Source organism: Anolis carolinensis, chromosome 1 (genome assembly GCF_035594765.1).
Source record: "Anolis carolinensis isolate JA03-04 chromosome 1, rAnoCar3.1.pri, whole genome shotgun sequence".
In the NCBI taxonomy this organism is placed as follows: domain Eukaryota; kingdom Metazoa; phylum Chordata; class Lepidosauria; order Squamata; family Dactyloidae; genus Anolis; species Anolis carolinensis.
Genome location: NC_085841.1, coordinates 177081440 through 177206175, shown reverse-complemented (window position 1 = coordinate 177206175; position 124736 = coordinate 177081440). Strand labels below are relative to the sequence as shown.

The 124736-nt window shown below is 40.0% G+C and overlaps 1 protein-coding gene across 2 annotated transcripts; it reads right to left on the bottom strand.

The window, feature by feature from the left end:
* Positions 1-19497: 19497 nt before the first annotated feature.
* sh3bp4 (SH3 domain binding protein 4) lies at positions 19498-83510 on the bottom strand. Of its 2 annotated transcripts, none has more exons than XM_008113995.3 (5): positions 83326-83510; positions 45649-45906; positions 37214-39567; positions 24772-24960; positions 19498-22899 (listed from the first exon to the last, which is right to left on the bottom strand). In XM_008113995.3, exons 2-5 carry the CDS (start codon positions 45764-45766, stop codon positions 22672-22674), a joined length of 2889 nt encoding a protein of 962 aa, XP_008112202.1. In that variant the 5' UTR covers positions 45767-45906; positions 83326-83510; the 3' UTR covers positions 19498-22671. The 2 variants fall into 2 exon arrangements, with proteins under 2 accessions (XP_008112202.1, XP_016850909.1); XM_016995420.2 differs by lacking the exon at positions 83326-83510 and adding an exon at positions 46697-46839.
* Positions 83511-124736: the final 41226 nt, after the last annotated feature.

Here is a 124736-nt window from a genome sequence, read left to right as displayed (position 1 = left end):
ATAATCTGGATTTTATATGACATCGTAGGGCCCTTCTACACTGTCATACAATCCAGAATATCAAGGTAGATAATCCACATAATTTGCTTTGAACTGGATTATCTGAGTCTACACTGTCATATAATCTAGTTCAAAGAAAATAAACTGGATTTTATACAGCTGTGTAGAATGGGACATAGAAGAGGCCTACGAATAGCAATGCAGAACACTGGCTTGTTGATTTCATGACAAATTTTGTGATGCCAAGAAATTCTGCTATTCTAGCAAAATACAACTATGTCTGTTATGTTTCCTGACATTTCTTTAATCTTTCTTCTCATAAAGACACAGCAAGGATGTTAGAATCATAAAGAAAAGGTGATAAGGTGATGAAGCTGACTGTGATACGGAGTACATTGAAATGTCAAGAGCTCCAATATAATGTACTCCTTAAAATGCTGAAAGAGGCACCTTGAAGTTGGGAAGGCAGCTGTACTCTAGGTTTTGAAAAAGGTCATGAACACAGATTTGATTACATAAGGCAGAGATAATGCAGGATATAATGCTATATGCTGTGGGGCTTGAAGAATCATCATTATTTTCCCAGTGCACTAGGGTCCAGCACTAAATCCGTGCCTGCAAGGTACAACACTTCCTTTCCTTTCTGGAAATTCAGAAGGGACTGGCAGGCAGTGCATCAGGTATCATTTTGGTCCCTGGGCCACCTAAGATTGTAACCTTTTATGAGTACCTTGGATGGAACATGGGAGTAAAGTGCTATAAGAGATAGGAGATCTCAACACGATTGCCGGCCCGTGTTCAGAATTCCCTCCTTTCAGGACATTTCTGCCTCTTTTCAACCCTGGAACATATGATGAGCTCCCTGCCTCTCCATGCTTGAAAAGAGGCTGAAGTGTCCTACCAGGGGGAAATTTCTCAATGTGGTGCGGTCAATTGCAGGAGTTCCCTCCGTTCAGGACACATCTACCTCTTTTCAGCTATGGAGGGCTAGGGCTATGCCTGACAGCTGGAGGTAGCTTAACTCATGTGATGAGCTCAGGTCCTCTCCATGCTTGAAAAGAGTGTCCTACAATTGGGAAATTTCTGAGTGTGATAAGGTAGTTAGTCTGCTTGATAGTACAACAGACTGTTGAGTCATAGAATCATAGAATCATAGAATTGGAAGAGATCTCATGGTCCATCCAGTCCAACCCCCTGCCAAGAAGCAGGAAAATCGCATTCAAAGCACCCCCCCATCTAGCCTCTGCTTAAAAGCCTCCAAAGAAGGAGCCTCCACCACAGTCCAGGACAGGGAGTTCCACTGTTGAGCAGCTCTCACAGTTAGGCAGTTCTTCCTCATGTTCAAGTGGAATCTCCTTTCCTGTAGTTTGAAGCCATTGTTCCGCTTCCTAGTCTCCAGGGCAGCAGAAAACAAGCTTGCTCCGTCCTTCCTATGACTTCCCCTCACATCTTGATACATGGCCGTCATGTCTCCTCTCAGCCTTCTCTTCTGCAGGCTAAGCATGCCCAGCTCCTTAAGCCGCTCCTCATAAGGCTTGTTCTCCAGACCCTTGATCATTTTAGTAACCCTCCTCTGGACACATTCCAGCTTGTCAACATCTCCCTTCAATTGTGGTGCCCAGAATTGGACACAGTGTGATTCCAGGTGTGGTCTGACCAAGGCAGAATAGAGGGGGAGCACAACTTCCCTGCATCTAGACACTAGACTTATCTTGTCCAGTATTGTCAGTTCTGTCTAACAGTGGGTCTCTTCAGCCATTGATCATCTGATCCTCTGAACTGGAGAGGGCAGGGACTGAAGCTGAGGCTTCTTGCAGAGAAAACGTATGCCATGCCAAAAGGATAATTATATTTTAAGGTAGAGAAGGTACCTTGGCCTTCTCCTGCTTGGCATCTTACAGTTGTACTGGACAATGGATGTTAAGTTGGTTAGGGCTAATGTAGTTGTAATCCACTACATCTGGCAGGCACCGGGTTGGGGGAGGCTGCTTTACATTAAACAACAATAAACCAATGGGGAGGTTGCCTGAGCTTTCTGCCTCGGCACCAAGAGCAGAACCAGAGTGGCAGAAAACCCCTTAAAGGTCCACCGTCATTTAAAACTCATTATAAAAGTAGAAGGCAGCATTTCAACCCTTACTACACACAGAAGTAGGCATGCTTAGAGTGCAGAAAAATGACACTTCGATTGTAATTTCCAGGGATCCGCAAACTGTCATATTGCCAGGGTGATTCAGGAAGCTGTTATTCAAAAAAATTATTTACAAGATGTGGTTAAGATACTTTTTTAGTTTCTCTTATATGACAACTCTTGTCTCTACTCAGAGCCGGCCCTAGGTATTTTTCAAGTGTAGGCGAACAGAATTTTGGCGCCCCCCCAAACCAATCACTGAAAAATAAAAGCGTTGGATAAGCGAAAATGTTGGATAATAAGGAAGTATAAAGGAAAAGCCTATAAAACATCAAATTACATTATGATTTTAAAAATTAAGCACCAAAACATCATGTTTTACAACAAATCAATAGAAAAAGCAGTTCAATACATGGTAATGTTATGTAGGAATTACTATATTTGCAAATTTAGCACTAAACATTGAACAGGGATATAGGGCAGTGTGGACTTAGATAACCCAAATAGCCCTCAGTATTAAAAAAACTCTAGGGACTTCCGGGAGAGCATGGCGGCGTGAAGACAGCGTCTGAAAGAGGCTGTTTGCAAGGTATTTAGTCAGCTGAATACAGGGCTCTGTATTCTCCCAATTTCTCTCTGGGTTAAGAGAGAATCAGAGGGGCTTTCATCTGGTGTCTATATTTACAACCCTTGGCTCCTAAATCAAGGAGTAATCAGTGAAACCGGAGAGGCTGAGAAGCGTCCAGGGCTAATTACCTTGCTGCCTATATGGCAAAAACGCCGACCACATTTCCCTTTTAAAACAACAAAAAACTTAACAATCTAAATTTAGATACTTGTAAAAGCAAAGAGAGATTTGCTTTACCTGTTAAGAAAGAAGAAAAGAAGAGAAGAGATTAATTAAGGTTTAATAGTGAGTACAGGAGGGGAGAGGAGTGGAACAGAGGCAGCAAACTGTGAGCAAGACAGTGACTTATTACTTTATTGCTTTACCCCTCTGCCCTCAGCAAGGACCTTGTGTAAATAAAATAAAATAAGGAAACATGAATGCAATACCACACTGAATGGACTGAGTAGAAAGAACATTATATCAATTAATATTCTACACTTTACTATAGAACACTACTGCCGAGTATCTAGGTCTCTGAATGTAAACAAATACAAACAGAAAAGAGAAGACTGAGTAAAGTAAAGGAAGAATACTCTTAGGGAAGGTAACATTACAGGGAATATTATACTTGTGAATAGAACAACAGGACAATGTCAAAGATGGCAACCCGCTCAAAACAGCCCAAAACACAAGAGGATGAGGCTGAAGATACAAACCAAACAATTTTAGATCAATTGAAATTTCTAACAGAAGCAATTACTAAAATGAATAAAAAATTGGGACAGATTGAAGAAAAGATGGAAACAAGCCAAACAGAAGTAAGGGAGGAACTAAAAAAAAATCTCCTCATCCATCTTAGAATTAAAAGACAAACAAGAGAATCAGGGGAAAATAATAACAAAATTGGAAGGAAAACAAAAAGAAATACAAGAAGAATTACTAAGTACAAAAACTCAACTCCAGAAATTTGAAAGAAAACAAAAAGATTTTTCCCTTCGGGTCAGAGGCATCCCGGAGGAGATGACAGAGATTGAACAACTAATATTGGAATTAACAGCAGAGACACTAGGGAAAACAGAGGAAGAAGCAGAAAAAGACCAGGTGTTTAGGGTAAGATCAACCTATGCATCAAAATATAAACTGCCTAGGGACATAATAGTCACATTTACAAGAAAAAAGATCAGAGACCAAATATATCAAAACCATCTGAATACACCTGTACAATTGGAAGATCACAAAGTAACATTAATTAAAGACCTCCCACCATCAGTTATACAGAAAAGAAAACAGTATTATTTTCTGAGAAGCTTAAACAACATAACATAAGATTTAAATGGCTACCATCTGAAGGAGTAATGACTACTTATAAAGAACAGAAACATTGGATTACATCAGAAATGAAAGCCCAGGACTTTATGAAGACTATAATTCAAGATCTAGAACCGGTTTTGGACAAAGATGAATGTAGCTCATCAAAAGGAAAACTGCAGAAAATCACCAATCAAAATATTCAAGGAAATCGAAACCCTCAAGATAAGAAAATAAATATGAAACCAGCAACAGAACACCTAGACCAAGAAGAGGAAACAGAAGAACCCAGGGAAGACGACGACCAGGTTATCCGCACACTAGAACCTTCACAATGAGGACTTTAAAAATACTATCACTGAATGCCAACGGTCTTAATTCACCAAAGAAAAGGAAAAAAATTGTTCAATACCTAAGATCAACAGAGGCGGACGTAATAGCTATCCAGGAAACTCACATCAAAAAATCAAATATAGATTTGATCACATTTAAGAAATTAGGTCAAGTCCACATTGCATCAGACAATGTTAAGAAAAGAGGGGTAGCTACATATATAAAAGAAAACCTACTACCTGCCGAAATAAAAGCAGATCAAGAAGGGCACTTTCAGTTGAGCACAATTGAGCTAGACAACAAAAAATATTATTAGCCAATATATATGCTCCAAACAATGGACAGTCTGTCTTCTTTACCAAATTGCATAAAGAAATAGAAAATATAAACTACGATGAACTGATTATATTAGGTGACTTCAACGCAGTAGTGGAACACAACATAGACAGAAAATACGTGAAGAAAAAACAAAGCAAAGGAAAAGAACTTCCACAAAGTTTTTGGAAATTAGCAAATGATCTAGAGCTTATAGATGTTTGGCGATTTCAGCATGGACCCGAAAAAGATTTTACATTTAGATCAGACAGACACAATTCGCTCTCAAGAATTGACATGATCTGGGCCACAAAAAGCCTTACTACAAAGTTATTAAGTTCTGATATCCATCCAAGATTGGTTTCAGACCATGCCCCCATTTCGGTGCAACTAAAACGACAAGTCAGACAATGGACATGGAGGCTAAACGATAATTTACTCAAGAAGGAAGAAATCCTAAAGAAATGTAAAAAAGACCTTCTAGAATTTTTACAGTTAAATACAACACCAGGTATGTCACCATATACAATTTGGGATACGGCAAAAGCCTATATGAGGGGTAAATTAATACAACTCAACATAATAGAAAAGAAAAAGAAACAAACCAAATTGCACAAGATTCAATTGGAAATTAAAGAAAAGGAACTTGAATATAATAAACAACCAAAAGATAAAAAACTAGCTGAAGAACTAAAACTATTAAGAATCCAAGCATCGATGATTTTGGTGGAACAAATGGACAAAATATTGAAATTTAGTAAACAGAATTTTTTTCAACATGCAAATAAACCAGGCAGATGGTTATCAAATAAATTAAAAAAGCAACATCAAAATAAATACATAATCTCATTGAAACATAAAGATAAAGAAATTAAAGAAGAACAAAAGATAAAACAACATCTAAAAGACTTTTATGAAGATCTATACAAAAATGAAGAAGGCTCAACAGAAGCAGTAATAGAATACATAAAATCTCAAAAGCTCCCAACCCTTCCTGAAGAAGAGCAGGAACGTCTGAATGCATCAATAACAGTACAGGAAATCGATGAAGCAATTCATAATTTAAAGACAGATAAATCCCCAGGCCCAGATGGCTATACAGCAACATACTACAAGATGATGAAAGATGAAATAACACCGATACTACAAAAAATAATGAACTCAGTACTGGAAACAAATCAAATACCAGAGACATGGAAGGAGGCCAGCATTATTCTAATCCCCAAAGAAAATCAAGATGAAAAACAGATTCAAAATTACAGACCAATTTCTTTGCTAAACATAGACTATAAAATATTTTCATCAATATTGGCAAACAGATTAAAATCAACACTGAGTAATTGGTTCAATGCTGACCAAGCAGGCTTTCGACCTGGAAGGCAAATTAAAGATAACACAAGAATAATCTTGAATATAATTGAACATATTCAAAACACAAAACTCAAAAAGGGGGCACTTTTATTATTGGATGCTGAAAAGGCCTTTGACCGACTAAACTGGAATTTCATCATTGAACTATTAAAGAACCTAAGATATGGAGGGAAATTTATTAATGGAATACAAGCCATATACACAAAACAAAGAGCCAAAATTAAAATTAATGGAGATATGACTGAAATGTTTCCAATACAAAGAGGTGTGAGACAGGGATGCCCCCTCTCACCCTTACTATTCATACTTGCAATAGAAATCCTAGCAAGAAAACTACGTCAAGATGATGACCTGATTGGTATAAAAGTGAAAAACCAAAAATATAAAATAAAGTTATTTGCAGATGACATTATTTTAATGTCAGAAGATCCACAGAAAGAATTTCCCAAAATGATATGCCTGGTCAATCAATTTGGATCAGTTGCGGGTCTTTCAATCAATCTACGCAAAACAAAAATATTAGCGACAAAGTTAAGCAATAAAGAAAAAGAAGAATTAAGTCAAGAAACAGGAATTGAAATAGCTCTCCAAGCAAAATATTTAGGAATAAACATAACAATGAATAACAAAGATCTGTATAAAAATAATTATGAAAAAACCTGGAATAAAATAAAAAATGATCTGAAAAAATGGATGAATCTGGATATCTCTCTCCTAGGATGGATAGCTACAATAAAAATGAATATCTTACCTAGACTATGCTTCTTGTTCCAGAACATTCCAATTGACATCAAGGAAAAAGAATTTACGAATTGGAATGCTGAACTTACGAAATTTATTTGGAGAGGGAAGAAACCGAGAATAAAGATGAAAAATTTACAAGACACTAAACAAAGAGGAGGACTGGCTCTTCCAAATCTAAAATTATACAGGGAAGCAGCTATATTGATTTGGTTAAGAGAATGGATCCATCTTGACAATCAAAGTCTCATAACTCTGGAAGGAGATAGTTTAAAATTTGGCTTACATGCATACTTAATTTATGGGAAAGTGGCAGAAGACTCAAACTTTAATAAACACCCAATTAGGAAAATTCTGATGAATACTTGGAACAAATATAAAAAATTCTTTTACAGAAAATTACCACAATGGACCTCGATCCAAGAAGCTTTCAAACAAAGTGGAAATTCAAAGGGCAATAAAAGATGGCCAACATATGCGGAAATACTCAAGAAAACACAAGATAACCTCCTACTGAAATCATTGATAGAAATAAACCAGCAGGGCTATAACATGAACTGGTTTGAATATGCACAAATACACCAACAATATCAAAAAGATGTGCATACAGGATTTGAAGAAAAAAAGACAGACCTTGATAAGATACTTCAATCAAGAAATAAACAACTATCTAAGCTTTACAGTCTCCTGTTAAAATTACACACAGAAGATGAATATATCAAGGAGTGTATGGTAAAATGGGCTAAAAACATTGGTCGCTCGATTAGCATAGATGAATGGGAATACCTCTGGAGAGTAAAAATAAAAATTTTCAGAAGTTATTCCCTTCTAGAAAATTTCTACAAAATGTTTTATCAAGCTTATATGACACCTGTTAAATTAGCCAAAATACAGCCACAATTAAAAAACACTTGCTGGAAATGTAAACAAGCAACAGGATCATTTTTCCACATGTGGTGGACTTGTAAGAAGGCAAAAAACTTTTGGATTAAGATTCATAAAACCACTGAAAAAATACTAAAGTTAAAAATACCCATGCACCCAGAAATATTCCTACTAGGAATAACAGATACATCACTGCTGAAGCCACATGATAAACTCTTCACTTTGATGACAACGGCTGCGAGAATAGTTTATGCACGAGCCTGGAAATTGGAGGAAACACCAGAAATGGAGGAATGGATCGTGAAAGTGACGGAGGTGGCTGAGATGGACATTCTGACAGGGTATCTCCAGTCAAAAGACCCTTCTGAGTTTAGGAAAGTCTGGGATCCCTTCAAAAGGTTTTTAGAAGGAAAGACCATTTCAACGTGGGGGTTTCAAATTTGACTATTATAAATTTTAATTTTCACCACTCGTTTAACTTCCTTCTGTGAAAAAAAAAGGGTCATGATGAAGAAAAAAAGAACTACAGTTCACAATTGCTGGTGGCTTGTGAACAGGTTGTGAAACAGTGAGCTTTTTGCTTTTGCTTTTTGGTGTATTTCTTTGCCAAGTACTTTGCATTTTTATATCGCCATTTGTTCAGATTCTTTTTTCTTTTTTATATAAATATGGACATTTTAGCTTTGTTTTTGGTTTTTGGTTTTCTCTCCCTTTTTGATCCTTTTTAAATCTCAGTTTTCCCACTTTCTATACAATCAAATGTTCTCACTCTTTCAATGTTAATTTACTCTATCTTATAAGGTAAAACTTCAATAAAAATATATATTAAAAAATAATAATAAAATCTGAAACTGTACATGTGGGCAACTGAGACTGTGATACCTTCATTTCCTGAGGATTCCATGTACACAAACTTTGAGTCACAAAAGTATTTAAAATATTGTGTATAAAATTACCTTCACCCTATGTGAATAAAATGTATATGGTGCATAAATGAAAAAAAAAACACTCTAAAATCAGGACAATAAATAAAGAACAACACTCTGAAAACAGAAGAAATCCAGACAGTAAACAATCAGGGACAGCTAACTCCTCCCAAAAAAAGATTCTCCCAGGCAAGAAGAAGCCAGGCCTTGAAGCCACAGGGCCATTAAATGCTAATCAAGGTGATTAATTACAACATTCACACCTGCTTCAAAGAAAAGTTCTTTCTCCCACCCTGGACCTTCTACAGATATATAAACCCCACATACCTAGCTTCCAAGTTCCTACAGACCTCACAATCTCTGAAGGCCCCAAAGGTGGGCTTGCGTGATGCGAAGGTGGGTCTGTGCTGGCCGGAAGGCCCAGCGCGGCCGCTGGAAGGCCCGAAAGAGAAGGAGGTGGAGAGTGGTGCCCTCCTCCCAGGACGATGGTGCCCCCGGGACGATGGCGCCACAGGCAAATGCCTATTTCGCCTTATGGTTGGACCGCCTCTGTCTCTACTCTAAATGGAAAACAGAGTTTCCCAGAGCACTGTGTGCAAAAACATGTCTATCTGGTTGCTTATTAAACTCTGATATCCCGGATCAAAGCCCTCGATATTAATTACTCAGACACCATGTTGTTTTTCATAAGCTTCAGGTCAAGTCAAGGAGTTGTTTATAAATGTGGGAACTGCAGGAAAACGCAGATAGAGGGGGGAAAGGAATCTGTAAGCCTGTTTATCTCTATTTGAAATCCTCCTCACATTTCTTATCAGGCTTGCAAACAACACTGATAAGTTCCAGACAGCTGGTATGCACAAAGAATGGCTTCAATTGCCTCATTTGGCCTGGTTTGTTACATTTGTTTGGCTTTTAAAAATCCCGTTTAAATACTTATCTTCTTCTGGAAAATCCAAACTGATTTTGCCTCACCCACCCGTATAAAACGTATGGGATTTAGAAGCCTGCTCCAAATAGTTATTTCATTTCTAATAGAACTCTACTGTTGACCAACGATAACTCAAATGTCATGAAATTGTGAACAAGTTTTGAGTGCCAGTCGATGTCATTGCATCACCACAAAAACTTTGAATTAGAGACTCCTATAAAATGTTCTTGTATAATACCTAGTGAAAGCTTAACCTCCAGGCTGATTGAAATAGTTGGGCCTCTCGAATACTTCCAAAAATACTCTTCTTTTTCTGTACTTCTGTGACTTCTCCTGGGAGCAGTGGCATAAATGTCAAATAAGCAACTGAATGAATAAATCATAAATGAAATTCAAAGCACAAGAGACAGTAGCGTGTTCTTTTCATGTGTATTCTCATTTTCGACCCTATGACTTCAGCCTCATCCCATGCATTTTTAACTTGTCTGCTCAAGTCATTCACAAAATATTGAAAAGATCAGAAACATTTGGAGATTCGGAAAATGTAAAGGGAAGCAGAAGAAAAAAGCTGTATCTTTTTGCTTCGGCACTGACCCTCTTGGCATCTGAAGCACCTCAAGTGATTGTTCCAACTGAACCATTCATAATCTAGCCCAACTTGTTTTGAAAGTTAAAAAAAAGACTGTTGTCATGCTGAGAGATGGCTGTTCCCCCCAACAGATTAAACTGGTTTGGTCTAGGCCAGTGGTTCTTGACCTGTGGATCCCCAGATGTTTTGGCCTTCAACTTCCAGAAATCCTAACAGCTGGTAAACTGGCTGGGATTTCTGGGAGTTATAGGCCAAAACACCTGGGGACCCACAGGTTGAGAGCCACTGGCCTAGGCATACTGGTGGTGAGGTCTTTGGATGAGGGAGCTATAAAAAGACCACTCTATAGGGTTGCCAGTATAGTAGTATCTTCTCTTCTCCATTATCTGCTGGATATGTCTAATCTTTTGCAGGTGATAGCTGGGACAGGTGTGGCCAACTAACATCAGACTATTGCCAAAATGATAAAAAAAATTGTTAATGGAGAAGCACATACAAGTGAAGAGAGGCTGCAGCAGTTTGCTTTTGCCTGAGCCTACTGGGAAGAGTAAGATTATGTTGCTTCCTCTCTTCCTTCTCCACTGGGGCCCCTTCCACACAGCTGTATAAACATCCACATTGAACTAGATTATATGGCTATGTGGACTCAGACAACCCAGTTCAAAGCAGATATTCAGGGCTATATGGCTGTGTGGAAGGGTCCTGGGTTATTTGAGTACAAACTATATTATAACTATCTTCAACAGTTATATTTTCCCTGCATACCACTAAATCAGGTGGGAGGGAGGAGATAATCTCAATCTGCTCTTAGTTGTTATGTGTCTTCATTAATCTTAGGTCTGGATGGGGTTGCAAGGCCCATCCTGCCTAACACATGCTTGCCAAGGGCCTTCTTAGCAAGAGTCATTCCAAGGAGTTGTCGAAGACTTTCATGGCCAGAATCACTGGGCTGTTGTGAGTTTTTCGGGCTGTATGGCCATGTTCTAGAAGCATTCCAAGGAGATTTGCCATTCCCTTCTTCAAAGGCAGAGAGAGTGTGATTTGCCCAATGCTCATGGCTGAGAAGAGGTTAAATCTTTCCCTCCCAGAGTCCTAGTCCAACACTCAAAGCACTACATCACGCTGTATGGTTTGAGATGTGAATGTACATGTTTTCTTCTTTGGATACAAGAGAAGGATATTCGTTGTGTAAAGTAGATTGTAATTGTTTCACCCCAAAGCTAGGGAAGAACAGTAAACAGAATGTGGCTCTGTGTGCCATGTTCGGTCCAGATCCCTCATTGGTGAAGTTCACAATGGACTATAACTCCCATTGTTGGTCATGTTGTCTATGAATGCCCAGTTTGGTCCAGATCTATCATTGGTGGGGTTCACAGTGTTTTCTGGGTGTGAGTGAACCATAATTCCCATTATCCTGTCCTTGCCCTCCCCCCGCTAAAAAACCCTGCCAGTATATAAAGTTGGTCATGGTGGATATGTGTGCAAGGTTTGATCCAGTTCCACCATCGGTGGAAGTCACAGTGCACTCTACATGTGGGTGAACTACAACTCCCATCATCACAGGTCAACCCCCCAAGCCCCTCTAGTATTTTAAGTTGGTCATTGGGGGGGGGGGGGGGTTCTGTGTGCCAAATTTGGTCCAGATCCATTGTTGATGGGAATCACAGGGCTTTCTGGTTGTGAGAGCCATCTTGGAAATCACATACAAACAGATCCATACATACATAGATACAAACATATTTTCATTTTTATTATGTTTTAAAAGCTATCATTACATACATGTGCTTAAAATAAAAATAGGTAACCACTGTAATGCAAGAAGCATTATGGGGGCATGGAGAAATTTGATCGCAAAACTACAAATTGGTAAATTTACACAACAGCATGATTGAAGAGAGGTGGGATATCAAAAGTGCAATATCAACCTGGCATGTAACCCCTATCAGTGATAGCACAACTGTAGTGATAGTTTAAAGTCAACCTGTGGCTAATATTAAAACATACAGGACTGAAATCATTTCATATAATGTCCCTTTCTTAGCCCTGCCTTCCTTTCTTCTATTGAGTCCCTTGTATCAGTTTGCAAACTGCAAACCCCTCAATGCAGTGAGCCTCTTTCCCTCTGTGAACTGGAACACAGACATAGTTATATTGATCAATCAATTAAAAATAATGAGGGAGAAAAGAGAAGCTCAGAAACGAATCAACGGCATAAAATGGAAGACATGTGTGCTATGTTTGCAACCTTCTCTCAGATAGAAGGAATTGTTTAGAACAGTATGTCTTCAGCTAACTGCCAGCCCCCCTCCCCACTTTAATGTACCAGGGAGTGGTACCATATTTTTGCTCATTTGGTCTTCCTTCCTTCCTTCCTTCCTTCCTTCCTTCCTTCCTTCCTTCCTTCCTTCCTTCCTTCCTTCCTTCCTTTCCTGGAAATGTACTGGGTGGCAGTGGCCATTAGCTTGCAGACTTGTACCATTTCACATTCCACCAGTTTGGGTAGCACAGGTTCAGAGTGCCCTAGTGCAATGTATTGCTATCTTTTATGCTTCTAAGAAATTGTGTTCATAAGATATTTCAAATTTTCCTACTGACCCCAATGTTGTTTCTTGGAAGAGATTGGACTGATAGGAGTGTGCTGAACCATTCTAATCAGACTTCAAGTATCTTGTGCAGGTGCTCATCAAGCTTCCTCCAGGCCCACACAGTCAGGAATGTGTGGAATGTGAGGGAAGAAATCTGAACTCGCCTCACACCTGGGCTTTTTGCTTAGGGTCATCTCAGTAAGCCATTCACTCAAAGGCTTTTTACTGGCTTGCTTTTTAAATTCATGGCTGCAAATACTTTGCTAAGTCATGAACCCCTTTCTTGTAAACAAGCTCTGTTATTTTATTTCTACTAGACTGAAGGTTCTGCAGCAGCCTTATACAATCTGGAGTCAATGTAGATTCCCCAGGAGAACAGAACTTCCCTGACAACTGGACTGTGGCCAATTTTAACATATAATTGTTGTACTGTATCTCCTCCTGTCTTATTTGCTTTTTGTGTATCCATTCCACCTCATAAAATATTTGATACTACAGTATGACATGATTTTCTGTGTGTGTCAGGAGAGACTTGAGAAAGTGCAAGTCACTTCTGGTGTGAGAGAATTGGCCTTCTGCAAGGACGTTGCTCAGGAGACACCCGGATGTTTTGATGTTTTTACCATCCGTTTGGGAGGTTTCTCTCATGTTGACACATGAAACGGATAGAGGGAACTCATTTGCACTCTCCCCCAGGGTTGGATTTGAACCAGCAACCTTCAGGTCAGCAACCCAACCTTCAAGTCATCAGTCCTGCAGGCACAAAGGTTTAACCCACTGAGCCACCAGGGGCTCCTTAGTATGACATGATATAAACATGTGATGTAAATACATTTTCAGTAACACTATCTCAAACTTAGAGCAATTGCTTGAAAGTTTATTTATTTTATTTATTTATTTACAGTATTTATATTCCGCCCTTCTCACCCCGAAGGGGACTCAGGGCGGATTACAATGAACACATATATGGCAAACATTCAATGCCAACAGACAAACAACATACATTAGACAGACTCAGAGGCATTTTTAACATTTTTCCAGCTTCACGATTCCGGCCACAGGGGGAGCTGTTGCTTCACCATCCAGTAGTGGCTGTACTTCCGCATTCCTTTCCTCGTGTTTTGCTGGCAGTTTTATGGTGTTGTAAATTAGCCTCCCCACATAAAGCGTCCCTAAATTTCCCTAATTGACAGGTGCAACTGTCTTTCGGGGCTGCATAGGTCAACAGCAAGCTATTAATGGTCGGAGGCTTAACCCGACCCGGGCTTCGAACTCATGACCTCTCGGTCAGTAGTGATTTATAGCAGCTGGTTACTAGCCAGTTGCGCCACAGCCCGGCCCCTCTAGACAATCTGTTGTCTCTAGACTGTAGAATTAATGCAATTTCACACCACTTTAACTGTAATGGCTGAGTGCTATGGAATTGTGATATTTGAAGTTTGGTGAGGCATCAATATTCTTCGGCATATAAGGATAAAGACATTGTAAGGCTACAACTCCCAGGACTGCATGACAGTTAGAGTTAGAACTGCAATAACACTACAGTGTAGCTTCATCCTAAATCAAAGTGTGGGAACTATGTAGCTGTTCTCATATTGCTGGACTTCAGATACCATTGGCCCTAATCAGTGTAGCCAACTTTAACTTGGTCTATGGTTTTTCTATACATTACAACTGTATTCTCAATTTGCTTCTGACACAATAAATAATAATAGTGTAACCAACAAAGAAAAATGCTGGGAGATGCAGTCCAGCCAGAAGATTCCTACATTTGCTCTAGGCCAGTGTTGATCAAACTCTGGTCCTCCAGGTATTTTGGACTTCAGCTCCCAGAAATCCCAGCTATTAGGAGTTGCTACCAGCTGTTAGGAATTGTGGGAGCTGAAGTCCAAAACATCTGGAGAAGCACAGTTTGAGAAACACTGCTCTATGCCATGTTGTAGGGATGCAATTCAAAATTACTCATTCACAAATCCTTGTGATTTGCATTTGACTTGCCTTATCATAAGTAGGGTTTAAACTGTGCTTAGGGTTTAGTGTAAATCCTCATCTTGGAGGAAATTCTTATTGTCGACTCCCATAAAATATATTATAGCCAACATTTAACAAGAGTTGGTTCCTTTCATTACATAGATAGCTACAGGGAACATCAAGAATATTTTATTTGACAGCTCTGAGAACAGAAGAAAAGTGAGGGGTAAACTTCTGGGCTGAATTTAACTGCTGCCTTTTTCTTTCAGTTATTGTCCTGGACAGAATGGATACAATTAAATGGCTCCCCAAAGTTTTGCTGGGAGGCTGCAGTGGTTTAGTCCAAAGCCATGCCATTTTTAAAGTTCACAGCAACTGGAATCTGTGCTGCCAGCAGGCTGAAATAAATCATCTGCCAGATGGGAAAATGCAGAGAAAAATGTGTAGTTCTGCCGGCTGTATAAAAGGAGAACATGTTAAATTGCACAAGCATGCAGTGGATGTATTGTCAGTTTCTCTTGCCAGTTGTATTCCTTTGCATAGGTAAAGCCCATATACATGCAGATTTCTTTTGATACTATTTCTCAGCTTTAGATGTACAAGGCTCTGGAGATATATATAGCTATTCAACTATTTATATGTTTGATCTTTCTGGTATGTCTGTTATTGACATTACAGTGATGAGTTTTGGTTGCCGGGGTCAAGGATGATTCCCCATAATATACAAAGCAGAGCCTTGAGTCTATCCTAAATCTACTGAGATTTAACAGATGAAAGTCTGAGCAGTCCAGAAAAACATGTTTTACCTGTGATTCAGAGATTGAAAAGCAAAGAGCTGGTTCTTTTTGATCAAAGACAACCTATATACAAGCAACAGAAAAGAGGTGGGGAAAAAGGACCAAAACAAGATTGGGAAGATGACTGCAGTCGCAGTTGCAGCTCCATTTCCTTTCTTTCACACTAATCACTTGGTGTGAGGGCAGCGCAATGCAGGAATTAGTAGAAAAACAGACAATGGAATCAAGGCTCTTCGGAGGAATAAGTGCGACAGACAGTTCTGAATCAATATGGCACAACTTTATTGTGTCTGTAAATAAAATAAAACAGACTCTCTGTTTGGACCAACTAATTGCTTGCAAAAACAATTTAGGAACAATGTCTTTTGATTTGCCAAAGTGGTGAGCTTTCCTGCAATCTGATTACCATACATTGGTTGTTTTTTGTGGCAAGATTGTAAGAGGCAATGCTGCAGGCTGTTCCCTGTGCCCGGTCAATGCGAGTTTGCCCAACTGCTTTATGAAATAATGGCTGTTTTTAATTTATTCCTGAGCATCCCCTCTCATAGAGTGCTTTTCCATAGAACTGATGGCAAAGAAGCAAGGGATTAAAACCATAACTGGCTGAAAACTAGGTGTGGATCTGATCAAAAACAGGCTGAAGCTAATTTCAGAGTCTGCTTTGGCAGTACAGGCAGCAAAGGCCGATTTCTGCTTCTATTGCATCAACAATGTTTTGAATGTTATGAACAGACCCAGGGCAGAAAAATCCAGATTTCTCAACAGCCTGGCACTTTGTAGATAAGATTGCTCAGAACTACTCTGATTTGGATGCTATAATTGAAACAGATCCAGTGGATGCAACTTAGGACCTTTTTTGTCCAGTGACAATGGACACTTTTTCAGGGTTGCTGTGATACTTTTTCGATTTGTGCAATCTTGAGAATGTCAACAGGATTCTTGCAGGAATGAGAACAACCACGTGTGCACTGAATACTTGTCCCTCCTGGATTATTTTTAAAAATCGAGGGGTACTGAGTGGGTAGAAGCAGCGGGTAATATCTAACTGAATAAGACAGAGTTCTAGCTTACATGAAGGATGCTGCTACTACCTTGTTTCCCCCAAAATAAGACAGGATCTTATATTAATTTTTTCTCCAAAACATGCTTTAGAGCTTGATTCAGGGGCAGTCTTTTTTTTACCAAATTGATTTTATAAATGAACTATATCTAGGGCCTATTTTTGAAATAGGGCTTATATTTCAAGCATCCTCAGAAATGCTGAAAAATCATGATAGGTCATTTTTTTTTCAAGGGAACAGGGTATACTACTACAAAAATAGTCATCTCTGATCCCATCATTCTAGATATTGTTTAATGTCTTAACATTTCGGCAAGGTTCTGGAGAATATGGTGGTTTCCCAGTCCAGGAATTTCTGGTTGAGACATGTTATCTAGATGCATTTCAATCTGGTTTCAGGCTTGATTACATTATGTAACAAAATTTGAAAAAGGAAAATCTGTTCCTGGATTAAAAGTGTTCTTTCATCTTTAATTCTGTGGTACTTACTTTGAAAGTTGTTGTTATACTCCACAAACTTCATTTTTGTGTTTGCCACAAACCATGCTGAATTGGTTGAGACTCTATGAGATATTCATTGAAAAACTATAGCAAAATGTGCTGCAGGATGTCCTGCAAAAAAAGGCTTTTGCAGTTTAATAACCCTTTTCCATGTTTTTATGACAGAACCAATTAGGGAATGACATTAATAACCTAGGAACAAAAATCATGTTACATAGTGTTATGAGATAGAACTTGTTTTGGTCAACCAGGTGGTGGTGCTGGGGGAGTCCTGTGTAACCTTTTCACCATTAGTTGTGAACCCTATGCTATTTATACATATATACAATTCAAATTATGTGATTTGTTTGCTTGTTCCACAAAAGCTCCTACATGGCTCAACAGATCTGAGCCAAACATGATGTCCATACTCATTATCCAACTTAAATAACCAAGTGGCTTGAAATAAAGAATGAGGGAAAGAGAAGAAAGTAGAGAAGTTGTTGCTAGGGTCTCTTGTCACATGACTGGGAAAGAAAAAGAGTGAAATGCATTGGCTGCTGCTATGTGACACGTGTATGCTCTGACTCTTCAGAACAAACCTGTGAGGTACGTTAGGTTTAAAGAACTGATTAAGGGAGAGAGTGTGGTGTTCAGAAACTAATCTTATCAGTTCAAATATCAGAACAAAGCTTTAATTATGGTTTTGCGTACGTTTCTTCTCTTGAACAGATAACATTGTTGCAATCCTGGCCAAAAATAACTACCAAAATGAGATATGCACGTTAGAAGCTAAAGGTCTGTAGCCAAAAAAAAAATTCAGAAGGGGTTGAAACTTTCCCCCCCCAAAATGGCTTTCAGGCCATTGTCTCCTGATCTGGCACAAGATCTCAACATGACCCTGAAATTACCATCATTATGCAAAGCTTCTTGGCAGGTGGTCCTGAATCACTGCTCTCTTTAAGCCAGTTCCTGTTGGCCACAAAGGACAATAGTTTCCACAATTGGCAGAAGTTCATTTCTGTTTTCTTCTGCTTTCCTTCTTACTTCCTTTGTCATCAAGACATTTTCCACTGTGAATTGGCAAGTTTTCAGCCAAGCACAAGTTGTTCTGATTGTACTTTTGTTTATTGGTGTCTACTGAAAACTTCTATTGCATTTTTCCATCGCACAAATAAATGGTTTAGCAACCCATGCACCAAGCTTCTGATGACCACCTTTACCCTCAACTTTTCCTCCACACCACACAGTACTTACAGAGTGCACCTTGTAGATGAAATGAGTAGGTTAACAAGGGAAATCTGCTGAACCATTTGGGTTGAAATCTTAGATGTTTTGCTCCTTTCCCATTGTTTCTTTGGCAGGGCTCGGGCTGTGGTGCAGGCTGGAGAGCAGCTGCAATGAATCACTGCAATGAATCACTCTGACCAGGAGGTCATGAGTTCGAGGCCCGCTCGGAGCCTATGTTTGTCGTGTCTGTGTTCTATGTTAAAAGGCATTGAATGTTTGCCTATATGTGTGTAATGTGATCCGCCCTGAGTCCCCTTCGGGGTGAGAAGGGCGGAATATAAATGCTGTAAATAAATAAATAAATAAATTAGATAAACTAATGGTAGATAGATACCCCAGTTTCCAGAGTTTCCGCAGTTTTCATCTGCAGTTCAGGTGTGCATGTTCTGGGGTCTTCATCAGTATCAGCTGCCGCAGTGGTTCTTAACCTGCTGCCTCCTTGGTCTTTAATATTTAGCCATTTCTTTTTTGCCATGAACTCAAAAACGTTCAGTTGCTTTGATAGATGTTTAGGCATCTTCTGGAGTCAGGTGGATGACAGAAAATACTAATAGCAATTAACAGGGCTTTAAGTCTCAGAACAGCAACTCAAGTTTTCACCTGCAATCCAGGTCAATGCCCCCACGCCATTCTGCACCTTAGACCTTGCCTGCTGGCAATCACATTTTGGAAGTTTCCACTATATCAGCAACAGGGCCAGACCCACCATTAGGCACAGGAAGGATGCTGCCTCAGACAGCAGGTGTTATTTAAATTGGTGATTGTTGCAGCAAATGGAACTTAATTGGCGATATTGTATTTTTCCTACCATCATAGAAGAGAGATTTACTGCCATAGGTGTCAAAAGAACCAATTTGGCCAAAGATGCAATTCATCTTGATTTTGGAGTTGGTGGTGAAGTTTCCTCTTCTGCATCATGCAGCGAAATATCATGAACCATCTTGAAGTCAGCGAAAACATAAAACATGCTTCACTACGATCCTGTTAATCCTGACAGAGGTCAAAGCCTAGTCCCAAATTATATCATATTTTCACATTTTAAAAAAAAATTCAGTCATCACAAGAATAAAATCTATGTCTAATCCAGTGGTCTAACAGAAATGTGCAGTTTTGTTTTAAAATCATAAGAAAAAAATCAAGCCAAGCTCTTACAAAATAAATCAAGTCAAAACAAAGCTGTGTTCAAATATCTGCTTTAATTGTATAATTTTCACAAGTATTTTTTTAAAAAAATGTACAACAGACTACTTGTACAGTTTATTAATGTAAAATCCAAAGCAAGCTTACCTTGTAAGATCATACTTTGAGTGAAAGGCATTTGGCGGAACATAAAAAGCACTCCAACTATGTGCTGGGAGGTGATATTTTACTCAAAACAGGGCTGGGAAGATCATGCAGCAATTGCATTGACTAATCTAGAAAAGCCGTTTGTGTGATTCTGTGATGGTGGCGGTCTGGTGGCAATCCTCTAGGGAGGCATCTAGGCTTTAAGTCAAAACATGAAAAGGCATGCAAGACCTGAGGTAGTTTGACAAAACTGGCAGAACAACAAGGCAAACCAATTCATTCCCTGCTCCCCAATCTGTTATGGAAGACCTGGTCTAATTTCAGGAGAGGAAGTCTTCTCCAATATCTAGCTCTAAAATTTCTGCTTATAAAACTGATTAAAATCTCATTGCTTTGGCTCAAATCCTGGCCCTCACAATAAAAAATTAACAACTAGTTCTATGGTTTACTCCATAACATCCAAAATTCCTGTGTCAAGCTCATAGGTGCCAGCAGGGGGAGCACGACAGGCACAGATCTGTGTGCAGAAGGCAGCTAACTTGGATATACTGTAATTCTCCTTGTTTGTGACGTCAACAGCTCAGCTGTTGACTACAACACAGCAAGAACATCCACATCCATGCGCACATGGCCCACCACCACTTTATGGGTCTCCAAAGGATCCAGACTACCATATATAATACACTCTCCTCTTGTTGTAGTCTATAAATAGTGACAGAGAAAGAGATATACAAAGAGAGACTGAACATACCTTGCTTTTGATACTGACCATACCACAGTGAAAGAGAAGCATCTATAGCTAGAATCTGCTACTGTTCTGGATCAATAACCTGCATTATACTTTTATTTGTGGCACAAAACAGATTTTTGTTTCCTACCTCCAATGCTCTTACACAAGATCTGGTGGAGAACTTGACTTTGTAGGAGAGAGAGAAAAAAACATACTTTGGAAAAATAAATACCCCATGTGCATGTGAAAAGACTATGATAGCCTAACAAGTTCAAAACTGTGCTATGAAAACTTGCATAGGAAGTCTGCTCCCTAACTCTTATAACAAAATCTTAAAATTAAGGTGCTTTCAACATAATGGAACTGACAATGTGAACTGAGGGACCATATAAAAAGAGCTGATGTGAAAGAGAAATATAGAACAAGTGCTCCCCATCCCCTCCCCCAAGGTCACATTAAATTTGAATGCAACAATAGAAATGCTTTTCCAATGAGATAAATTTTGCTTTCATACAATTCCAGAACTGCTAGTAGAAAAACTGTGTTGTATAACCTAAAGTTTTTTGAAAGGTCGCCTTGTATGAATGAGCAAAGCTGAAACATCTCCTTCATGTGAGAAAAAAAAGATTTAAAATTTTAACTATATTAGCCACACTGCTACAAGGTCTTATGCTTCTCTGGAAATCTTGACCCGAAACTCTTTAGTGTACAGTATTTGAAAAGCACCTCATTATTTAGATTTAATAAACGTGTTTTTTTAAAATATGAAAATGCATTTTTGTGCAAAAAGCAAACACCCATCCATATAATAATCTTCCCTAACAAACTTTCCCACATGAAATATCTTCAAGAGGTAGACAGAAGGGGTTTCATGAAACTTTCATGTGAAAGTAGAACTACTAGACTTGCTTTTGACAGCTATTATCAAGAATATGAAGCCACTTCAACTCTCAGTTGCCCACGATGACATTATTTTACAAACAATATCAGTGAATGTCAACGAACTAGAGCTAGCAAATAACCCAAGATTTTGTATGTTTGGAGGACATGCCAAATGAAGAATTTCTAATTGATAGTGGATTCCACATAGATTCCAGATCAGACAGAGAGCTGAACCTTGCCCAGGTAGTAAATTTAGGCTGCCAATACTTCAAGATGTAATCAGGATTCATAAGATTCATAAGTTTTTCCTTCATAGTAACTCCCTTCCTGCCTTTAAAAAAATTGAGAAGTTAGCATTCACTCTTGTGAGCTGTCTACATAGAGCAGTGGTTCCCAGCCTGGGGTCCGGAGATGTTTTTGGCCTACAACTCCCAGAAATCCCAGCCAGTTTACCAGCTTTTAGGATTTCTGGGAATTGAAGGCCAAAAACATCTGGGGACTCCAGGTTGAGAACCACTGACATAGAGCTTGAAAAGATACCGCTTAGGCATTGGCTGACTGCCTCAGTGGAGTCAACATCAACATCAACTTAATGATGGCACAGTTAAGAACCACCCATGAAACACCCACTTGCCATATTTTAAAGTATATCCCTAAAATGTAGATCACTGAAGATGACCAAAGAACTGCTGATATGAACTGAAATGTTAAGTGAAGTGAAATGTTTTCCCACATAATGGCACACACTGAAATGCATTTCTCTTAAATATGGGCGAGGATGGGAAAGTCCTATAACCTTAGACTTTCTTTTTTTTTCTGGATCTGAAACAGACGGACGTGAAGCACACCTTTTCCACTGGTGTAACATCTTGTGCTAAATTTTGATTATAAAAGTAAGCTAAGTTGAAAAAAGTGTGCACTTTCCTCCTTTACAAAAATTGTATCCATAAAAGTAAATAGTGGTGAAAACCAGTAGTTACTAACACTGAAAGGATCACAAGGGGCAGTAGAGTTTACATATAAACAGCTCTGAGTCACACATTACAAATCCAAATCCTTGTAAGGAGATGTCAGACTGTGCTTCATTTTAATACATACTGATGATTCAAAGTGATTAGAGGAACAAAAACAATTGTTATGTTACATCGAAAGAGGAACTTTTCCCTTAAAGTGATTTCATATTTCCAATCCAACATCATTTTTGGAAATGCCTTTAAGAAGTTCAACTTTAAATGTCACAAAGTAAGAAAAGCTGTCAACCACACTGTGCACAGAATACTGTCTCGGGTGTCATCTGTGAAAAGGAGAGGCAAGTATAAGGAGTTTGCGCTCGTGGCCCAAGGAATCATTGCTCAAAACTTTGGCATGTCAGAACTGCTCTCCCTTTCTCCCACAATTAATTAAAAGCATAAAAACAAACAGGAACAAGTTCTGAGGAAGTTATTCTCATAATCAGATGGCATAATCATCATGTTCTTCTCGTGGACTGAAGGCAGCGGCCCGTAGTATATCCAAGCAATTCACTAAAATTAGGGTTCCTGTGAGATGCTTCCAGCGTTTTGTGATAGGACTCTTCATCTTGTCAAGACCAATATGGAGTTCTTGGGTAACATCACGATAACTGTCTCCCATCTGATTGCTCCATGTTAGCATGAAGTCATATGCTGGTTTCCACATGGCCTGTCCAAGGCAGGAAAGTGGCATTAACAAAAGTTGCAAGCAGTATCTACCATGAGAATTTATGTTTTACATATAGAGTATCAGAGTATGGAAATAAAAAAGTAAAACAATTACCTGCAAAAATGTATGGGGTGCTTTGTGAGGGATTAGTAAAACTGTGTTTCAAAGATGATGTCATAAGAAGCAACAAAAATCAGTTTACCAATGCAAAAAAAAAAAATATTTATTTAAAATCCTTGCTTTCTCCCACTGCAGGACCCAATGAATACAGCTGGCCTTCTACATTTATACATTTCACTTTTGTAGATCTGATCATTCACAAATTTAATAAAAATGATCTCTCTAGGTCTTGCAGTGCAATACTAGGATCAATTTATGGGATATGTTGCACTAGACAATCTAGATATTCCTAGAGAGGTGTATCATTTAAAATCATGTGTTTTTATAATTTGATATTCTTCCACATCTTCAGGGATCCTGCATGCCTAACCACAGCAAATATGGAGAGTTGAATTTACAGCCACCTTCCAGTCAATGTTACTTAATAAAAGAAACATCAGAACTGAAAATTTTTGCATGTTATGCCATTCTCTTATTAATCTTATGTTTTTTCCACTACTCAAACAAAACAACAAAAAGCAACACAGGGTTAATAAACAATGCAATGAACCACAACATGTTAAGTTTGCGACATGGCAATGAGGAATGATTATGAATTACCTTCTGACAAGTAACAGCAATGAATTATTTCTAAGGTCACTTTTCAAGCTCTGCATCATACTCACCTGCATAATTGCAAGTGATACAGTGTAGTTTCAAACTATCATGCACAGGTCCTGCCTGAATTATCCTAGAATACAATTTGATTGTCCCAGGAAGACACAGAGAAGACCATCTTCACCAATGTAAAACACAACACAAAATGTTGTCTGAATTTCCCCGTATGATATCTGTGCTTGGGATTGATGCAGTTGTTCTCAACTTAGGGTCCGCAGATGTTTTTGGCCTTACCCCCAGAAATCCTAACAGCTGGTAAACTGGCTGGGATTTCTGGGAGTTGTAGGCCAAAAACATCTGGGGACTCCAGGGTGAGAACCACTGGGTTAATGGGTAAAAGAACCTTTCTCGAGGCCATCTCCTCAATTCATTTGCTGCCTGCTTTCCCTCCTAGCATGCTGAAGCCTATTGTGAGCACCTTGATCCTTTGACTTAGCTTTCCTCATGATAAAGATCTTCATACTTCACAGTTATCCAAACATATGTTATCTTGGCATTAAACTTTATGGGAAACGTACAAATGCCTTGCTTAGAACTCCTAAGAAATTATCGTAATGGGCTAAGGGTTGACTGGTTTTTAATGCAGCATCATCTATAAAAACCTATCTTGCAGGAGAGCACAAGATTAAGGAAAAGTTGTTGGACATATCAAATCAAAAACATGGCTGTCAATTCAGATCATAAGTAATATATGATCTCTTTTAGTAATTTATATATTAGTATTACTTAGAAAGAAGTCAGCTGTTACCAGCTCCAGTTTCCCCAAGGTTGAGAAATGCAGTTTATGTCTGCAAGCATTTGTCATTTATATTCACACCTATAAAATGTCACAATAGGTTTATGTGATCAATGAAGCTTGTGTGAGACCTCAGAAGAGAAAATGAATCCTAAGAAAGGAGGCACTTCCTTTCTATGTGGCTGAATTCTTGGCCCCAGTAACCACACAACAAAAATTGTATGTGCCCCTTCCTAAGTTTTTGTCATCGTTCAAGATCAGAAAGGCAGCTTAACACAACACTGAGCTGCTTTCACAATCTATTGTGCAGAACCAGCCATCCATCAAGCCCTGAATATATTACACATTCACTTTCTTACCTCGCTATCTACAGCTCCATTCTTGTCCCGATGGGGAGCTTCATAGGCATCCATTTGTTGCTTGGAGACCTTGGCCAATTTCTCTGCAAGCTCTCTCCAGCGCTGGGCCACCTCCACAGCCGTAGTCAAAAGCACAAAATCCTGAATGAGCCTGATAACCAAGCCCTGGCAGTCCATTTTCAGTAAGGCCTGGAAGAAGGCAAAGCAACCATTAAGGAAATCCACATTCTGTGCAGCAGTAGCAAATGTTTGGTGTAGGTTTGGAAGGAGAAGAGGCATATCAAAACCAATATCCTTCCATTTACATGTGAAAGAGGACATTATTCTTAGTGTAAAAAAACAAAACAAAACAAAACCTCAAAACAGAATATAGGCAGTCTCTGGGTTACAAAAATCCTACTTACAAATGACTCATAGTTAAGAATAGAGGTGAGACAACAGGAGGTGAAAGAAATCTACTCCTTGGAATGGAAATTCACTCCTGGGAGAATTATCATGGGGAAAAGTGTCTCCACTGAAGCTTTCTCACCAATCCTTGTTTCCACAACAAGCCAACTTTTTCAAAATCCAATTATCATAAAGACAGAAAACAAGGTGAAATCTTCTGAACAGGGGCAGAGCCAGCAAAATAAACACATCCAGTGCTATCCAAAGCTTATGGATGCAGTTACACTGAAAAAGAACCTGTTCTGACGTACATACAGATTCAACATTAGAATAAACCAACGGAACCTACCTTGTTCATAAGTTGGGGACTGCCTGTACTGATATCATCCTTCTCTGAGAGAATGACATTTCACCCTAAAACAGTGGTTCTCAGCCTGTGGGTCCCCAGGTGTTTTGGCTTACAACTCCAAGAAATCCCAACCAGTTTACCAGCTGTTAAGATTTCTAGGAGTTGAAGGCCAAAACATCTGGAGACCCACAGGCTGAGAACCACTGCCCTAAGATATGTTATCAAATTCTCTCTCCATTGTGTGTAAACTCAGAATAATTGGTAATTTTTAACACAAATTGACTAAATTATTTTTGATTCTGCAAATGAAATACAGTTAACTTTAAACTGAGTTGGATCATACTTTCAAAATTTCACACTCTAAATCTAAATTTGGTGCTCGAAATTTAAACAGATATAATGTTAGTTTCTATTAGAGCAGGAAAAATCCAGCATTTTAGACTCCTAGTGCTCCCATTCCCTGCCCCCTCCAAATTAAAAAAAGGAATATTTTCTTATAATGCTTTCCCTACAACTTTTAACAGAAAATCTGCCACATTTCTGGGCCATATTGGATCATTTTAGTTCCAGGCCTTTTTCTGACCAGAAAATAAATGAGAAGGCAGCTCCTAGAAAAAAGCCAAGTATGGCTGGGGTAGGAAGTGTTGCAAAATTGAAGTCGCCAAGGGGGCACGTGAAAATAATTTTTGACACACAAACACACACACAACCATAGAAAAACCTTTCTTAAAATGTGGTGCAGAAATACTGGAATGCTTCCTGTCCATGGTTTCTATTTTGACAAATTTAAAAATACACTTAAAATAAAAGGAAGATCACACTTTTAGTCCATGCTAAAATAACGCTAAATCTCCATTTATTGTGAGACATGAAATGTTATTCTTGTGAAAAGGTTATTTATGTTCTTGGTGCTAGGTGAACTCAAATCAGTTTGTGCATTACACATTTCAAACAAGAAGTATAAACGTGTTAACATGGACAACTAATGACAGTGACTTCTTCCCAAATCCCAGGTGCCTCTGAACTGCTTTCTCCTACATCCACAGTTTGTGTAGCAGTGAGCTACACAGGCAGTCACTGTTGCTAGAGATTGTCAGGCAGCAGCAAACACCATGGCCTATTTCTGGGTTCTTTCATACTGCACACTTATTTATTTTGTGTCAAAAGCACTGCATAATAAATAAGTTTAAAAGTGATAAAATAAAGGAATCACAAGTAGCTAAATAGTTTTAGACCAAAAGCGGGCAACAGCAACTGCATTGTCCGTGGCTTTAAACAGCTCTTCCTCGGTACATGAGGCAGGACATTGTGGGCAAGCATACATAGGAGGAGTTGTTTGTTCTGCTCCACAGTCACACAAGGTGGAGGATTCCTCCAGGTAGTGCCATCTTGCCAGGTTGTCTTTTGATCTACCCACTCCGCTATACTGCACACTATAGCACTACAATTCTATTTTAATGGCCTTGACTACATCCCGTGGAAATCTGGGACTGGAAATTTGGAGAGAGGCATTTGAAGTCCTAGCCAAGGACCTCCTCTAATTCCTTTGACCAAATGAAACTCAGGACACCATAGAATGTATCAAAGGATATAAATATGTATGCAAACGCATAAAACCATACAATAATTCCAAAGAATGCAGCAATGGACATTCAAGTCGGATCAGGGTTCAACAGTACAACAGTTGTAAAGTGGGAGAGGGTTCCAAGGCCTTTAATAGTAGCAATCAGCAAGTAAAAGCTGGACTCCTCTAGATGTACTTGGCTGTGAACTATGTTGTAGTAGGCAATGCTTTTTAGGCGGAAAAAGTATTGGACAGGCAGAGTGTACCAAGAAGATTCCAGCCAACCTGCTCAATATCACCTGACTAATGTTTGCAGATCAGATTACTGCTGAAAGCACAACTGGCATGAGTTAAACACAACTATAGTGCCTGAATTCTGCACTCAATTACAAAATATAACCCCTATTAAAAACAAACTAGCTGCTGACCAAGGAAAATAATAATAATAACAACAATAACAACAACAACAACAAAAACAAAGTTCTGGAAAGAACTTTGGGAAAATAATGAGAACTACAACAAAAACGCTGGGTGGATAAAGGAGTTTGAAGGAAAAGTCTCACAGAACAAAATGGAACAGATGGAAATAACAACTGAAATGATTAGCAAACGAGCGCAAAAAGTCAAAAACTGGACATTGCCTGGTAATGATCAACTTCATGGATTTTGGCTCAAACATCTGATTAGTTTACATGGAAAAATGGCACAACAATTCAATGAGATGATGCAGAAAGGAAGTATCAGTGAACTGGAAGAACATACCTGATACAAAAGGATCCAGCAAAAGGAGCAGCACCAGAAAACTACAGGCCAATAACATGTCTGCCCACTATATTTAAACTACTGACTGGCATCATAGCTGACAGAATTCAAGACTATCTTGAAGAAAAAAAACATCTTGCAGATGATCAGAAAGGCAACAAACGGAAAAGCAGGGGCACAAAAGACCAGTTATTGATTGACAAAATGATTCTGGAGAACTGTAAAAGCCGAAAAGCTAATCTTCACATGACGTGGATTGACTACAAAAAGGCCTTTGACTCACTCCCACACAGCTGGATCATCAAGTGCCTGGATGCCATCGGGATTTGTAAAAACGTTGGCACCTTTATTGAAAACATGATGGAGCACTGGAAAACTGAACTGTTTGTTGGAAATGAAAGCTATGGACTTGTTAACATCAGAAGAGGAATTTTCCAGGGAGATTCATTGTCCTTTCTGCTTTTCATTATTGCCATGATCCCTCTGTCAACAATCTTACAAAAAACAAATCTCGGCTATCAAACATCTAAGAAATCTCACAAAATTTCACATCTGATGTACATGGATGACCTGAAGTTGTATGGGAAAACGGAAACTGAAATCCAGTCTCTGACCAACACTGTCCGAATTTTTAGTACTGATATCAGCATGGAGTTTGGATTGGACAAATGTTCGACAGTGGCATTGAAGAAGGGAAAAATCATTGAAAGTGAGGGCATAAATATGCCTAATGACCAAATGATCAAGCATGAACATGTGAAGACTGTGGTCAGTAAAGAATACACACAAAGGGTCAGAAAAATTCTCAAAAACAAGCTCAATGGAGGCAACCCCATCAAGGCCATAAACACCTGGGCCATACCTGTCATAAGATATACTGCTGGCATTATAAATTGGACACAGGTGGAACTGGACAACATGGACAGAAAAACCAGAAAACTCATGACCATTCATCATTCACTGCACCCTCACAGTGATGTTGACCGGCTATATCTGCCTAGAAGATCAGGGGGCAGTGGACTCTTACAAGTAAAACAAGTAGTCAAAGAGGAAGAACATGCCCTGGCAGAATATGTAAAGCAAAGTGAAGAACCTGCTTTGATTGAAGTCAAAAATCAGAAACTCCTCAAAGCACAGCAGACAAAAACCAGTACAAGAAAACCGCACTACAAACTAGAGCTGACAGCTGGCAGAACAAAACATTGCATGGAAAGTTCCTTGACAAAATTGAAGGAAAAGCTGATAAGGAGAAGACCTGGCTATGGCTCACGAATGGGACACTGAAGGAGGAAACAGAAGGCCTGATCCTTGCAGCCCAGGAGCAAGCCATCAGGACAAATGCAATTAAGGCCAAGATCGAAAAATCAGCTGATGACCCAAAATGCAGACTCTGCAAGGAAACCGACAAAACCATTGATCATATACTCAGCTGCTGTAAGAAAATCGCATAGACAGACTACAAACAGAGGCACAACTATGTGGCCCAAATGATTCATTGGAACTTATGCCTCAAGTACCACCTGCCAGCAGCAAAGAACTGGTGGGATCACAAACCTGCAAAAGTATTGGAAAATGAGCACGCAAAGATACTGTGGGACTTCCAAATCCAGACTGGATTCAGAACACACCAGACATCACAGTTGTGGAAAAGAAAAAGGTTTGGATCATTGATGTTGCCATCCCAGGTGACAGTTGCACTGATGAAAAACAACAGGAAAAGCTCAGCCGCTATCAGGACTTCAAGATTGAACTTCAAAGACTCTGGCAGAAACCAGTGCAGGTGGTCCCGGTGGTGATGGGCACACTGGGTGCCGTGCCAAAGTATCTCAGCCGGCATTTGGAAACAATAGACATTGACAAAATTACGATCTGTCAACTGCAAAAGGCCACCCTACTGGGATCTGCATGCATCATCCGAAAATACATCACACAGTCCTAGACACTTGGGAAGTGTTCGACTTGTGGTTTTGTGAAACGGAATCCAGCATATCTATCTTGTTTGCTGTGTCATACAATAAAATAATAATAACTTTATTCTTATATCCAGGCCCATCTCCCCGAAGGAACTAGGCATGGCTTACATGGGGACCAAGCCTAGTAATGCAACAATAAAATACAACAAAATACATCTATAAAACATAAAAATCATAAAAGCATAAACTCAACAACAATCGATAACCAATAACCAATAGCCAGGCACAATTAGCGTGTTCAAAAATTGGAAGCAAGGCAATAAATTATACATGTGCAATAAATTTCAAGGCCACTAATAAGATGGGCCAGTAATAAAGTAGAGTGGCTGGGTATAGGTGAAGGTAAAAGGACTCCGTCAAATTGTGCCGAATTAGTTAAAAGTACATTGAAATAACCAGGCTTTCAGGTCTTTCCGGAATGTGGCCAAGGTAAGGGCTAATCTAATTTCCGTTCTCTTGAACATTCATTCTTAAAGGGAACTCAGCTGAAGCCTCTCTTTTTGCCTGAAAATTGATAGTTTAAGGCTACTTCAGCTTTGTTTGAAAACATCATCCTGATCATAAATTATTTCCTGTGGAAACTGGCTCTGATCCATGAATGTAACCCTGATGTACATTCTGACCAGCCTTGTGTCAAACAGATTAAATCAGTGCACATTTCTAGTGGCGGAACAGTCTGTGATTTCCTCTGGATCAGCCAGGCGCAGCGGGTTAAAACCTTGTGCCGGCAGGACTCATGACTTGAAGGTTGGGTTGCTGAACTGAAGGTTGCCGGTTTGAATCCAACAGAAGCCTCTCACAAAGATGGTAAAAACATCAAAACATCTAGACGTTCCCTGGACAACGTCCTTGCAAACGGCCAGTTCTCTCACACCAGAAGCGACTTACATTTTCTGAACATGAAAAAACAGTTCCTGACATGAAAAAAAGCCAGGCTGCTCCAGTCCTTTAGATACAAAGACTACATCCTAACCCTAAGAGTGGGGTGCTTCAGGGCATCAACATGATGGAGTGGAAGCACCCCCCCCCAACACCTGGTCTTTAATAGCTGGCAATAATTACATTATAGTCCATATGCTATTAAATTGATAATCACACTCCTGCTGGGGAAAGCAAATTAGACAAAAGGCACTGAAGTTCTTTACCAAGGTCTCCCAGCTGCACTGTATACTTCTGTAAAAACAGAATGTGTTAAAAAACAGATGGAACTCTTCCTTCAATATTTTTCTGTTGCAGTCATTGGCCGCTTGCCTCACCACCAGCCAGCCTGAGGCTGTGCTATTGTTTCCCGTGCCTCACAACTTGGAGTTCACAATGCCCTTCTATGGTATTTATTAACTGAAGTGTTTGCTGTACAGAAAAACAGCAGGCAGTACACCAAAGATGGATACTTGACATTCAATGGCTATGTTAAAGGAGCATCGGAAGAATACAATTTTAATGTACACACATCTTATGTTTGGAGTGACATCCTGGAAACGGGCAAACTTTCATTTCTGGACATCTGGTTTTTATGTTAATTAGGTTACTGGCATGTATTTCATAGTATTATTATTATTTTTAAAATCCATACCACGGCAAAAAAATTATAAGAAGCAGAATGTTATTAATGGTTTGGCACATTTACATATCTTACTCTGCATAATTTACTCTTCTTCTGCAAGTCAGCAAGGAGTAACAGAGAAGCCACTGAAATACATCTGGCCTTCTACATTTGCAGGTTTGACATTTGCAGATTTGCTTATTCACAGATTTTATTCAAATGTTCTCTCTAGGAATCTCCTAGATCCTCCAGTGCAACTCTAGGGTCAACTTCTGCCAGATCAGGGGCCCTCAAACCTTTTAAGCAGAAGGCCGGTCCACAATCCTTCAGACTATTGAGGGGCCGAATTATCATTTGAAAAAAAATACGAACAAATTCCTATGCACACTGCACATGTCTTATTTGTAGTGCAAACAACAACAACAATAACGAAAGAACAAAAAATAAAAACAAATTTAACCAACAGAAACCTATCAGGATTTCAATGGTTGTTGTTGTTGTTTCCCATGATGCAATAACAGGGAGAGTATGGTACTACTGTACTGCTAAGGATTTCCCTTTCTCTTTTTATAGCTCAAACTCTGCTAGCTATCTTACTACCTCATCACATTGAGAAGGGAAAATATGGGTGACCATCCCTTTAATCACCCCTCTTATATCGTCATCTGTCCTGTTTTTCATTCTGCCCCACATCACACATGAAAGCCTAAAAGCTGGTGATACATTCATCTTACATTAATCACAAGGTCAGTATTGCCTTTTTGTTTGCAATCAGGAGAAACAACAATTCGAAAACCAAGAGCTCCCTTGCCTTGCCCAAAGGAGACTGACACCAGTATAAAAACCACTTCTTTCCATGGGATCCTATTGTTCTGCCCCAAACTCCATAGGATACAAGAGACAGTGCTCCAGGTTAAAGCCATTGCTTTCCATGGGATCATACTGTTCTGCATCAAACTCCATAGGATACAAAAACTGCTGATAGTTGGGCAATGAAACAGGATGGGAAACTTTTGATGGTTTCCATCACACCTGTTTTTCAGTTGTAAACATGGGAGTAAAATGTGATAAGAGGTAGGAGCTCTGAATACGATTGCTGGTCTGTGTTCAGAATTCCCTCCTTTCAGGACACTTCTGCCTCTTTTCAACCACGGAGGGCTATGCATGATAGCCAAAAGTAGTTTAACTCATGTGATGAGCTCAGTGCCTCTCCATGCTTGAAAAGAGGCAAGTGTCCTACGACTAGGACATTTCTTAATGTGATAAGGTGGTTAAAAACACATCCAAGACAAGAATCAAGCATACTCAGTTGCAAAATTTACAATGAAACTCTTCTGGCTTTTGATTATTTCATGACTCAACATGAAACATTGTTTTCTAGTACCTCTGAGTTATTGATGGTAGCAATAAGTAAGCTCTAAATCAATCTTGTTTCACAAACATTTGTGAAGATGCTCCAAGAAAATAGAGAATCATGACAGTATGGGGAATTTACTAGTCTCGAGTATGAATGAGTTGATTAATTATTTATATTTGGAATAGCATTTGGAGGTCAGTGCCTCTTAACATCTAAAAATGTTCTCACAGAGACTTTTCTACAATACCAAGTTAAACTACTGAGCTCACAAATCTTAACCCATATGTATTTTCTTTTGGGAACTGAAGTTCCAATTTGAAGCAAAGACGCAGTGCGTCATTTTCCTTATTGCTTCTTCTCAGCTACAACATCATACCATCTAGACCAGTGGTTCCCAACCTGCGTGTCCCCAGGTGTTTTGGCCTAAAACTCCCAGAAATTCCAGCCAGTTTACCAGCTGTTAGGATTTCTGGGAATTGAAGGCCAAAACATCTAGGGACCCACAGGTTGAGAACCACTGATCTAGACTGTTTTGCTCCAACGACCTATTTCAGTTTCCGAATGAAGCGTTTTTTACAGCATACCCAGAAACCTTGACAATGAATTGATATTTTAGACTCATTTGTTGTACTACAATTCCACATCAGGGAGAAAAAAAGTTGAACTCTCATGTTACATAATATCATCCAATCCTATTGTAGTGTCATACAAAAACCCATTCTGTACTAAGCCATCATAAAGACAGTGAAATGTGCTAGAAGAGGATGACTTGTGTTCACTGTGAATCCATCCTTTTAGCCACAGATGTAAGCATACGCCAACTCATAAGAGGAATCCACTAGCAATACTGTAAAACTTAAGATTTTTCACTAGATAATACAGAAGCAAGACTACATGGGGTATCACAGTCAGTTCCAGACAATCTATCCTTCCTATCCAATATGAGCTTAAAGGCAAAATAAGACATTATTATTACAGATGACAAGCTAAGTTTGCAAAGGCATCAGTCGTAGCTTTCCGTCTCCTGGTTTTGTGGAGCACGAACCAACAACACGACATATCCTAACCCTGGTCTTACGCGGTCTGGATATACTGATCACTGACTATCCCTGGTTTTTGAAAAAGCCCGGAAAACATACAACAACCCTGTGATCCTGGCCATGAAAGCCTTCGACAACACAACTTTTTCATTATCGTGTTCTCAAAATACATACCAAGAATACACACATATAAGCAAATCATGAAGTAAGCAGACATATAAAAATGAATATACTGTTAAAGAAGGAAGCATTCACATAAATTTTGATTTAACTTTTTCATTTCTTTTCCTCTTATCTCAATTGATAATTTGCTATTATTTCTTCCAATTTGCTATTATTTCTTCCAATTTGCTATTATTTCTTCTTGAACGAACTAGCCAATGTTTCTCAAAGTGTGCTTCTCCAGGTGTTTTGGACTTCAGCTCCCAGAAATCCCAGTCAGTTTACCATCTGTTAGGAATTGTGAGAGTTGAAGTCCAAAACATCTGGAGGAGCACAGTTTGAGAAACTCTGGACTCTATTCAACATCTAATTAAAAATAATACTCACTTATTACCTATTCTGTAAAATCCAGTCCATACAACCATTTCCAATTCTCTTAACCCCTCTCTTCAAAACTAAGATTTCATTATATTCATTCCTGTGCTCTTCCTAGTGACTTGTTCATAATTAATCCTGCCAGTCAAACATGCCTGGTGTTCAGACAAAGAAGTAGTATGCAGGAAGAGAGGCAGCAAATGACAGGGTTTGTCTTTTAAACACACTGTCATGATAATTAAACTGAGGTTTTCCTACAGTAAATATTAAGTCTTTAATTTCCATGACAGTTTGTTTGAATTAAAAAATGGAAGCCATTGTCATTCTGCCTCTCCCGCTATGTACACATACTCTGGTTTTATTAGTTCCCCGTCATAACACCGGGGAACACAAGTCAGTGTGTTTGACTTAAATGAATTAATTGTGAACAAGTGAACCATAAGCTGGGGACAAAAATAATTGTAACCATTTTCCACATATTAAACTTCTTCTGCAAACTACATTTTCCATTCCACTCTTCTTACCCAAGGAAGCTCAAGGTGCATTATATAAATCTCATTCTTTCCTTGCTAGTTTTCAAATAATCCACATGGTGTAAAATAGGCTTAGAGAACAGAGGGTTGATGCATTCTGCCCATGCTACAGAAGCAGGTCTGGCAGCATCTCAAACTGCGCAGTAGCCACTATCAAGGTAAACTTTGGATTCACTGGGGGAGCCTTGCCTGATCTCTTGATCTCTTTATGAGCATTTTTTGTGTGTCAGGAGCGACTGGAGAAACTGCAAGTCACTTCTGGTGTGAGAGAATTGACCATTTCAAGGACGTTGCCCAGGGGATGCCCGGATGTTGTGATGTTTTACCATCCTTCTCGGAGGCTTCTCTCATGTCCCCACATGGAGCTGGAGCTGCAAGAGGGAGCTAATCCGTGCTTGCCCTGGGTTGGAATCAAACCGACAACCTTCAGGTCAGCAACTCAACCTTCAAGTCATCAGTCCTGCCGGCACAAGGGTTTAACCCACTGTATCATTGGGGGCACATGAGCATGAAAGATAATGACACTCAAAACCGGTTGTGGGGAAAATGGCCATACCTATATTTACTCAAGTATAATGCGCCACCTATTGTAATGCGCACCTCAACTTTGAAGATGTGTATTATTATTTGTTGTTGAATGTAATGCATGTCTCCCCCTTGCCTGTCAGCCATTCTGATGCCCACTTTGGAATGACAATTCTAACACACCATCAAATCTAATGTGCACCTTTTGGCTATGTAATTATCCAAAAAAAGGTGAGCATTAAATTCAAGCAAATACGGTATTTTGTAAAAAAAAAAAAAGAAAGAAAAAAAGTGGGATACAAAGAAAGGAAAACAGAGGCAGGAGCAGTCCATGAAGGCACTGACTTTAAATCCCTCCTTAGCTTCTTAGTATTGGGCAGGAATCTTGTGAAACCTAAATGCATGAAGATGGCTATTGCAAGAAAAAGAACTATAGTCCCTTATGCCATAGTTCTGAGCACTGAATTCAGCCTTTCTTGCTACTTCTAGCTTCTAAAATAGATGTTCAGTAAACTTATGGCAGAAAGCTTGATTATAGCACTAGTGTGGAAACCAGAATGCTATCCTGATGAGACATCATTTTCCATACTTTTTAAGCAATTTTTAAATTATTCCAAACAGCTGTATCAATAAACACATTTTAGAAAGGGCCTCTTAACGTAATTAAAAATAAAATATGAATACTGCAAAAATCTTGACTTCCAATTTATCAGTTGCAATCCACTTCTTCACCCAGTTGCAATAAGCAATTCCTGTAATGCAAGTACACAGAAGCTTCTTATTCCTTTGAGGCTGAGAAAGTGTTACTTGCCTAAGATCACCCAGTCAATATTTCCCAAAAATGCACCACCAAGTAGGAAACCAGTGATTTTTCAGTGTTAGAAAATGGCAGTGTGAGTGTATTTGGATTTTCAAATACAGGTAAATGTACAAAATCTGCAGAAAAATGTGCTTTCATTTTAACTGCTAGAAACGTTTGTACAAAATGAACTGTACGTGATCTTGTTAAGAAAGTGGAAAACAAAGTAATATTTTAAACTGTTCATATTATATGCCTGCCTGAGATCCTATCATAAATGGCAAGATAAAAGTACTTTCAATGAAAAATAAGTATATCACAGACGTCTGTTTAAATTCAGCAAGTGAAGCAACAAAGCTCACAGCCAAGTTCTCAAATGAGCTTATCACATTCAATGAGAAAGCACATGGGAATAATTCTATAGTTTGATTTATAGACTAAGACAATAGATGGGTCTTGAGAATCAAATCAATGTTGTAGCGGAGGCAGAGATTGCCATGATGATGTTGTCTGCCAATTCCCTCAACTGTAACCCTCAAAATAACAGAAGTGGGTGGGTTGTTCCTAGCACTCTACCAGCACTCTGGTGTGTGAGCCATCTGCTGTAGTGCAAAGATTTTTGTTTTGAATGGGTTATTAAAAGCCACGAGCTTTACAACAGACTCTTGGTGCAAATGAAAACTGATGCGGATCAACACACCAACGCACAATTTGGTCTGCTTTTACAGGACTATAATAATAAACAGCTGCACGTCAACTTTTACCACCACATCACAGATCAAAATCAACTTCTATTATTTACAATATTTTTTAACGTGAGTAACAGCAAAGGCCTTTAGAGTTGCTCTAGCCATTCTGTACCTTAGTTATCTCCATTTCAGGGCAAACCTCTGGCTAGTATGGATATCTAATAACATTGAAGAGTGGGTTTTTAAAGTCTGTTTTTAAGGCAAGCAGTAGCGTTCAACCATTCCACGCAGACTGTTCAGCTCAACTCTTTAACCCAACACAATTCTGAAAGATCTGACAACTATTTTGGAATTAAGATTACGTCAAGTAAAGACAATACTTACTGACATCAGTTCCTTCTGGAAAGATTTCCTATCCTTATTATCTGAATTATTGCAGTCTTCTTTCAATTTCTCCAGCACAGAAGCCACACATTCCGGTTCACTGTCCAACTCTGCTCGACAGAAGAAAGCAAGTGGCAAGTTGCCATACCCCAGGGCATCTGCAAACGCCCGCCAGCTGCTAATGTTTTCCATGAGCAAAGTCCTTACTGACGCATAGATATAGGTGAGGAATTTGCAAGGCCTCAGGATTTGCTCCAGCAACATGCTAGTGGTAAGTTCAGGTCCAGAGAAATAATTTGGCTTGACTTTCCCAACAACTAAAACGTTTTTGGTATGGACCAGGCCAATTTTACCCTGATAGTATCCAATGTACCATTCTTTTGTCCAGAGCTGGCCTTTCAACTTGATTTTCTCCTCACTTAGCAAGGCTATGGCATCTCCCTTCTTATACTCCAAAAGGTAATGGTTCTTGTTTTGCCTCACCACTGTTTTCAGCAGTTTGCCGTATTTTAAGCTCCCCACCATCCGATCCTGGAAAACTGGATATTTGCTGGTAGTTGCAAGAGGGGACAAGATGATCTTGCCGACTTCCTTTTTCTTCAGGAACCTTCTCTGTCCAGTGGACCTCACAGCACTTTTGGGAGGAGGCTGGGGTGTTTGGACACAGAACTGAGTCAGGATGGCATCCTTATCATCCTTGATCTGTATTCTCAGTGTGAAGTCAGACAGCTCATTGGGATCATGGGATATGATGGGAAAGATGAGGCGGCTGACTTTCCCCAGCTTCATTTGAAAGCCTCTCACTATTTTTGCCTGCTCACTTGCTCTCACCTCATAATTTGTCATGTTTGAATACATGCAAAGCTTTAGGTCTTGTGGCCTCCCTAAGGTGAACTGGTGCTTACCCCACAACTGCAGTGCCACAGGCGCGACACAGTGTACTTGGCGCGTAACTTCATTCACGAGCAGAGTCTTTGGAGCACAATCATGTCCAAAGATAGCTACCACTGTTTTAAAAGAAGGATGGATATGTTTTGGACCATAGACACCCACAGTGATCTTTTTAAGGATATGATCCCAAACTGTGTAAGGATACAAAATATTCTGTCCTTGGGCCACAGCTGCAATGTACATGCAAGGCTCTAGGTTCTCCAACTGGACCTGGATTGTATCTCCATAGCACTGTTTGATTTGCACTGGTGTATATGGGCCTTCCTTCATGTCACTTCGCAGACACTGTATCCCCACTAAACTCTTACTAACAATGTCATTCTTCACTTCAGCTGAAATCTTCATCTCTAGCAGGATAGAGGTTTGAATCTCCATGTTGCTCAGCTTAATTTCTAGCACAGGGCTTATAGTGCTGCACCTATCACTGTTGAGCTCCAAAGGTGGATCCAGCAGAGCCTTCATAGAGATCTGTTGCGTCTCTCCAGCAGCCACATGGCCTTCTGGAATACGAATGTTTATATTTGTATCTGGGAGCTGGACTGCACCTCCAGAGCTATCCAGCTTGCAAACTATGTTGGTCTCTACAGGTTGTGTCTGACCCCAACCAGGGTTCTGGCCCAGCAGATCCAAATCATGGCATGATCTTGCTAGCTTTCGATGGTTCAGCCATGCAGTTCTGAAGTCTTCTCTGCTCTGGAACTGCTCTGGGGTAGGAGACTTCAGCCCAGAGAATAAACCTGAGGGCATTGGATTTTCTGACTTTGCTTGAAGCACCGAAAGCTCCGATAAACTGTATGAGCGCTTGCTTCTGAAAAAAGGATTGTCCCGTCTGCTTGGTTGGTCAAACTGAAATCCATTCATTGATGGAATCTCATCGAGATGATTCCCAACGCTGCTGTTTGTTGCAGAGCTCGACCCCGTAAATGTAGGCACCTCTGTGTCAAAGAGCAACAAATCCACTGGAGCATGAAGGGACGATTCTTTTTCTCTGTCCATAATTATCTGCACATTACCATTGAGAAAAGGGTTAGTCTGCCGGTTATTCAAGAAAGGGTTGTTTTTGGCTAAGCTCCACTGTGCTTCAGTCCAGTCTCCGAGGAGATCGAGTTCTTTGGCTCCTTCATCGGAGTTTTCTAGCAGATTGTCTATCATCCCACTGTCCGTCAATGAAGAGTTCCGGTAATTGATAGGCTGGACATAGGAGGATGGGATGTAGCCCATCTCTGTGGTGTTGTGAGCATACCACCACTCACCTCCTGAGGTATCTAAGACATAAAGGTGGTCCCCCTTGGAGAATTTTAAGGTGGTGAAGTTGTTTGGGCAATAGTCCTTTATCGCAACAACTTCCTTTGCATTTCCAAATGATGTAGGATTGTCTACCATCAAGGCACTAGGAGAAGGCACTGAAAAGCAAACAAAAAGTAGAATATAATAATAAATAATAAAACTTTATTTATACCCCGCCACCATCTCCCCAACGGGGACTCGGGGCGGCTCACATGGGGCCATGCCCAAGACAATACAATAGACAAAATATAAAAACAACATATCAGAATGCAATTAAACAATGCAACAATAACACTACATAATACAGAACAAAAAAGCAGAACGTAGAATGTACATTATCAGCTCCAGATTGAACAAATACTGTGCAATGCTGCACATTCTCGCCCCAGAATATCTGAATTTTCAAAACCAAGTTTAATACGTGAGAAATAATCATTATTTAGAAAATCCTCTAAAGATATGGCTTTGCAACCTGATGTACTTCATATGTTTTTGGACTACAACATCTGCAATCTTTGGACCATTGGCAATGGGGGCTGAGCCAAAAGGAAGTTGACGTTCAAAACATCTGGAGAGCACCAGGTTGCTTAATGCTGTTATAAGAGATTCATTCTACTCAGCACTACAGTATGTACAGCTTGCTGATAAAATAATTGCAAGGTCTGAATCAGTAATCGCTGTGGTTACATTTGCAAGTATCATGTTAGCCTTATTTTATTTTAAAATAAATAAATGTTAGTCTTATATCTACTTTATTTTACAACTGCCTCACTAACTCCAGATTTACCAATTTCAAATCAACAAAAATAGGAATCTGGCAGAGATTTTAGAGGTGACTTTTTCACATTTTCCTTAATTGAAAATCAAATCGTAGGCTGAAAAGAGTTAAAAAATTAAAAATTACATTTCATCCATGAAGCAAATTAAATTTTTCATTTTTCCTTCCTCTTTTATGGTTTTTTTAAACATCTTTGTCCTGATGAAGCACAAGTCAGAGATCTGAAAGTCTGCATGGTGCGTTTTGTGTATTTTGGTTGGCCAATACAGATATCTCTCTTCTATGGATTTTTGGATTTTGTTTCTCCAGCTACTCTCCCTCATCCCAATGGTTTGTGGTAAATAACAGAGTTGAAGGATAAATAAATAAAACAATACACATTGATGAGTAGACTTTAAGGAAGCACGCCTAGGACACCACTGCAGTATGAAAATCTTCATGGCAGCTTCCTGGAAGACAAAAGCCATGCCTAAGGAATACTTTGCATCCACTATGATTAGGGAAGACAGCACTCAGCAGGGCAAGGCAATGACTAAGAAGAAATGACGATACTAATCTGAGGCTGAGAAGCTTAGAAGTCTTAATACACACAAATCTGGGTTACTAGGTAATCACCATCTGAGCATATTAAAGGAGACAGGACAGTAGTTTTAGCCCAAGGTAACAGTACAGACGACTAGTCCAACTCTCCTCTTTCAAGGCTAGAATCCCAGCACATCTGTACTTTCCACAGATGAAACTTCATTATCAGGACTATATACAAATCAGATGCTCTCTTTCATTCCAGCTCCATAGAAGACATGGCTAAAAGAAAAAAAAACCCTATTCCCCAGGTATGAAAATCTATACACATAATAAAAGTGAAAAATGTGTATGTGTGTATGTGGAGGTAGTGTCCACTTACACAGACAACGTACCACCTCCACAAACAGCTATAGTTCCCACTGAGCAGGAGATACCTATGGTCCTCCCTCCAAGGAACATTGCAGGTTATAGTGAGCGCCATGAACATGTAGCCCAAACCCTGCCCGTGTCCTCCACAAACATCATTCTGCCCTTCACCCAAGTAAAGGCTTTCATGCGGGGACAATGTCATCCTAGATGTTCTGTTTTTCCTCCAGAATGGACAGGGTTCCTTTCTCTATCAAGTGGTGTGGAATTTGCATGACCACACTCACTGTCTCTCCCTTAACCCTTTCCTGCCCTTTCCTACGGCACACAGCAAACAGGGGAATTGATCATCAACTGAACAAGAGGTTTGGGAGAATTCACCATGATTTACAGGAGTTGTGCATCCAGAAAGCACTGTTCATCCAACCAACAATGGACATGGACCAAAATGGCCATGGATGATGGGACTTGCAGTACCTTCACTGATACTGTAACCCCTACTGACAATGGACTGGTACCAAACTTGGCACAAAGAAGCCCTATAAACAGAGAAGCCGCCCACATACTGCAGGGGTTACTGGGAATGGACCTTGATTTTGGGAGTTATAGTTCACCAACATCCAGAGAAACTGTGATCCCCACTGACAATGGACTGGGACTACACTTGGCACAAAGACCCATCACCAACTGAATATACTGCAGGGTTTGTGAGAATGGATCTTGACTTTGGGAGTTGTAGTTCACCTTCATCCAGAAAGCACTGAACCCCAGGTGATGTCTGATCTGGATCAAACTTGCACACAGACCCAACATGGCCAACTGCAAATACTGTTAGGGTTTGGGGGTGATTGCCCTGGGAATCTTGGAATTATAGTTCACCTTTATCCAGAGATAGATAGATAAAATAAATTATATGAGGACATACTTAATAATACAGACTGGATAATAATTTGGACCTTGTTATTGCTGTTTTTTTCATGTCAGGAGTGATTTGAGAAACTACAAGTTCTTCTGGTGTGAGAGAATTGGCCATCTACAAAGACGTTGCCCAGGGGACGCTCAGATGTTTTGAGAGGCTTCTCTTATGTATGGGGAGCTGGAGCTGACAGATGGGAGCTCACTCTGCTCCCTGGATTCGAACCATTGACCTTTTGGTTGGCACTCCTGCCAGCATAAGGGCTCCTGTTATTGCTGTTAAACCTATGTGTATATGTACCTTCAAATCGCCTGTGTATCTACAGCAACTTCATAGGCAAGGAACACTCAGAAGTGGGTTTTCCAGTTCCTTCCTCTGAAATACAGCCGACAGCACCTGATATTAAGTGGTGGTTTCCCATCCAAATACTATCCAAGGTTGTCCCTGTTTAGCTTCTATGAACAAACAGGGTCTGATTTTTTTGTGTCAGGAGCAACGAGAAACTGCAAGTCGCTTCTGGTGTGAGAGAATTGGCCATATGCAAGGACGTTACCCAGGGGATGCCTAGATGTTTTGATATTTTTACCATCCTTATGGGAGGCTTTTCACATGTTCCCACATGAATCTGGAGCCGATAGAGGGAGCTCATCCACACTCTCTCCAGGTTGGATTTGAATCGACAACCTTCAGGTCAGCAACCCAACCTTCAAGTCATCAGTCCTGCCGGCACAAGAGTTTAACCGACTGCGCCATTGAGGGTCTGGTGCCTTTAGGCTATTTAGGTTAAGGTGTGCCCTTTCATAAATGGACAAATTGAAGCTGTTTTCCTGAAACGAATGTGTCCTAGAGGTTACATTCTAGGCATTTTTTTTGGGGGGGGGGGCACTTAAAACTAGGAAAGGAAGGGTTATTTATCCCCTCACTAGATAGCAGTTAGCTTTTTAAAATAAGCTTTCAAAGAAAATGCAAGCCAAGCTTTTTAAAGCTCAATTTCTATAGAGGAGAGGGAAAAGCAAGTACAGGAGGAGAGTGAGAGGCAAGTCCAGAAATATATGTCAAGAACAGGACCTTCTAGCTAGAGCTTTAAGTAATAAATTTTGGATGTTGGATTGATTCATGCTGGATTTACTGAAGAGAATCTTAAAGGGTATCACTGGAAATTTTCTGCAAATAGAAAAGTCTGGAAGAAACCATGAAAAGTATTCCACAGACAACAAGGAGGGTTACAATATGATTCCTCCCCCTCTCCCACTTTTATGTATAAAGGGAAATCACAACTGAACACAGTAGCAACATACATACCCACTTCGAGCTATGTTATGCCTAGGGCAAAGTTTCCCATCTCTGGATTAAGTTTATTTTGATTGACCACTGTGCCTCTCCAAAGCTTGTATCAACTCGCTAAATTCCACAGCAGGATTGTGTAGCAAATATAGGCACAGTACGGACTGTTTTGGTCATGAAATGCCTAGGGTGCCCTTTGCTGAGATTCTCACATTTTCATCAAATATTTAATACTTATGGCCAAACAAGCTTTTCACGAAATATGGGCCTGAAATTTTCCCCAAGCTTCGTCAGCCAGCTAGTACTTCTCAGCTTCAGCTACTGTGAATGGTGGAAATGATATCAACTCAATTGACTGCTTTAAAGACATGCAGAATTAACCAAAGTCGTGGTCCTTTTTGAACTGTACCCAAACAAGCCCCACCCACAGAGTCATCATCTCAGGAGAAGTAATCTAATTTTTAAATATGGAGTCATATGATGCTACAGCTTCCTTAGTAATAGTTTGATGGGATGCTCAAATTATAATTTGGTGCTGGAAAGGGTCTTTGATATCCACCGGGGATAGGTTCCAGAACTCTCTGTGGATCCCTACATTTGTGGATGTTCAGGTCCCACTATAGACTGTAGCATGTAAAATGGCAACTCGTATATAAAATGGTAAAATCAATGTTTGCTTTTTGGAATGGTGGGTGGGGGTATTTTCAAGCCATGACTGGTTGGATCCACAGAAACAGGGCCTGTGGATAAGGAGGACTGATTGTGTCTGTGATTGACAAACCATGGCTGAAAATTTCAAATTAAGAAACCATGAACAGATGTTAAAATCATGACTATTTCTGTATCTTCCCTTCCCAGATGTTTCCTTGAAAGCATTTCTCTTTTATTTTAGGCACCAAATGAAATATTATTTGGAGCTTTTCAGGCTGTATGGCCATGTTCAGCAGCATTTTCTCCTGATGTTTCACCTGCATCTGTGGCTGGCATCTTCAGAAGTTCTGTTGGCAGTGAAGCTAGTGGAGTGTATATATATATATCTGTGGAATGTTCGGGGTATTGCACAGATTTTTTTCGTGTCAGTCGCTTCTGGTGTGAGAGAATTGGCCATCTGCAAGGACGTTGCCCAGGGAATGCCCGGATGTTTTGGTGTTTTTACCATCCTTGTGGGAGGCTTCTCTCATGTCCCCGCATGGAGCTGGAGCTGATAGAGGGAGCTCATCCATGCTCTCCCCAGGTTGGATTCGAACTGGCAACCTGCAGGTCAGTAACCCAACCTTCAAGTCATCAGTCCTGCCCGCACAAGGGTTTAACCTATTGCGCCACTGATGCACTATAAATATATTCCACAGATATATGGATATACACTCCACTTGCTTCACTGCCACAGATGCAGGCAAAACATCAGGAGAGAATGCTGCTGGATCATGGCCATACAGCCCAAAAAACTCACAGCAACCCAGTGATTCCAGCCATGAAAGCTTTCAACAAAATATTTTCCAATATTTCCACAAAAGATGGGGAAATCTTGGTCTTGATGATACTCTCACTTTAATTCTTTTGTTTACTTTATTGAGTTGTGTATGTTTTTTTCAAGCTGCCCAAGGAGGTTTCTCACCTGAAAGGTTGGTATACATAAAAACATGAAGATATCTATAGGGATCACTGGCTATTGTATCAATACTGAGTAGGGTAGAGGTAAAGCATGTGGAGCAGGAGAACATTTCTAATCTCAGTTTGTCTGCTTAACAGTGGCAACCCTAAACCATAATTTGGCTTCTGTTTTACTATGAAAAATGTGAATTAAGGAGTTTCTACAGAACTGTTGTAAATACAGGCAGTCCCCAAGTTATGAGCTAGATAAGTTCTGTAGGATTGTTCTTAAGTTTAATTTGTATGTCAGTAAAAATAGGTACATTTTAAAGTGTAATTCCAGTCTTATCTTTCTATCTGTGTGTGTGTGTGTGTGTGTGTGTGTGTGTGTTCAGGATAGCATATTGAAGGACTGTTTTGGTCTGTTTTGCTGTCTGTGTCTCTCTTCAGAAAATGTCACCCCCTTTTCTGTCCCTGTGACAATTGGATTTTGAAAAATGTGGTTTGTTGTGGGAACAAGGAGTGAGAAAGCTTCAGATGAGACACCTTTCCCCGATGATAACTCTTTCAGGAGTGAATTTCCCTTCTGAGAGGTAGATTTCTCTCACTTCCTATTGCCTCACCCTCAATCTTAACTAGGAGTCCTTTGTAAGTTGGATGTCTGCAACTCGAGGACTGCCTATAATCTCATTTTGGTTTAATGTTTTCACTGCCTCATATTACAGAGAAAAACCTTACCTTTGACAGAACCGAAGCTTGTTTCTGGAAAGTCTTCAGTCAGATCGATCAGAGTCCCCTCAGACTTGCACCGTGGGAGACCACTGGCATTAGCAGAGCGAATCCGCTGGGCTGCCATGGTGAGATCTGTGCCCTTCCTTGAATATCTAAAAGTCCATCTTCTCCAGAAGTGTTGAGGCAAATGTTATGTCATTTATCTTCAGATGACCTAGCGACCAGCATCGTTCCACTTTCAAACTTCTTTAACTTGAGGAAAATCTGAAAAGAAAACAATAATAATTTGAACATGGTTTTCTGCAGAAGTAGTTTCAACTTTTTTGTGTGATTACATTTTAAAAGCCTGCCATTATCTAATTGCAAGTACTTCACTCCAGACAAACAAACGTAGACAGATTACTTTATGACCAGGTATAATTCTGATAACTTCTGAATAAGGAAGGAATGCAGATAAGCAGCTTATCACTATGTTCATACAACCATAGGGCAAGAGCTCTCTTTTCCCCAGAAGCTGGTTGGCCACATGAAATGTTGCAAAGGATCTTTTCAAAAGAAATAGTGCTCTGTATGACTCTAGTGGGCCAGGATAAAACAACCCAAAAGTATGTTTCTTTTATTTATAATGTCCACTTGCCAAAAAGTTATGGAAGATTCCTAAGATATCCTAAAGGTAAGTTATATCACTTACAAACACCAAGATAAATATGAAAGAAATACATAATAACAACTACACTGTGAAACAGTTTCAGTAAGACGTATTATACAACTGAATAGCAATTTGAATTTGAACCAGGCTAAAAAAGCCCTAATGATTACAAATAAATATCAACAACAGAAAGTGACATTATAGGCTTATGAAAAATGATGCACAAATTAAATGTAACTGTAACAATTAATGATAAATGAAAATATAACAAACATATTCACATTCATCTTGAGTGGAATGGGAATATTTAGTTTGAATTCTCTAATCATTTATCTTAATAAAACACATCTTTAACTGTCTAAAGGCCACACAGCTAGAATTTAATATTACAGCATGATAACATACCATGTTACTTTCCTTCAGCTTCATTATTTTTAATCAATACACAATACTGGCAGCCAGCTCTGGATTCAGTCCAGCAAGCTCAAAACTCTCCATGCCTGCCTGAATGAATAAGGATATGGCATCATCAAGCCTGTCATGTAAAAATCCCAGTCAAGCCCTGGGACGGGAGTATTTTCCAAGTTATGAATCCCCAAGCAAGGAAATTACTGATTACTTGGCTCATAAATGCTTGTTTCCAAGTGGTAACGAGGCAACAGGAGAAACAGAATTGTATCTTATTACAAATACAGGATTTAAATCATAAGCTTGTTAAGCAAAGAAAGATTATGTCGTATTTCACTTCTACACTTAGCTTTTTATACTAAGTTAAGTATAGGTTTTCAGAGCAGTCCTATTACAGTGTGTACAGTTACCTTCCTCCCCAATTATCCATTATCCATGAATTCAATATCCATGGTTTCACCTATCTATGCAAGGAGCCCCCGGTGGCGCAGTGGGTTAAACCCTTGTGCCGTCAGGACTGATGACTTGAAGGTTGGGTTGCTGACCTGAAGGTTGCCGGTTCAAATCCTACCCAGGGAGAGTGCGGATGAGCTCCCTCTATCAGCTCCAATTCCATGCGGGGACATGAGAGAAGCCTCCCACAAGGATGGTAAAAACATCCAGGCATCCCCTGGGCAACATCCTTGCAGATGGCCAATTCTCTCACACCAGAAGCAACTTGCAGTTTCTCAAGTTGTTCCTGGCATCAAAAAAACCTATATATGCTCCAAAAAACATACCATCAAATCCAATATGCATCTCCTTTTTTGTGATGTACGTAATTCAGCCCAAATAGGCTAGCATTAGGACTGAGTAAATATAGTATAGGGTTCGTTATTAGCTGTAGTTGCAAGGGGGTCTTGAAATAGATACCCATGCATATAGGGGTCATGCTGCATACCAATGTTGCTGCTTCAATTCACTGTCATTCTTGCAGGGTCCATATTCCCCCACCCCCTTAACACCTTGAGGAGAAGGAACTTTAAAAGACACAGAATGGCTTTTTGATTCAATTGAAGTTTCTAGTATTTGTGCAATGTTGGTGATTTTGTCTGTTTCTCCCTGCTTTCTTGCATCTCTCTACCTTGAAATCTAATTTGAAAGGCTGGAGAAACTTTGGAAAAGGGGAATAAAAAGGGGAATGGGTATAAGAACACTTCTCACTGGATCAGAAAGCCTTTTTCAAACTGCAAGGTACTAATGAGGATGCAATCTTGATCCTGAGAGCAAGTGTTCCTTGTGTGGAAGAAAGAAGACTAACACATTCTAGGTAGAATAACACCTCATTCTCTTCAAACTGCAGGGTGGAGCATTTCTGAGTATAGTATCAATCATACTGGGCCAATGCTTTTCTTATGACAATATAAAGATTGATTACACATGCAACTAAGTGTGGAGTGGCTGCATGCAACTCTCTACCACTATTGCCAAGATTCCTGTCTGACTCTCTTTTCTGTGTTAAAGGAAGAGCTCTTCATTGTTGCTGCCTTGCTTGGTGTTCATAATCCAAGCAAGAATTTTTTTCCCCTCTGTCCTTATTTTGCTACTGGATATCTGCTCCAGCTGCTCCAAGGCAAGTACCTGTGCTGTGAAGGGGCTTTGCATGATGTCCTCCCTGATCAGCAAAATGTTAACAATTTTTCAGATTTTCATGGGATTCTCCTCTTCTGGTAGTATACTATAGATTATTTGTGGTGCCTGACTACCACGTTTCAACACCTACACAAGCTCTGATGATTAATTAGACTGCTGTCTTCCTTCTGATAACACAAAAGTTGTTCACCTTCTATATAAACCTTGTTGTATGCCTTCAAGTCCCTAAGATGGAGTTTGGCTGGCAAACTTTGTTCTGAAGAGGCTTGACTTTGAGAGAGTGTGATTTGTTCAAGGTCAAATGGTAGATTTCCATGGCTGAGGGGGGATTCGAACCCTAATCTCCAGAGTCATTGTCTAATATTCAAACTACAACATCACAGTATAAACCTTACTTAATTAATATTGTTATTGTCAGCTCATTCCTCTGGGCAAGCCACAAAACAGACGCCCTTCCATTTTGGTCCTAATTCTCTTTTAGACCTCAGAACCAAGAACGCTCAGGTAGAAAGATCAATATTTGGGAATTATCAAAGTTGCAGTCTCATTAACTTAGATCCATGGATGGCCTTCTACACCATAAGGCTAGACCCTGAGAAAACATTATGCTAGTGACACACAGCTCTATCTCTGATTTTCAATGGATGCCAAAAAGGTCCTGAACTACTGTCTGGAGGCAACCAAAGATCTGCATGTTGGTGATAAACAAAGGACAAAATGGAAGTTCTATTGGGAGCCAATCTGTGAATGGAGAAACACAATTTTCTGGATATTTCCTCTAAATCAGTGGTGCATAACCTGTGGCCCTCCAAGTGTTTGGGAGTTCGGCTACTAGAATTCCTGACCATTGGACAAGCTGGCTAGGGCCTTTGGGAGTTGAAGGTCCAAACACCTGGAGGGCCATAGGTTTGTGTACTATTACTCTAAAAGATCAAAAGTACACCCTGGGGGTGCTCCTAGACCTAACATTGTTCCTGGAGTATTAATGTTCTCTTTTGCCAACTTCAATTGGTAAGCTTGCTCCATTCCATCTTAGAAAAGACAGAATCATTCACAGTAGGCCCTTCCACACAGCCATATAACCCAGAATATCAAGGCAGAAAATCCCACAGTATCTGCTTTGACCTGGGTTATCTGAGTCCACATTGCCATATATTCTAGTTCAAAGCAGAAAATGTGGGATTTTATTCAGCTGTGTGGAAGGGGCCGGGCCAGTGATTCATGTCCCAATTATCCCCCATTTAGGTTATTGTAATATGTTGTGACCTAAATACCCTAAAGACACCAGATCTCTCCTGATCTTGGGAACTAAGCAGCATCAGCCCTCCTTAGTACTGGGATGGGAGAACACCAACAAATATCTGGTGTTGTATGTTGCATTTCAGATAAAGGAACTGACAGAGCCATTTCTGACTATTCCTTGCTTAAGAAGGTCCTATGAAACAGATGGGGTCACCATAAATCGACAGGTAACTTGAAGGCACATTCATACAGAGAGCATGTTATGGCAGCTCCCTGAAGGTGGAATTCCCGACTTAAGATGCTCCAATTGCCCAATCTTTCCTGAGTTTTGAGAAGACCACAAGAGCCAATCTAAATAAAATCTTATCAGACAGATTGTTTCAGAGTTTCATTCTAATCTGGAGACGCTTTGAAGAAGGTTTATTCTGTTTTGAATTTGACTGTTTTTATATGAGATGGTTTTAAAATTGTATATATCTTATGGGTCCATCTGGAGCACAAACAGTGACTCAGAAATGCTTTAATTAACAAAATGATGGTTACTATACAGAGAAGAGAAATGGCATATGAAAACCACACTAGAATGAAAGCATTTCACTGATTTATGCTGGTGAAATTCTTGTTGATTTCAGATAAGTACGTCTGTTAGTCTGTTGCAACATAAACTGGGAAAAAGTGGAAAGAAAGAATCTAGCGGTACAGGTTGAACATCATTTATTCAAAATTCTGAAATACTTCAAAATTGGGGTTGTTGTATGTCTTTCGGGCTGTGTGGCCATGTTCCAGAAGTATTCTCTCCTGACGTTTCGCCCACATCTATGGCAGGCATCCTTAGAGGTTGTGAGGTATGGATAAACTAATAATAATAAATATATTCCAGTTTAAAGCAGAAAATGTGGGATTTTAATCAGCTGTGTGGAAGGGGCCTGAGTTTCACTTCCAAGTTTTGAAAAAGCCATCCTGGGATAGGGATCTTCCAAACAAAACACACATGTTTTGACTTTCAGAAAAGAATCTGAAAATCTGGGATGACAGGGAATTCTGAACTCTGTACCTTTGTACAAACAAATGTGCATTCCAAAATGCTCAAAATAGGCAAAACAGCTCCACATTATTGGGATTAATATTAAAGAAGATATTAAAGATCTTCATCCTATTTTGGAAACAGGATTTAGGACCCCAGATGGCTTCTGACTAAAATATGGAGCAGATTCATCACCTTGTTGAGAGAGAACCCACCAGCAGAGAGGAACATAGGCTTGGTTCAGCCCTCACTCCAAACCATAGCAAAGGAGCTTTAGCCATGGCTTAGTGTAGTACTTGTACATCTAGAATCAGATAACATGCTTGAAGTGAATTCATAAACTGTAGGTTATAATAAGTGGGCTTTAGTGTGATGTTTTAATCAAGAAGCCCTAGTCCAGTGACCTCCCTACAAATCCAGGAAATGGGGCACTGAGCAGATGTGGTGGGCAGATCGGACACACAGCTTTAAAACATGGACTATTCACCGTATTTTTAGAAGTTCAAAACAGGATTTTCTTGAGTTCTAAACTATATCTAGCACCAGTCTTAATTGAGCTTTAGAGCTGATACTATCAATTAGGATTGGAGTTATTCAGCTACACTATTGATTTTCCATTAACTCGGCTGGAAGTCTTGTTCAGAGTGTTTCTTTGCCTCAAAAGATCAGACACACTGAAAAGAAAAATGCATTTCCGAAAACCAGGTTCTGAATACTACAAGGAACGTTGCATTGACTTCTTAATTTCTTAGCAGTTTATAATAACTGCAGTTGATTACAACATGTCTTTGGGGAAGGGAGCTAGGCTTTGAACATTCAAATGCCATCACTCCCTTCGATTTGTATTTGAGGCATATAGGGGCAACATATTGAGTTGCCCCTATATGCAAAGTGCTCAGATACGCAAAATAGGAGAGGGCAGAGCTTTAGGCTGAAGAAGAGAAAGCTAACCCACTTGTTTCTAAACATAAATGCAGAACACATTTCAAAGCTAATGTGAGATGCTAGAGAACCTTTCAGCTTGAAGACTATTCTTATAACAAGCAAAATTCCACTTCTACACATTAGATGGAGTAAGATTCAATTCACCGCCATCTGCACTCCAGAATAACTAGCCCTAGAAGTTTACTATGCCTAATGAGGGAGCATTCATGTTGTATTTCAAGTTGTTTCTCTACCCATCTTGTGACTAAATACACAATAACTAGGGAGCAAGAACTTTATACATGTTCTAACAAGGCATGTAATATGGCAGAACATCTATTACTATGGCAGCATCAGAAAAACAGAGGGCAGGGTAAAGTGTGTGTATATATTTTATACACACACACACACACACACACACACAGACTTTGTAAGCTGGCTCCCCATTTATTGACTGGAGGTAGCAAGGCCATCTGCCCTGGGATGAGGCTACAGCACTTTTGGCCACATAAAGCTGTCACAGTCACATTCACAGTGAAATTCAAACCAAAGCTCTGACAAATGAAATGAGGATTACTCCAATTAATGGCACAGCTGATGGATGGATATAAAATAAGAATGGATTAGCCTTTGTACAGAAGGTATTTACTAATCTTACAGCAATATGGTAAATTGCTCCCAGGCCATGGGTAGTAATGGGGGTTAGGATAAGGGGAATGCACCTACATTATGCATCATTCCTCATTTTTTATTTTAAAAACCCAAAGTAATGTATCTGTTGAAGCAGTAATTTTAGTGGAAACATGGTACAGAAGAACAAAAACTATGTAACCTTCCCCCTTACGATTGGTTTGCACTAAAAAACCCTCTCAGATAGTCTTTTCAACTGTCACTTGGGCGAATATAGGACCCATAATATTGATGGAGGTGGTAACAAGGCTGTTGTTGTTGTAATGGTCCTCAATACAGTCTGGAGCCTCTTACAGCAATTCTGATTGGAGTCCAATTCAACCAAAACCCCATCCATTTTACTTTGGAGCTTAAATCCAAATGAAGATGTGGAAATCTGGATTGCCAATCTTACCCAATTGACTTATATTAGGATATTGTATATTAATCTTTTTAACGTATGGTTTTCCTCAAAACATAGGCAAATAGGGAATCAAAGCAGATAGATTTCAGTGTTTTGTGACTATTAAACACAAATAATCGTTAAAGCTATTAACTATCCCATCTTTGCAATTCTTGCTTCTAGTGTTCCAACATTGTTTCCCTAGATCAATGGTTTTCAACCTTTGGTCATCCAGGTATTTTGTACTTTGGCAGTTAAAAGTCTCAGCGAGCATGACCAATGGTCTTGGATTCTGGAAAACAAAGCCGAAAAACCTGGAGGGCCAAAGATTAATAACGATAGTCCTAGAACATCAGCAGAAATCTCCAACTAGATATCATATGCAACCAAGGTTGAGATATGATAACTAACTGATATCTTGCTTGAGGAGAGGATGCTTTTTGATTTATTCTGTTATAAATCAAGAGACCATCAATGAAGGTGCATTACCTCCTCTAGTTTGATGATTGTGGCTGAACTTACTTGAAATTTCTCCCTCAAGGTCCCATATTCTGCCCCCCAACTATTTCAGAGCTGTCTACCTCAGTCTGGGGAGGAAGGAGGCCTTTCACATTAAGAACATAAATTTTGCTGGCATGGTGACCAGTATGAATGCAACAAGTTGAATATAAGATATAGATTAGTAGAAAACTAATAATAAACTATGAGTTAATGCTACTTTACTTCCCCTACCTATGGTATGCCAGGATTCAGAAAACACATTGAGCAGTGGTCAATCTGGAAATGGAAACAAAAGTTTCCCAATAACCTTTTCACTATTCTAGAAGAGGTTTTTGTAACTGTTCTTGTAACCCTGCCAGCCCACTAATTAGAACTGAGGTCTGTTGCTGCTCTGCAAGCTATTAGATTCTACATTCTTTTGAGCCAAAAACTCACTTTGACAACCCCTGAATCAGCAATCTTGAGAGAGTGTCTTCCATGAAACCCTTTTGCATTTTATCATGGGAAGCAAAACAGAGCTGTTTAGAGATGTGCTTCATCAGTTTGAATATGGCAAAATAGATTTGATGTCTATGCTGACAAAGCCATTTCGGGGAGAGCTGAACATCAGAGTTCCTCAATCTTTGACCCACGAAAAATTTACAGCCCTGTTGACTTGGTTTCTGGAAACTGACGGTCAAAGATCTGGAGAATCGAAGGTTGGGAGCTACTAGTCTGTGATATGGAGTACTGCTTCATTGTGCCAGACTGCATACAGACTTAATGGAAGTTATCAATAACTAATACATGTTTTAACAAAAGAGAAAATTTTAAAACTGTAGAAAATTATTTAAGACACAATATGCAATAGTCTCCTACCTGCATTTGGTGGTTTGGGAATTTTGTACAGTTTTTCATCTCCCCATACTTTTTCCCACTAAAAGCACAACATCTGTGTAATGATTAACAAGTTAGTATTTGAAGTACTTTTTGAAGACTATTTGTAGTTCAGGACTTATTTTGTTTACTCTCCCTACTCATTCTCTCTCTCTCTCTCTCTCTCTCTCTCTCTCTCTCTTCTGTATGGAAAATGGTGTTTTCTGTGTAGAAATATTTTTTGTGTGCAAGGATGCGCAATTTTTTCTGAAGAATGTGTCTTGAACTGCTAAGATTCTCAACTGTCTGAGATTCTCCTAGACAGGGGTTCTTGATCTTGAGAAAGCAAAACCATTTAAAATATTTTTGATTATTATTCTCAGCATTATCCCCCTAGTAATTTATGCTTCAGCCTCCTTCTGCCTCATCCAGTGAAGGGTTATAACAGTTTAAGTCCAAAGCAAGTGAAGGGCCAAAGTTTTCCCAACCCTGGCCTTAAGCCTAATGAGCTATTATAATGAAATACACAAAAAGTAGAGGAAACTGTCTTAACCTTTGAGAAAAGCTACAAAGAGTCAATGTTGAGAAACAACTTCATTAAATTATTGTCAAAGGCTTTCATGGATGGAATTACTGGGTTGCTGTGACCTTTTGAGCTGTATGGCCATGTTCCAGCAGCATTCCCTCCTGACGTTTTGCCTGCATCTGTGGCTGGCATCTTCAGAGGTACTGTTGGCAGCGAAGCAAATGGAGTGTATACATATCTATATTCTCTGACCTTTCTTCTATGCTGCAGAGACACAGAAACTATCCTATCATTTCTTGCTGCCAAAAGGACTTATAAAACACCACAGGTTTGATGTATTTATGACCGCCTGGAATGTACTCTTCTACATGAGAGAATACACACCACCTGCAGAGAACTTGCAAACACATACAAGGAACTGTTATTTCTCTATATCACCATCAGCCTAAATATGAAAACCGAAGACAGGGATAAAACAGACAACTTCACCTACAGAAAAATGGAAAAAGACACAGCTTACCACACCAAAAGACAGAAGCAAAAATTCTACAAATGCCAAAAAGCATCAGCCAAAACCCGAATTGGATACATCGCGGACCATCATCAATCTGACCAAAAGGCAACTCTCAAAAGGCACAGTGGCCAGAATCACACTAGCAAAAGTCTGGAAAGAGAAAAGAATTCCAACTGCTGAGGAATGGCTTTCCAAAATACTAGACATAATACAAATGGACAACCGAACATATTAAGTAAGAGAAGAAAAAAATAAAATGGATTGGAGAAACTGTATAAAGTTCATGAGAAAAAGAGGAATGGATCTCACAATAGACTTATCCCGTACATAAATCCATAATGACGCAAGAGGAGGTGAGGAAATAGGACAATAGTTCTACGAATAACAGAAACTCTTCGAACCCAAGATGGGAAGTCAACCTACACTTTTTTCTTCTTTCCCCCCCCCCCCCCCCCGCTCTATACTTTTTTATTTCTTCCTTCCTCTTCTTCTTTCTCCTACACTACACACAATTTGTTCCTCCACTTTCGATGTATCATACCACTCGCTTATCCAATGTTCTGGATTATCCAACGCATTTCTGTAGTCAATGTTTTCAAAACATCATGATATTTTGGTGCTAAATTTGTAAATACAGTAATTACTACATAGCATTACTGTGTATTGAACTACTTTTTCTGTCAAATGTGTTGTATAACATGATGTTTTGATGCTTAATTTGTAAAATCATAACCTAATTTGATGTTTAATAGGCTTTTCCTTAATCCCTCCTTATTATCCAACATATTAGCTTATCCAACGTTCTGCCGGCCCATTTATGTTGGATAAGTGAGACTCTACTGTAAATAAAAACTATATAATAAAGAAAGGAAAAAAAGAGAAAAATCAGACAACTCTTGAATCCCACAACATACAAAAAACTAAAACGGGACCTGACCAATAAAATCACCAGAAAAAACCAACACTTTGATTAAGAACTCCTCAATTAATCTTAACACATGCCAACATCTATGCAAATTGGAAGCCCTCCCTCTTAGGCTTTATGGACTCCCAAAAATCCATAAGGACTCCACTCCGCTCAGACTTGCGTCATTGGATCCTCCACATACGATTTGGCAAAATTTCTGGCTGCACAACCACAAACTCATATTGGGCTCACGACACACTATATTAAGGACTCAGGCTGTTTTCATGGTTGTGGGTTTTGGTTTAGAACACAATGATTTAGGACAGCAAAAAGAAGCTGATGAAGAAACACAACCTACGATAAACCGACCCATTAAAAAAATTCAACCAATGCTATGTTCGACAAAGGATAAGAGGGATCCTCTCACCTCTGCAGGAGTCTAAAGTATACCATGCAGCTGTGGATAAGTCTGCATAGGGACCACCAAATGCAGCATTGCCCAAACACGAATCAAGGAACAGGAAAGGCACCTCAGAGTAATTCAACCAGAGAAGTCAGCCATAGCAGAGCTCCTGATGAGCCAACCTGGACACAGAATATTATTTCAGAACACAGAAATGTTGGAATACTCTGACAACCACTATGTCAGACTACACAGAGAAGCCACTGAAATCTACAGTCACGTGAACAATTTCAACAAAAAGGAGAAAACAATGAAAATGAACAAAATCTAGCTACCAGCATTTTTTTAAAAACAGAATCACAACAGAAAACAACCAAGTGCCGGTTAACACCTCCCAAACAGAGGATGCCTCCAGACAACAGAGGCCAGGCTACCTCTATGCAGATACCCTCACATAGATATCTTCATGGCTACTCAATGCTATTCAAGCCTGCTAATTTCAACATTTACACTTGCTTTAAACAGAGACGGATTCGTCCTCTCACACCATGGACATTCCACATTGACATACACCCCACTTACTTCATTGCCAACAGAACCCCTGAAGATGCCAGCTGCAGACACAGATGAAACATCAGGAGAAAATGCTACTGGAACATACAGGCCAAAAAACTTACAGCAACTTCATTAAGATTAAATAAAATCTCACAAGGTAACAAGCAACCATTTGAGTTCTCTAAAAATCCCTATTGATTTAGATATTGTGCACAATGGGACAGGGAAGGGGAATGGTTTATATTAATGTCTTATCTACATTTAGTATACAGGGTCTTAATATGAAATGTAGGGGAATGTAAGAGATTAACCACTGATGGGAGTCCTACTTGATTTTTACGGGTTCTTCTCAGTGGTGTCTACAAGGTTGGGGAACTCTCTTCCAATGAGAGTGACTTCAGCTCCTTGGTTCCTTCCTTTTGTCCTTCTGCCATCAGAAAAAACCATTTTAATCAGTCAGTCTGGCTGCTGAAAATCTTAATGGGGAGTGTTATATTTGATTTGTTGTGTGATCCTTTCAATTGTTATATGATGGTTAATCTTACTTTAATATTACACTTTATTATGTTTTAGCTGTGCCTATTCATATACAAACAGAGGCCAAAGATATTTTTTAAATGAAACTTTCAGTAATGAATATTTCAGGTTGCACCTACGACAGCTGGGTCAATATAGTAAAAACCAACATTTAACTCCATATTAAAACCAAACCTGCTGAAGTAGACTAGACATGAAGTGCTCAGAAAACAGAACCTCTGACCTTTTCCTGAACAGATTTATATCACAGTGTTGTAGAAACATATATTGTTTCTGCTTATCAGTTTTTAAGAGCTTGCTTTGGAAAAATATTATTTAAAGAGATATGTCCACATCTAAGTCCAAAGGAGTCAACCTTTTAAACAGATGCCGGAGGGAAAATACTTTGTCAAGGAAAATATTTACTATCAGGCACTGTTGACATAATATGACAGGTGCGTCATCAAAAAACATGACTCTTGCTTATTTTAGAGCTTCATCCATACACTTTATAAAGGAAGCGCTCAAAAGCACAAGCTGCATTAACCCCTTCTCTTTTGAAAAGGAAAAAAAATGGTGTGATGAAAGCAGGCATTTCTCTTTATGCCGCCACAATGAATGAGTGGTCGGCCTCTCTCTACGAACCACATTCCAAGCCCTTGGTGGGGCTTTTTTAAAACGCCTGATTACCAGGAAGCAATTTGAAAAAGCAGATTTTTACAAGGCGTTCCTCTTGCCAGGAAACAAATCAGCTCAAGTAGGTTAAATTGTTACAAACTAAGATGTCATAGGAAAAGAATTTTTGAGAGGAATTGAAGCATGCAGCAATTAAGAGCACGGTGGTTCTGAAGGCGCTGCCGGCAAATTGTGTTAGGATGCAGCATCCAAACAGCAACAGTTCACAGGCTAAAGTTAAACTAGGAGGATTATTTGCCTGACTTGAGCATTTTCATTGTTGACCTAGATTGAGGGGCAACTGCAGAAAAATGTAATTTAACTGGAAGAGATGTTAAAAAAACTCAAATATTCACAATCATTAGAAAGCCTGCTTGTAGGAGAAAGATGATTGAAGATTAGGTGCTCATGACAAAACCATTACAAACATTTGAAGCTGCAGAAGACAACAGTGAGTGTTATTGCATCTTAAATGCCAACAGATTATTGACATTTTAGTTTTGAAAAATCTGTGGGATTATTATATTTCAAGAGTCCCAGGGGCTATATTTTCTGTTCAGCCCAGTTGTCTTAATTGACTTTTTGCCAAATGTGCATTCTGCACCTGCAGCCTATTGTTGTGCAGCAATGTAAAGAATATGGGGTGTTTGCGTATTACATTAGATATCCATTCATCCTGTGTTCACATATGTTCAGATAGTTGTAGGAATAGGGTCTGGTTCCAAGAAAGCCCCATGGATACCAACATCCATGGATGATCAAGTTCAAACAATGTTGCAGATGGTTGTTGTGAGTTTTCTGGGCTGTATGGCCATGTTCCAGAAGCATTCTCTCCAGATGTTTCACCCACATCTATGGCAGGCATCCTCGGAGGCTGTGAGGTATATTGGAAACTAAGCAAGGGAGGTTTATATATCTGTGGAAGGTCCAAGGTGGGAGAAAGAACTCTTGTATGTTGGAGGTCAGTGTGAATGTTGTAATTAATCACCTTGACTAGCATTAATGACCTTGCCAGCTTCATGGCCTGGCTTCTTCCTGCCTGGGGGAATCCTTTGTTCAGAGGTGTTAGCTGCTCCTGATTGATTCATGTCTGGAGTTCCTCTGTTTTCAGAGTGTTGTTCTTTATTTACTTTTCTGATTTTAAAAAGTTTTTTAAATACTGGTACCCAGATTTTGTTCATTTTCATGGTTTCCTCTTTCTGTTTAAATTGTCCACATGCTTGTATACCTCACAACCTCTGACTATGCCTGCCATAGATGTGGATAAAACGTCAGGAGAGAATGCTTCTGGAACAGCCTGGAAAACTCACAACAACCCAGTGATTCTGGCCCTGAAAGCCGTCGACAACACAATGTCGCAGTATAATGTCCCTTACATAAAATAGCAAAATCAGCTTGCCTTTGCAAACTCAAAAAATCAAGTCATGGATAGTTAAACTTGTTGATGCAGTATCTGTGGACATGACGGTCCAACTGTACACACCAGTACCTAACTGGAATGACAGAGTTATATGACCACTTACATGAACTTTTACTATCCCTGTCAGATATAATCTGCATATATTAATAACACATAACTAATTGGTCCACAAGCCAGAACGCAGGGTGGGGGGGGGGGGGTGAGTAAGAGGTAATTTAGAGAAATTGTGGAAGAGTGGGGAGACCAAAGGGAGACTAAAAATATCACCTTGGAAAGAGAATACTGTGTCCAAATACCATCACACAAAATTCATTCCACAATAGTTCCGGAGTGATAGGGTGAAGCCTACAGCTTGCATTCCAGCCCAGGGATGGGTAGCAGCCTGAGAAAAGAGACCCGAATTGCTCAGTAGTGGATACCTAATGTATGGACTCCACCCACCATTTCATTTTGTGAGAGACTTACCACAAATTGTGTATTTATCACAATTTCGTTCTTTCCTCTTTTTCCTACCTTTTTAATTTTTGCCAGTAAAATGTTTTTCCAATATAATTACTGTAATTTAAATTTCTGAAAGCTTCATAACAGAGGCTCGCATCCCAATACATAGTTGTGATTTTGTACACACGATGTAAAACCTCATAACTGTTTGATGCTCATGCTGATCTGTGTAGCACCATTGCCATGACTGCAAAAGCCCCTATAACACACCTTAAGAAACAGGTAGACAGTGAGCAGAGCTCTGAGGAACGATATATCCTCCAATCCTCTCACCAGTAAGGTGCAATGGATTGAACAGAAAGAGAGACCCCTGGCAAAGTGTAGTCGCAACTTCCCATCACACTGCAGCTGTCTGGCAGGAAAGAGCCAGCTCACCAGCATCACAGCACAGCAAAAGCACTGTGGCCAGGCTTTTAAGGTGAGATTTAGCAGTTCAAATCAGGAGACAAAGTACAGCTACGACATGGGAAATACATGTCCCATGCAGAACTGTGGCAGAGCTTTTGAACAGGTATATAGTTATTCTAGTTATTTCTATTCATTGAGACAAGGACATTGTTATATTTATAACAGTTTGAGTAAAAGTAAATCACTTTCTCACAAGCACAATCCTTTGCAACCTATAATATAACACTTTGGTATGAAAGCTACTCTTAGTCCCAAGTAGACTAGATCCACCAACTCAAAATTCAAAAATTGATTTGACAGTTCTACTTTAGCTGGGACTAATTAATAGAACTCAGGCCACTATGAGTCACTCTGTGTAGAGTACGTGTGTGTGTGTGTCTGCTAGAATAATTGCTTATTTCCATTTCTATAGTTAATTAGGAAATCTGAGCATTCCATCCACAATAAAAAGGTTTCAATCCTTCTGTCATGTTTTTCCATGTGACAAGAGGGCCTCAAATGGCAAGCCCACCCTCCAAAAAAGCCCCTATGTACATTGGGCCCTCAGTATCCACATGGATGCTTTAAGTTGTAGGGCAGAAGCAGGTAGCTGAAATATTGCCCAGAGGCTGCTATTCTACATTATTTTCAATAGGGGTTGATTATATAAGCCTTGCCTCATGACGCTAGCAGAGAGACTGCAAAGTCTCTCAAAGTGAGGCTCATACTATAAGCCCCTATGAAAAATGGCATAGAGCAGCAAGTCCTGCCAATTGCCCACTTCCGCCTTACAAAGGCAGAAGGCAGAAGTGGGCAGCTAGCATGCTCACCACTGCAGAATCAAATGTACAGTATTGTGCACACTGAAATGTGTGGTCAGAGCCAGCCCTAGGTATTTTTCAAGTGTAGGTGAACAGAATTTTGGCGCCCCCCCTCCAAAATAATCACTGAAAAATAAAAGTGTTGGATAAGCAAAAATGTTGGATAATAAGGAGGTATTAAGGAAAAGCCTATTAAACATCAAATTACATTAAGATTTTACAAATTAAGCACCAAAACATCATGTTTTACAACAATTCAACAGAAAAAGCAGTCTCGACTGCGCCCCTGTATGTTTGGCGCCCGAAGCAACTGCTTAATTCGCCTCATTGTTGGACCGGCTCTGTGTGTGGTGCTAGAGGAGGAAGAAACAGGCTATCATTATAGAATTTCCAAAGTGTAGCCATAAATGGGGCAGAGGTTCATTGACATCACACAATCATATAATCACTATTCCATTTTAATTGCCATGGATCTGTCCTATGGAACCATGGGGTATGTAGTTTGATGAAGCACTGGGCATCTGGCAGAAATTCTTAAAATACTTCTTCCTAAGCTGCCAGTTTCATTGGATAGAGTCATGAGAGTTACACTGAAATATTAGTGCCCTTATTGTGTTGTGTGAACGGCCCCTGGGAGTCCATCATAGGATTGTGGATTTTATCAGTTGGAGCTGCACTGGGAATGCTAGGGAGACAACAATATCTGGATGCTATTTCAGGGACTATCCTGAATTGTGTGCTAACACTGCTTCTGCAACTATACCCTATTCAGCTGTGCAGCTGGCTTCATGCACAATGTTCTATTGTTGTGTTGCTAGGAGTGATGGCCTATGAATGTGAGACACGCATGATGCAAAGTTGCAGGCTCCATGCTTTGATGAGCAAGACACACAATAAGGTCAGTGGGGTATCAAGTGGAGGATGGCCAGAACAAAAACGCCTTACATTGAAACATCATTGACTATAATAAAATATTATTGTGCAAAGGGATCTTGTGGCACCTTCAGGACTAACTGAGAGAAAAGGCTGCAAGTATAAGATTCTGTAGACTATGTTTCCTCCCTTAAACGTAAATACAACAGTATAAGAAATTAAAAATTATGTTGGCGAATAAAGATATTTAATGTAATTTTCTCCAAATCTTAACTGCCAACAGGAAAATCTTACTTATGCACAAAATAAGGTTGTTTTGAATTAGCACATATTTTCTGGATATCTAATGTATTTATTTGTTACAAATGGATAGTCACTGATATTGTTCAAAATAGCACTGTCACTTAGTATATTGGCTTACCTATGGAGTCATACTTCCTTTCCTCAATATTGCTGAGTGCCTACTAGAATTGTTCTTGCTCCTCTACAAGAGGAAAAGGCAATGAATGTGCCTATGTAGATTTTCCATAAGAAAGTAGGTAGCTTACAGGAGCTCTTCGTGGTGCAATGGGTTAAACTCTTGTGTCGGCAGGACTGCTGACCGAAAGGTCGTCGGTTCGAATCCAGGGAGTGGGGTGAGCACCTGTCAATTCTAGCTTCCCATGCAAGGACATGAGAGAAACCTCCTACAGGATGGTAAAACATCTGGGCGTCCCCTGGGCAACGTCCTTGCAGATGGCCAATTTTCTCACACCAGAAGCGACTTGCAGTTTCTCAAGTTGCTCCTGACAAGAAAAATAATTTAAAAATAGTAATAAAAAGCTCACCCATGTTTTGGACTTAGCGTGCTGTGGTGCAAAAATAGGAATTAATGAAAAAGGTAACTCTGCTCTCCATCACAAATCTGCTCAACCCAATCAGGCCAAAGGATGAAGCAGGAATTTTTAAAGGATTTCATCCTGGATGCAGCTGCTGTTTTCCTTGTCTGTTTAATATAAGCACACATAGCTACAGTACGAATAACTAGGATCCCATTCTAGCTCAGGCTTTATTACACATTGTTTACCGCAAATAGGTTGCTACAACCTAACACTGAACGTCTGTGTTTATCCAGCCCTCAGATCACCACACCAATGCCTGGCAATCCCAAGGCTACTAAAAAAAAACTAATCCAGATAGACAGATGATAAAGAAGAAAATGGGGTTGATGTTTAAGACTATATAAAATCACTTTCTTTGTTAGAGGCTCTGTTAACTGATATATGTCTGTGTACAATTATCAACTTGGAATGTTTTATGGAATAATGTGTACACATCCTCGGAGTGTCACAATCTAGATTTGATGCAGGCCCAGTAGATCAGTAGCTTAAATCACAAAAGCTCCACTATGCTGTATGCTTCACAAATAAAATAATTACTGTCTACATGGAACTAATATGCTCTAATTTCAATAGAAAGGTGGATAGAGCCAAGGAACTGTTTGTCCCTTATCCTGTTTGTTTATCCACTCGCAATGAATGTGCCTCTTTTTCTACTTGGTGCCAACAATGGATATGGCTAGATAATTTAACTAGTGGCATTGGCTATGCCACCACTACCAAATATTAACTTGTTTATTCTCTACAGATGGTAATAACTCTTCACCTTTTCTGCCATGAACTAAATATTCTACTGAATCTGTGTTTTTAATTAACAGAAACAAGGCAGCGGCTTTCAGATTAAATGTAGTGATGACACTGCAAGATAAATGTGGTCCCAGATACATATATCCTTTTCTGAACTGATTTCAAGTGTGTGGGATGGGGGTGGGGGGATACAGAAAAGAAGTTGGAATTGGAACATTGGCTTCAATAAAATAAATATATCTGGTAGAAGAATATTTTGCTCCAAACTGAATAGAACTCTATAAGCATCAAAAACTTTTGGTAGAAAGTCCTACACAATAAGTGACTGTAATACAAGAGAGCAAACTACAGCCAAATTGTTATAGGAGGTTGTCCTCTACTCTCCTTCCCAGTTATTTTCCGATGTACAACTAGAAGACCGAATAAAAAGCAACAGGTTTTTAATAACCTCACTGGGTCTCCTTCCCGTGTTTTTTCCTCAATTTTCGTTATTATGAGTACAGTAGAGTCTCACTTATCCAAGCTAAACAGGCCGGCAGAAGCTTGGATAAGCGAATAACTTGGATAATAAGGAGGGATTAAGGAAAAGCCTATTAAACATCAAATTAGGTTATGATTTTACAAATTAAGCACCAAAACTTCATGTTATACAACAAATTTGACAGAAAAAGTAGTTCAATACGCAGTAATGTTATGTTGTAATTACTGTATTTACGAATTTAGCACCAAAATATCACGATATATTGAAAACATTGACTAAAAAAATGGCTTGGATTATTCAGAGGCTTGGATAAGCGAGGCTTGGATAAGTGAGACTCTACTGTATATTATTGTTGTGTTCGGGCAGTAAATGTTTGCCTTTTATGTTTGGAATCCGCCCTGAGTCCCTCCTGGGAGAAAGGGCAGAATATAAATAAAGAAGTTGTTGTTGTTATTGTTGTTGTTGCTGCTGCTGTTACTATTACTACTGTGTACAATGGGTTGATTATTGCTTATCCCAAATGCTTAGGACCAGAACTGTTTTGGATTCTGATATATGTTTCAGTAGAGTCTTGCTTATCCAACCTTCACTCATCCGACACTGTATTATCTGATGCTCCTCCCTCCCCGCCTCCAAAAGCATGCACTCATCGGTGGTGGCCACCCGGGAACACATCCGCACCCATCTTCCTTGCTTCTGGCAGCGAGGCACCGCAGCTCAAAAATCGAGCACAGAGGGTCCACTGGGCACACATATCCGGCCTGTGCCGGCTGTGTCCCACCCCTCCTGGCAGATGCCAAGCTCCTGATTCTGCCACCGTTGCGCCACCACCTTTGCTGCTGGGACCCTGCCCGGTGAGTGAGTGAGTGAGCGAGCGAGGGAGAAAGCGGGGTAGGGAAGTAGGAAGGGGAGGCCCCAGAGGGAAGGGAAGCGCTGGACCCTGCTCTTTCCCTCCCAAACAACAACATGAAGCACTCCTCCCCCCCCCCCTGTGCACCAAGCGCCCGCTGGGAATGCTAAATTTGTAAATACAATAAATACTACATAACAGAAAAAGCAGTATTGAACTGCCTTGTCTGTCAATTTGTTGTAAAACATGTTTTGGTGCATCCCTCCCTATTATCCAACATTTTCACTTATCCAACGTTCTGCTGACCCATTTATGTCAAATAAGTAAGATTCCACTATATTTGCATATAATGAAATTTCTAGGAATTCATTTACTTTAATATACATGTTATACACATAGAATGAAGATAATTTTATATACAATAATTTTGTGTAAATTCAATTATCGAAAGGCACCTGTGTGGACCATTTTAGATTACAGAATTCTTGAAAAGTGATACTCAATCTGCATAAATTTTTTTACTGAGAGAATATAAGCATTTGAGCAACAGAAATGTGTTCTATGAAAGCTAAGCACATTGTCCTGATACAGTAGGATACTTTTGTCTCTCTGACAACATTTAGCTTTTCCATTGTAATCAGTTTGGCTCAGAAGCACTTATCTTTGCCTAGCTCCAGTCTCCATATATTAATACACATTTTGTTCATTGTTCACTGTTCACATTATGCATTGTATTTTCATTAACATCCATCCTTGTTGACCATACTCCATACTCAGGAAGTCTGGAAGAAAAGAACTTTATATTTTGCACAATAATGATCAAGGTATGTTTATCACTCTCCAGAACTGACTTTAAAAAAAGCTTAGCAAGAGGTGCATTACTGTGGAGTTATGTGATCCCATGAAATTGACGAAAAAGGCCAGCTCCACATGAAAGGGGAAAACACAGTCTGCTTGACCAAGTGAATAGAGATCCCCAACAGTTATGCCTTGGAATTATGGGCAGTGTTACCAAATCAGGCCTTTCACACTACAGAATTATAACATAGCAATTACACTTGCAATATTTTGTGGAATCCTGGAATTGGCAGTTATGGGAGAGGCATCTTCAACTTGTAGACACAGAATCCTCCCCTGGGACCTCTGGTCAGGCCACAAACCCCAGGAGGATCCCATAAAAGAGAACCATGTCAAATAAAGGGGAATCACAGTTCAGTGGGCTCCTTGTCTGAGGGAAAATTGCTACAGAGTGAGAATTCAGAAAATAGGATTCGTATATTAGCAGTCTCCCATTTGGACTAGAACTCCCAAAATCCATGAGAGGTAGCCATGCTTGGTGGTACTCTAGTGTTAATATCATCTAGAGCAATGGTACTCAACCTGTGGGTCCCCAGATGTTTTGGCCTTCAACTCCCAGAAATCCTAACAGCTAGTAAACTGGCTGGGATTTCAGGGTGTTGTGGGCCAAAACAGCTGGGGACCCATAGGCTGAGAACCACTGAAGAGATCCAAGGTTGAGATCTCTATACCTACATGAAAGCCAAGGCATATGTACAATTTTTAACTTCCCTGATCATTGACCACGTTGGATAAAATGTATAGGACTTGTGGTTCAAACCATCTAGAAAACATCAACAAAAGGATTTGGATCTACATCTATCTTCAGTTTTTATCCAATTACAAAATTAATGGAATTTATTATATATTTCTATCACTGGGGTTTTAAAAAATGGTTTCAGAGTGATACATCTATTCCAGGATGTACTAATGCAGACACTACAGGTAAAATACACATTTAAATTTAAAGCAAGGTGCAAAGAGAATCTGCAAAGGGTGGTTATGTTCATCTACACCAGGGGTCCCCAAACTTTTAAAGCAGAGGGCCGGTCCACAATCCTTCAGACTGTTGAGGGGCCGAATGATCATTTTAAGAAGAAAAAATGAACAAATTCCTATGCACCCTGCATATGTCTTATTTGCAGTGCAAAAACAACAACAACAACAACAACAACAACAACAACAACAATGAAAGAAAAATACAATATTTAAAAATAAAAACAATTTTAACCAGCTCAAACCGATCAGGATTTCAATGGGACGTGTGGACCCGCTTCTGGCCAACAAGATAGTCAAGTTAATTAGGATTATTGTTGTTGTGTGCCTTCAAGTTATTTCAGATTTTGGGTGAGCCTAAGTCAAAAATTTATTTATTTATTATTTACTACATTTATATCCTGTCCTTCTCACCCCGAAGGGGACTCAGAGCGGCTTACAATTTATCTATCTATATATATAAAAGAGTGATGGCATCATGGCGACCCACAAAACAACAAAACTACAGGCCCCCCCAACCTCGAAATTTGACAACACAACCCATCATCCACGGCTCTAGGTTGATACAACAAAAAGAAAAGAAAACTAAAGTCCTAATTAGAGAGAGAGGAATAATTGCTTTTATCCAATTGCTGCTAGTTAGAAGGCTGAGCTCCTCCAACTTGGTCTCCTAGCAACCCAATAAAAAATAATAAAAAACACTAAAAATAATTAAAAACACTAAAAAATTAATACAATAAAATACTATAACAGAAAATAACTAAAAATAATACAAGAAAATAATAAAATATAATAAAAAGATAACTTAATAATAAAATTTATTTTAAAAAATACAAATAACGTCAAATAAAAATTACACAATTTTTAACCAATACCACCACCACTTTGCCACAGCAACGCGTGGCCGGGCACAGCTAGTATCTATATATAATATATTATATTATTAGCATAGAACAATATTAGCATTATATATTACTATATTGAATTATACCACTATATTGTAATATTATTAGTAATATTACATGTAATAAATAATATATAATTAATATTATTATATGGTATTATTATTAGTATTACATTGTATTACATTATAATATTTCTATCAATATTATATGTATATACAATACTATATTATTAAAACTAATATAAAAATATTATATTATAAAACTGAGGGCAGGGGCCAGGTAAATGACCTTGGAGGGCCGCATCTGGCCCCCGGGCCTTAGTTTGGGGACCCCTGATCTACACTATACTTCAAAGCTGATCACTGAAACAGACAATCCTAATCTGAAAACAATTCAGGCACATATCTGAAGCTATGGGCCAAACTGATAAAACCAGATCAAAGAGGACATTTTTCTCACTTCACGTCTTTGAAAGTGGTTATTAGGGGGAAGGTCTTGGCCATGTCCTTTTACTGTGATCACTATAAACTCTTGTTCTCTACCCAGCAGCTTGAAAATGAACCCTTAAAACCAAACAAGCTAACCAAAAATAGCTTATTTGGTTTGCAGTGTCCTGCAAAGATCTTTAATTCTACAGGATATGACTGTATATGAATTCTTTTCCCTTTCACTGCAAAAGAATGGTATGGGGAACAGCATTACATAACAGAAAACTAAGAATAGGTCCCAAGAGGTTTGTGACAAAACATGAAAAGAATGACCTGGTGCGTTGCCAAACCAGCCTTCATTTTATACTGCTATGGAAAAATACACGTTTGAAAAATGAACGCATTTCTTGCTGTATGACCATTCAATGAAAGTCACACTTACAATTTCCCCTTGGATCCTGTCACAACTTTTGATTGATTTGAGTGTTTCTTTGATCACCATTGCAACACTGGGCTTTTCTCACACTCCTTCAAGTCTTGGACATCTTGCAGACTGATGTAGGGCTATTGCTGTCTGCCCAACATTATTTTCGAGAAACTCAAACTGATGCAGAAATGGCAATCCTCTATGAGTTTTTCTAAACATTTTGGTTATTCTGGACTCTCTTTTCTAGAGACAACATCAGACCTGCTGTTCATGAACACTTGTGCAGCTTTCATCTCTCATGTTAAACTAGGATCTATCTTTATTGGCCCAAAATACATCAAGTAAGTTTTCAAAGTTTTTATTGGCTTCTTCACTAGGCAAAAATGTTAAAAATCATATAGAAAAAGAAAAGTGATGATGTTAGAGTTGCAGACTTCTATTTTGTCTCACACGTTCTTCTATTGTCAGCGAAGATGAAGATGGATATCAATGCAGGCAGAGGCCCCTTATAGTCTGGTTATTTTAATCCTGATTTGGTGAACATGCTAGCATCTGGTTTGTTTCTCCCCATCCCAAAGAGGAAATTTAATGTTAAAAGGAATGCACAATGTTTAAAATTAAACTACTTTTCCCACCACAACTTCAGCCTCATTTATACTGCCATATAATGCATTTTGGAATTGCATTATATGGTCAATGCTGACTCATATAATGCAATTCAGTGCAGTTAAACTGCATTATATGAGTCTACACTGAAAATATAATGTCATTTTAAACTGCATTATATGGCAGTGTAGATGGAGCCAGAATTGCTTTAGAGATGGCCCTGCTGTTCAGGTTGCATGCATATTTATATTTTAGGTCACTACTGCCCATTTAAAAGGACCCTTGGCAGACAAAGGTGGGCACTAATTCCTCTATATACATCTCATCCATTTTTATTTTCAGCTTGATTTCATAACAAGTCATCAGTCTCAAAAACCAGCTACATAATTGCAGTTGAGCTTAGGATACTTTCAAGTAGAGGAAATGTGGGTATAACTCACAATCCCATAGAGCCCCATTAATGTCAGGCCACAATTTCTGATTGCATATATCATGAGTGGCTCAATTACTAATTCTTCACAAAACGCTGGATGTATTTTAAGCCAAAAATTGTTGCTGTTGCTTTCTCCCTGCCTTTGAAAGGAGAGAATAACATCTGCATCTCCTACTTACACATCTACAACTGCAGTTTATTGTTTCCAGCTACAGCATATTCCAAATTGAATTTCCCTTCTGCAGTTCTGTAATTGAGGCTGATTAGATGGAAGAAAGGGGCAATTAATGTAGAAACACTTTAATGTGGGAAGCACTTTAACTTAACTGTTCTTTGCAGTTCCGTGCCTCTGGTCAAAGGTGGTTTGTGCTAGTAAGATCAGAAAACAACACTTTTAAAAACCATGTTTACCCACTGAAAATACTTTATCTTCTCAAGATGTTGAAAAGATAAATTATGAAACATAAAATAGTAGTTAAATCAGCTGCTGAGTTAAGAGTCCCATGCTGGTGCTTAAGCATCAACCACAGTAGCTCGAGTTAAAAAGAGATTTGTTTTATGCAAGAAAGTCTACTTCCCATTTGTTTTGTTTGTTTCAAAATCTCAAATCTCTTAAGGCCGGTATCACATTAGAGCTGAAAAAGTAGGCAAAGGGTCTGCATCTCATCTGAAATCCTGTGGCTGTCTTCGGAAGGATTCTGGGGATTGTAGTTTAGGACAGGGACCTTTGAAATGCTCAGACAGACAAGTCCTGGGTCTCACTAAACTACAAGCTCCAGAATTCTGCAGGAGGCAGACACAGGATTTCAGATGGGATGCAGACCCTTTGCCTACTTTTTCAGCTCCAGTGTGATGAGAAACTACACTAATATTCCAGAAAAAAACAAATTGTAACCCATGTCAATTGTGGGGTGAATACAGCCAAATGTGACTAGTTAATTTGTAACAAGGAATGTGAAAGCACTCTTTTAAATCTTTTAAATCTCATTTCAGATTTAACAGCTGTCTATAATACAAATCTTTACCATACAATTGCACGTACTTCAAATTGTTTAATGCACCTACTTCTGCAATGCAGTTTCAGAATCTGCAGTGTTACACTGAAAACCATTGTGGTGTAATGTTAAAGTGTTGAATTATAACTCTGGAGATCACAGTTTGAACCCCCATTTGGCCATGGCTATTGGGTCACCTTGGGCAAGTCACACTCGGTCAGCCACAGAGCAAGGCTAAATACCCCCCCCCCCCTTCTGAACAAACCCTGCCAAGAAAAAAAAAACCCATGATACGTTTGTCACAAGTCAGAAATGACTTCAGGGCACACATCAAAAACAACCACATGATTGATGACAGCAACAACACTATGACTAGCATGCAATTTATAGAATGTGTGTATGTATATATGCCTTCAGGCTACCTGTTGACTTAAAACGATTCTGTGGATTTCATAAGGTTTTCCTAGACCAGTGGTCCTCAAACTTTTTAAGCGGAGGGCCTGTTCACGGTCCTTCAGACTGTTGAGAGCAGGACTATAGTTTGAAAAAAACATGAACAAATTCCTAAACACACTGAACATATCTTATTTGTAATTCAAAAGAAAACCCCACAAAAGCACAATATTTAAAATGAAAAGCAATTTTAAACAACATAAACTTATCAATGGGAAGCGTGGGCCTGTTTTTGGCTAATGAGAGAGCCAAGTTAATAGGATTGTTGTTGTGTGCTTTCAAGTCATTTCAGACTTAGGGCAACCCTAAGTCTAAAGTTCCAAGTACAGTACTCCAAAAACCAAAAGTGTCCAGATGGGTACTTGAGAAAGCGACATGTTTTCTGCCTGATGGTTCATTATTCATAAACTTGGTTTAATGTACTACATTAATGAAAAAAATAGTGTGTAGAAAACTATACATGCTATATATGAAACACAAAAAAGTGAAATTTTGTGTTTAAACTTGGATTCCATCTCAAAGATAGCCCTTTATGTAAATGCAGGTATGCCAAAGCCCCCTCCCCCCAAAAATCTGAAATCCAAAGCATTTCTGGTCTCAAACAATTCAGATAAGGGTTACTCAACCTATATGATCAGTAATGTTTTGAGTTTTAGAAAAGCCCTGAAAACATGGCTATGTGCCCAGGCTTTTGAAGATTAAACGATAATGACGACCCGGACTGATTTACGGCTACAGCACGAGGATTTTGGAGGAATGGATTTTAATCATATGTTTTTATATTTTTTATATTGTTTTAATTGTTTTATTGGATTTTTATAGCTGTTTTAATTATGTATAGGCATCGAATTGTTGCCAATTTTGTACGCCGCCCTGAGTCCCTTCGGGTGAGAAGGGCGGGATATAAATGTTGGAAATAAATAAATAAATAAATAATGTGTCCCATATTATCCAACATCATGACAGTAATTAATTACTGCATTGGATGGAGCGAGTGGGGTAACACTGAACTTTTACAAGTACAATGATTTGCTGAAAAATTAATCGTAATGCTCAGGCTTGTATACACCCAGTAACAGCACACTGGGATCTAGCCTCCTGAAAAGGGTCTCCATTTAACATGGCACAAACAGGGGGCAAGGGGCCGCCTCAGCCTCTCTTGAGGCTCACAGTCACCACTTCCAAAGCCTAGAACTCCCTCACACCCCTCTTCCAATTTTTCTTCTATGCTAGAAAGGCAACCTCCAACTCTGTGGCTCCATGGCCAGCCACAAAAAACCATGGCAACTGTAAGCAAGCACAAAAGAAGGCTGCACGTACTGTGGAATAAACTGGGTCACGACTGATGTCAGATACATTTGGCATTTGTCAAAAGCAAGGAACAGAAACAGGACTTGACAGAAAGCAATACTATTGTTCCAGACTTTTCACTGGTGCAGAAGGTTTGCAAACCCTCTGCTTGAGGTCACTTGCTCCCTATTCCACATATATCACCTCAAATGACAGAAAACAATTTACTTTTCAATCTGTACATTCACCAGAAACAAATGTTAGCACTAAAGCTAGCCATATATGGCTTAATTTCAATAACACAAACTTTCAGATATCAGAGGAATTACACACCAAACAGTACATCCACCATAAATAAACTGAAAGGAGCCAACAGCTCCATTAACATCTTCTTTGAAAAGCTTTTTTATCTTAGCCTTGAGCAGACTTTAGCTCAGATTAAGGTAAAAGGTAGTAAAATGGAAACACTAAACAATCTTTGGTTTTCTTGATAATTATCACCTAACCGTTGCCTCTTTGACCCACAGGACAATGTGAATGCTCAAATCTGTATGGAGATCTATTGTTGTTGCTGCTGTTATTGTGCATTTTTACGTCATTTCTGACTTCTTGATGTGTGCCTTCAAGCTGTTTCTGACCTTTGGGTTTTCTAATCTTTATCTATGTTTCACGGCTGAGCAGAGATTCAAATCCTGGTTTTCAGAGTGGGAATCCAACATTCAAACCACTACACCACATGAGTCCAATGTGGTGTCATGAACCTAACTATGATGGTACTTCAGAGGGGGTTTGCTTTCACCTCCTTCTGAGGCTGAGAAAATGTGACTTGCCAGAGGTCATCCAGTAGTTTGCTATGATGGGACAGAGATTCAGACCATGAATTCCAGGGTTATAGTCAATGCTCAAACCAGTACATCAGCTCTAGCTCTCAGATCTCTCATATTTTCCTATCCCTTATTGTACATGATTGCCCTCTTCTCTTGGAAAGGAGAAAGCAGGCACATTTATAGGCAATCCAAACCAGGATAGGAAAAATATTATCAAACAGGAATGTAAAACTGGAGCAGAGGGAATGTCAACAAGTTCTCTCGTGGCTGGGAAGCTGCCATTTCCAAGCCTAGGCACACCAGAAGACTACCAGGAATTCATTAATATGAACACAGTGAACAACATATTCAAATTGGCCAAGTACAGGTAAATTACAGTGATATTATAATGGCCCGTCAGAATTTAGATTGCCTATTTTATTAGGAGATAAATAACTATGTAAAATTATCATTGGAAACTATATTGATTTCCAAGCTGGCATCTAAATGCCACTATTTGCAAAACATGCATAATCTTGAGACATAGAATAGACACCTGGTTGCTATATAGGCCAGCCTTCTCAATTCATCAGTGCATAAAATCTGCTTATTTATTTATTTATTACATCACTTCTACCCCGCCCTTCTCACCCATCAGGGGACTCAGGGCGGCTTACAATATAAACATACACATTAAAAACAGTTGTCATCAAATTTAAAAATCCATCAAGATTAAAAATTACAATAAAATTAAGAATATCCATTAAAATATACATAATTATACATTTAAATATACATTTAAGGCGCTTTCCATGTTCATGTGGGGTCTGTCAGTAGGTCATATGTTCTTATCTTATTTTTGCTGTTACTCATGCTCAAATGCCTGGTCCCATAACCATGTTTTTGTTTATTCCAGAAAGTTATCACAATTTGGGCTTTAACATGCAAGAAAGAAAATGTTATTTTTCTTTCAGTGTTAGGCTAGTGGAGTAAATCATTTTTTTTGGGGGGGGGGGGAATATCAGCTATAAAATGTCGGTTACGTCTAGTTTTTTTTTTAATTTAAAAAACCTTGAGGTATATTTCTACACATATTTCCGTGATTACAAAAGCACTAGAACAAGTGTAATGACAAATTAGTAAATAGTGTAAACTAAACTCTAAAAGTACACCTTCTAGTCTTTTAGGTAACCTCACTAACAAAATATGAAATGTACATGCAAAGATAGCATTTTGTATTTTTAAGTATGTATCTTTGCTAATACATACAACTCAACAATGGTCTGAAAGACTGGGTGGCATATTACATACAAAAAAATCAACATGAACTAAACATGTTTTCAAAATCTATGAACTGACTTTGCCTTAACTCTGCTTGATCCAAAACACTGGAATAGCAGATTATAGATTAGTCATTCTTTTCCTTCTCTCAAATTTTATTATTCAACTTTTCATAGCATTCTTCAATAGGAGCCACGGTGGTGCAATGGGTTAAATCTTTGTGCTGGCAGAACTGCTGACCTCAAGATCTGAAGGTCAGCGTTTTGAATCTTCGTGAGGGGGTGAGCTCCTATCTGTCAGCTCCAGCTTCCATGTGCGGACATGAGAGAAGCTCCCACAGGATAGTAACACATCCAGGTGTACCCTGGGCAACGTCTCTGTAGATGGCCAATTCTCTCACACCAGAAGCGATTTGCAGTATATTCTCAATTCAATTCTGACACGATTTAAAAAAGCACTCTTCAATTACAAATGAAATTAATAGGATTTATTTTAAGATGGTGTTAATAAATTAATAGCAGTTGCTCACCACCCCATTTATTTCTAGCTTGGGGAATAATATAATCTTATTTACAAACATTTTGTACATTTTACATAAATAAAGTGTATTATTATTACATTTTCAAAATTACTGGAACTCAGAATACATCCTACATGCTAACCCCTACATTAAAGTTACTCCAGCCATATCAAAGCATAGCTTTTTCCGGAGTGTTGCATTTGTTGTCCAGCATAAGATGCTGTAGGCTATATTTCACAGGAAAGAACTGGCTAAACCACTTCTGAGCATTCTTTGCCTACAAAACCCCTTTAAAATTAATGGGATGCCATAAATCGGCAGGCAACTTGAAGGCAGGTACACACATACAGACTACGATATCTCATATAAACACAGGATTCTGCTAGAACTAATTCAAGGGTCAAATTCTATGTTCAATAATTTTAGACAGAAAAAACTTGTTACTGAAATAAACCAAATTTCTGAAGCATTTCTAGAAATGTTTACACTGTGATCATATATAATATAGATTCTACATTAAAGGATGCAATGGGCCTCAGTACCTATATATACCGTAGATAGAGATTTGGTTTCAAGAACCTCTCTGGATACTCTAGTCCTATTATATACAGTGGTACAGTAAAATGGTGCCTCTTGTAGAAAATGGCAAAATCGAAGTGCGCTTTTTGAAATTTGTTTTTTTAATATTTTCAAGCTGTAGAATCTGTGGATATAGAGGGCCTGCTATGTATAATCTAAATTCAAGTATTAGTTTGTGAATCAATGGAACTTACATAATTGTTGGCTTGTGCAGTTTCCATTTATTCAATTGGGCAACTTAGTAAGAGGTTCTCTTTGCATTTTAACTCTACATCAGTGGCTCCCAACCTTTGGGCCTCCAGGTGTTTTGGACTTCATCTCCCAGAAATCCCAGTCAGCTTACCTGCTGTTAGGAACGTTGGGAGCTGAAGTCCAAAACACCTGGAGACCCAAAGGCTGGGAACCACTGCTCTAAATGTTAACTCATCCCATAGAGACTGAACATAGAGCTTACTTCCCAGTAAATATGCAGAGAACTGAAAGCATCGTTACCAATGTTCTGCCAGTAACAGGTCACATACCAACAAAATGAGAACGTTAACGGAGATAAATTATGCTCAATATGGTTTACATTCTCTTACAATGAAAGTCACAGACAGCTCAAATGGCTGGAGTCATTAAAATGAATGAACAGAGAGTGATTTGTTCCACATTGTCAACACGCATCCAAGTACAGTACTGTACAAGGCATTATAAGTGAGAAAGAGAGGATGCTAACCCTACCCTCTCTCTCAACTTTCCAGAGAGGACACATCTCCTTTTCAGGTTCTCCACAAGACACATCCCAGATGGATACAGTTGAGAGTTGCAAGGAGTCATGTAACATCCCCTCCCACCCCCTAAAGAGGGAGCTCCCAACACTCCTCACTCTTGATGCTGCTTGTTAGGCACTGCTTGGAGTTGTACCTCCTACCACCCTTGGATTAAGGGGGAAAAAGTGGATTATATACCATAGATGGAGTGCAACACCCACCTTCCCCACTGGTTACATTTTTCCTTCCATTCTTATAGCCTAAGTAGACAAAAGTGTATAAACCCAAACTTCTTTTAGGATCAGGGTTGACTCTGTCACACCACCACCACTTGCAGCAGCCACTTACGTAGGCATACACTATACAGTCCTGGTAACTGTGGAACTCATCCTCATTTTCTCACACCCAAGGAAAAAGGCTCTCTTTAGGAATATAATCATAGAGTTGGAAGAGACCACATGGGCCATCTAGTCCAACCCCCTGCCATGCAGGAAAAGCACAATCAAAGAATATGCTAGGTCAGTGGTCCTCAAACTTTTTTGAGGGGTCGAATTATCATTTGAAAAAAAATACAAACAAATTCCTATGTACACTGCACATGTCTTATTTGTAGCGCAAAAAACCCCCAACAACAACAATGAAAGAACAATAACATATTTAAAAATAAAAACAATTTTAACCAATGTAAACCTATCAGGATTTCAATAGGAAGTGTGGACCTGCTTCTGGTCAATGAGATAGTCAAGTTAATTAGGATTGTTGTTGTTGTGTGCCTTCAAGTCATTTCAGACTTTGGGCAAGCCTAAGTCTAAAACTGAGGGCGGGGGCCAGGTAAACGATCTTGGAGGGCTGCATCCGGCCCACGGGCCTTTGTGTGGGGATCCCTGTGCTAGTTCTTCCAGGTGATTCTATGGCATGCCTCTCCATCGAAGTTGAGGATCTAGCAAATTCTAGAGAGGTATTTATCTGGGAATCTCTAGTTTAGGGGTCCTCAACTTTTTAAGCTGAGGGCTGGTTCATGGTCCCTTAGACTGTTGATGGGACAGACTGTACTATGAATGAATGAATTCCTATGCACACTGCACCTATCTAATTTTAGTGCAAAAAATAAAAGAATAATACAAAATGATTAAAATGATGATACAAATGATACAAATATTAATTCAAATGATGAAGAATTTTACCAAAATAAAATTCACTAGTATTTCAATGGGAAGTGCAGGACTACGTTTGGCTGTAGAGATAGCCACGAATTAGGAATGCTACTGTTGTTTGTCTTCAAGTTGTTGCAGACTAAGGGTGACCCTAAGTCTTACATTTAGGGCGGGGGCAGGTAAATGACCACATCCAGCCCACCGGGAACCCTGCTCTAGATCTTCCAATGCAATTGTATGATATGTTATTGAATGGCATTTAGACATATCCACGGTTTTAGTGGGCCATTGGCATCCACTGTGGAAACGCAGCCCAGTCGGTAACAACTCATTCTCTGGGATGATGCAATGTGTTAAGTAGAACCAGTGACCATACCAGTGTTAGAAGGAAGTCCTGACGTAAGTCTCCTGCTATTTATAACTTTTAACCTTTTAGGTGGCCATACTAAGGCATCCTCTCCAGTAGTCACATTAACCTTGAAACTGTATGCACTGTTTTGGGGAGGCAAAAATCTTGAATTGACTGCCTTTCATGAGCTGCTACAGAGTAATTGGGTTGTTTGCTTTCTAAGACAATGCCTGGCTCCCCACAGTTTGAGGGAGCAAACAAGAAAAACACAAATAATACATTCTGCCTAGGTACTACCTTCTGATTTTTCACCAAGTGCTTTCTAAAAGTTCAGACAACCATTGGTTTTATGAAATGCATCAAGCAAAACGTTGACCATAAAGAGATATTGCTGCTATAAACATGCAATTCATTACAATGCACAAGGTATCAACAGGTTGATGGAAAGGTGAAACAATTTACTTTACTAGGTTTATTAAGCTTCATACACAGACTGAGTATCTATTAGTCACTCAGTCACTGGGAAGTTTAGGTAATTTATTTTCCTGTGTATTTTTATTATAGACTTCGGAACGCAACTCTCTTTTCTGTAAACAAATATTTGTGAAACTATCCATCACTCCTATAATGTATGCAATTGGCTAACAGCCATTGTTTAGTTGGCTTCTTAAAATGTGCTTTAATCTGAAACTAAATGGAGTTTGATGTCCTAACACTCCTGTCAACCTCAAGGCCCATGGGCCAAATCTAGCACACCATGTCATTTTATGGGGACGACAACTCCTGTATTCCTCATCATTAGACATCATAACTAGATCTGATGGGAGTTGTGATACAATAACATCTGGAAGGCTGCAGTTCGCTTTGTTTAATCAGGAGAGTGGGATTTGACTTTAGATACAAGGCTTGTGGGTATGATGTCTGATGTTAAAATACCCTTTCCTCTACATCAGAACCACAAGTGTTGTTTGATTGCAATTCCCATTATCCCCAGCTACATGGTGGATAATCAAAAGTGATGGGAGCTGTCATTCAACAATATCTGGGGACCCCAATTCAGTAAAAACTAAAGAGCACCAACCTCTATTATATGGAGAGAGAGAGAGAGAGACAGCCCTCTGTATCCATGGATTCTGTGTCTATGGATTCAATAGCACCTTGAAGGCAATCGTAAGGCTGATGACACCCTTGATGAAAATGTGTTTGGCATGCCTGTCTTAAGATAATGATGGGCACCCATGGCCTTTCAGATGTTTTCAGAGTGGCATATAGGCAGGCCCTATGCTGACTATGAACCCCGGTGGCGAAGTGTGTTAAAGAACTGAGCTGCAGAACTTGCAGACCGAAAGGTCCCAGGTTCAAATCCCGGGAGTGGAGTGAGTGCCCGCTGTTAGCTCCAGCTTCTGCCAACCTAGCAGTTCGAAAACATGCCAATGTGAATAGATCAATAGGTACCGCTCCGGCAGGAAGGTAACGACGCTCCATGCAGTCATGCTGGCCACATGACCTAGGAGGTGTCTACAGAAAACGTTGGCTCTTCGGCTTAGAAATGGAGATGAGTACCAACCTCCAAAGTCAGACATGACTGGACTTAACGTCAGGGGAAACCTTTACCTTTACCTATGCTGACTATGGCTAATAGGAGTTACAAGCCAGCAACGTTTAGGTAATGGTAAAGGTTTTCCCCTGACATTAAGTCTAGTCGTGTCCAACTCTGGGGGTTGGTGCTCATCTCCATTTCTAAGCTCAAGAGCTGGTGTTGTTCATAGACACCTCCAAGCTCATGTGGCTGGCATGACTGCATGGAGTGCCATTACCTTCCCACTGGAGCGGTATCTATATCTACCCATATTTGCAGGTTTTCCAACTGCTAGATTGGCAGAAGCTGTGGCTAACAGCGGGAGCTCAACCCGTTCCCCGGATTCGAACTACTGACCTTTCAGTCAGCAATTTCAGCAGCTCAGTGGTTTAACCTGCTGAACCACCAGGGATGCAGCAATGTTGGGAGGGCCACAAATCCACAGCATGTAAGCACTTCACAAGTGGCTCCAGGAGCTTCCCAGAATTGTTGTAATAAGTTTTAGTCAAAAACAAGATGTTCTGTAAACTTTATGAGGAAATGCCAGTATTTTCAGCTGCCTTGAATTAAAAAGTTTGAAACAAAAGTATATAATCACTTCTTGAGACCTCTTCTCAAAGTTTAGATCACATTTAAGGCAGTATATGACTTTAAATTCTCATTGTCCTTTCTTATATGAAATCTTCAGGGGAACCTCAAAACAAGTACTGTGTGGGCCAAACATTTAATTTAAAAAAACAATTTCAAAAGGTTTTTTTATTCTTTATATTAAGCTACTATGTGTGGGTGGAAGAATCAGACAGCCCCCCCCCCTAAAAACTAGCAAACTAATCTTATGTCTGGTTACTTGGAAGTAGATCCTATCAATCAATCTCTATATGGCTCATTTCCAAGTGTAAACAGAACAGAGGGAAGGACCTTCATTTTAAATGATAATTATTTCAATTAATGCATTATTGTTGTGTGATCCAGGTTATTTTTGGCTTCTTTCGCTCTCACATCTTTGTTTTATATAAAGTTACAATGCTTTACATTTCTAATTCAGTTCAAAGAATGAATGTGATGGGTGTTTTCCCCCGCCGGGCTGTGAATATTGTTAAGCAGGTAATAAATACCTGGTAACCTATTTTAGAACATCCAATACCTAAACAGAGAGTATTTTACTGATTCCTGTTCTGTGGCTATTACTCATTAATTAGATTAAGCTGTTTACTCGACTCCAAAAACTGATAGTAGGTTGATACTTTTGTGTTCTTGCAGGCAAACAGAAAACACTTTCTTCTACAATATCTTTTACAATGCAGATATAGATATATAGATATAGCTACACTTATATATGCACTGTAAAAGATATATATACTGTCTACACACACACAGAGCTAAAAGTCTAATGCAAAAAAAAAAAATAATAGGTACCTTATGGGTTGCCATGAGTAGTTGTTGTTCTTGCTGCTGCTGTTGTGTGCCTTTAAGGGCTCTTCCAGACAGGCCCTATATACCAGGATCTGATCCCAGGTTTTCTGTTTATCCCAGATTATCTGGCAGTGTGGACTGATATAATCCAGTTTAAAGCAGAAAACCTGCAATCAGATCATGGGATATAGGGCCTGTCTGAAATGCTCTTAGTCATTTCTGACGTTATGGCGACCCCAAGGCAAACCTATCCCAGTGTTTTCTAGGCAATATTTGTTTTGGGGGGCTGCTTTGCTTTCCTCTGAGGCTGAGATTGTGAGTCTCGGACCAGGCACACAGTGGATCCCCACAGCCAACAGAGATTCAAACCCTAGCCTCCAGAGGCACAGTCAAAAAGTACTATCCCATGCTGGCTATCAGAATGTATTAGGGCATCCTCCCAGTTCTAGGGATGTTGAATGGATTGATCTGTTTCAATGCATGTGCTTTCAAGTTCCCTGCAGACTTAGGGCAACCCTATGGATTTCAAGGGGCTTTCTTAGGCAATAAAACCCTCCGAGGGACTTTGGCCAGTTCATGGACAAGGCATTATTTTATCTAGTAAACAGAAAAGCAGCGGGACTAAAATGATCAAAGGTCTGGAGACCATGAATCCATATGAGGAGTGTCTTATAGAGCTGGGGATGTTTAGAAGAGAAGAGGAGACATGATCGTCATGAATGTCATCAAGAAAATGGAGCAGGCTTGTTTTCTGCTGCCCTGGGGACTAGCACTGAATTGAGCAATGGGTTCAAATTATAGTAAAAGAGATTCCCCTTGAACATTAGGAAGGACTTCCTGACAGTGAGAGCTGATCAGCAGTGGAACTCTCTGCCTTGGAGTGTGGCAGAAGCTCCTTCCTTGGAGGCTTTTAAGGAGAGGCTGGATGGGGATGCTTTGAATGTGCTTTTCCTGCATGGAGATAAGGGTAGGACTGGATTGAGGTCTCTTCCAACCCTATGATCCTTCTTCTTCCTAGTGTTTGCCCCACAAATTCACTGGGTCCGCTCGGGTAGTAGTTCTCAACCTGTAGGTCCCCAGGTGTTTTGGCCTACAACTCCCAGAAATCTCAACCAAAACATCTGGGGACCTACAAGTTGAGAACCACAGCACACAGCCATATTACTCCAAATATCAAGAGAGAAAATCCCACAATACAGTAGAGTCTCACTTATCCAACATAAACGGGCTGGCAGAATGTTGGATAAGTGAATATGTTGGATAATAAGGAGGGATTAAGGAAAAGCCTATTAAACATCAAATTAGATTATGATTTTACAAATGAAGCACCAAAACATCATGCTAGACAACAAATTTGACAGAAAAAGTAGTTCAATATGCAGTAATGCTATGTAGTAATTACTGTACAGTAGAGTCTCACTTATCCAACATAAACGGGCTGGCAGAACATTGGATAAGTGAATATGTTGGATAATAAGGAGGGATTAAGGAAAAGCCTATTAGACATCAAATTAAGTTATGATTTTACAAATTAAGCATCAAAACATCATGTTATACAACAAATTTGACAGAAAAAGTAGTTCATTACATATTAATGCTATGTAGTAATTACTGTATTTACGAATTTAGCACCAAAATATCACGATGTATTGAAACACTGACTACAAAAATGCGTTGAATAATCCAGAATGTTGGATAAGTGAGACTCTACTGTATTTGCTTTGAACTGGGATATCCACACTACCAAAGCAGAGAATGTGGGATTTTATTCAGCTGTGTGGAAGGGGCCTGGGTTCCAGCCTTATGATGCTATGCTTCTAAACCAGGCATGGGCAAACTTGGGCCCTCCAAGTGTTTTGGACTTCAACTCCCACCATTCCTAACAGCTGGTAGGCAATGAATTGAAGTCCAAAACACCTGGAGGGCCCTGGTTTGCCCATGTCTGAGACCCATTTTAAGGTTAAGGTTTCCCCTGACGTTAAGTCCAGTCATGTCTGACTCTGGGGGTTGGTGCTCATCTCCATTTCTAAGACGAAGAGCCGGCGTTGTCCGTAGACACCTCCAAGGTCATGTGGCTGGCATGACGGCATGGGGCGCCGTTACCCATAGAAGGTGTTTATACGGCTCTGCACTACACTGGCCGTACAATGCAGTTCAAAGGGCATTCTTTGGCAGGGGAGATCCTAGCTTGAGAAGCAGAAGCCCCCAAACCTGGAGGTGGAGCCCTTAAAGCCCCGACGCCAGAGAAGCCACCCGAAGCGAAACGGGTCTAAAGTCTCCACGAACTCGCTACAGACCCCAAGACGCGACTTTCCGGTAGTGAGGACCCCTGGGGAGGAGAAACGAATCCGCATCAACCCGCGGCAAGTCCCGGAAAGTGTGGTGGGAGTGGCTGCTTCCAACCCCCGAGGCGCCTGCCTTCCCAAGGAGGCTGCCAGGGGATCCATTCCGCTTTGCAGGGAGGGAGGGAGAGAGAGAGAGAAGGCAAGCCCGGGCGGGCGCCTCTCCGAGCGGCTTACCTCTCCGCTGCTTTCCAGCCGGATGTGGAGGAGTAGAAGCGCGGAGAGCCAGCACGGGCGGTCAGGGGGTCAAGCAGGCAGGCAGCTCGGCGGCTCTCTCATCCTTTCTCTCCGCCAGGGAGGCGAGGCAAGGCAAGGCAAGGCAAGGCGGGGCGTCCCCTGGGCGGCCGCGGCAGGGACCTCCTCGCTGATGTCACGGGAGAGGAGGGGGGGGGAGCAGGGAGGGGGAAGCCCAGGAGGAGGAGCCCCGACAGGGCACGCGCCGGGCGGGAGGGGAGGGAGGAGGGAGCGCGCGCCCCTGAGAGCCACAAGTGGGGAGGAAGGCGAACTTTCAACCAGAGGGTAGGAAAGGCGAGGGGGAGGGGCTGTGTGTGTGTGTGTGTGTGTGTGAGGGGAATGGCTGCCCTCCTTAGTTCTTTTAAGGGGGTATGAGGATTATCCCAGAAGTCTCCTTCTTCACATATTGTCAGCGAGATGATTGGCCTAACAAAACTAACAAAATCAGTTTAGTGGGATTACTATGTTTTATGTTATTTTACATTTTATATGATGTGATTTTATTGTGTTACTGTTTTTATTAATGCAATACTTTTTTGGGCTTGTCCCAGTGTAAGCTGCCCCGAGTCCTTAGGGAGATAGGAGGGGTATAAATAAAGTTTTATTATTATTATTATAAAAAGTAAAAGGTAAAGGTTTTCCCCCTGACGTTAAGTCCAGTCGTGACCGACTTTGTATTCATGTACTTTTCAATTATAGCTGTGACTTGCAATTTAAATGATGGTCAACATGTTCTGATTCAACATAGTTCTACTGTATCTCAAAGAGAATGTGTCTGTACAGTCGGATTAATGCAGTTTGATATCACTTTAACTATCATGGCTCAATGTTATGGAATCATGGGTGTTGTAGCATGTTGAGGCACTGGTGCTCTTTGGCAGAGAAAGTGAAAGACCCAATAAAACTACAACTCCCAGGTCTCCATAGCATTGAGTTTAAAGTGGTATTAAACTACATTAATTTTACAGTGTAAGTTAAAGGTAAAGGTTTTCCCCTGACGTTAAGTCCAGTTGTGACCGACTCTGGGGGTTGGTGCTCATCTCCATTTCTAAGCCGAAGAGCCGGTGTTGTCCGTAGACACCTCCAAGGTCATGTGGCCGGCATGACTGCATGGAGCACTGTTACCTTCCCGCCGGAACAGTACCTATTGATCTACTCACATTGGCATGTTTTCGAACTGCTAGGTTGGCAGGAGTTGGGGCTAACAGCAGGTGCTCATTCCGCTCCCGGGATTTGAACCTGGGACCTTTCAGTCTGCAAGTTCAGCAGCTCAGCGCTTTAACACACTGCGCCGCCACCAGGGGCCCATTATTATTATTATTATAAAATGAAGTACAATGGGAACGTCTGCAAGATATTCCACTGTGGCAGAAAAAATGAAATGCGCAGGTACAGAAGCAGGGCCAAAGCCAGAAAAAAAAAACACCTCACCACAAATTTTTCAAATTTTGTTACATAGTATTATGGGTGACATGATAGCAAGCAAAAATATCTCGCCACTCCTGCTTGTCACTCTGCCCTATGCCATTGCCTGGCTCCTGCTGACAACTCAATGATAGAAAATAAAAGAAATTTACCTGAAAATGTTGTCAAGAAGAATTGGGGGCGAACATCCTTTACACTTTGAGCAAACAGATTACAGCGATGATGTTTGATCAAGTGAATTCCTTGCTCTGATCTGCCCCTGTTTACTTTATAGGCACAGTGAGTACCATGTTTTGATTTGTATTTCTGCAAACAGTGTTTGCCTTACTTTTAGACAAATAAAACCCATGAAAGATACTAGTGTCTTCACTATCAATGTTGACAACATTTTCAGGTAAATTTCTTTTATTTTCTATCATTGAGTTGTCAACAGGAGCCAGGCAATGGCATAGGGCAGAGTGACAAGCAGGAGTGGCGAGATACCTTTGCTTGCCATCATGTCACCCATAATACTATGTAACAAAATTTGAAAAAATTTCTGTTCCTGGTTTGAAAGTGTGATTTTCTGTTTAACTGTGCAGTACTTACTTTGAAAGTAGTTGTTATATTCCAGAAACTTCCTTTTTGTGACTCCCACAAGCTATGTTGAATTGGTTGAGACTTGGTGAGGCATTCATTGAAAACTAGAGCAAAATGTGCTGCAGTCTGTCCAACAAAAAAGGGTTTGCAGTTTAATAAACTTTTCCCATGTTTTCATGATAGAAGCGGAGCCTCCGGTGGCGTAGTGGGTTAAAGCCTTGTGACTTGAAGGTTGGGTTGCTGATCTGAAGGCTGCCAGGTTCGAATCCCACCTGGGGAGAGCACGGATGAGCTCCCTCTATCAGCTCCAGCTCCATGCGGGGACATGAGAGAAGCCTCCCACAAGGATGGTAAAAACATCAAAGACATCCAGGCGTCCCCTGGGCAAAGTCCTTGCAGACGGCCGATTCTCTCACACCAGAAGCGACTCAGGTTGCTCCTGACACGGAAAAAAATGATAGAAGCAATTATGAAATGACATTTATAATCCAGGAACAAAAATCATGTTACATAGTGTAAACCACATGGAAGTTCAAACATACAGGTAGCTGTATTGATCTCTGTCTGTCTGTCTATCTCTCTCTCTATTGCACCATCCAGGTTATTAGGAACTACTGTTAGTCATAGCGTAAAGAGCAGGCAAAGGTCAGTATATTGGCCACTGCATTATGACTGGAAACACTGCATGAAAATGGTGAAAGGGGAGAGTTAACATCATTTTAAACAACATAAGATATCCAGCTCAAGACTTTTCACTGAGGAGAAAATTTGTATTTCAAATTCAACATACTAGTTCTAACAGTCTGTATCTCCTCCAGGACCAGTTAACCTAATGAGATTTAATAGCTCATTCAAAACCAACCCTCTGCATTGCAACACAAATAATGTCTTGCTGTTAGCAACATCCATCACTTTCTCCTGCTGTGAAGACAACATATATGCCCAGAGGATGCAAGAAAGTCTCCAGGCAATGGCAGATTAGTCCCAACTGATCAAAAAGTGCTGATGCTCCAGGCTGAGACACACTGGCTCCACTACAGCCCTGGACAAGGTTACATACAATCCCAATTTTACAGGAAAGCCCTGCTGATGTTGCTGTACAGCCGTCACCAGAGAAGGGGAAAACCACCCAGGGTGCCCCTCTCCCTAGGGGTGCAAAGAATATTCTGGGTTGTTTCATGGCTGAAACACTGGTTTCCCAAAACCTGTGAACTCAGGACCCATCTACACTGTGGAATTAATTCAGTTTGGCAGCACTTGAACTGCCATGGCTCAATATTATGGTATTTTGGGAGTTGTGGTTTGATGAGGCACCAGCACAGCTCCTATCGTCCTATTGCATTGAGCCATTGTAGCTAATGTCAAACTGCATTGGTTCTACAATATTGATGTACCCCAAATGGAGCAGAATAATACATAGGCCACATTTTCTCTGCAGTTTTTACCCATGAATTATTTCAGAAAAAAAATATTCTGGGCAATAATATATTTATGTATGTGTAAAAATCATGTTTTTCACAAAAATATATTTTTTTCATGCAAAAAATTGCAAGATTTGTTTGGCACCAAATTGCTAAGATTTTGTTTTGCACAAGTAACCATAAAGGCTTCTGAAATGTATGGAAGTTTTTGTGGCAAACCATTTTCATACATTTTCATTTTTAATGGTATTTGTTGTAAGTTATTAATTGTTGTGTATGGGGGTGTTCAAATTGGGGATTTTTCTTTAAGTTAGCATATGATGTTTTTAGCTGATTATGTATTTTATGTATTGATGTATATGTTTGTGTTTGTAAACTTTTGTATCCCACCCAAGGGGAAAAGGGGATAGAAATGAATCAATAGTAGTGGTAATAATAATAATAATAATAATAATAATAATAATAATAATAATAATAATAATAATAATAATACAAAGGATACTCTTCCCATAAACACATTTCTGTGAAAAACCCATGTTGGTTTCTGAAATTTGGGATGAGGTGTTTGAATAATGAAGCTTTTGCACAAAATCCCCACAATCTCTATCAAGAAAATCATGTGAATTTCTATGCAGAATATTTCCTCAAAGACCCTGGGAAACCCATATACTGGGCTAAAACTACATAAATATTTTTGCTCATGCACATAATTACATTTTAGACATTGCCAGCACAATATGTGCTGCCATATTCATTCTGTTTCAGATTAAATCTAACCCATTGATTTTAGGCAATAAAAACTAACGGCTGACCTTAACGTGCTTATGTTATTTTATGTGGTTGCTGCACCTCTTTGCAATTTGAGAATAATATGTTTACTCTGCTTCTTTTGTCACTTCCAGTAGTTTGGCCATTGAGTAAAATAGAAACATAACCAATACATTAATAAAGGTAAGTATGCTTAAAGATGTTGTTAAAGAAAGATGTTGCTTCGTTTTAAAGAGTTGGAGTGAAGAAGCAAGAGAAGCTATCCAAAGTCTGAAAGCAAGAAAAAGAAAAGAAATGCCAAGGTGTGTTTGGAGGATGGTTCTGAGAATGCCAGTCAGCACGGTACTGTTTTGTTTTACAAACAAAACAATGGATGTTCTTGCTTTTGTCTAAAAGGTGGTATCCAAAATGGAAAAAATGGGAAGTTTACAAATGGAAGACATATGTAGGTTTTGAAGGCACCATCAATACACTCCATCCCCTAATGAATGTACCATGTAACCTGTACAGTTTCTAGCTGGGATTCTTCTAGTCCCCCCCCCCCCACTTTTTTTTTTTTTGCTACCAAGTCCATCATTGTTCAGAAGTGAGCCAATAGGAAAGTGGGTGGTACCCAACTGTGATGCATTTTGGTGTTATGTCTGGACATCAAGATGAAGAAATATATGACAATTTCAGGCAAAATAAAGCATTTGACAGTACTATAGGTTTCAGAGGGAAAGCCAGATGTGTCATTCTTTCATTTTAAATCAGTGAAATGCAACTGAGCTTCAGTTCAGTAGGATCAAACAAATCTGATTTTCAATCTGTTGCTGAAAATCAGAAAGGAAACCTAGACCTGAGAGAGGAAGCCTTGAACTGGAGAGATTCAGAGGCACAGTGTTATCACAATAAACAGCTATTTTCCTCTCTTTTATACCCTTCCCCCTCCAAGAACACAGTGTATCCCATTAGAGGAAACAAAACTGTGACAAGAAAGCCCTTTCATTGTAAAAGGCATTAAATGAGCTATTCTTCACTGGAGGCACGCTGTTAAAATAGTGCACGATTGTACACTTTGCGTATGAAGAAGATTGTTTTCAAAATAACCACAGAAAGTGTTGGTTTAACAATAGCAGTCAAAGACCTTCAGTGAACCTTGTGTGCATGCGTTGAAGTTTATATGGAAGAAAGTTAGCTCATGCTTACTATATGCATTCTTAAGAAAGGAATACATGAGACTCAAAGCCCTCGAGATTATGCTTGTTAAAGTGTGTGACTCAAAGAATCTAGCCATAGTATTGCCTTACTTCAAACAGTATCTGGTGATTTTCAAGAAGAATGCAAAGTGAGATCTACTAAACAGAGCAGTACAACAAATCATAGGCTTCTCGTTCACTCACACTTTCAGATGGAGAGTCGGAATACTATTGAATCTTATGTTTTCAGAACAAAGCTGCTTAAATCAGTGAAGGAAGAATTGCATGGATTTCTGATTTTAGCAACAGGAATAACAGTATATAGTTTTTGATGCTTTTTGTGGCAGAATTGCCTGACTTTGTCTGATGTTCTATCCCTATGCACTTGAGCTGGAGGATTGTAAACAGATTGTAAATAGCCCAAACAATCTGATTTCTTTTCAGTCACAACTTCTCACAGAACTTCTAGCAACCTCTCACTGAACCCTCGGGCAACAGGGATCCTTGGCCGAGAAAACTTGATCTGAGTTGTTGCCACCAGATTCATCTCTTTACTTTCAGCTAGGAACATCTGGCAATTTTGTTTGGGTTGATAAAGAAATCATGAACTATAACAAGTTCTTATTTTAGAAGATGAACTTGAGCAAACATGTCACCAAACTGTGACAGAATAAAATTCTTTTTGGAAGCCTACAATATTATGTGAGAGAAAGTAAAACTGACAGATTGCTCGACTTACCAGAGTGTGAAGGTTTTAAAAAGACTGATTGACAGAGATACAGGACAAATAGGTATACCATGATCTCTACAATAGAATAGGTGCACTCAATAAAATACTCAACACAAGTAGTTGGGAATTTGGTTTGGTTGATTTTTATTCAAAATATTCCAATTTTTTAAAAGCATTTCTGGAAAGAACTTGAGATTTTCTAAAACTGAACATAGGAGACAGCAAACCCATTCATGTCTACATTTCAGCTAGGGTTGCTAAAAGGTAAAGGTAGAGGTTTTCCCCTGACATTAAGTCTACTCATGTCCGACTCTGGGGGGTTGGTGCTCATCTCCATTTCTAAGACAAAGAGCTGGCGTGGTCCATAGTCACCTCCAAAGTCATGTGGCCGGCATGACTGCATGGAGCGCTGTTGCCTTCCAGCCAGAGTGGTCCCTATTGATCTACTCACATCTGCATGTTTTTGAACTGCTAGGTTGGCAGAAGCTGGGGCTAACAGCATGAGCTCATCCCATTCCCCGGATTCGAATCGCCAACCTTTCGGTTAGCAAGTTCAGCAGCTCAGCAGTTTAACACAGGGCCTATAGCATTAGAAAAAGCCCACCAAAATTATGGCCTAAATTCAATTGCTACTGTAATTAACAGAGTAAACTTATTGAATCAACTATTGATGTTCAAGTTCCCATTGATTGAATGGGTATATTCTAATTGGGGCCAACGGGGGGGGGGGGGGATCTACACTGTAGAATTAATGTAGTTTGACACCACTTTAATTGTCATGACTCAAAGATATGGAACACGCTTTAGCAGATAAGGCTAAAGACCTTGTAAAACTACAACTTCCATGGTCCCATAGCACTTAACTATGACAGTTTTTTTATCATGTCAGAAGAGACTTGAGAACATACTGCAAGTCGCTTCTGGTGCGAGAGAATTGGCTATCTACAAAGATGTTCAGGGGACGCCCGGATATGTTAGGTGGGAGGCTTCTCTCATGTCCCCGCAAGCTAGAGCTGACAGGCGGGAGCTCATCCCATCAGCAGATTCGAACTGGCAACCTTCAGGTCAACAACCCAACCTTCAGGTCGGGAGTTCAGCCAGCACAAGGGTTTAACCCATTATGGCACTGCAGCTCCTAGCTATGACAATTAAAATGGCACCAGACTACATTAATTCTACAGTATAGATGCACTCTGGATTTAGATCACTGGTACTTATGGAATCATAGAGTTGGAAGAGGCCACAAGTGTCATCCAGTCTTAACCCCATTCTGCCAGGCAGAAGAACACAATTAAAGCACCCTTGACAAATGGCCATCCACTCCAAGGCAGCAGAGGATTCCAGTGTTGAACAGGGGTTATTGTCAGGAAGTTCTTCCTAATGTCTAGGTGGAATCACTTTTCCTATGGTCTGAATCTATTGCTCTGTGTTTTAATTTCTGAAGCAGCAGAAAATAAGCTTATGCCATCCTTAAAATGACATTCTTGCAAACATTTAGAATCAATCAGAATAGAATCACAGAGTTGGAAGAAACCACAAAGGCGATCTAGTACAACTCCATTCTGCTATGCAGGAATATACAATGAAAGTACTACTCAAACCCTTCTCATGAATACAGAATGATAATCTACAACAACAATAAATAATAATAATCTTTATATACTGTCCTATCTTCCCGAAGTGACTCAGGGTGGTGACAAGGAAGGTTTCACGTATATCTTTGAGTGACTGAGAAGAAGCTGTACCAGTCCTCTGTGGGGTTCCTCTTCCACAAATCCCTTTGTTTTCAGAGAATTGGGCCTCATCATATCTGGCTCCTATGCTGCCTTTTACTGGCATCTAAAATCCTCTGCCTGAGGCATCTCCTTCATAGTAAGGTTACCTCTGCTTAATTCTGCCCTCAAGTCTCCTGCAAAAGCATGTCTAGACATTTCACAGATACATTCCTGGAGGAAGATTGCATGCAGCCTCTTATTATGCATACATATATCAGATACAGAGTTAAGGAAGTACTTGGCTAAAAGACTAACCTTACTGTACAGTTTCAGGTTTCTTAGACAGGGTTTCAGTATCACCTATTTCAGTTGGGGCTGTGGGGTGTACAAATGTGGGATGAGTGACATAGACAGATAGGGGAGGGCTGTTGAAATAATGGCTTAAGGAAGAGGAGACAGGAGAAAGTCTACCAAAACAGGAGCCTATGGAAAGAATGGTTCGTGGAGACTGATAATTTGAAGAGTGTATGATGAGGTAAAAATGGGGGAGTGACACAATTCCACATGGCAGTACAGGCTAGAACTATGTTCTAGTTTTCCAAGTTCAGAGGTCTCCAACATGTTGCTCTCCAAATTTCCCTGCCCATTTCAAATGTTCTATAATATAAAATAATTGAAAAAGCTTTGTTGCCTGTTTCCCCATTTTTTCTTTTTATCTTGAAAACTTCTAATAAAATTATTTAATAATAATAATAATAATAATAATAATAATAATAATAATAATAATAATATACTTTATTTATATTCCACTCTTATTTCCCTGAGGGGACTCATAGTAGATTACAGAATACATATATAGAAAATATTCAATGCCGTTATACAATTAACAACAAAGACAGTACATAGACAGAAGCAAGGCTTCCCTCTTTTTCATTTCCGGAATCTGAAGGTTGTGCTCAACTCGGCCATGGGGAGGTGCTGTTATTCTATTTTCCATGCCTTGGTGCCTGTTGTCTATGGACGCCTTTCTGATCAAATTGCCGGCATGTTTTCTAGGGCGTCTTTTATCTCCACACTGAAGCAGTACCTATTTATCTACTCACATTGCTATTTTCAAACTTCTGGGTAAGCAGAAGCTAGGGCTGATGGCAGGAGCTTACCCCGACCATCAGCTTGAACTTCTGACGTTCCTGTCGACAAGAGGGGAACAACAGCCTGGCGAACACTATATTACCCACGACCACAGGGAACCGCCAAAAGGCTAAACGGAGGGCTGCACAAACACAGCAAGGACCAAGTACAGAGAGCACAATAATCCCAAATAAACAGTTCGAGGGGAGGTCACAGGGGCTTACATGTCTTTACACTAATGCTCAGAGCATGGGAAATAAGCAATACGAACTCCAACTTCTAGCACAGCACCACACATACGATGTCATAGGCATCACTGAAACCTGGTGGGATGACTCCCATCACTGGAATTTAACCATTGAGGGCTATAACCTCTTTCACAGAAATAGAACAAAGGGGAGAGGAGGGGGAGTAGCTTTATATGTCAAAAACAGTTACGTTGCAGAAGAAATGCAAGACTGTAATCCGGGAAACCAGCTTGAAAGCATCTGGATAAGAATCAAGGGAACCGGGACTCAAAAAGATCTTGTTGTGGGTGTCTACTACAGACCTCCGAGTCAGGATGAAGGAATTGATGAAGCCTTCTGTCAACAGCTGACCAAACAGGCACAAAGAAGAGATATAGTAGTCATGGGCGATTTCAATTATCCCGATATCTGCTGGAAAACAAACTCAGCCAAGAGTACAAAGTCCAACAAATTCCTCACTTGCCTTGCAGATAATTTTATGGTCCAGAAGGTAGAAGAGGCAACAAGGGGATCAGCAACTCTTGATCTAATCTTAACAAATGTGGAAGACCTGATCAATACAGTTGAAGTGGTTGGATCCTTAGGGGCAAGTGACCATGTGCTCCTGCAGTTTGCAATACAAAGGAATGCTGAAACTAAGACAAGTCAAACACGCATTCTGGACTTTAAGAGAGCTGACTTCCAAAAAATGAAGGAATTACTGAGCGGCATTCCATGGACGCCGATTTTAAAAAACAAGGGAGTTAAGGATGGATGGGAGTTTTTCAAAAGTGAAATACTCAAGGCACAAATGCAAACAGTGCCAACAAAGAAGAAAAATAAGACAAGTGCAAAGAAGCCAGAATGGATGTCCAAAGAACTTCTAACCGAGCTAAAGCTCAAAAGTGACATGCACAAGAAGTGGAAAAGGGGAGAAATCACCAAAGAAGAATTCAAACGTATAGCCAACACCTGTAGGGAAAAGGTTCGCAAGGCTAAAGCGCAAAATGAGCTCAGGCTTGCCAGGGACATAAAAAATAACAAAAAAGGCTTTTTTGCTTACGTTGGTAGAAAAAGGAAGAAAAAGGAGGCGATAGGGCCATTGCAAGGAGAAGATGGGGTGATGGCGACAGGGGACAGGGAAAAGGCAGAACTACTTAATGCCTTCTTTGCCTCAGTCTTCTCACAAAAAGAAAGCCATCTTCAACCTCAGAAACATGGAATGGACGAAGGATTGGGGGAAATCCAACCCCAAATAGGGAAACAAGTTGTCCAGGAACACCTGGCCACTCTAAACGAATTCAAGTCCCCAGGGCCAGATCAGCTACATCCAAGAGTACTGAAGGAACTAGCGGAAGTTATTTCAGAACCACTGGCAATTATCTTCGAGAGTTCTTGGAGAACGGGAGAAGTCCCAGCAGATTGGAGGAGGGCGAATGTGGTCCCTATCTTCAAGAAGGGAAAAAAAACCGACGCAAACAATTACCGTCCGGTCAGCCTCACATCAATACCAGGCAAAATTCTGGAAAAGATCATTAAGGAAGTGGTCTGCGAACACTTAGAAACAAATGCGGTCATTGCTAATAGTCAACACGGATTTACCAAAAACAAGTCATGCCAGACTAATCTGATCTCTTTTTTCGATAGAGTTACGAGTTGGGTCGATACAGGGAATGCCGTGGATGTAGCGTACCTGGATTTCAGTAAGGCCTTCGACAAAGTCCCCCACGACCTTCTGGCAAACAAACTAGTAAAATGTGGGCTAGACAAAACTACGGTTAGGTGGATCTGTAATTGGCTAAGCGAACGAACCCAAAGGGTGCTCACCAGTGCGTCGTCTTCATCATGGAAAGAAGTGACAAGTGGAGTGCCGCAGGGCTCCGTCCTGGGCACGGTTCTGTTCAACATCTTTATTAACGACTTAGACGAAGGGTTAGAAGGCACGATCATCAAGTTTGCAGACGACACAAAACTGGGAGGGATAGCTAACACTCCAGAAGACAGGAGCAGAATTCAAAACGATCTTGACAGACTAGAGAGATGGGCCAAAACTAACAAAATGAAGTTCAACAGGGACAAATGCAAGATAGGGTTGTTGTATGTCTTTCAGGCTGTGTGGCCATGTTCCAGAAGATGTTCCACAAGATACTTCACTTCGGCAGAAAAAATGAAAATCAAAGATACAGAATGGGGGACGCCTGGCTTGACAGCAGTGTGTGCGAAAAAGACCTTGGAGTCCTCGTGGACAACAAGTTAAACATGAGCCAACAATGTGATGCAGCTGCTAAAAAAGCCAATGGGATTCTGGCCTGCATCAATAGGGGAATAGCGTCTAGATCCAGGGAAGTTATGCTCCCCCTCTATTCTGCCTTGGTCAGACCACACCTGGAATACTGTGTCCAATTTTGGGCACCACAGTTGAAGGGAGATGTTGACAAGCTGGAAAGCGTCCAGAGGAGGGCGACTAAAATGATTAAGGGTCTGGAGAACAAGCCCTATGAGGAGCGGCTTAAAGAGCTGGGCATGTTTAGCCTGCAGAAGAGAAGGCTGAGAGGAGACATGATAGCCATGTACAAATACGTGAAGGGAAGTCATAGGGAGGAGGGAGCAAGCTTGTTTTCTGCTGCCCTGCAGACTAGGACACAGAACAATGGCTTCAAACTACAGGAAAGGAGATTCCACCTGAACATCAGGAAGAACTTCCTCACTGTGAGGGCTGTTCGGCAGTGGAACTCTCTCCCCGGGGCCGTGGTGGAGGCTCCTTCTTTGGAGGCTTTTAAGCAGAGGCTGGATGGCCATCTGTCGGGGGTGCTTTGAATGCGATTTCCTGCTTCTTAGCAGGGGGTTGGACTGGATGGCCCATGTGGTCTCTTCCAACTCTACTATTCTATGATTCTATGATTCTAAGATTTTCTGTAGCTGGTGGTTTAACCTGCTGTGCTATCTGCAGTTTCACAGCTTGAGTTTGTGAAGATATGTGTATAACTGTGGTAGATGAATGGGATGTATGGTTGCATGCCGGTGAATGCATGCAAGATGCACACATGTAAAAAAAAAAAGGCGGGGGACTAAAAATAAAGAAGTGTGTCATGGCTCCAAAGGGTATGTGATGGTGATGGTGATGGTGATCCAGACAGAAGTTCTTGTCATTTCCAATGTGAGAATAGAGTTTGTCATTCTTATGTGCCATCAGAGGTGATCTTCCTATTTGAAGATTAAAATTAATTAATTTTAGTGGTGATTTGATGGACACTTTTTGTTTTTGCTTTTCAGTGAAGCAGGTAATCTGGTGATAAAAATGCTGTAGATTGGAAAGGATATTCTTCGGTATTGGATCTCATCCCCCACCTCTGCCTTTTTAACTAGTTGGGGTTATTGCCTTTTAATCTAGTTTTCTTCCCCTGGGAGATGGCCTTTGCATGAGTGGCCATGTCTAATGTAGCAACCATTTTATGAATGAAAAACTATCCAGTACTGCCCCATAACAGCAATGACACCCATTTTGCTGTGCTGTCCATGAGAACATCTCTAAATTTCAGATGTGCCTGCTAAGGCAGAAAAGTTGGAGACCACCAGTTTAGAGACTGAAATGTCATGGTTTTAAACATATTTTCAGTTAATTATCCCTTTGAGAATCTTGTAAAGGCCCTGAAGCCTTGCCCCTAAAAAGTATAGGTAAAGGTAAAAGTTTTCCCCTGACATGAAGTCTCATGGGGGTTGGTGCTCATCTCCATTGCTAAGCCAGAGCCGGTGTTGTCCGTAGACACCTCCAAGGTCATGTAGCCGGCATGACTGCATGGAGGGTCTTTACCTTCCCGCCAGCGGTTCCTACTCACATTTGCATGTTTTCAGACTCCTAAGTTGGCAGAAACTGGGGCTAACTGCCAGGAGTGGCCCTAGGTTTTTTCAGTAGGTACGCAAACCTAGGGTCCACCCCCTCCCGGAAATTAGGCCCACCCAACTTACTGGCAGCGGTGACCATTGGATCGCTCGCAGCGGAACATGGAAGTACTTGCTACTCTCGCGAGATTTCGCGACATTTCTGTGAAATCTCGCAAGATAGCAAGGACTTCCTTGTTCCGCGGCAAGCGACCCAATGGTCGCTACTGCCGCCGCTTCGAGAGCACCCAGCAAGGGCTGCGCCCGAAGCGGCAGCTTCATGGGCCTCCATTAAGAACTGGCCCTGCTAACAGCAGAAGCTCACTTCGCTCCCCAAATTCAAACCAGCAACCTTTTGGTCAGCAAGTTCAGCAGCTCAGTAGTTTAAACCGTTATACTGAAAAATATATATTTCACAATTCTGAAGTAAATGGAAGGAAATAAAAGAGGGAGAAACCCTCCTTCTCTCCATCCCTCATTTTTGCCCACTTCACGGGCCCCCTGAATAATACAATTTCTGAGAGTACTTCTCACAAGGAATATTTTTATCACTTCGTTCAGCAAGGTTTTGCAGCTGTTATTTTGTTGAACAGCTTGCCATTTCATCTGCTTAAGTAGGCAAGCACTTGTGTTGATGTTTAAAAACAGAATATCCAGCTACTGCACTCTTGGCTGTTTACGAACATTCATTTTTGTCAAACACACTTTTCTATGAAGAAGATCTGTTGCCTTTCTTGAATGTTAATTTGTGCATTTGTATCCCGCCCCCCCCCCCCCCCCCAAGAGTGTCTTTCCTTCACTATGTGTGTGCAGTAATCACAGTCTTACAGCAGGACACAGTTAATTGCATGAGAATACTCTGCAGGGAAAGCTGCTCCCTTGGCCCAGAAAACAAATGGCAAAAAAAAGAGTGAACTGCAGTTGAATCGGAAAGTATTATATTGGGAAGAAAGGCAAGGCCATAGTGTATATTTGAAGTGTAATCAAAATAATGTGACAGGTGATCTATACAGGCGGCAATGTTCCTTTTGAACTGGAGAAGACAAGCTCTTTTCTTTAAGAACTGGGGCAGGAGGCCATATTGGCCCTTCCAGAATCCATTGGGGTCCATGCCATACTCTCTGACTTGCAGGGTGCTATGGCTCTCGCAATATTCCAGTTGCAATTCTAATCATCTCCAGTCTGTACAGTGAATCACCCTCACATTTTGCTCTCTGTGAGCTACAGTGGGTGTAGCATTGTGAGGAGAAGGGGAAGGATATTTGTCTACTCCGATTACATTGCGATCACTTCCCTGTTTCGTCTATGCATCTGTCCCTCTCCACTCACACCTGATTTGTGCTGAGCCTTTACAGTACAGCTCTCTCACTGCTGTTGATACATCAGTCTAATATCGTAGAGTGCTTCCCTCCCTTCCCCCTGCGCTGATAATATCACTGACCACTACAAATAATTTTTGGACTTTATCTCCCAATTGCCTTGCATAGCAGAGCGTATGATCAAGCCATAAAAGGCACCATGCCTGTAAAGTGGATTAGGAACTTTGTTGCTTCCATAATCCTCCCACACTATCTGTAATTGGATGTGATGAAAGACATGGCTCTGTTGTCAAACAACTCCAGTGAGAAAATATGTGCATGTTCAAACATTTTTTAATCTCACTAAGTATCTGAGAATGTACACATGATAATCCAGCTATTAAAGTGAACAAAGATATGTGATGTTTACTAAATTGACTGAGAACCTTTCAAATTATACATGATATACATTTTTTTTGGGGGGGGGGGGAGTTGTGTATCCTAGACTTATAAAGCAATTGTGCATGCTTTCCCCTTCACATCCTAATTCAGTCAATTTTTTCAGTTGTCAAAATGTAAATTACCATATATAAAGAGAACCATTTATGATATATACAGTATTAAATCTGCCAAGACTTCCAGAATGCAAACTCGGGGGTCATCCAGCTTTACAGCTAAATCTTGAGTTCTTTTCCAGAACAGTTTACTTTTTAACAAAGCATTTCTATATATGGAAGTGGAAAGAGGCTGCAATATTCATGCCCATTCATTTATGGTGACTCCCATTCATTTATGCCCATTCATTTATGGTGCCCATTCATTTCGATGCCCATTCATTTATGGTGACTCCACAAATTTCGTACGGTGTTCTTAGCCAAGGAATACCCAGAGGTCGCTGCGCCAGTTCTGAAATACAATCTAAACACATCCTATTCATTAGTAGTCCTCCATCCAAGAACTTACAAGGATTGCCCTTGCTGAGCTTCCTAGGATTAGACAGGATCTGATCTCTTTAGGGTATTTAGGTGCAATAGCAGCTTCACTTATTCCAAACACTCAGGCCAAGTAACAGATTTTTCTTTTAAGTACCATACTCATCTCTATGTTTCCTGTCATTTTCCTTTTGCAAGAGAAAAATGCCAAACTTATTTCCCTTCCTCTGCAGAATTGGAGCCAGAACAAGTGACAATATTTGCTGCATGGTCTCTTCCCCTCCTCCCTCCCTCCTTGGATTACCAAATGGCTATAGTAGCTCTCCATGAGGGATGACAGCTTCCTGGGAAAATCAGGTTTAGAATGATTTGTATATGTTAGTGCAGAGTTTCTCAGACTGTGCTCCTCCAGATGTTTTGGACTTCAGCTTCCACCATTCCTAACAGCTGGTAAGCTGGCTGGCTGAAATTTAGTTATAGTTTTTCAATGAATATCTTGTGAGTTTCAACCAATTCAACATTGTTTGTTGCATCCACAAAAATGAAGTTTCAAAGTAAATCCTGCACAATTAAACAGGAATAACACTTTCAAAACAGGAACATAATTTTTTTCAAAATTTGTTACATAAGGTAATCAAATCTGCAAGTATCCATCTCCTGAATGTGGGGGCCAAAGAGTAAATTGCTTTCTGCAAAAAAGGGAAAAAAAGAAAGAAAAAGGAAATGCTCTGGGAAGTTATTTATTTTGAAAAGACATCCCAAAATGTGGAAAAAAATTGTTTTAAATATAATAATAATAATAATAATAATAATAATAATAAGAAGAAGAAGAAGAAGAAGAAGAAGAAGAGGAAGAAGAAAAATAAGAAAACTTCGTATTCCACCTTATCTCACCAGAGGGACTCAGGGAGGATTCCAACATACAACGGCAAACATTCAATGCCTCTATAAAAACAAACAAATACTGACATAAAATCCCAGGAAAACCCATCTATGAAAAACCCCACATATAAAAATAAAGTTAAAACCTCACATCAAATTGAACCTAACATCAATAAATTGAACCAAACTTAGTCAAACAAAAATTATATGATGGCTTAGAGTCTGCACAAACATCCACATTAATCTACAGAGCCAACTAGAGTACACAAAGTTGTGTGTGTTAGTTGTGTGGTCAATGATGGTAACTGGGCTGACATGAACAAGCAGAGTCCAGATATAAAATAGTTCTCAGCCAGGGGCCCGATGGTGATCTCTCATTATCTAAAAGTATATACAAAAAGTCCTGTAATCCCTCTCAGAGCAAGAACATGTATAGAATTATTTGTTCTCGCATCTGATAATGAAACCAGTGAAGACTTACATCTCATGTGTAACACTTTATTTCCCCCCCCCACACACACACACACAACTAATTTAGGTGATTACTCTATCCCAATCTTATTAGGTGTAATTAAAAGATAAATCCCAGTAAGGACAGCAGTCTAAGTGGCTCTGTAGGCAATAGGATGTGGAGTTACTGAGCAATGCCTGGACCATATGACCTTTGCCTGAACCTGACAATTGGTATCTAAAAGAATTGAAAGGGGTAAGCTTGGTGCTAATTTAGGATGAAAGATGAATGTCATTTGTCCCTGTCTAGACAGACCAGGCAAGTGACAGGAAGTGAGACCCAATATGCTGCTCTGGGCTTGGGCCAGGCAAACTGAGGTTGGTTTTTGCACAAACCTTGGGGTTCCCCAAGTGACCCTTGGCCAATCTCTTTTAGCCTTTTCAAAATACTACAGGTGTATTGTTGAAAATATACAATCAAATTCTGTATGTTGTTTTGATCTTTCTGGAAAAAGGTATGCTAAAAATATAGTCAAGGAGAAAAATATAGTGAAGACAGAACTAAAAATTAAGTGTTTGAAATTTCAAGATCATCAAACTGCTAACTAGAATATTCTCTTTTTTATTGTTAGTTCTTCTCTCAGTGTTATATATTTCTGTAAGTTGCAGCTGAAGTTAATTTCATGTTTTGGGTTTTCTGTTGACACCACTAGACAGATCTTATTATTATTTTTGTCAGCATCACTTCATTCTGATGCAACAGGAAAGTGTACTTGGAGTGCATAAATGATTTTGTCAAGGCCCAACAACTTCCAACAGAGATGTGAGCTATATCCAAAGCTTAAAAGCCCAGAAGCAAGGAACATCTCCAAGATAAGTAAACAGCTAAGTGCCAGTAGCACATAGACTTAACACAGAAACCTCACAATCTCTATTCTCAGCAACAGATGGTTCAGACTAAACAGCCGCACTCCACTGGATTATATTCAGACAGAAAGCCTATTTCCCCTGCCATGCTATCCCCCACCAGAACAAAACACAAAGTTAGGTCGTTACAAGTAATACCTGTAGAACAGGCTAGCAGTGCACTGGGTGTGTACAGGCTTGCATATTTCTTATGCTGTATTCCTGAAAAATTGGTTTTCCGGGCACTCTTACTTGTTAAAAGTACTGAAATAAATTACTTGCCAAATTTTCATTGAATGTATTATTTTGTGAGTTTAGCTTTCATGTGTTCATAAAATAGTTAACATCCAGTGGTATCTGATGGCAAGAAGTCATCATTACTGTTTTGCAGTACTGGTTAAGGTTAAAGGTAAAGGTTTCCCCTGACGTTAAGTCCAGTTATGTCCAATTCTGGGGGTTGGTGCTCATTGCCATTCCTAAGTCGAAGAGTTGTCGTTGTCCATAGACACCTCCAAGGTCATGTGGCTGGCATAACTGCATGAAGTGCTGTTACCTTCCCGCCAGAGTGGTACCTATTGCTCTACTCACATTTGCATGTTTTTGAACTGCTAGGCTGGCAGAAGCTGGGGATAACAGCAGGAGCTCACCCTGCTCCTCGGATTCAAACCACTGACTTTTCGGTCAGCAAGTTCAGCAGCTCAGTAGTTTAACCTGCAGTATTGGTTAGTTATGCGAAATAACAGTTCATAGATGTTGATCACTAATATAATTTTATTGTATTCAAAGACATAGCACGGTTGCTCTGTTTTAGCATTTAAAAAGACATAAAGGAATTTTGAGTACTTTTGAGACTAACCGGGGGAAAAGAAATGTCTTACATAAGTGAAGGTGCTATTGGATTCCTTGGTGTCATTTTTCACATAGACTTATCCTCTCCAATAGCAAACACTTTTCTGGAGACAAGGGGTGCATCTAAACTGTAGAATTAATGCAGTTTGACACCACTTAACTGCCCTGGTATAATGCTATGGTATAATAGGAGTTATAATTCCAGAAGACCTTTAGACTTCTCTGCCAAAGTGTGATGGTGCTCACCAGGCCTGTAGCCAGTATTTTGATTCGGGGGATGCTGTGATCTTGCTTCGCGGTGGGCTGAGTCTGGGTGGGAGAGGATCTACCCTAGCAAACCTTTTGTATCGTTATCCCAATACCCCCATGCATATGGGATACATTGAGCATGGTGATCAGATCATGATATGTATAAACACAACAGTTTAAATAATAAATGTAAGGCCTTCTCACGGACCACCCTGAGAATTTTGGGGGGGGGGGCTGAAGCCCCTCAAGCCCCCCCCCCCCCCGGCTACATGCCTGGTGCTCACCAAACTTCAAATCTCAGGAATCCATAGAATTGAGCCATGGCAGTCAGACTGATGTCAAACTGCAATAATTCTACAGTACAGATTCACGCTGGGACTCCATGGAAAGGATTGTGCTATATGGAATGCTTCCCCCGTTTATGCTCCATGCACAGCATTCAAAATGCCACCTCTGGCATTTTGAAAACTTTCCAGTGATAAGTCTTGGTGAAACAGAAGGTAGTAGGAAAACAGGGAAACCTCACTAAAGCTGGATTGATTCATAAAAGCCATAGCCCTGATTTTGCAAGACTGCAGAGGGACAATTGATGGCTGATTGGGGATCTTCATGGGCTCCCATTTATATGGCCATTATAAGTCAGTCTTAAAATTCATGGTAAATATCAACAAGCTGATCTTTCCAGTTCACAGTTTTCTGGAAAACCCACATCATCCCTACCAGAAAGTAGTTTTTCAGCACCAACGATTAAGAACCAGTTTTTAAGACCTCATCAGATGGGCTAAATTGCATGTCTTACGCCGATTCCTCTTCCCTTTTGCCATGGTGCCTGCCGGCTCCCATCCCACGACATACATCTAGTGGGGCTCCATGGCAAAAGGGAAGATGAACCTAAGTACACCACTACCACGGAAACACAGGTGGCTTCCTGTGTTACATTAGGATCAACCGGGGGGGGGGGGGACGAGCAGCAGACACTTCCCCCTGTAGGATGGGGTAAGGAGTAAGTTGGGCAATGTGGGGCATGGGGAAATGGGTTCCCCATCCCAAGCCCCGACAAATTCGCCATTATGAATCGCTATGTTAATGTAATAAGGTCCAATTGTCTCAATCACATAAAACCATGTATTGATGTTAGCAGAAACACTTAAGTCATGCAAGTCATTTGTCCTTGGAAGAGATAGTGTTTCAAATTCACAAGGCTAAAGATATTTGTGTTTGTGACAAGATGGGATGACTGGCAGCATTAACAATGCATCATTCTAGAAATTAATGAGTTTAATCCTACTGTTATTAAGCATAGTCATATATAATTAGGGCCACTTAATATTGCACTCTTGTCATAAGAAGGACATGATTATATCCAATATGATGCAAACAATATGGCAAACCAATTTGATAAATTAGCTATTGGGAGATGTTTGCATAGACCTCTCATCTGAGCTCAGTAAGACAGCTTTATATCAAACTGTGGCTGTCATCTAATTAAAGAAAACTCATTCATAAGAAGTTTAACTGATTCATCAACATCTGCATTGATTTTCATCGTATTTAAAGAGGAATGGCTAGTGGTTTCTATAATAGGGCTGAGGCAAATAGATGTTGGGTTTTCCTCTAGACCAGTGGTTCTCAAACTTATTTGGCCTACCGTCCCCTTTCCATAAAAAATATTACTCAGCGCCCTGAATTTTTTTTTTAATTTTTTAATAGCAATTAAACAGAAAGATATATGTACCTGTGGCCATCACCGCTCCCCTGAATTGCTACAGCGTCCACCAGGGGGCGGTAGTGCCCACTTTGGGAATCATTGCTCTAGACTTTTAAGGAGCTATCTAAAATACAGAGTGCAAAACTTTGGATATATATTTTAAAGTCTGGAAGAAAACCCAAAGTGGATTCATGCTTCCTTCCTCCTCCCCACACATGGAAACCAATAATGGCCCCAGATTAAAGCAATTATAAAGTGCATGGTGGGAGAAGCTTTAATTTGGATCTGTACACTCAATTCATAGTTTTGTGGCACGCAGAGATTACCTATTTCCTTTGTGTGGTCCTCTTTTCCTAAGCACAGAAGAGTAAAGTTGCCCAGAGTAATAGGATCTATTGTTCTTGCAATGCCAGACCATGATTTGAGAAGAATAGCTTAGAACGGTCTTCTGAAGTTAATGCTTGTTTCTGAGACTGGAAAACTTTAATGAACTCTATGATGAGATGCTCAAGGTTACCTTTTAAAGAATCATAGCCTTTATGGAAACGTTTTAAATATTACAGGAACATGCCGGGTCACTCTAGCATGATGAATTGCAATGTCAGGGGTGGTTTAGGAAAGGCTGTGTTCCTTCACAGGTAATCCAATGCAGATCAATATTCCTGGGAAACAGGTCTGAAACTAATATTGAGAACGGCTGTTCCTCCCTTTCAGCCAAATCTCCTCACGCCTTGCTCTCACAAGTAGGTAACTTGCTATCCTTGATTTAGCCTTGTGCTGCTTGTGAGGACATGGTTTACTACAGAAAGAAGTACTGCAGCAGAGAAAGAAAAGACTCATCAGATGGGCTGCCAGAATCGCCATGCATTGTGGCGAATCTGGTGTTGCCCAGCAGGGTGAACCTGTCGTCCCATGCTCCATATCTCCTGGCTCCTCTCATCTCATCCCATGGGGGAAGCATCCACCTCCCTGCTTCCCCCATTGACTCCAATTGAACACAGGAAGTCTCCTGTGTTGCTGTTGCAGCAACATGCACTGCTTCCTCTATAGCAGTGGTTCTCAACCTGTGGGTTCCCAGGTGTTTTGGCCTACAACCAGGGCCGGCCCCACCATAGAGGCCACGTGACGCCGCCGCCTCGGGCGCAGGTCCCGGGGGGCGCCGTCAGGCTGGGCGGGAGGCGGGGCACCGCTCTGACGGTGCCCCGCCGCCCGACCAGTGCGCCCTGGCCTTGTGGCTCCCTCTTTCGCCGCCCGGGGAGGGGAGGAGGGATCCCCTCCTCCCCTCCCCGGGCGGCGAAGCCTCTTTCTTTCCAACCCTGGCCGCGCCTCCCACGCTGCGTGGGAGGCGGGGCCAGGGCACGCTGGGTGGGAGGCGGGGCCAGGGCGCAGGAGGCGGGGCCGGCGGGGGGCGCTTTTCAGCACCCCCGCTTAATATTTAAATTTATCTCCGACCGGCCCTGCCTACAATTCTCAGAAGTGCCAGCCAGTTTACCAGCTATTAGGATTCTTGCGGGTTGAGGGCCTAAACATCTGGGGACCGACAGGTTGAGAACCATTCCTCTCTAGTTTAACATCAGAACCCCACGAGAGATAGTTCTATGTATTGGAATGGGAGCCCGCAGGCTGCATCATAAGACTATAGAGGAACCGGTGCATGCCATCAAAAAGTACCCCATCTGATGAGGTCAAAAGATGGAATGACAGATATACATCGGCTCTCCACAGTCACTGGGGTTAGAGGCAATAAAATAAAATAAATAACATAAAAATGCAAATAAAACACCCTCTTAACTTGAGAGAACACCCCTCTAGGTAACTCTAGGTCATCCTAGAATTGTATAGTCCTAGGCTTTATTGTCAATCTCTGCTCTATGGATAACTTTGGCAGAAGTTGATCACACACTCAAGTTGGAGAACCCAGTGATGCCTACCAAGGCCATATCAATCAAATCCACAACTAATCAAATCTGCAAAGTTAAACTCACAAATGTGGAAGGGTGACAGTACAAAGCTATATAATCCCATAATCTTCTGTCCATGATTCTAAATGAGTCAAGGCTCTATCATGGTGACAATGTGATTGCACAGGTGAGATGGGAACAGTGACCTTAAGCTGCTCCAAAAGGACCATAGTTGTGACAAAAACACTATTTTCCTCCAAATTCCTCTAGACAGCCCCTTCTAAAGAAGGAACAGAATAATCCAGACTTCCTCCCCAGTTTTGATGAGAAAAATCCAACTGCCTTAAAGTTAGATACATAAACATTTAATAATTCATATGAGAGACATCAAATATTCAAAAGCCCTTCTCTGATTTAACTGCTCATAATGTGGCAACACATTTTTCAAAAATAAAATAAGGTAGTTTGGTGGCAATTCATTTGCAATGATCAATCAGCATGTCATCATGCTATCTTTCAATGCCGTGGCAACTTTCTCTTTCCTAGGCTAACCCTAAATCTAAGCGAATTACAGAAGGGATTTCAGATTGATCAACATAATTACCTGAACTGGACACTTGCCATGAATTGAGGACCAGTATCCCTTCAATTCAGAGAAAAGGTTCCTTTTTAATGTTTGGCATGGCATCTAGTTCTGTCTTGCAAAAAATCTTCTAAAGATCAGAGGCTTCTTTTGGGCAGCTGCATCTTGGTACCAACTTCCCACTTTTGAATGGCAGTATTTGGAGGTATATCTCCTGTAAGGAAGCTTCAGGACCACCTTATTTTGATGATCAGGCAAGGTTTGTGGGGAGGAAATCACAATTTACAATATCGTCTGGCGTAAAAGCTTCATGAGGGGCAAACAGAATGCATATTTTAAAAGGAGCACCTAGCGCCTGTAGAAGAGATAAAGTTTAGATTGCTCCAAAGCATGGTTACTAAGATATCAAAGAAGGGCTGCCTCTCTCACACATATATACACTTGCAATCTGCTAGGTCAGTGGTTCTCAACTTTTCTAATGCTGTGACCCCTTCAAACAGTTCCTCATGTTGTGGTGACCCCAAATCATAAAATTATTTTCCTTGCTACTTCATAACTGTCATTTTGCTACTATTACGAATCGTAATGTAAATATCTGATATGCGGAATGTATTTTCTTTCATTCACTGGGCCAAATTTCGTACAAATACCCGATACGCCCAAATGTGAATACTGGTGAGGTTGGGGTGATGATTTTGTCATTTGGGAGTTGTAGTTGCTGGGATTTATAGTTCAACTACAATCAAAGAGAATTCTGAACTCCACCAATGATGGAACTAAACCAAACTTGGCACACAGAACTCCCATGACCATCACAAAATAATGGAAGGGTTTGGTGGGCATTGACCTTGATTCTGGGAGTTGTAGTTCACCTATATCCAGAGAGCACTGTGGACTCAAATAATGATGGATCTGGACCAAACATATTGATGAAGACTCAATATGCCCAAATTTGAACATTGGTGGAGTTTGGGGAAAATAGACTTTGACATTTGGGAGTTGTAGTTGCTGTGATTTATAGTTCACCTACAATCAAAGAGCCCCTTGAACCCACCAATGATAGAATTGGACCAACTTCTCACACAGAACCCTCATGACCAACAGAAAATACTTGTCTTTGACGACCCCTCTAATACCCCCTCACAACCCACCCAGGGGTCTCGACCCTCAGGTTGAGAAAGGCTGTGCTAGCTCATTGTGTCCTATCAGTGAAGTCAACACCTTCTGGTATTCCCAATTGTGAAATACTCTCTCCTTGGAGATCCAATTGACACCAAAACTGATTTTATTTAAATGTCAAGTAAAAACACGACTGTTTCTTCAAGATTTTTTTTAAAAAACTAGTCCAAATTCAATTAATAGTTGTTAACATGTTAATATACTTTTAGTTTATTTGAATTATGTTTATTATTTTACATTACCTTATCTAACTTTTTTTACTTGTATACTATCCCGAGGTCTTGGAATATCGGCCAGAGCAGAAATATTTTAATGAATAAAAATGAAATGAATAACTCCCACTATGTACAATAACATGTAATTCAAGGAAATTGTGCATGGAATTCAGTTTTACAGACGTTTATGTGCTTACTAGGCATAGTCCTGCTCTTGACAGTATTTGTATTTTCTTCCTCTTTCACGGCAGTTTTTAAATACTTCTAATGCAGATAAATGCTTTCTAATCTCCAAAAATTAAGAGATTCAAAACTAACCATTAGACAATTATATTACTCTCACAGGCAAGCAAACTGATACTCAAGAGCTTCCAAATAAGACTTTTATCACATAGAGAGTGAGAAGTGCCAGTTATCTGTTAGGTTCTGTTCAGGACTATTAGAAATCATAATAGTGTAAACATGTGTTGGCTACCAAAGCACAATACAAAAAATCAGAAGAAAATTATACCTTGCTTGATAGGTCATAGTAAAGGCTTCGATTAATTGTGAAAAATCATGGATTAATGTAAGGAACAGGAGGGGGGCTATAATATTTAATATTCTCATGCATAACTTAAGAGCAAGAGGCTACTATTAGGACTTTTTTTAACCTCATGTGTTACTGTCCTTAAACAAAACTTCATTTTATTGCCCTGTTTGTTGATTTATATGCAGAACATGTCATACAGAAAGAAGTACATATTACATATCCTTTTCTTATCCAAAAAATGCTTTAGATCAGAAATGTTTTGGAATTTGCTTTTTTTTCAGATTTGAAAATCTGTACACATGATATGTATACCTTGGAAATGGGACCCAAATCTAAACACAACATTCATTTGTGTCTCATATACATCTTACAGATGTAACTTGAAAGTAATTTAATATACAGTATTTTAAATAACGTGCTTGAAACAAAGTGTGAGTGTGCACTAAAGCATCAACAAACAAAGATGCCACTGTCTCAGCCCTTCATGTGGGCAATGTCCGATTTTGGATTTCAAAATTTCAGATAAGGGATGTTTAAACTGTATCGTATTAGACACAGGTACATGCGATAACACATAAGGGAAGCTCTTCTTTTTAATTTTTCAAAAATTAATTAAAGTTACCAAAAATACCAGACATAAGGGAAATAAACCAGAAATAAATTAATTACAGAAATATGAAGCTGATTCCCAGCTTTTAATTCCTTTCCTAGAGGAAGACTTGATATCTTTCTATAGGGGGATGAAGACTTCTTTGTTTTGCCAGGCCTTTAGAGATTGATGGCTTGGGGGAAAGAACCTCTATATAGTCTTAGCAGAAAAGACTATACTGTAAAGATAAAGGTTTCCCCTGATGTTAAGTCTAATCGTGTCCGATTCTGGGGGTCGTGCTCATCTCCATTTCTAAGCTGAAGAGCTGGCATTGTCCGTAGACACCTCCAAGGTCATGTGACCGGCATGACCACATGGAGTGCCGTTACCTTCCCGCCGGAGAGGTACCTATTGATCTACTCACATTTGCATGTTTTCCAATTGCTAGATTGGCAGAAGCTGGGGCTAACAGCGGAAGCTCACCCCACTCCCTAGATTCGAACCGCCGACCTTTCAGTCAGCAAGTTCAGCAGCTCAGTGGTTTAACCCGCTGTGCCATCAGGGGCTCCTGACTATACTATAGTATACTACATAGTTTTTTCTCCTGTTTTTCTTTTTAATGGTCACACTTTTAACTGCTGTGAAATGTATTGCAAACTTAATTGTACTTCTGCATGACATGAACATTTATTTGTATCTGCGTTAAATTTTGTAAGATGGCTAGAGTCCTGAATTGGGTGGATAAATAAATAAATATGAATAGCATAGATAAAGGAGAAGAATTTCTCCTTTTATCTTTAGCGAAAAAGAACACTACAGGTACCTAGAAATTTGAATACTCTTTGGGAGAAGGAATTACAAAGTGGGGGAAATTGAACTTTGCAAATGGTATGTTTACCCTCAGTTTGGGTTTCAGCACCAGCCTAGCATACTAAAAAAGCTGTCCAGATCCCTAATCCAGATTTTGTGAAATGCCAGGAATCTTCAGAATAGTAGAATACAGGGACAGGATCTGGGAAAAACTGCAGAGCAGTCTTTTTTCAGTACCAAAAAAATTCTATAAGAACTGATACAAGAGCCAGTTTGTAACCTCTGAGAGATACTGGAAATGGTTTAATCAGCACCAGACAGGAAACAGCCGAATGTTGCCCCTTCTTCAAAAAGGGAAAGAAGAGCCATGTATAACTTTTTGAGGTGAAGTTATAGAGAGAAGGGAGCAAGCTTGTTTTCTGCTGCCCTGGAAACTAGGATGCGGAACAATGGCTTCAAACTGCAGGAAAGGAGATTCCGCCCGAACATGAGGAAGAACTTTTTCACCGTGAGAGTTGTTCAGCAGTGGAACTCTCTGCCTCGGAATGTGGTGGAGGCTCCTTCTTTGGAGGCTTTTAAGCAGAGGCTGCATGGCCATCTCTCAGGGGTACTTTGAATGTGATTTTCCTGCTTCTTCGCAGAAGGTTGGACTGGATGGCCCGTGAGGTCTCTACCAACTCTATGATTCTAAGACTAAGTAATTGCTGGACATAGACATTATATGTTAAATATTTGAATAAGAAAAAGGAAGGACTTCAGCTGAAATACCAGCTAGAACTGGATATTTAAATCAAAAGATTTTGGCAGAGATCAAAGCAATGAGAGATCTGTTCATCCAGACCTTCATAGGAATTAAGGACGAAGTGATGGCAGAACTGAAAGAAGTGGGACAATCATTTACTAGTTTGAGAACTAACATAAAGATGTTTGTGGCAAAAACAGCAGTGCTGGAAGAACATTTTGGGAAAAAATAAAAAAGAGAGCATCCAATGGACTTATTTGCACCAGTGGAAGCAAAAGAAAGAAAACTAGGCTTGGGATTTGGCACCTTAAAGGAAGAAACAGATGAAAAATAAATTAAATAAATGGAGGGTTAGCACTTTGGCAAGTTTCCTGGGAGGAGGGGAGGTGGACCCGGAGAAGGATTGTTCATATTTGTCAAGGTAAAGAAATGAATGCTTGAGTGGAGGAAGATAAAAAATGAAGTGTAGCAAATGGAACTCACTGAACAAGTTGAATTTTCAGATATAGAAGATGCAATTCCTGAGGAGAAACTTCACAGAGTTAGAAGGAAAAGACTTAAAAACTGTGTATAAAAGAGCAAAATGCTTCTGCTCTTCCATCCAAAACAACCTTTTCAAAGGTTACATTTTCCAACCTATTTGTAATACAATCTCGTCACTAGATTGCTGTTTTTCACTCAGTTGCAAATCATACGAACAACAATGAAATCTTAATTAACAATGGTAGAATTTAAATTACTATCAAATTATGGTTGGATATGTACCTTACTCTACCTTAGCAACAGGCAATCGCATTTTTCATCTGCACTTCTCTCTTTCTAACTGACATGACATTATTAACAATGTGCATCTTGTTAAGGCTTCTCTCAAGGTGAATTTAGACTGCTCAAGATAAGCTTTTGGCAATTTCCTGTTGTGAATTGAATCATGCTGCCTTCATGTATTAATGCATCTATTTTTCAGTGCTTCAATTTCACAATACATGAAGCAGTTCAGCTGACTACACAGGAGGGGGAAAGGAAGCTTCCAAAATATTTCTTCTGAATCTGACATTTTCAATTTGCATTTCTATTGACTCCAAAATGTAGGATTTTTAAGACTGCAAAGTTTATCCAAAGAAGCTATCTCTTCTGATCTAACAGAAGGAAATTACATATTCATTTTAATCCATTTACATTTTCTTGAATTGTTAATCTTATGTTTCAGCCTTTTGTAGTTATGGTTATTGTACTTGTGAGTGAACCATGCTGAGCACAATGTAATGTGGAAAAGCACTATTAACTCGAACAGTTAAATTAACAGTGACTAGGATTCTTCCAGGAGAGACTTTTATTGTGCCATTATATGGTACTATAAAATGTATCTTGGGATTTTATGGGAAATCCAAATGATGTCTTCTGTTTGGAACTCTTTTATGCTTCATTTCCTCTATTTTTCATTAACAGGAAAATAAATCAATTAAGGAAAATTTTAGCAATGATAGTTTTCTATCTGGAAGCACACCGCCTCATGTTTTGTTTCATGCATTTGCCATTTCATTAAAAAACAAAAAACAAAAACAGTGAAACATATTTAATGAACTCATTTTTTTGTGGTATGGAAACTTACTCCAATTCCTCCCATGTTATTTATTTATTTATTTATTTATTTATTTTATCTCATTTATACCCCGCCTATCTCCACGCTGAAGGGGACTCAAGGTGGCTTATATACTTCTGTCTGTGATACCATTTTTTTAATTTAAAAATAATGTGTGTTAACTTAGGATGTACTTATGCTGAGAAAAATATAGTCCTCAGCTCATATCTTCCCTTGATCCAAATGCACAATGTACAACCCCTTTAGGAGTGAAAGCTCTTTCTTTAGGCTTGAATGTAATATTCTATAGCTCACCTTTTGCTCCACAGTTTCCAGAAAAATCTGCCCTTTTGCTGTCGTAAGGGTTTACTATGTATATGCATAGTAAATGGAAAAGAAAGAATTGGTGATTGTTTTACTCACAGTGGCGAGACTTACAATAGCAAGGAATTGGAAGATAGTAACCAACCTCACATTGGAAGCATGGTATGGGGAGGTATGGAATGTAGCCTTAAATGATAAATTATCAATAGAAATGAGGGTGTTTAGGGGGAAAACTAATAGACCTGATTTTGATTTATACTGGTCAGTTTTTATTAAATATATTCTAGAAATTGAAAAAGGAATACAACTTTGCTGGTCAGGAATTTTGGATATGACATGTGTTTAATGGCTGACTTATAAATCTTATGGTAAAGGAAATGATACTTGTTCAGGCCTTGGTGGTAAGGTTATGTGTTTGTAAAATGTTCATTGTTTTGTGTTCTGTTTCACTGTAAGTTGTTAATGTATGTAAATAAAGATTAATTATTAAAAATGTGTATGCATATAAAGCGGGTTGGCTTTACAGCAAGTAGGAGAGACACTTTGCTGGGTGGCAAGCATCGCCATTTACCCTAGTTTACATATCCAGTGCTACTTGCTGGGGTGTGTGCTTGGTGACATTAAAGATCTCTTTAATGCAGTGGTTCCCAACCTTTTTTTTTAAAAAAAACCAGGGACCACTCCCTAACATTAGTACCAAAAGTTTACTAATTAGTTTTTCATCAACTTTAGATTTGGTTTGGTTATTTGGGGTGCTGATTCAGAAAATTGCATTGAATAGACCACATCAGCTCTAATTTCTAATACGGAACATATGCCATCCAGTAGTCACCATCTGCTTGCCTACAGAAAACCATATTTAATAATCTAGAGCTGTTGTGATCTATCCAATGCAATTTTCTGAATCAGCACCCCAAATAATCCCAGGAACAGGACAAAAAAGGAGGCATCAAGAATTTGTTTTCCCGCATGTCTCGCAGAACTAATTTTAGGTCTTGCAGCCCACAGGTTGGGAACCACTGTTTTAATGGGAAGCAAGGGAAAAGTAGTGAGAGAGGTCTTTGAATCTTTCTTTCTCCTTGTAGCCAAATCACTGCCTCCACAAACAAGCAGTCTCCTCCAAAGGAATTTGCCATTACTTCCTTTCCCCTTGGTGCCACTGACACCTTTCTGGCCAAACAGTTTGCTGGCAAAAGCCTATTACTCAGGAAGTTTGCTTGAGATCTGTGTGGTTCATTGGGCTTCCTCCTGACTATTGATCACAATACTGGGCATCTCATTTTGACATCAAAGCAAGCAAGCACAAAGGAAAACAATTACAAATCACTTTGAAGGAAAAGGAGGGGGGAAAAAGAACCAGTGCAAATCTGGGGTTTCAACAGCACTATAATTTTAGTGCAGTATATTATAGGAAGTATGGCATCAATTTTTAGTTCAGATTAGTTTATGATCCAAACAACCGAAATATAAAAGGTGGAGCACAATGAAGTCAGTCTAGGGTCTGGGAGAATCTCAGAAGCAAACATAATTAATAATTGAATGTGAATAAAGAAAAAGAGTTCAGAGCTTTCATTGTATATTCTTAAAAGTCAGCATTTGCTTTCATATCTTAAATGTTACATGGCACCTGAATCTATTTATACAAACATTTGCATAAAATGTAATTGGCATACTTGTTTTTGAAGTGGGAAAGCCATAATAATATGCTGTCCTTGTTTCTAGCATAGTTTTTCAGCATTCTCAAACGTTTGTTGATAAACTGCTCTGTTAGCTCTGCTCCATACACTGTCTCAAAGCAGATAGTAATATCAAACCATTTTAAGCCAAATCATTAGAGTAGGGTCATGGGCCATTATTTGATAACTACTAGCCTTCTCCCCCTGTTCAGCTGTTGTGTGGTGTGCTTATTTTGCTAGTGGATTGCTACTGGATTGGGCAATTCTACTGTTCTACTAGTAGATTGACAAAGACTGCATAGTTATAGGTAGGGGCGAGTATGGCAATGGAGGAATAGCAAGGCATCTGAAGAATTGTTTCATCTCCTATCCAAATTTTATGTGGTTGCTTTAATCAGCTTCCAACCTTTTAGTCAGCTTTCAGTTCAAAATAAAACCTCTCTCATGTAAGATCTATTTGTGAAAGATGTAGATGACCTGGTAGACATCTCAATGGCTTGGAGGACATGGAAGAATCAGGCATAGAGACACCCCAGCAATGCCTAACATATATTTAGAGGCTATTTTGAATCCTGAGTGAACATGAGCACTCCGCACATTTGTCTTTCTTGCCTTACAAAAAGCAATCTGAGCATTTTTGAATATTAAATTAGCATTAACTTCTATTAATCTCTATACTAGCTTTCCTCTGTGTTGTAGGTGCTAACAGCACCATTCACATTGACTTATGAACAGATATCAAATGTGAAATGGTTATACCATCAATGTGGTTATTGTCATTGTAGATATCACTACAATGCACACATGATTCTTTTAGTAAAGTTCTGCCTTATGGACCTTAAGTTTCCAGAACAGTTTGATATGTATAATTAAATTAAATTAGTTTTATCTCTTCATATAGGATCTCTTTGTCTAAAAATTATAGTGGCTCCTAAACTAAGTGCTACACAAAAAAATTAAATAATGGGGTTTCTCAAGAGATCAAAACTCCATAGTACGAAGGCAGCCTTTTGTAATGAAGTCTTTCTGATTTCAATGCATTTCCAACCTATGGCAACTTTACAGCAGACCGTCACAGGGTTTTCTTGTCAAGATTTGTTTAGAAAATTTTTCATTGCCATTCCCTGAGGTTGAAAGAGTGTGATTCACTCAGGGTTTCTTGCCTAAAATTTTAAAACCTGGTCTCCACAGTCATCATTGAGTGACCACTCTGACTACTCCAGCTGGAATTTCTACATTGTAAAAGAAGGTTACAGGCTACATAAATGTACCCATCATTTACATCTTGAATCCCATTGTATGGAGGTAAGGCAAAGAGATAACTTGCTGTCTTAACAGCATATTATTTTCCTAGAGTTGTGATTATGGGTGAACAGGAGCTAAAAAAAATTCCTGGCACCTTGAAGACAAATTATCTAATTATGTCATGAACTTTCATAAGCATGAAGCAGACAGAAAATAGGATCTTGTCTGCAAAACCTAAGCCACAATAAGCTAGTTAGCGCTTTGACGTGCCTTGAGAAATCCCTGGTTTTAGGATCTTTTTTTTTTACAAAGCTAAAAGCATAAGAGACACAAAGATTTAAATAATCAGTTCTCCAAAGATTTTATTTTATAATTTATTATGTAAAAGGTGTTTGCTTGTGGCAAGAAAAGAGGAAAACACAGCCATTTCAAGAGCATAAGATTCGCAATAACAAAACTGTTTCAATCCCAAAGCGGATAACTGTTAAATCTCTAGTAAAAAAAGAATTAAACTCCAATTAATGTTGGGTTCCATAGCAGTATCCTTCCCTTTGCAAGTTCAATTCCATCTAGTACAAACATGACAGTCCTGACAGATTCTTAATGAGATTTTAACACCTTCCTTTAGCCTTTGGATACATAGAGATATTGCTTTTGGGTGAACCCTGTAAAAACAGCATTGTTTTGCCAGACTGTCCGTGTTATTTATTTTCGTATTTTGAATCTGAAAAGTCCAGTGTTAAGTGGCACAACCAGTATTGGGTTTCTCAACAGAAACCATTTAACCAGAAAAAAACAGCTTTAAGTACCTTTCAGTGTCTGTCACCATGGGAATAGAAAACAGAAAAACACAATCATCATTGATACACCTAAGACTACCAGAGCCGATTATTCACAGTTGCTGTAGGAGGCCTTTGCAGAACAGAAGGGGGACCCAGAATAAATGGTTCCATAGCAAAGTTTTCCACTGTCTACTCAGCAGTGGAAAGGAAACACCTAGACCTGATATACACACACATTCGTATACAGGGGTGGCTGAAGCAACAGGCGAGATACGCATTTGTGTGTAGTGCCAATCCCCGAGGGGCGCTGTTGAGGTGCCCCTGGTTCAGTGCCAAGAGAGAGGTGCGACCCAGCAAAACTGGTGCACGCACTCCCTCTCTCACACACACAAGTGAGAGAGAGAGGCAGGATGCACTATAGGTCCTTTGCTGCTGCCGCCTTTGCCTTTGCTCCTGTGGCAAAGGCAATTCCTCCCGTTTCCCTCCTTTGACTCCCTTGCACCTTGGAGTGTGTCTGCGTGTCTCCCTCTTCCCCCGGCCAAGGTCTATGGGGTCCTAACGCCCGCCCTCTCCTTCTCTTATTCCCAGATTTTTTAAAACTAGCTTGAGTACCTGGCAATTCCTGGGTTATTTGAAAGGGGGATTGTTGGGTTGTTGTTTTTTTTAAGTTAGGGTAGGTAATATCATATGTTACACTATGTTTTTTTTTTTGGAGGGGGGGAACCCTGTCTTTTGAATGTTCCCAAAAATGTTGGGTCAACCCTCCCAAAACTCCCCCAGGATTCACAGTTGGCCATGTTGGGTCTTGGTCCAGATCCATCACTTGCTGGGTTTAGTGTTCTCTAATACAGATGAACTATAACTCTCTGATGCCAAGGTCAATCACCCACAAAGTCTGCCAGGATTCACAGTTGGACATGTTGGGTCTGTGCACCAAGCTTGGTCCAGATCCGTCACTTGCTGGGTTCAGTGTTCTCTAATACAGGTGAACTATAACTCTTTGATGTCAAGATCAATCTGATGCCAGAAAAATCTCTTTTTTAATTTTAAAAGTGTTCAAGTTGTGTTCAACTTGTGTAAAGGAAAACTGGATGTTAAAATATCCACTCAAGTAAAGGAGTTTCAATAGGAGGAAGAGGAACCAAAACAAGAAGCAATTTGTATTAAGGAAAACTGGATGTTAAAATATCAATTTAAGTAAAGGGGCCAGAGGCTGGCTATGTTGTCACACCCATTGCAATGGTCCATGCTGGCATGGTACTTCTGAAGGACAAGAGTTCACTTCCTTAAAAAGGAGGTGTCTATTCTCCTGGGGCTGCGTTCTCCAAAACAAAACTGATTGATAGACTCAACAAGCATGGAATTGAGTTCTCTGTTATTAGCAAGTCCAAAGTCTGAAAAATCTTCTGAAGAGACAGCATGACCAGGAAACCTTTGTGTAGTACTTGTAGACCAAAAATAACAACAAAAACTTAAAATTGTTGCTAAGTTTAATAAAATATTTACATTCTAAAAAAAGTTAATTTGCATTAATTCTATGTAATATAACTATATGAACATAATGTTGTAAGTAAACTTCTGGTTTGTAAGGTAACTCTTTTATTCACCTCTACCTTCTACCTTTTATTTTTCAGTGATTGGTTTGGGGGGGGGGGGGTGTCGCCAAAACACTGTTTGCTTACACTTGAAAATTACCTAGGGCCAGCCCTGCTCGTATATCCTACACAACAAAGTCCTTTTCCTTGACAAACATAATGTGATAACTTTCTCTCTTTCTCTCTCCATCTACTTCACCATCTCAGTAGAGAATGCTGGGTAACAAACCAGGCCATTGCTGCAGGATAAAGTGCTTCTATTTCGAAAAAAATTTTTTAGGTCTCAATCAATATGGTTCATTTCCAGTTAAATGCATAAGGCAAGTTGCATGAGGCACAAGTGTTCTCCACCTTTATGAGATTCACAGCAGAGATCTGGAAAGAAGATACTGAAGGAGTCTCAATAGGAGGAAAAGGAACCAAAACAAGACACAACTTGTTCATGAAATTACGGGGGGAATGAGGGCATTGCTTTCCAAATAGGAATTTGGCCCCTGTGAAATTTTTCTGCAGTCCACAATTTCACTGATTTAGATGTCAAACTCTTACATTGTGTGTTGCCTTGGTTGATTCAGCCTAGCCATTTTCTTTGAACTCTTAAATTCTATTTGTAAGCTTTCAACCTAAGTTTTACGTTACTGCAATCATATACATTTGGGGAGTTGAGTGAAATTTTAATTCAAGGGAACAGATGCCTTTATTACTGAAATAATTGGTTTCAGACCGAGGTATAATTATTGCTTTGCAAAACTACCTAGTTGTGTAATATACAGAGTTGCTTCTGAGTCAGCAAATGCAAGTTTGTTACCTGGAGAGATAATCTCCCCCCCCCCCAGATAATTTTCAATGGGCATTCATTAATTTAATCCCACAAGAGGCAGTTAAATTATCCATTTAATTGGCTCATTGAAACTTTATTAGATGAATTAAATGAAATAAATGAATTAAATTTGAAAAAGTATGTGCCTACAAGTTATAAAGTACAGGCAGTTCCCTAGTTACAAACATCTGACTTACAAATAACTCATAGTTAAGAATGGATGTGAGACAACAGGAAATGAGAGAAATCTACCCCTTGGAAGGGAAATTTCCTCCTGAAAGAGTTACTATGGGAAAAAGGTGTCTCATCTGAAGCTTTATCACCAATTTTTTTCCCCCACAAGTCAATTTTTTCAAAATCCAATTTTCACAAGGACAGAAAGTGAGGAGAACTCTTCTGAACAGGGGCACAGACAGCAAAACAAACACTACAGGAGTGTTAACCCTTCCCTATGCCATCCAAAGCGCCCTCTCTCTCTCTATATATATATATATATGTTATGGTTGAGCCTTCGGGCTCCGGTAATAGAAGAAGGGGTCATAAGACTCCTCGAGAGTCAGACTCTTTCGAGGAGCGTGAAAGAAAACAGCTCCGGGATTTGTTTACAGACCCCACAGATGAGGACTCATTTGAGGGTTTTTCTGAGGGTTTGGAGGAAGAGATGGCCAGCTCGGAGGAGGATGACATGGAATGGACTCGTGTGAGGGAGGATTTGGGTGTTGGGGAAACAGGCAATGAAAGCATGGGAGGTGATTGGCGGGTTGCAGGATCAGACCCATGGACTGGCTGGAGGGATGGAGCGGGATCCACAGCTGGGGATGCTGTGGGGCGTAGTCAAAGGTGCTTAAGCTCTGATGAGGATGATGATGTTGGGGCACCTGGAATTGGGATGGCAGCTGACAGCGATGATGAGCTTGAACTGGGATAAATTGGGGTTTGGGACCAATGTCTAATTGCGTTAGGCAAGGTAATCTGGACGGACGCTTGGGCTTTTGTTGGGGAACTTCCTGAAGACGGGTGTGATTCGTTACTGGATACGTAAGTTTACCAAGGACACTGGGCATCGACGGCGGGAGGAACTGTGCGGGGTTTTTCTCTGTGCAACTTGTGTTTAATCTCGATAGCTTGGACCTCCGTCGTCTTTTTGACGGGCAATATCTACTCGCACTGGATTGACGCTGGACTGACTGACTTCGATTCCGGATTATCCCTTCTGCTGGCTATCGGTGAGACCTTTGGATTTCTAGATGACTACGTTTGGCTATTGACCTCTGGACCGGATTGGGACCCTGCTGACTGCCGTTACCCTGACTGCTGTGCCTGGACCTGGATATCGTTGGCCGCTGAACCTTAAACTGAATCCTGACTACGACCACGCTTTTCGTTCGCTGCAGGAAGGAATAAACAAGCCTGGTTTATTCTCCTGCTGTTTCTGAGTAGCAGAGAGGAATCTGCTACCAGTCTGTTGTTTACATTCTGACTCCTGTTGATCCTCTTTTGTTTGCATTGTTTGCCAGGCTGAAGTAAGCACTTTTGATTTAATCCGGATTATACTTCTGTTTAACCCGGTTTATCCCTTTGAATCGTTTAAGCTCAAACTGAGTTGTTTTTTGTTACTTATCACACTGAAGTCAAGTGTTTGCCCTGTTCTTTGTCTCCTACGGGCGTTTTTAGTTCTGTAACCTCAATAAACTGAGTTTTGTTTTACTCTCTGGCGTTCTGTCTATGACAATATATATATATATATATATATATATATATATATATATATATATGTACACACACACACACACACACACACATACATATATTGTACCTGTTTTGACTTACAAACATATTCAACTTAAGAACAAACCTAAAGAACCTATCTTGATCACAACTTGGGGGCTGCCTGTATATACTTGAAGTTGTCATTTGGAAATTCCATTAATTTCATGGAGTTTTCCTTGTTGTGTGCCTTGAAGTTGTTTCTGACTTATGGCAATCCTAAAGTGAACCCATGATGGGCTATTCCTGGCAAGATTGGTTCAGAAAGCATTCATCTTTGCCCTCCTCTGAGTCATAGAGTGAATGACTTGCCCATGGGTTACTATGGCTAGGTAGGAATTTGAATCCTAGTCCCCAGAGTCATATTAAAATACTATGCCTTGTGGAGATGATTTGCCATTGCCACGCCTGGAACTCTGCCTTCAGCTCCAGGTATTCCTTGGTGGTTCCCATCCAAGTATGAATGAGGCTTGGCTTTGCTTAGTTTTATTTATACATTAATGGGGTTTATTCTTTTCCACCAAAACGAAATACTGTGTGACTTTTTTCCTCTCTAAACAAGGTTGTTCCAGAGGATAAGAAGCATTTTTATCTTTTGTAAAGTGCAATTTCAATTCCCGTCTAATGGCGCAAGATCTTTCAAACACAGCTATGCTGTGAAGTCTTACCAACCCAATCTATATATATAAAAGAGTGATGGCATCACGGCAATTCACAAAACAACAAAAGTACAGGCCCCCCAACCTCAAAATTTGACAACACAACCCATCATCCACGCCTCAAGGTTGATACAACAAAAAGAAAAGAAAAATAAAGTCCTAATTAGAGGGAGAGCAATAATTTTTTTTATCCAATTGCTGCCAGTTTAGAGGGCTAATCTCTGCCCACTTGGTTGCCTAGCAACCAAGGGACAGCCAGGTTTCAGTTAGGGGACAGGCAGAGTTAGGCCTCACTTAGGCTTCTTCCACAGATTATCTAATTTGCACTGGATTATATGGCAGTGTAGACTCAAGGCCCTTCCACACAGCTATATAACCCATTTATAATCTTATATTATCTGCTTTGCACTGGATTCTCTTGACTCCACACTACCATATAATCCACTTCAGTGTGCATTTTATACTGCTGTGAAGAAGGGGCCTCTGATAATCCAGTTCTGAGCAGATAATATAAGATTAGAAATATACAGTAAAGTCTCACTTATCCAATGTAAACAGGCCGGCAGGATAAGTGAATATGTTGGATAATAAGAAGGGATTCAGGAAAAGCCAATTAAACATCAAATTAGGTAATCGTTATACAAATTAAGCACCAAAACATCATATTATACAACAAATTTGACAGAAAAAGTAGTTCTATGCGCAGTAATGCTATGTAGTATTTACAGTAGAGTCTCACTTATCCAACACTCGCTTATCCAACGTTCTGGATTATCCAACGCATTTTTGTAGTCAATGCTTTCAATATATCGTGATATTTTGGTGCTAAATTCATAAATACAGTAATTACTATATAGCATTACTGTGTACTGAACTACTTTTTCTGACAAATTTGTTGTCTAACATGATGTTTTGGTGCTTAATTTGTAAAATCATAACTTAATTTGATGTTTAATAGGGTTATCCTTAATTCCTCATTATCCAACATATTCGCTTATCCAACGTTCTGCCGGCCCGTTTATGTTGGATAAGTGAGACTCTACTGTACTGTATTTACAAATTTACCACTAAAATATCACAATGAATTTAAAACACTGACTACAAAAGCATTGATTATGAAAAGGCAGACTGCGTTAGATAATCCAGAACATTGTATAAGCGAATGTTGGATAAGTGAGATTCTTCTTTAATATGAAACAATTACTGGGATATAATAATGCAGAACAATATAATCTCTAAAACCAGGACAGTAAATAAACAGGGGAATTCCAGACAGGAAACAATCAGGGCCAGCTAACACCTCCCAACAAAGTATTCCCATCATCAAAGTCTGGAAAATCCTCTGTTTTCTCAGGGCCACAGACAGTTGCACAGAAGCACATAAAATATCGCAAAGAACACCACTCTGAAAACAAGGGAATTCCAGACAGGAAACAATCAGGGCCAGCTAACACCTCCCAACAAAAAATTCACTCAGGGAGGAAACAGCCAAGCTTTAAAGCTGCAAGGCCATTACATCCTAATCATTTTTCCTAATTGTAGCATTCATACTTGCCTCCAACAAACAAAAAAAACCACTCAGAAATATTGTATATTCACAACCTTTAGGAAATAATATCCCCTGATGGCACAGCGTGTTAAAGCGCTGAGCTGCTGAACTTCTGGACTGAAAGGCCACAGGTTTGAATTGGGGGAGTGGAGAGAGCCCCCACTGTTAGCTCCAGCTTCTGCCAACCCAGAAGTTCGAAAACATGCAAATGTGAGTGCATCAATAGGTACTGCTCCGGCGGGAAGGTAACGCCGTTCCATGTAGTCATCCCACATGACCTTAGAGGAGTCTACGGACAACGCCGGCTCTTCGGCTTAGAAATGGAGATGAGCACCAACCTCCAGAGTCAGACATGACTGGACTTAATGTCTGGGGAAAACCTTTACCCTTCACCTTAACTACCACCAATTCCTCAATACTTTATTTCCCATACCACCATACTTCGCCACAGCAACGCATGGCCGGGCACAGCTAGTCCTTTTTATTATAACTAGACCAACTACTGTTGCTGACAGGCAAATCAAACTGACTTTCCTTTGAAGCGTGTCCAGCAGGATCAATGCTGCTCAATGGAGAAAAACATCCCCCCCCCCCAAAAAAAACCCCAGTGTGTGTACATTTGTGATGGTACTGCTGTAAACAATATTATTTCCACTGTATATTTCTGAAAAACAATACTGACAATCTCTCTCTTTAATATTATGAGAAATCTAGCTACAGTTTTAGATTAATATCAGTAAACTCCATTTTGCCAAATACATCATGAATGCGTCAACCTTATGCATAGTTCTAGGACACATTTTGGAGTCAAAAGTATAAATTTTGATATGACCCTTTGGTAAGGGTCATTCCACTGAGAGAGGAAACATTTAAGATGCCTTGGGGTTTGTTGCCCTAACTATCGCCATTTTCCTACTAAGATATTTAAAAAGGACAAAAGTGGTGGCACAATGGCGAAAGTAGAAGGGGTTGGTGCTTCTTTGAGGTCCTCCTCAGATAAACTAAGCTGTTGTCTTTCACCACTCTACTCAGAGAAGTAGATGGTTCCTTTTCAAAATAAGAGTTAGGGTACAATAGTCACACTGACCTGTGGATAAGTCTACCCAAGAGATGTGACAGGTGATGGTCAAGAGACTGGATGGAGTTCTGTCGCTGTGACACGGGAATGAGTTGATTAGGACAGGGAAACGGTGATGACAGCAGTGTCTATCTGGACAGCAGATTGTGTTGAATAGGACCCAATCCTGCTGTCTAGACTTCCCAATGTTCTAGGATACTTTGCCATTTTCAGCAAACTCTGGAGAATCGGCCAATGTGGCTTGAAGCAATGCAAAGTTAAAGTACAGCCAAAAACTCATGATACTGACAGAAGTCCACTGTGTGTCATGAAGACAGGTAGTGGCCCATTCATGATGAATCTGGGGTTTTGGCCCGGTATAGTAAAGCCAGGGATCAACAAAATAATAATGAAGTCAGAATTATGGGTGGAGGATAAAACCTTTCTGTGATTATTGAAATACCTTTATTTTGTTGGATCTGAAGATACAGAATTTGGCAATGTCAGGAAGCAAGAGAATTGGATGTTTTTGCCTCCAACAAAAGTAAACACTTTCATTTGGATTACAATTGGCAAATTTTTCCTACACAGATCTTGAGGTTTTCCCAGATGTAACAAGACAAGGGCTTCTTGACAAATTCAATGTTCTCTGCCTAAGAGGTACAAGGATAACTTGGATCTCAGGGAAAGTGACTTTTCTGTTGCTAATGGACATTGACATTTCATTATCTGTCTTTTATTTCACTTTCTCCCCAGCCCCCACATAACCAAGACAGGGTGGACTCTGCCTATGTGGAGATCTCTTCAGAACAATGGAGAAGCAACAGAAACAACATCTGATACAAAATGTACACCTCTGACTCCCAACACAACCACTTTTCTTCCCCTATATGGTTTTTAAACATTTTTGTCTGTTGTGGAAGCCAGTGGAAGCTCTGGAAACTTACATATGACCTCATCAGAGGGGGCTTTTTCCAGCAGCATATGCTGGTTAAGCCCTGGATGAGCCACGGAGCCCACTGACTTCAACCTGATATACAGAGGAACTTCTGGTGGGGCTCCATGAGTCATCTAGAGCTGAGCCATCATATGCCACCACAGAGGCAACATGGGAGGCTTCCTGTACTGTGAAGGAAGCAATGGGGGAAGCCATGCGATCAATGCTTCCCCTTGTGGGATCAGCTTCTTCTTGAGACAGGCAATGTGGAGCATGGGGCGATGAGTTCCCAACACCCCCTGATGACAGTCGTCGGATTCGCCATGATACCTGGCGATTCCAGCGGTCCACGTGACAAGATTGATAGTGGTTTCTTCTGCATTTTGGTTGGCCAATAAAGGTATCACTCTTTTTGTAGATTATGAAACAATTAACAATATTTCATGCTATTGATAAATGGGTGGCAAACCTTACTGTAACAGATTT

Bases quoted from the DNA above. Each gene is read 5' to 3' on its own strand.
- sh3bp4 (XM_008113995.3), bottom strand. From the start codon at position 45,766: ATGGCAGCCCAGCGGATTCGCTCTGCTAATGCCAGTGGTCTCCCACGG. The intron at 24,961-37,213 runs GTAAGTATTGTC...GCCTTCTTCCAG, and splicing joins TCCAGAAGGAACTGATGTCA to GCCTTACTGAAAATGGACTG. The intron at 22,900-24,771 runs GTAAGAAAGTGA...TGCCTTGGACAG, and splicing joins ATGGAGCTGTAGATAGCGAG to GCCATGTGGAAACCAGCATA.